This window comes from Ambystoma mexicanum, chromosome 12, assembly GCF_040938575.1.
Source record: "Ambystoma mexicanum isolate Mex_15411 chromosome 12, UKY_AmexF1_1, whole genome shotgun sequence".
Classification (NCBI taxonomy): domain Eukaryota; kingdom Metazoa; phylum Chordata; class Amphibia; order Caudata; family Ambystomatidae; genus Ambystoma; species Ambystoma mexicanum.
The window spans coordinates 1,187,847,940-1,187,992,118 of NC_090936.1; the positions used below are offsets into that span (position 1 = coordinate 1,187,847,940).

Below are 144,179 nucleotides of genomic sequence, written 5' to 3' on the forward strand. Positions count from 1 at the left end.
GAACATGGCCAAATATCATGTTGTATGGGATGGTGCGCGCTCAGGAGGGTGTACGACCATGTTTTCGCGCGCTCTATCTTCCATAGATAGCTACTTTTTTTGTGCAAGATTCCCCCCAAATTAAGGATGCCCACTGTTGTGAACCCTAAATATTTTTGAGCATATAATGTAAATACATAACAAGAAATGTGTATATAATGACGCGGGAATGTAATTTCAAATTTCAGGGGACATTTTGAAACTGCTCAGCCTTGGGTCTCGTGGTCTGTTATGCCACACAAAACCCTTCAGTGGCAGCAATGCCCCTTGTGCACTGTGGTCTGTTATGCCACACAAAACCCTTCAGTGGCAGCAATGCCCCTTGTGCACTGTGGTCTGTTATGTTTGGCTTTTTCCAACACCTGACCAAGCACTAACTCCAATGGAAGCACATACTGATGCACAGACTCCAACTCACCGCACCGCGTTACGGTTAAAAGATGCCAGACCAAACGCTGGCTACCCACATTCTGTACAGCGCTCCGCCGCTCTCGAGCTAGGTCCGCGCTTTAAACAATAAAATAAAAAAATGTAAAAATGTATCCTCTTACGTTTAGAAGACGCTTCTACCACAGAGGAATTTAGTAAGACTTAAGAAATATGTTGTGACAAATAAAGAGTATCAACAGGAAGCTCCATTTTTAACAGCGGGAATGGCTGGAAGGAGAGCTCTTAAGGAAGGATGGGGGAGGGGTCTATAGAGGGGGGAGGATGTTCCAGAGTTTCGAGGCCAGAAGAGAAAGTGGGCGAATTCGGGGCTCAGTACCAGGTGTAGAAATGGCATGTTCTCATTCTTTGGATTTGTCTTTAGAAAAATTCCTCTGGTTGAAAAGCTTTAGTTTACAGGGATGACGTCACTCCCCCCGAGTTACAGATTTTCAAACAATTGATAAATATAAAATTGAACAACCTGATCGGCCCATATAAAAGTTTGCTGCTACACGGAGCAATGTTTAATGGGAGACCAAAACAGGTGCATACATGCCACCCTTCCAGATTTAGGAGGGAGACTCCTGATTTTCAATTAAAAATAGTGCTATTTTTCACTGTCTTCTGGCTAAAATCATTCTAACCCCAATGCAGAACTAGGGGAGAATTACATTCTCCTGATTTCTTTGGGGAAATCTCCCAGTCAGGGGCTCCAGAATGTTGGCATGTCTGCTGGTGTTTGATTGTAATGTGGACCTGTGAGTTTGTGCCCTAAAATGGCCGCTGTGGGTGTCCCTCAAAGACTGCCTGGACTCCTGTAAAGACCAGAACCGGATGCAGGTTTCTAACAAGGACAGATCACCAAGTCTCTGCAGGAAGCCGCCGCCTTTATAAGGGATTGGAAGCTTCAAATTTGATTACAAGCAACCTTTGGCTCCCGATGGCCGCGACAATGGCTCATGTTGTTACGGGCAATTTCCATGCACAGCATGTGGGCCCCCTTCCACCGTCCTCAGACATGGCTGTTTACTGTCAGGCAGGGTTTGTGCACGCTAATGAGCCGCATTCAGGGGCGCCCAATAAATCACCCCTAGGCGAATGCCGCACAATGCACCGGATTATGCGGCCTGTGTCTCCGGCCACCACTTTAGCTTGATATGCTTTAAAAAAGGCAACCGGTTGCACGTCAAAAATCAAACACACGTTTGGGAACTGACATCAAAAATATGAAACAATGTTATTTTCAAATCTTAAGAAATGACACTATAAAGACCCTGAATGTTGCATTTTTTCTAGCTGGCATTTTTTGTCATTAGGCGAGGAAATCGGTTATATTTTGGGGTAAGAATCAGCACTTTGAAACTACCATAGTGGTGATTGTGCGCAGTACAAAATCCTGGCAGTATCACATGACAGAAACACTGATGACCAGCAGCAATGACCCTGTGACGCACTCGGGTTTAAAATGGCGCCGCCTCATGTTTACAAACTATCTGCCAATCAGCAAAGAGCCAGGCGGGCCCTCAAAAGTATGCTTCCCCGGGGTTCCCCGGGGTTCATGCCGCCAAATGTTGCAGCTAAGGCCGCCCTTTTGCGAGAGGCCCGATGAGAGGCCATGTTTGTTGCAAGTGTGTCGGATTGAGCCGGTTTCCCGCTGCGATCCCTGCATCGTGTCAGTCCCGGAAGAGGAAGACTCTCCACAGTTGGAAAGGGCGTTCAGGAGTTGGCGCCTGGAGTTCTCGGCCCAGCGGCTTCTTGGCGCCCAGCTCCTTCTTGGCTGAACTTTCTATGACATGAGGACTTCATTTTTTTAAATGTATATTATACAATATTTAGGTTGATGACTTATGCAGACCAGCCGTTGTTATTTAGAATGAGAGTGCTTTGGCGGTCCACAAGCGATAAAAGAAATAAAAACGCAAATAAAATTCCCGCACGTGACTTCAATAACAATTTAAATGCGAGAGTTGTTTTTTTCCTAAATTCCTTCGAAGAGGTCAACTACCGTTTCCAACTTTGTTTTTTGTGCTTTTTTATATTACATTTCATTTGACCGTTTTAAAGTGCAGGCGAAAGTAAATGTCCCCAGGTATCTTTGCATTAAAGGCGGAATGCCAAGGTTGTAACAGGACTGTGCGTGTCGTCTTACGCAATTGCGTTTTTCCAAAAAGGATCAAGCGGGGAAGTGGGAGGGAACGACTAGAGAATGAGAAATTGGGAGAAAGAGAAAAACAGAGAGTGAGATAGGGAAATAGAGGAGAGAGATGGAAAGAGAAACAGAGTGGGAGAGAACAGATAGCAAGAGATAATAGGGAAATAGGGAGAATAAAAGAGAGGGAAAGAGGCATACAGAGAGGAAGAGAGAGAGACTGACAGGAGACGAGAGATAGAGAGGAAGAATGAGGGGGAAGAAAGAGAGAGGGGAGCTAAAGAGGGAGGGAGGAAGAGAGAGGGAGAGAAGGTGTGTGAGAGAGAAGGCGCCTGAGCTAATCAGAGAGCCAGATTTGGGATAGAGCGTCTGGGTAATTGATCAGCGGTTCCCCAAATTGAGGCATCTTGTGTTGCAAAGTTGTGCTCTTATCACTATCTAGATCTGCCGAAGGAGAGACAAGCGGTTTATAGAGTAGAAGTGGCCTCTGAGCCACTCGATGGCCTTCGGGGATAATCGCGACACCATTCTCAGACCCTGCTAGCACCCAGACCATTCTCAGACCCTGCTAGCACCCAGACCATTCTCAGACCCTGCTAGCACCTAGACCATAGAGCATTCTCAGACCCTGCTAGCTCCTAGACCATTCTCAGACCCTGCTAGCACCTAGACCATTCTTAGACCCTGCTAGCTCCTAGACCATTCTCAGACCCTGCTAGTAACTAGACCATTCTCAGACCCTGCTAGCACCTACATCATTCTCAGATCCTAATAGTACCTAGACCATTCTCAGACCCTGCTAGCACCCAGACAATTCTTAGACCCTGCTAGTAACTACACCATTCTCAGACCCTGCTAGCACCTACATCATTCTCAGATCCTAATAGTACCTAGACCATTCTCAGACCCTGCTAGCACCCAGACCATTCTTAGACCCTGCTAGCACCTGGACCATGCTAAGACCTCTGCTAGCACCCAGACCATTCTCAGACCTTACTAGCACCTACACCATTCTCAGACCCTACTAGGACCTAGATCATTCTCAGATCCTAATAGTACCTAGACCATTCTCAGACCCTGCTAGCACCCAGACCATTCTTAGACCCTGCTAGTAACTAGACCATTCTCAGACCCTGCTAGCACCTACATCATTCTCAGATCCTAATAGTACCTAGACCATTCTCAGACCCTGCTAGCACCCAGACCATTCTTAGACCCTGCTAGCACCCAGACCATTCTCAGACCTTGCTAGCACCTACACCATTCTCAGACCCTACTAGGACCTAGATCATTCTCAGGTCCACCTAGCACCTACACCATTCTCAGATCCACCTAGCGCCTAGACCATCCTCAGAGCTAACTAGCACCTTTCTTTTATTTATTTTTTATTACATTTGTTATACGCCCAGACCCTGAGGTATCATGGCATAGTTACAGACAGTACAAGCTCACATTCTTACAATTGTGGGACACTGCTTAGTTACAGACAGTTCAAAATGTCATACTTAACAGATGTGGGCAGATGCGCCAGGAGATAGGTAAGAGCCAGAAGAAGGTGAGAAAAAGGCTGTAATCACCTATGGAGTTTGGGTGGTTAGAATTGGTTAAATAACCACGTTTTCATTGATTTTTTAAATAGTTGGTGAGACTCTTCTTGTTTGATGTTTGTTGGGAGAGCATTCCAGTGTTTTGGGGCTAGAACTGCTGCCCCCTGCTCTTGAGCTTTTGAATCTGGGGATGGCGAGGAGGAGGCTGTTGCTGGATCGGAGCTGTCTGGAGGGAGCTTTGTATGTAATAGTATTGTTGAGATGTTTGGGAGATTTATTGGCAATGCATTTGCGTGTGATGCATAAGGTTTTGAAAATAATTTTTGCCTTGATTGGAAGCCAATGATTATTTTTCCTGATGGTCGAGATGTGCTCGTTCTTTTTTATTCCCAGTGCTGCTCGGAGAGCTTTATTCTGCATAAATTGGATTTTGGTCAGATTAGCATTGGATGTACCTAGTAGGAGTACAATACAATAGTCCAACTTAGAGAGTACAAGGGCTCTTGCAAGTGTGATGCAATTTTTAGGTGTGAGAAATTTACGGCTTAAAGAGATGAGCTTGGTGGTGTATGAGGTGACTGAGGAGAGGGTGTTGACTTGTTTGGTTATGGATAAGATAGCATCTAGGTACACGCCCAGAGTTTTTACCTGTTTGAGAACTGGGATTGTGGTGTCATCAATGGTGAAGGAGGCATAGATAGGCTGAAGGGATTTTAATCTGGGGGCAGATCCAAATATTAGCAGCTCAGTTTTATCGTCGTTTAGACAGAGACTATTGTGGGCCATCCAGTCTTGGATGAGAGCATATATTTGTTTGATGAGTGATGTGCCTTTTTCATGGTTGCCTGAAAGAGGGATTAGTATCTGGGTGTCATCAGCGAAGTTGGTATAAATGACACCCATGGCATCCAGGGCTGCGAATAATAACTTAGTATAAGCATTGTAGAGGGTGGGGGAGAGGCAGGAACCTTGGGGGACGCCTATGGGGACTGGTATAGGGTCAGCAGAGGCTTTGCCAATGGATACTCTTGAGGTCCTGTCTGCTAGGAAGGATTTGACCCAACTAGTGGCGTCTCTGGGAAAAGTTGAAGTTATTAGAGAGGGTGACACAGAGGAGCATTAAGAGGCAGAGTTTGCCTGCGTCTCTGTTAGCGTCCATTTGTATTTTCAAGTCTAGGAGGGCTGTTTCAGTGATGTGATTGGATAGAAAGCCTGATTGTCGGTCGCCCAGTAATTGATTTTGTTCGAGGTGGTTTCGGATTTGTCTTTATGCTATTTTGTCTATTATTTTCAAAAGGAAGGGGACCGTTGTTATGGGGCGGTAGTTAGTGGGAGTGGGTGGGTCAAGTGTTGGCTTTTTTAGTAGAGGGGTTACCCAGGCTTTTTTGAAGCTGATGGGGACTGTGCTAGAGTTAAAGGAGGCACTGACAAAGTTAGTGATGAGAGGGGTTAATGTGGGTGCGCACAGTTTAACCAACTGTGGGGGAAGTGATCTTCTTTTGGACACTTATAGATTGATTATGGTGTCTAGTACCTCTTTTTGGGTGATGGGGGTGAAGTGGAAGGGCGTGGTGGGCTTGGTGGATGGAGTGTCCTCGAGGGTGGAGTGTTATTTGCCTGCTAGACATTGTTTTTTGTCTGCAATTTTATTTTGTAGTAGGAGTATTATGGAGGCATCTTGGATAATGGTGCACCAGGTTTTGCTGGCGTTGGCGGGGGGTGCGGTTTGACAAGGGTTCAAGGGTTTTAAGTCAGCAGGTCTCGAAAACGTACCTCTGTTTTGTTTCAGAGTTACGTTGTCTAGACCTGGTTATTGGAAAGACAGCTGGAGACTTAACTACCACACTATTTAGAAAACCCACAGATAAAAACACGTTGTTATATTTCACGAGTTTTCATCTGGTTGGGTTACGTCAAAATCTGCCATATGGCCATATACGTAGGAACTGTTCGTACAAAAAAGAGTTTGTGAAAGCTGCAGCAGACTTAAAAGAAAGATTGACTGCAAGGAGCTACCCTCAGAAATCGATTCAGGACAATTTAAAAAGGGCTGCTAACATTAGCCGGGATGTATGTCTTGCACCTCGGGTGAAAATAAAAGATGAAAGACTGGTTTGCCTATGTAAAAGACTGCTTTTTACGTTTAAAAGGAGCCAGAACCTATAACAAAGGCCGGTCCACACATATTTAGACGCAAAAAAAGATCAAATGGTTCTCAATCAATGGGGCTTGCCCACTATAGTAGGACACCATAGATGTGGCAATTGTGTTGCATGCCCGCTCCCAGAAACCAGATTCAAATTCAATTACGAGAAAGTGAGGTGGAAATTAAAAACGCATACAAATTGCAAGACACAGAATGTAATATATATCATCATTTGTCCATGCAAATTAATGTATGTAGGGAAGACAACAAGAGAGGTCAGACAACGAATAGGAGAACAGGTACCAGATAAATCCTTGGTGGACACTGGTAATCTCAGATGGTTTGTTCTGAAGCACATCAGACCATTGAGTAGGGGCGGAGACATGGCATCCTCCCTACATAAGGTAGAACAGAGATGGATCTACACTTTGGACAAAGTGAAACTTGGACTCAATATTTTAATCAAATGGAATTATTTGATTGTGCAGAAAAAAGGACCCCAAGTGTTGGGATATAACAACAGAAGTTTCCCCCTATTTGGAGGTAGGATGGGCTAGCTACTTATTGTAGGCTAGATCTCACCATGCCATACACAAAAACAGTGATATGGACCCATGTCTATATGACGTGAAAAGTATATGCTCATGTATACGTTTACATGGATAATAAGGAGCTCACATTTACCTTGCAAGAGAGATATGGACTGTTGATAGATTGAACAAAAGGTTCCACGAAATATATGACATCTCGAGCAAAAGCAATGGTTTTGCTCCAAGTTATATGCCTACGTAATTGTGAGGCAATGTGGTGATGGTTGTGACACGGCATAGTCCTCTTTATATGACTATGCTCTACATTCAAATAGAGGAAAATATGTAGCGGGCGTTTATTTCAGTCGCCCGCGACACTGAGAAGAGGCACAACTCAGATGGAAGGTAGCACCCAGGTAAGCGAGTAGATCGAGAGCCGCGCGGTGGAGTGTGTCAGTAGCGTTATATGGGCTCCTTCCTCTCCGACATCTTTTTCTCCACCTGTGGTGTCCCCCAGGGATCCAACCTCTCTCCCTGGCTTTTCAACCAGTATCTGGCACTCCTTGCCCACCGCATCGCCGCTCTCTGCCCCCACTTCCAGTGCTATGCGGACGATACCCAGCTCATTTTCAGGCTACCCTCGGCCTCCTCCTCTTCTTCCCTCATCTCCGACTGTCTGTCTGCTATCCAGGAATGGTGTGCCGCCAATGACCTCTGCCTTAACGCCAGTAAGACTGAGATTCTACTCATCGGCACACCCACTCCCTCCTTCCCTGCAGCTCTCTGGCCGGCCTCCCTTGGCCCCCTTCCTGCCCCTACCTGCAAGGCTAAAAACCTCGGGGTCATCTTCGACTCCACACTCTCCTTCTCTCCTCATATATCTGACGTCTCTAAGAAGTCACACTACCAGCTGCACCTCCTCAGAGGTATTCTTCCCTTCCTCTCCTTCCCCCAGAAGCTCACTGTCTCCCGAGCCCTGGTTCTCTCAAGGCTGGACTACTGTAACAGCCTCTATCTTAATCTGCCTGCCTCCACTCTCCGCCCTCTGCAACTTATCCAGAACAGAACTGCGAGACTTGTCCTTGGCCTCAAGCCCAGGGACCGTATCTCTCCAGGACTGAAATCTCTTCACTGGCTCCCAGTGGCTGCGAGGATTAAGTTCAAAACCCTCTGCATTGTCCACAAGGCCTTCTGGGGCCTGGGGCCTAAATACCTTCAACTCTCTCTTCCTAAATATCTTCCTTCACGAGCCCTTCGCTCATCCGTCTCCAACTCCCTCATGGTCAGCCGCTTCTCGAAGCAACGAGCTGGGGGTAGATCTCTCTCCGCAGCAGGGGCCTCCCTCTGGAACAGCCTTCCTGCCTCCCTGAAACTTGAGGAGAACCATCTCCGGTTCCGGAAGCACCTCAAAACCTTCCTCTTCGCTTCTGCCTTTTCTCTCCCTCTCCCCTGCTAAACCTGCTTAACTCCCCACTGAAATTCTGCACTAAACCTGCATCTTGGCCACTCTCAGCGACCTCGGTCCAGGGCCCAGCCACTCTCCACTTGCACTGCCTCCCTGGCTCCCCCTGCACTGTGGGACTGTCACTGTATCCCTACAGCCCCCTTCCTAGCACTTGCTCTGCACTTACCTCGCACTTGCCACCAGCTGGCCCTTTTATTTATTATTTATTATTTATTATTTATTATTTTATTACGCTACTTACCGTGTACTGCACTTTCCCCCCCACCTCCTCCCCCTGCACTTTCTCCTTTTCCCCCTACCTCTGCACTTGCGCGATCTGAATGACACCTGGCCTAGTAGGATCGTTTGTCTGTCTTCCCCTTGTTTCCCTCCCTCCCTGCCTCGTCGCGCCTTGAAACACTTGTGTATAGGCGCGTTACAAATACCATATCATATCATATCATATCATAACATATAACTTTTGGAATTAAGTTAATGTGAGGCTCATAGGTGCACAGAGGTGAATGTTTTCTAAGAAGACTTGGGATTGAAAATTAAAATTGCATTTACACAGTGTGATGAGCCGTGTTTTTTGAATAAATGGAAGATAGACGATATGACGATATGTACGCCATGCGGGTCTTTTTAAAAACACAGCATTGGTGAGTAAAGACATGATTTCACATGTGGAAGGAAGTGAAGGTGACTCAGTAGGATGGGGAGCCACCCACACGGCGCAACAAACAGAATTTCCTAGCGAATAAAACAGAGATTACAATACGGGATTTGAGCGCTAGTACGGCTAAAAAGGATTTAGTTTGGATGAACGGCGATGTGAGTGTCTGTACAAACTTAATTGGTTTGGTCAGCACTCATCCAGCATTGAAAAGAAATGATCTAGGTGTCGAGCCATATTCGGGCAGTTAGTGGGAATGATTAGTAAACACTGAGGATGTATTTTCACATTTATCTGTATATACTTAGAAGATATATACATGGATAGGAAGCGAAGGAAGGCTTCATGTTCTAACCCATGGAGTAAATGACATCTATGTTTATTGTTCCACAGGTTGTGAGACATGACATACCAGGCTCACTGGCCAAATGCGCAAATAAGGCAGGATTCATTTGAGAAGCAGATCATAATTAATTGATCCTTGAGACAACAAACCAACAGCTTTTGCGCGGGTAAGTAGAGATGAGTTCTCCTCTATTTGGAGATACTATAACCAATGACATAAGGCATGAATTTGCCCTAATTGTGTGATATGTGTTCTTTAGGGAGATAAATATTGTGGCGTTCCTAACAACACATGAGAGAAGAAGGCTATTGGACATACTGTGTTTACAATATTGCCAGGTATACTGGCTACAAGGAAAGTGAGTATAACCATTGATTAGGGACTGCAATTTTTCAGTCTGTCGATTGAGATTGAGCTGTTCCAATTGAGAGTGTAGACAGTAAAGTATTTTCGCTTGATAGGTAAAACCTGAAGTTTGAGGTCAAAGCCCAAAGGCGAAATTGGGATATTTTCCTATATCTGGACTACCCCCACAGAATTGGATGTGGAGGTGAGTCAGATGATGTGACTAGTAAAAAGTCATTATGAAATACATTGAATGTACTGTATAACTGATGAGGGATGACATATTGAATTGACAATGGATTTTATTTGTTTGTTTTTATAGGCAGTGTGGCTCACCCTGCCATTTGTAACAGGAAATATTTAGATTCCTGTTTGCTGTCCTGGCGAAGGTTGCACTTTTTATGAGCATTCATTTTGGAGTCCTACACAGCAACCGAAACACGTGCAGACAACAAAATCTGTGGGAATATTGATATACAGATTGTATCACCTGACAATGGGAAAAGGGAGCCAGACATTGTGAAATAATAGAAAGCGAAATTGGTGGCCAATACAGAGGGTCACATTTTTATGAAGTGTGGGAAATGTGTGTAGATAGAATGAGAGTGAATGAATGAATGGTAGAAATTTGTGTGTGTGAGCCGTGATGTTTTTAGAAATATTTTGTATTGATTTTGTCATGTAAAAATATGTGTTTAAATTGATTTACTTTTTATGAATTGCACAGAATAAATATTTGAATTTGGTTTGAAGAAATTGTTTATCTATATAATTGCAATGGTAAACTAAGTGTTCAGGGTCATTCCTCACACTTTGGTCCTTGGTATTTGTTCCTATATATGATGTATAGCCTGAGGAACCAGGGTTTATAATCAGTCACCCCTTTTTGTTTTTTTACCACCCGCACAGATGCCAGGTTACCAACAGTACAAAGGATAATTGTACTACATTTTCATGATGCTTGCGTCCATGTCAGAACTGCCACTCTGAACCACTTTCACATGTTGGTGCCCACAAAATAAACCAGCACTGCCGCTGTAAAGTACATTTTTATGTTCCCTGTGTCTTCCATATTGCCAGAATTGAACTGCAAAACATTTTTTGTGCTTCCTTAGCCCAAATATATGCCAACCTTTCCTCTGAAAAACACTATAATTAGGCACACATAATGTAAGCCAGCACTGCCACAGTAGAAAATGTGTTTGTGATGTCTTTACATGCTATGTATTACAGCATTGCCCTGTGAAACATGCTATTCCTACTTGTGCCGTGAAAGTAAAACACTCTCATGAAGGTGCTCATAAAATAAGCTATCACTTCCTTCACAAAGCCCATGTTCATGATAACTTTTCATACAATATATGCCGAATCGCTCTGTAAAACAAATGTCATGCTGCCTGTGCACACCTGTTTGCCAGAACTGGCAATGCAATTGTATGACGGTGCCCACAATATATGGCAGCATGTCAAACTAAGCCATCAGTGTGGACCCTCACAATCATGGTGCCATTGTGGGCCATTACCCTCATAGTGCTGGTGCACCTGCTAAACACACACGCACACGCACACACACGCACACATCCCCCCACAAACTTCACTCCATTTAACCCTACATATGCATACATGCAGACACTTTCACTCACATGTGCAGACTCACTCACTTGTACACGCACACACTCACACTATCATTCACACATACATACATATTGCATTCACAGCAGGCGCACACACAAACAGGTTTTCGCCTTTTTTGTAAGTGTACCTTTTCTACAGCATTGCACGTTTATTTTTATGTCATTTTTTAAAGCAGGTTGAAAGCAAAGGATAATAGGTCGACTACCCCTACCTTAAGACCCTGAGTCACACAGGGTTAAATCCAAGGTAATCTCATCCAATTTTAAGATTACTCATACCACACGTGATTATCAAAAATATTTTTCTTTTTATTGTTCAGACAACACATGCCTAAAATAAAAGGGCTTTCTAACTCCTAAATCTATAAAAACAAACTGTGCTAATCACTTACAATCTACCTGGTGTGGACACACCAGACCTTTCAAGATGCCAAATTACATGGAGAAAGGTAACGGGAAAAACAGTGTATATTACTGCAAGCATGGATACATATAATCTCAAGGAAGAATCAAATATATTAGAGCCTCCCAACTGTAATGTATGTCTCAAAGGTTTTTTGACCAGAGCGGGTGATCTAGTTCTGTGTTATATTTATTAACCACTCTGTGCTAATTTACCTATGTTAATATAGGGTAACTGAGAGTTACTTAATACACGCCAGCTACCCTTTAGCAAATCACTGAAATGAGAGATAGGAATCAGAGAAGTGAAAAAGTTCCTATTAGCAAGTCGACATATGTTTCGGCCTTTCTAATGCATACGGAACTCTCTCTTGGTGCCGTTGGTTCTGATGGTAATAATGTCCGTCTTCAGGACAGAGAAAATGTTGTTGTTGTCAGTAATTGATACTTTCCCATTAATAGAACATCTAAGAACGAAATACATAAAAAATGTGTTTTACTAAGAACATTTTATCAGCCAAAACTAAAAACGGTGGTAGCTAACAGTGTTGAAACCGTTGCTTCTTGGACTAACCTGAGTGTTTCTCAATTTCTTTGGGACGTATAAGGTAACTTTATCGGCAGTTTCATCCGGCTCCTAAACGGATGCCGCGCATTCAATTTATTTTCATGCACTGTATCTGTAAAAATGCATACAGTAATCAATTAGGCGCTGATATTTACTTTGTGCTAATTAGTCATTAGAATGTTTGCCAGTGTGTAACATTAACTAGTTAAAAGTACCTTTAATGTTTTTAACTTGTGACGAACTGGTGAAAGCAAAGAATCTACACTCAGCTTAGTTCACGGTGGTGCTGTGTTCAAAGTGGTAGCACTTTCATCTGTTAGTATGGGTGGGCAGCAGCTGTAAAGAGTACCAGAGTTGGTCATGGCTCATTGCAATAAGTAAATTCTAATTGTTAGTTTGTTATTATTTAATTATTTAATTAATTCCTACTTCGCCCATCCATAAAAAATGCCTGAACTTGTCGTAATTATTCAAGCGTTCTGCTCAAGATTACATTTATCTTGTTAATACATTTGGATTGCGATACATAGCATTCCAAACTACGTACGAAAAACGGGTGGAACACCAAAATGTGTTCTTGCTCGTGTTTTTAGGAGGTTGTGAGTTCCAACTGTTGTAATACTGCCTGCTGAATAGATATAAACAGATCGGCATACCCAATGACTTATAGGCTCTGAAGTCTTTCTCGTGTTTTAAAAGAGCCACAAGTGGTTTAAAGAACCACGAGTTCCAGCTGTGGAATTACTGCGTGGTAAATGAATATAAAATCACCCAGTATCTTAATAGTTTTAAAGCGTTGCATTCAGTGACTTGCTCAACCTCTGATTCCGCGTGTTGTCAGGCGTGCGGAAGGAGAGAAGGGGGGGAGTATTATTTAAGTAACTTGTGCCAAATGCACTATTGTACCGTGTCTTCACTCACCTTCAGAAAGGAACCAGTATAGCTCCTGGCTTGCACTCGTATAAATCAGGCATCTGCTGTTTCACCAGAGAAACGTTCGTTCCTTGCCAGCTAACTGTGATATTTAAAGTAACGTCATCATCACGTTTGGGAAAGTCACGTGATCGTTCCAAAAAAGGTTTCCAAACACGGATTAATTTGCCGCTTACCAGACCAGGTGCTGATATTTAAATGAACTACCACAAGAACAAAGATCACGCTCTAACGCTTGTGGTTAAAGAACCCCCGGGCTGAGTTTTCTGTATTTGAAGCAACTACAATGCTGATGGGAAATGTAGTTTCCACACATAATACACACCATGTATCGACGTAGGTAAAGAAAAAGATACTCTGTAAAAGTCAGACACAATTACATTGTACAATCAAGGCAGATGGATGTTTTTTAGAAACCACTTTCCCTGAAGGTATTTCGCCAGTACATAATACATTGCATTAGGGACCTCCAACATTATATTTGTGCAAGACCATAAATGATGTATTGTCACTTAATATTGACATTTTGATACTTTGTTGAAAACAAGCGCAGTTGCAATGCACAATCAAGGGAGACGGATGGTTTTAAAAGTCACTTTCCCAGGAAATTGTTGGCCAGTACATGATGCATTGCATGACGAACTTTCAGCCTTGTGTGTGTGCAGAATCTTAGGTAGTATATTATCAGTTGATGTTGACATAATTATGCACAAACAGTTGTATACAGACAGTTAACTGTAGAAAACAAAGCCCCAAAGTGCTGCTTTTCTAGTTGCTGTGCCATCAAATGGAATAAGATGGTACTAGTTAGGCATGAGAGCAGAAAGGAAACAGTTAACATAGTGCCCCACATCGAGTATTCATCTCTTCTTTACAAAAATGTATTCCATTCTACAGCTACATTTAAACCTCCTTTTACTGAATTGGTTTCATAAATCCAGCGTTGTTCACACCTGGTTAAGGCCAAATCCCGGTCACCACCTCTTGTAGGTTGTTGAACCACCTGTAAGACACACCAGAGCATCTCTGTCGGTTTGTGCTGTTTTTGCACATAGTGTGCTACCAACGGTTTGTTCTCTATTTGATTTTTTATACACGATTTATGCTCACAAATTCGTTGTCTAACCTGCCTTTTTGTTTTGCCAATATCTGCTAAATTACAAGGGCAGAGAATAACATAAACCACCCACGTAGTGGCACAATTCGTGAATTCTCGCAAAGAAATGACTCAGGTACCTAAAGTGATATTCTTCATAGTCTTAGTTTGTGGGCACACTGAGCATTTGCTACATTTGTAGTGTCCTGTCACTGGAGGTAGCCCCCATAGTGTATTCTGGGTAGCTTTTGGTATGCCTGGAGATGGATAGGTATGTACCAGGTTGTCTCTCAAATTCTTTTGCCTTTGCCTTTTAAATGCACGATACGATAGGACGACCCGGAGGTTTAAACAGGTTCTTATGTACCTTTGGCAAGATGTAAAATGCCGGGGTCGTGGGGTTCTGGTTGATTAAGAAAGACTGTTCGTCCTCGTCAATCCAGCCCTCATCGAACGCATATTTCATCAGACTAATTATTTCATCTTTTAGTCTGTTGGTAGGATCAAGGGGTAGTTGTCGATAGGATAGAGGGTCATTAAGATGTCTCATGACCTCCGTGTCCATTTTAGCTAAAACATCCTTCAGATCTTTAATGACATTGGCCCTCATTACGACCCAGGCGGTAAGTTACCGCCTGGGTCGTACCCTTTCCACTATGTTTACACCATGGTGGATGGCGGATTTACCGCCCCATTCCAAGGTGAGTGGGGCGGTAAATCCCCATTTCCTATTTTACCCTTCCCCATTCCCATTTTTGCCCCATAGGGCATAATGGGAATGGGGAAAGGCGCTAATTACGCCACCGTAAATTACGGTGGCGTAATTAGCACCAAGGTCCCTTTGCGGCATGGGTTTTAATGCCTGCAAAAAGCAGGCGTTAAAATCACCATCCCGCAAAGGGACCTTGGAATCAGGCGTTAAGGGTCGGCGCTGTTTACGGCGCCGTAAACCCCTTAACGCCTGGGTCCTAATGAGGGCCATTATCCTGTTTGATTTTTTGTTCCAATTTCTCGAACTCATCTCGTTTTGTTTCCTCAGCAGAGGTCTCGATAATGAGAATCAAGAGGTCACGGAAACAAAAACTTTGCTGACTTCGAAAAATAATGGTAAAGATAATCTATCCAGGAAAGAAAGAGAAGCTCTCGCCAAACTTAAATCAAACAACACTTTCATAATTAAGCCAGCCGACAAGGGAGGGGGCATAGTCCTCTGGGACAAGCAAGATTACGACACAGAAGTCATGAGACATCTTAATGACCCTCTATCCTATCGACAACTACCCCTTGATCCTACCAACAGACTAAAAGATGAAATAATTAGTCTGATGAAATATGCGTTTGATGAGGGCTGGATTGACGAGGACGAACAGTCTTTCTAATCAACCAGAACCCCACGACCCCGGCATTTTACATGCATTTTGCCAAAGGTACATAAGAACCTGTTTAAACCTCCGGGTCGTCCTATCGTAGCAGCTATTAACTCCGTTTTGGAACCTCTATCGATATATGCCGACTGGTTTTTGCGGCCTTTCGTTGGCAAGATGCAATCATATATTAGGGATACTACGAGCATGATAAAAACCATTGCAGAAATTCAGACCGCACCTGAAGATATACTAGTCACCCTGGACGTTGTAGCTCTCTACACGAGTATACCTCAACAAGATTGCCTCACTGTAATGTCAAAATATCTCAATCTACGTACCACCACTCTGACAAAAGTGCCTACGGCTTTCATACTAGAATGTATTTGTTTGGCTTTGAGAGAAAACTTCTTCCTATATGAAACAACATTCTATAATCAGTTACAAGGGACTAGCATGGGTGCTACATTTGCACCTGACCTTGCTAATTTATATATGGACGACTTTGAAACCAAGTTCATCTACAACTGTACCAATCCTTTCAAATCCAACATTATCGCATGGTACAGATACATTGATGATGTGTTTATGCTTTGGCGAGGCCCTCTGTCATCCTTGACAGACTTCCATTCTTGGTTAAACCTCCAAAATCTGTGCATCCAATTTACTATCGAACAGAAGAACATCAGAGTTTCCTTTTTGGACCTAGAGATTGTGAAGACTAACCATGGTAAATTGGAAACAGTTCTCTATAAGAAACCTACAGATAGAAATACACTTCTCAATTACACAAGCTTTCACCCGAAAAGTCTGAAGGAAGGCCTTCCCTTCGGTCAATTTCTGCGAATTTGCAGAAATAGTTCCCAGATATCAGATTATAAAATACATGGTCAAGCTCTTAAGACTAGATTAAAGGATCGAGGCTATCCAAAACAAACTATCCAAAGAGCCTATAAAAGAGCGCAACATATGAAGAGGGAAAACTGTCTAAACCCGGCACAGAAAACCACATTGAATAAGATCACTTGTGTGAGTACCTACAGCCCTATAAGTGCCCCTCTGCGTAAAACTATTCTGAAACACTGGGACATGCTAAAGACAGAGGATTTCAACCCAGCAAAACCCCGTTTTGCATTTAAAAGGCAAAAGAATTTGAGAGACAACCTGGTACATACCTATCCATCTCCAGGCATACCAAAAGCTACCCAGAATACACTATGGGGGCTACCTCCAGTGACAGGACACTACAAATGTGGCAAATGCTCAGTGTGCCCACAAACTAAGACTATGAAGAATATCACTTTAGGTACCCGAGTAATGTCTTTGCGAGAATTCACGAATTGTGCCACTACATGGGCGGTTTATGTTATTCTCTGCCCTTGTAATTTAGCAGATATTGGCAAAACAAAAAGGCAGGTTAGACAACGAATTTGTGAGCATAAATCGTGTATAAAAAATCAAATAGAGAACAAACCGTTGGTAGCACACTATGTGCAAAAACAGCACAAACCGACAGAGATGCTCTGGTGTGTCTTACAGGTGGTTCAACAACCTACAAGAGGTGGTGACCGGGATTTGGCCTTAACCAGGTGTGAACAACGCCGGATTTATGAAACCAATTCAGTAAAAGGAGGTTTAAATGTAGCTGTAGAATGGAATACATTTTTGTAAAGAAGAGATGAATACTCGATGTGGGGCACTATGTTAACTGTTTCCTTTCTGCTCTCATGCCTAACTAGTACCATCTTATTCCATTTGATGGCACAGCAACTAGAAAAGCAGCACTTTGGGGCTTTGTTTTCTACAGTTAACTGTCTGTATACAACTGTTTGTGCATAATTATGTCAACATCAACTGATAATATACTACCTAAGATTCTGCACACACACAAGGCAGAAAGTTCGTCATGCAATGCATCATGTACTGGCCAACTATTTCCTGGGAAAGTGACTTTTAAAACCATCCGTCTCCCTTGATTGTGCATTGCAACTGCGCTTGTTTTCAACAAAGTATCAACATGTCAATATTAAGTGACAATACATCATTTATGGTCTTGCACAAATATAATGTTGGAGGTCCCTAATGCAATGTATTATGTACTGGCGAAATACCTTCAGGGAAAGTGGTTTCTAAAAAACATCCATCTGCCTTGATTGTGCAATGTAATTGTGTCTGACTTTTACAGAGTATCTTTTTCTTTACCTACGTCGATACATGGTGTGTATTATGTGTGGAAACTACATTTCCCATCAGCATTGTAGTTGCTTCAAATACAGAAAACTCAGCCCGGGGGTTCTTTAACCACAAGCGTTAGAGCGTGATCTTTGTTCTTGTGGTAGTTCATTTAAATATCAGCACCTGGTCTGGTAAGCGCCGAATTAATCCGTGTTTGGAAACCTTTTTTGGAACGATCACGTGACTTTGCATAACGTGATGATGATGTTCCTTTAAATATCACACTTAGCTGGCAAGGAACGAACATTTCTCTGATGAAACAGCAGATGCCTGATTTATACGAGTGCAAGCCAGGAGCTATACTGGTTCCTTTCTGGAGGTGAGTGAAGGCATGGTACAATGGTGCATTTGGCACAAGTTACTTAAATAATACTCCCCCCCCCCCTTCTCTCCTTCCGCACGCCTGACAACACACGGAATCAGAGGTTGAGCAAGTCACTGAATGCGACGCTTTAAAACTATTAAGATACTGGGTGATTTTATATTCATTTACCACGCAGTAATTCCACAGCTGGAACTCGTGGTTCTTTAAACCACTTGTGGCTCTTTTAAAACACGAGAAAGACTTCAGAGCCTATAAGTCACTGGGTATGCCGATCTGTTTATATCTATTCAGCAGGCAGTATTCCAACAGTTGGAACTCACAATCTCCTAAATACACGAGCAAGAACACATTTTGGTGTTCCACCCGTTTTTCGTACGTAGTTTGGAATGCTATGTATCGCAATCCAAATGTATTAACAAGATAAATGTAATCTTGAGCAGACGCTTGAATAATTACGACAAGTTCAGGCATTTTTTATGGATGGGCGAAGTAGGAATTAATTAAATAATTAAATAATAACAAACTAACAATTAGAATTTACTTATTGCAATGAGCCATGACCAACTCTGTTACTCTTTACAGCTGCTGCCCACCCATACTAACAGATGAAAGTGCTACCACTTTGAACACAGCACCACCGTGAACTAAGCTGAGTGGAGATTCTTTGCTTTCACCAGTTTGTCACAAGTTAAAAACATTAAAGGTACTTTTAACTAGTTAATGTTACACACTGGCAAACATTCTAATGACTAATTAGCGCAAAGTAAATATCAGCGCCTTATTGATTACTGTATGCATTTTTACAGATACAGTGCATGAAAATAAATTGAATGCGCGGCATCCGTTTAGGAGCCGGATGAAACTGCCGATAAAGTTACCTTATACGTCCCAAAGAAATTGAGAAACACTCAGGTTAGTCCAAGAAGCAACGTTTTCAACACTGTTAGCTACCACCGTTTTTAGTTTTGGCTGATAAAATGTTCTTAGTAAAACATATTTTTTTATGTATTTCGTTCTTAGATGTTCTATTAATGGGAAAGTATCAATTACTGACAACAACAACATTTTCTCTGTCCTGAAGACGGCCATTATTACCATCAGAACCAACGGCACCAAGAGAGAGTTCCATATGCGTCAGAAAGGCCAAAACATATGTCGACTTGCTAATAGGAACTTTTTCACTTCTCTGATTCCTATTTCTCATTTCAGTAATTTGCTAAAGGGTAGCTGGCGTGTATTAAGTAACTCTCAGTTACCCTATATTAACGTAGGTAAATTAGCACAGAGTGGTTAATAAATAAAACACAGAACTAGATCACCCGCTCTGGTCAAAAAACCTTTGAGACATACATTACAGTTGGGAGGCTCTAATATATTTGATTCTTCCTTGAGATTATATGTATCCATGCTTGCAGTAATATACACTGTTTTCCCCGTTACCTTTCTCCATGTAATTTGGCATCTTGAAAGGTCTGGTGTGTCCACACCAGTTAGATTGTAAGTGATTAGCACAGTTTGTTTTTATAGATTTAGGCGTTAGAAAGCCCTTTTATTTTAGGCATGTGTTGTCTGAACAATAAAAAGAAAAATATTTTTGATAATCACGTGTGGTATGAGTAATCTTAAAATTGCATGAGATTACCTTGGATTTAACCCTGTGTGACTCAGGGTTTTAAGGTAGGGGTAGTCGACCTATTATCCTTTGCTTTCAGCGTATTAGTCTCCCATTGATAGTGTCGTCCCCCCGATAACAAAAAACTGGGAGTACCCAATTTTGAAATACCCATTGTTTAAAGCAGGCACACAGCCCCAGGGCAGAGGAGTGCTGTACAGGGTCTGGGTAGCCAGCGTGTGGATTGGTATCTTTTAATAGTATGGCAATTGCGGGTTGTGCATCCGTTGGGATTAGTCCTTGGTCAAGTCTTGTTGAAAAGCCACATTTTGAGAGATTTGCGAAATTGGAGACTTGTGGGGGCATTCTGAGCCGATACTGCATTCTATTTCCAGGTGGTGGGTGCATGACAAGAGAAGGATTGTTTGTGGGTCCTCTCTTTGCGGACTAGTTGAGATTCGAGCCAGTTGGTAAATTTGCTGCGCAAGACGAGTGTGCTACCAGACATGTGGATCTTAGCTGCCAGGTACACAGGTGTGCTACTCGCGACTGCTTTGTAGATGATACATGCAGGCTTGAAATGTATTCTGGCCTGAAGAGGAAGACATTGTAATTTGCGTAGGACCGGGAGTTATTGAGTCAAATTTCCATGCGCTTGTATTAAGGTGTGTTGCGTCGAGGTGAACTGCTTTTAGCTGAGACATATGGGCAGCTGGGAGCCCTGTGAAGAGAGCCTTTACTCCTTTCATATCAAAAGCAGAAGGGCCAGCCCTAAGGTCCTACAGCGGGATGAAGGATTTGATTCGGCAAAGAGTGGAGATTTGGAGCCAGGCCGTTTGGGCCTTCTTGGCTATTTGTTTCTGGAAAGACAGGCTGCTAAGCTTTTGCTGAATCAAGAGTTGCAGATCAAATCCTTCCATGCGCATATCACAGACTCATTGTTAGACAAGTTGTTGTTTAGCAGCGGAACGAATGACGATAGATCCGGTCTTGGAAGGGTTAGGTTTGAGGTAGACAGTCAACATCCAGCATTGGATTATAGATAGATAATCGCTGAGATGAATGATGCTCTGTGGGCTTTTTTCTATCATGTACAAATGCGTATTCTCCACGTATTGGTGGATGGCTATATAGAGATCTTTAAGGAGTGTGTCCAGAGGCTCCGTGTAAAGGTTAAAAAGGATTGGTTAGAGAATCAAGCCTTGGGGGCCTCTGCAGGAGACTGGTAGTTAGTTAGAAAATAGAGTGTTCATCAGAACAGCCTGGTGTTTACCCGAGAGGTAGGACGTAAACCAATACAGGACAGTGACAGAGGGAGAGGAGGATGCAGTGGTTGACTGTGTTGAATGCAGCCAAGAGGTCAATGAGGATGAGGAGGCATTTGGCATGAGTCACCCTTATCCGTGATTTCGAGGGCATCATCCACCACCTTCATGGTGGCTGTCTCGATGCTACACTTGAGGCTGAACCCCCGAATGATAATCTTTTAGAAGTTGTTCGACTTGGGTGAGTGTTTGTGTAGCGACTACTTTTTCCAAGATTTTGCAGATAAATGGGAGGTTCATAATATGCCGATAGTTGGCCGGGCCATCAAAGTCTAGGGTCGGTCTTTTCAAATGAGGACGTAAGAGACCATTTTTGAAAGTGCCGGGAAATGACCCTTCAGAGAGGGAGGCATTAATGATGCTGAGCAGTGCATTGACCACTGAGTCCATCAATTGTTTAATGACGGAGGCTGGGATGAGTAGCATATAGGTTTGACTCAGGCAAGCAATTTTAGGAGGTCTGTTGGATGGAGGGGAGTGAATTCGGCCAAGAGTGGCAGTGTGCATGCTAGGGTGCAGGGAGGCGAATGTTGTGTGAGGTTGATTCGATGATCTTTTGGATTTTGTCTATTTTTTCTTTTTTTTCATATATTTATTTTCCATTTTTATATTAATACATTCAATCACTTCAAGATCAAATATAAAGGCAAAAAGAACAAAGATATCAGCTTAACAAACAACATTAGAATCCTGATCCCTCCCAAAGACAATACACAAAACAAACAAACACCAACACACATCCGCACAATCACTATCAGCTAAACACATAACACTGCTTCCCAAACCATAAACCCCCAAATCTAAATATTCAGATTACGCATAGAAATCATTTAAGAACGTCGATTTCTCAAAATAGTCCTCAACCATACCTTTTCTTGTAAATTAAATCTTCTCATAGTTCGACAAAATCTGTAATTCACAAATCCAATCACCAGCCTGTGTTTTTTTGTTTCATTATTTGTTTGATAGCCACTATCAACGACCCATCTATCGATTGGCCATTTGTCCGAGCTACAGAACATTGTCCGGATTTTGACTATTTTTTCAATGAAAAGGTGTTTATTCCGTCACATTTTTCCCGAGTTGATTGCACCTCGGGATCAGGTGAGGGTTTGGTACAATGCTTTACTACTTCGAGGAGGGCTTGGCTCCATTAAAGGCTGCAGCGATGGTGGTGGACTAGTAAGCAGTTTTGGCCTCTGCGATCAAAATACTACGGTTGGTGCAGAGAGAATGGACGTTGGTGAGATCTCCAGGGTTTTGGTTTTTGTGCCACCGTTTCGCTAGGGCTCAGATTGATCGTTTGTTGGAGCGAGCTTGGTGGTGTACCAAAGCGCGGATGGTTTGGTTTTGGCGTGGCTGGCTTTTAGGGGTCGGGGGGGCATGAATGCTCACCAGGTGTGTAGCGGAGTTGTTGAATAATTTTAGGAGGCATTCTCAAAGGCAGGGAAGTCTGCAAAGTTTGCTTATAGCTCATTGAATGGGAAGGTTCTGATAAAGCAGTGCTGAATGATGGGGCATTTGGCCTGACCTTTGCGGGCCGTGGTCAAGTTGGTGATCGACAGTGGTATGTAGCGTGGTCAGACTAGTCGAGTGGAATAGGGTCTGCACACGTGTGGAGGGGGATGATGTAAAGGCTACGTTTAGGGTCCATGGATACGGTCAGTGCGAAACATTTGCTTTGAATGTAGTTGTCGACATGAGAATCGGCGACGTTAAAATCTCTGAAAAAGACATTGTTAATGTGTGCTTATTTGGCAGAGGAAAGTATGTTGGAGATGTCGGCAATGAAAGACTCAATCCTATGAGGTGGTCTGTAGATGAGGTGGAACCGCATGGATTCCTTGTGAGATAAAGTGAACCGGCAGTCGAGTGATTAGAGCAAGCGTGTCTGGGAGAGGGGGATGATGCAACATGGCCAATCGCTGCTGAAGGGGATGGCCAGTCTGGCTCCTGCCCTTTCTGGCTGGTCGCCATGTAGTATGAATTGGTGTAGGGGTAGGAGGATGTTGGAAACATGGGGGAGAATGGGATAAACCAGGTTTCGGTGATAAAGAGTGTGTGAAGGTTGTTGTAAAAGATGAGGTCGGTGATCTCTGTGCCATGAGCGACTGCTGAGCAAGTATTGATCAGCATGAGGGCGTGTGTATGTGGCCTGTGGGTATTGGATGGGGGCAAGGGTGATGTTGATGAAGTTCGGTAGGGGCATTCGAACCCTAGAGAGTGCGGGGGATGGGCTGTGGAGGGGGGAGACACATAGTGATGTCTCATGGCGAATAAATGTGTAGCAACTACTTTGTATGTGAAATGAAGCATAGCAGGTCTGGCCCTTACCCCTATCAGGACTGAATAGGCAGAAACAGGTGAGGTCTTTTAGCAATATTCCAGTAAACTCTAAGAGGCTAGAACGCAATGTGTCAAGGTTTTTTTGTAAAGAATATGAATTGTAAGTAGGCTCTCAAGGTAAATGTATGTGCTGAAGGTTTGGTCCACAAAATGTAATGTGGTTGATTGATTAAGTCGACAAAATCGTTGTTCTTTAGTGGTTCATGCATGTTCTCACTCCGTGTATTGATTGCCTTTGAAGGAGTTTTTTAGCATGTGAATACATATGTTCTTAAGCATGTGACTACCCTCATAATATATAGTTGCTGAATAGTGTTACTGGCTAGACAGTGGTCAATCCAGGATATTGAACAGATGGCGCACCAATAATTCCATTTCTCCGTTCCTCCTCCCCCCGAACACCGACACTACTTTGTGATTTGTATTGAAAGGCTCCTGGGAAATCGGGGGTCTCAAGCCATGTACCTCATTATTATCAAAGTATCTATTTCTAGCCTGCAGTCCTTAAATAGTTCCTGGAAGGAGGGAAAACTGGCAGTGGGCGGAGCAACTGAGCGGAAGAGCATGATCACGTGACCAGCAACCTCCTCAATGATGTCTCGATGCTGGTTTCCTTGCTTGCTCTGGTCTGAACCAATCTGTGCCTCAGGGGCTCCATTCAGTCCACTTTCCATCAGGAACAGCGACAGAGGCTGTGATTTGAGGATTGGCAAAGGTTATTTATAAAAAGAAAATCTATAACTGTGTTAACAGCACAAGCTGGCGCAACAGCGCATAGGTGAACCTGGGGCGAGAAGGCTTGATGCCAGGGCTCAAGTCGAGGAACCCACTTTTTTTAAAGGGCAGTCGCTGCCCCTCCCCCTCGATGTGTTTAAGAAATTTTAAAAAGAAAGAATAGCAAGCGGCTGCAGTGCTGCGGCAGAGTTTCGAACCCTGGCCTCGTGCCTCTGAAACTAAACACTTAACCGCAAGGCCAGGGCGATCATTGCAAGCAAAACTGCAAAATATCTAATATTTACATCTTTCTATACAGGCATGTTTTCTCACAGACCTCCGCTCTGAGTGTACCCCAACCACATTAATGAATATACATCCAGGTAGGTCAATGCCTCCGCAGTAAGACTTCCTTTCTAATCACCCACTTCGACTCTTGCTTCCTCCACCCCTCAGTGGTGGCTCTCACCGCACCCTGGATCCCTCCACCCCTAGCAGCTCTTCCTTCGGATGCCGCTACCTTCTCCCTCTACCCTTACCTATCCAACAGCCAACAGTCTTGCCTTACGAAAAGAAAATCCTTTGGATGCGCAAACTGCCTCCCATGTCCCAGCAGCGAGACCTGTATAGCAGAAGGAGGACCATGAGAGAGCACTGCAGCATCCCGCCTCTCCCCCAACCGCACCGGCCTCCCTGAGGAATTTGTGTGTGCGCTTTCTGTTAGGTGCCACATCCCATCTGTCTAGACAATACCAAAAACTCTGATGCTAATGTGATATGATATGATATGATAGGTTATTTATAACACGCTTAATACCCAGAGGTTTCTAAGCGCGGACCAATGTCATCTTGTTTCCAAGTCGAGCACGCTGCCTGAGCTATCCTCCTGGGTGCTAATTCACCTCTGGGGTGTCCACATTATGAAATGTAATTCATTTATCGGTAAGCCGGTAAGATAGCTCAGGGGGTTGAGCGCTTGCTGCATCGATCTGAGCGTGATCTGCAGGTCGCAGGTTCGAATCCCGGCAGGGCCAACTCTGCCTTTCATCCTTCCGAGGTTGATAAATGACTACCAACTTCGGTTGGGTGATATTGTATGTAAATATCTGCTCTGTAAAGCGCTTTGGCTAAAGGCGCTATATAAATAACACATCATTATCATTTAAAGTTGTCTTTCTGTGGCCTTGTGTTGCATGGTTCAGCAAAAAAAAGGAAGGGTGAAGGGTTAGTGGGATAGGTTGAGAGGCAGGTGAAGGTGGAAGGTGGTGTTGATGAGTGCAGGCAGGATGCAGCCAAATCCTGCATTTGGCATATTTGGACTTTACTTGATCCGCAACAAGAACATGACATAACAAACAATACAACAAAGGTTCCCAAGAGACCTAGATTCAAGCAGCACCATACAGTGGCCTAAAACTGTCTCTGAGATCCGGGGGGGGTGGCATTCCAGGCATTGGGCGCAGCCATAAAGAACGCACAGCTCATAACCTGAGTAAGATTACATTGGGATTTCTAGCTGGTTAGTGTTGTTGGACCTCAACGCCCTAGCATTACACGTGTTAGTCAGATAACAGGGGCTAGTGCCCTTAACACACCTGTGTGTGATCACCAGCAACTGCAAATGGATCCTAGCTGCAATCGGAAGCCAGGGCAGGTTACGTCGAGCCTCTGAGATGTGACCTCTCTTTTTTAGGCCAACAAAAATCCTGATCATACTATTTTGTAGCGTTTGTAGCCGCGCAAGGTCAGACCTGGCACTACCTCCCAAAAGGCTACTGCAGTAGTTGATTTTTGGCCCTAAAATTGCCCTGGCCACGTCTCCCAATTAGTTTGAGATATTTAAGGCTGAAGTTGGGCTAGCAATTTGACATGGAATGTGGTAGAGGACACTAGGCTGTTATTTGAGCCCTCATATGGAGGTTCTGATCTAAAACAATTCCCACCGTCTTCATCTTCTTCTTGGTTTCAAGGTTACGTCACGCCGCTATGAAATGATTGCAGTCTGAGCCCAACTTCTTTATTTTATTTCCTGTACCTATCACCAGCAACTCTGTTTTTCTTTGTTAAGCGCCAGACCATTTTTCATCATTCGTATTTGGATGATTTTGTATATCCTATTGATGGTTTTTTCATAGTCCCCATGCAGTCCTGACATGTGGGACGTGAGGTTGTTGAAGACTACTGTTGCTCAAGGGTAGACTGAACTGGTTGAAACAGGCTGAAACACTTCTGTACGAGCGCAATAGAAATAACAAAAATATATATATCAATCAAACCTGGTAGGGATCCAGTCTGCCATCAGGCTGAAAGCAGAAGTTGTGTAGTGTTGTTATCAGTTGGGACAAGAGGTTCTTGAAGACTCTTGTTGCTCAAGGGTAGACTGAACTGGTAGGGATCAAGTCTGCCTTCAGGCTAAAATCAGAAGTTGTGTAGTGTTGTTATCAGTTGGGACAAGAGGTTCTTGAAGACTCCTATTGCTCAAGGGTAAACTGAACTGGTAGGGTTCCAGTCTGCCATCAGGCTGAAAGCCGAAGTTGTGTAGTGTTGTTATTATTTGGGACGAGAGGTTCTTGAAGACTCTTGTTGCTCAAGGGTAGACTGAACGGGTAGGGATCAAGTCTGCCTTCAGGCTGAAATCAGGAGTTGTGTAGAGTTGTTATCAGTTGGGACAAGAGATTCTTGAATACTTCTATTGCTCAAGGGTAGAATGAACTGGTAGAGTCCCAGTCTGCCATCAGGCTGAAAGTAGAAGGTGTCTACTGTTGTTATCAGCTGGGACAAGAGGTTCTTGAAGACTCCTGTTGCTCAAGTGTAGACTGAACTGGTAGAGTCCCAGTCTGCCATCAGGCTGAAAGCAGAAGTTGTGTTGTTATCAGCTAGTATAAGGACTTCTTGAAGACTCCTGTTACTCAAGAGTAGACTGAACTGGTACAGTTCCAGTCTACTGTCAGGCTGAAAGCAGAAGTTGTCTAGTGTTGTTATCAGCTAGGACGAGAGGTTCTGAAAGACTCCTGTTGCTCAAGGGCAGAGTGAACTGGTAAAGACCCAGTCTGCCATCAGGCTGAAAGCAGAACTTGCCTAGTGTTGATATTGGTTGGGACGAGAGGTTCTTGAAGACTCTTATTGCTCAAAGCGGACTGAACTGGTAGAGTCCCAGTCTTCCATCAGGCTGAACGCAGAAGTTGTGTAGTGTTGTTATCAGTTGGGATGAGAAGTTCTTGAAGACTACTATTGCTCATGGGTAGACTGAACTGGTAGAGTCCCAGTCTGCCGTCCGGCTTAAAGCAGAAGTTGTGTAGTGTTATTATTGATTGGGACCAGAGGTTCTTGAAGACTCCTGTTGCTCAAGAGCGGACTGAACTGGTAGAGTCCCAGTCTGCCATCAGGCTGAAAGTAGAAGGTGTCTACTGTTGTTATCAGCTGGGACAAGAGGTTCTTGAAGACTCCTGTTGCTCAAGTGTAGACTGAACTGGTAGAGTCCCAGTCTGCCGTCAGACTGAAAGCAGAAGTTGTGTTGTTATCAGCTAGGATAGGGGCTTCTTGAAGACTCCTGTTACTCAAGAGTAGACTGAACTGGTACAGTTCCAGTCTACTGTCAGGCTGAAAGCAGAAGTTGTCTAGTGTTGTTATCAGCTGTGACCAGAGGTTCTGAAAGACTCCTGTTGCTCAAGGACAGAGTGAACTGGTAAAGACCCAGTCTGCCATCAGGCTGAAAGCAGAACTTGCCTAGTGTTGATATTGGTTGGGACGAGAGGTTCTTGAAGACTCTTATTGCTCAAAGCGGACTGAACTGGTAGAGTCCCAGTCTTCCATCAGGCTGAACGCAGAAGTTGTGTAGTGTTGTTATCAGTTGGGATGAGAAGTTCTTGAAGACTACTATTGCTCATGGGTAGACTGAACTGGTAGAGTCCCAGTCTGCCGTCCGGCTTAAAGCAGAAGTTGTGTAGTGTTATTGTTGATTGGGACGAGAGGTTCTTGAAGACTCCTGTTGCTCAAGAGCGGACTGAACTGATAGAGTCCCAGTCTGCCATCAGGCTGAATGCAGAAGTTGTGTAGTGTTGTTATCAGTTGGGATGAGAAGTTCTTGAAGACCTCTATTGCTCAAGGGTAGACTGAACTGGTAGAGTCCCAGTCTGCCGTCAGGCTGAAAGCAGAAGTTGCCTAGTGTTGTTATCAGCTGGGATGAGAGGTTCTGAAAGACTCCTGTTGCTCAAGGGCAGAGTGAACGGGTAAAAACCCAGTCTGCCATCAGGCTGAAAGCAGAACTTGCCTAGTGTTGATATTGGTTGGGACGAGAGGTTCTTGAAGTTCTTGAAGACTCCTATTGCTCAAGGGTAAACTGAACTGGTAGGGTTCAAGTCTGCCATCAGGCTGAAAGCCGAAGTTGTGTAGTGTTGTTATCAGTTGGGACAAGAGGTTCTTGAAGACTCTTGTTGCTCAAGGGTAGACTGAACTGGTAGGGATCAAGTCTGCCATTAGGCTGAGAGCAGAAGTTGTGTAGAGTTGTTATCAGTTGGGACAAGAGATTCTTGAATACTCCTATTGCTCAAGGGTAGAGTGAACTGGTAGAGTCCCAGTCTGCCATCAGGCTGAAAACAGAAGGTGCTTAGTGTTTTTATCAGCTGGGACGAGAGGTTCTTGAAGACTCCTGTTGCTCAAGTGTAGACTGAACTGGTAGAGTCCCAGTCTGCCATCAGGGTGAAAGCAGAAGTTGTGTTGTTATCAGGTAGGATAGGGGTTTCTTGAAGACTCCTGTTACTCAAGAGTAGACTGAACTGGTACAGTTCCAGTCTACTGTCAGGCTGAAAGCAGAAGTTGTCTAGTGTTGTTATCAGCTGGGACGAGAGGTTCTGAAAGACTCCTGTTGCTCAAGAGCAGAGTGAACTGGTAAAGACCCAGTCTGCCATCAGGCTGAAAGCAGAACTTGCCTAGTGTTGATATTGGTTGGCACGAGAGGTTCTTGAAGACTCCTATTGCTCAAAGCGGACTGAACTGGTAGAGGCCCAGTCTGCCATCAGGCTGAATGCAGAAGTTGTGTAGTGTTGTTATCAGTTGGGAGGAGAAGTTCTTGAAGACTCCTATTGCTCATGGGTAGACTGAACTGGTAGACTCCCAGTCTGCTGTCAGGCTGAAAGCAGAAGATGTGTAGTGTTATTATTGATTGGGACCAGAGGTTCTTGAAGACACCTGTTGCTCAAGAGCAGACTGAACTGGTAGAGTCCCAGTCTGCTATCAGGCTGAACGCAGAAGTTGTGTAGTGTTGTTATCAGTTGGGATGAGAAGTTCTTGAAGACTCCTATTGCTCAAGGGTAGACTGAACTGGTAGAGTCCCAGTCTGACGTCAGGCTGAAAGCAGAAGTTGTGTAGTGTTGTTTTTGGTTGGGACGAGAGGTTCTTGAAGACTCTTATTGCTCAAGAGCGGGCTGAACTGGTAGAGTCCCAGTCTTCCGTCAAGCTGAAAGCAGAAGTTGTCTAGCGTTGTTATCAGCTGGGACCAGAGGTTCTGAAAGACTCCTATTGTTCATGGGCGGACTGAACTGGTAGAGACCCAGTCTGCCATCAGGCTGAAATCAGAAGTTGTGTAATGTTGTTATCAGCTGGGACGAGAGGTTCTTGAAGACTCATGTTACTCAGGGGTAGACTAGACTGGCAGAGTCCTAGTCTGCTGTCAGGCTGAAAGCAGAAGTTGTCTAGTGTTGTTATCAGCTAGGATAAGGGCTTATTGAAGACTCCTGTTACTGAAGGGTAGACTGTACTGGTACAGTTCAAGTCTGCTGTCAGAGTGAAAGCAGAAGTTGCCTGCTGTTATTATCAGTTGGGATGAGATGTTCTTGAAGACTCCTGTTGCTCAAGGGTAGACTGAACTGGTAGGGTTCCAGTCTGCCGTCCTTCTGAAAGCCGAAGTTGTGTATTTTTGCTATCAGTTGGGACGAGAGCTTCTTGAAGACTGCTATTGCTCAAGGGTGGACTGAACTGGTAAGGTTCCAGTCTGCCGTCCTTCTGAAAGCAGAAGTTGTGTAGTGTTATTATCAGTTGGGATGAGGGGTTCTTGCTGTACTGAATATCCCAGGAGTGCTGTGGATGTCCCATCTCTGGCAGGGACAAGTGGGAGAAATGACCCGACAGAGTCTCATCCTGCAGATGCCCGTGGGTTAAACGGTGTGCACGTGGCATTTACACATATTGTGAAACTCTTGTTTTGTGAAGTTGGTGCCCTGGTGGGTCATAGGCTCAAGTTGCGATGGCTATTACGTTGTAGGAGTCTAACTGGTCTGGTTTTTGGGAGTTGTGTATCAGTGATATTTGGTGCTTTGGGATTTTTTAACGGGCCTTTGGGTCCCACCCTGAGGTGGCTAGTACATCATAAAGATCCGATTGGCCCACTCTTCAGAAGGGGCATTGCTAGTTTGTCTGGTGTGGTCTTGTGAACATGATGACTATTAATCAATGGGAAAGACTAGGCTGGAACACCACAGCACTCTTCCTTGGCAAAGTGCAGGGAACTTGCTTTCATCTCTGTCATATATAGAATGTTCTATTCTTCCGTCTCGCGTCTGTGTTTACATTCGAGTGACTGCGGGCGGGAGGCAGAGCGCAGGCAGTTAGGAGAGCGTTGGTTGAGCGGTCCGAGCGGGCCTGTGAAATCAAGTTAAACATATCTTTACCCTCCTCTCGTGCCTCGTTTTTACACAGGTGGCGAGGATGGGATTAGTGAATTAACAGGCCCGCTGGATCAGACGCTGTGTGAGCTTATCACGTCGGCCCGCTTGAACAGCTGATTGCGTGTCCCCGTTGAGACCACTGGGCGGAGGAGCACTCGGCACCGCGGCTCTCTCTGCAGCCTGACTTCGCCTGGTTTCAGCCACGTACACGAAGAGGGCGAGCACGCCCTCTCCCTTTATCTCCAGTGAAGGATCGCAGAGACAAGCCACCCGGCGTGCTGGGAGGAGCTGAGCCCCACCCTTCCGAGCAACTGACAGAGGTGATGAGCGGGGGGAGAGGGGAGGCCATAACGCACTGGGAGGAGGCAGTTTGCTTCAGCATCCCAAATGAGCCCCCCCCCCCTTGGAGAGAACAGCAGTCAAGGAGGGGGTGTCACACTGATACTGATCAGTGAGAGTGATAACGAGGATGCTCCCAGCAGACGTTGTTACATTCCAGATAATTTTGAGAGCACCAGAAGTTCAAATCAGCGGGGGAACTGAAACATTACAACGACAGGCGAACAAATGAACTCAGCCCAGTGAGTTGGGTATCTCAAAAAGGGCATTGTAATCCTAAAGACAAAGCATTCTGGTGGCATACAAGAGTCAATACACATTTATTAGCCATAAGTTATAACCACAGTGAGGGTAGTAGCAATTAAAGGTGAAACAACCACCACAAAGTGCGATTAGGTGGGATCACTTTCAGCCAAACAAATATATACATATTTTGTTTGATTAAAGCTCATACACAGTATTCTCAACATGGCTGCAGCAAGCATGACAGCACCTCCACCATTCTTACTGGAAGCTGGCACACCTTTCATTAGGTGGGATAGCTGGAAGAAGCTGTTCGACACATATCTGGTCACAATCGGAGGGGAGAAATTTGCACCTGCTAGGAAGGAAGCCATTCTTTTGCACAACTTAGGTGCCGAAGGCCGCAGTGTGTACTTGATGGGTTGCCTGGGCCACCGCAAGAAGGTCAAGGTGAAATGGACTCATAGCGCATAGCTGAAAGGAAACTGACAATTCACTTTGAGCCAAAAAAGAATACTACGTTTCAGAGACACAAGTTTTTCAAAAGGATGCAAGAACCCCAAGAACCAGTTGAAAATTGTATTGCTGCACTCATGTCCTTGAGTGATTACTGTGATTTTGGTTCACTCGCTGATTCATTGATAAGAGATCAATTGGTTCATTGCACAAATAGTTTTAAGATTCAAGAAAAGTTGCTGTCCAGTGATCTTCAGTTGGAAGCGGCAGTGGAAATGGCATGAAGTATAGCGCAAACAAGTAAATACATGTTGAACATGAGGGCAGACAAAGCAGGAGGTGAGGTTGCAGCAGTCAAAAATAATCCAAAATCAAGGAGGCCCAATTCCTTCAGAGAGATGAAGTGCTTCAAATGCGGCAGCAATCACCACATTGCATCGAGTATGTTTTGCCCAGCAAGGAACATAAATTGTTTGAAATGTAAGAAGAAGGGACATTTTGCGAGGGTCTGCAGGAGGCTGGGCAAGTGAACAGCATGGAAGTAGGAGTTCCCGAACAAGAAGAGAGTCATACAGTTCCTTTCCAAGGCAAGCATGTGCTGGAGGTTGCTGAACTATATCCCAAAGGGAAAGGACCGACAGACGTTTTCTTGATCCAAGGCAGGGTCGTGACTATGAAGGTTGACATTTGTTCACCATGGACTCTCATATCTAAAAAAACATTTGAGGCATGTGTACAAGGAAAAGTGGAACAATTGGATGAACACATGATTGAACCATATGCCTATGGGAACGTGAAAATAAAGGTACTGGGAAAGTTCCAGGCATCCATAAAGTATAAAGGCCGAAGTTGTGATGCTGATGTGTGCGTAACACAAGAAGGGTCTTCCCTTTTAGGGTGGGCGGAACAGAGAAAATTGGGAATAAAGATACAGGCCAACGTTGAAGACCCTATATCTGTCGCTGAGGTGAAGGGTAAATGGGAACAAGAATATCCCAGTCTGTTTTCAGAAAATTTGGTAATGCTGAAGGAATTCGAACATGAAATTGTTCTCAAAAAGGGAGCAGTACCAAAAGTGCATAAAGTCAGGCCGGTACTGCACCAGTTGTTCGAGGAGGTGAAGCAGGAAATACAAAAACTGTTGCAAGGAGGTATCATTGAGAGAATAGAGAGATCCGAATGGCTTTCACCAGTGGTAGTAGTGGCAAAGTCCTTCAGTGAATTCAGACTATGTGTAGATCTGAGAGACCTGAATAGGAACATCTTGGTTGAAAGGCACCCCCTCCCCAACATTGGAGAGAAACTAACAACGCTCGAGGGGGCCAGTATATTTTCTGTGATAGACCTGTCCTAAGCATACCACCAGGTGCCAGTATGTGAGGAGAGTCAACAGTTGACGGCGTTTGTAACACCGCTGGGAACATTTAAGTACTGCAGAATGCCGTTTGGGCTGGCGTCGGCGGCAGCTGTATTTCAAAGATTAATGGAGACTGTCTTGGAGGGGATACAAAATGTAGTAATTTTCCCAGATATTATTTTGGTCCACGCTGGCTCAGAAAAGGAACATGATGTCATTCTTGCGAGAGTGTTGAGAAGGTTGGATGAAGCTGGGTTGACTGTGTGATGGAACAAATGCAAAATAAAAGTAGAGAGCGTGGAATTCTTGGGGCATGTTGTAGACCAGAATGGTCTGAAGCCTAAAGAAAGTTTGGTGGAGGAGATTATGAATGAACCCCTACCGGAAAATAAAGAGCAGGTGAGATCATTCCTAGGGCTGGCGAAATACTATCACAAATTTGTCAAGGATTTCGCCAGTCTGTCAACACCTTTTGAGAGTACTGCTGGGTAAGGGGGTGAAGTTTGCATGGAGTGCGGAGTGTGATGAAGCACTCAATAAAGTCAAGGAAGCAATAACAAGTGCACCCTCAATTGGAAAATTCATGATTTATGACAAATGCGTTCTAGTGGTAGACGCCAGTGGTATTGGGTTGGGTGCAACCTTATTACAGTTTGACAAGAATAATGTGGAAAGAGTAATTGCATTTGCTTTGCGTGCTCTAAGAGGTGCTGAAGCCAACTATTCCGTCATTGAGAGGGAAACCCTAGTGATGTTTTGGGCTATCCATCACTTTACGTATTTCTTGTGGGGGAGAAAATGTGTAGTGAGATCTGACCACAAACCCATGGTTCAACTGTTTGAGAGTTCTAGATGGGCAATGGGATCTCCAAGAATCAACAGGTGGGGTTTAGGATTGCAAATGTACAACTTCGAAGTCAGTTACTTACCTGGAAAGAAGAATGTAGTGGCAGATTATTTATCCAGACTACCTGTGGAAAGTGAGGAAGGAGTTGAGGATGTTTTGGGTGAAGGTGTAGTAGCGGAAGTGGAGTGCGCTGTAACGCAAGAAACGTGGTTACAAGAAGAGCAAAAAGATGAGACCATGAAATTGATAAAACTATGGACAGTGGAAGGGTGGCCAGAAAAGAAAAATGTATATAAAAATGTCCAGGCACGGTGGGAAGTCAAAGAGGAATTATATATGATGAATGGTAAGTTGTGGAGAGGGCAATTGTGTGTACCGCAGGAGGGAACTAGAGCTGTGTTGGTAGAGTTGGCACACCAGGGTCATCCAGGTCAAGGAGCTATGAAGAGAAAGTTGAGGCAAAGTTATTGGTGGCCAGGAATGGACAAAATGGCAGAAATGAAAGTAAAAAATTGCATGATGTGTCAGTCCAGTGACAAGTGTAAGGCAGTATGTGAGACTCCAATGATTCCTAACACATTCTGGATCAACCATGGGTGAAAGTAGCGGTGGACATAATGGGCCCCATTGCAGGGTTAAAAGAAGGTTTTAAATACCTGCTGGTGTTGGTAGACTACCATTCTAAATGGATAGAATGGGAATCTGTGAGGGAAGTGACTGCAAATGACTTAGTTCCGTTTTTGGAGGGAATTTTTATGAAAGAGTGTGTTCCATCTGAGTCAGTAACAGACAATGGAGTGCAGTTTGTGTCAGCAAGAATGAAGACATTTTTGGCGAGTTATGGTATAAGGCACACAAGAACTGCATTATACCATCCCAGAGCGAATGGCTTAATAGAAAGGGTGAACAGGTATCTGAAAGGAGGAATTCAGATGGCTCTGGTCATGGGGCAACCATGGAGAGAGGTGTTGAAACATGTAACATGGAGCTATGTGACGACTTCACATTCTATAACGGGTATTGCTCTGTTTGTATCTCTTAAAGGGAGAGAACCAGGCACCAAACTTTGCCCAGGATGACTTGGAATGGCAAAAGCTATTGATGTGAATAGGAAAGAAATAATGAGATTGATTGAAGAGGGGAAAGTGAAGAATAAAGAGCACTTTGACACTAGGAAGAATGTGAAGGTACATTAATGGAGTGTGGGTGAGGAAGTGTTTATAAAGAATCCACGATTTGTGGAGAAATGCACAGAGAGCAAATATATTGGACCTAAAAGGATATATGCTGTCAGGAATGGAGTAGTGGTTTTAGAGGGAGGTGAAGTGTGGTCAAAAGGGAGGCTAGCGAAAGCAAATGAAATACAAGGTGTCAGGACAAGAGATCAACCAATGGAAGATAGTGAGAACAACCAAAATCTTAACCGTGCTGGTGTAAATGAGGAACCTGGTACGTCCAATGAGTGTGTTACCACAAAAGGTAGAGTAACCAAAGAACCAGTATGGCTGGGAGATTATGTGCATTGAGTCCTTATTTTACCGCAGTTGAGTTGTGTATATAGTTTGTGCTTGGGTTTTCAATTCTCATGAAATTGTTATTAAAAATCTGTTTTCTCTGATAAGGGGGGAGGTATGTAAGGAACTTGCTTTCATCTCTGTCATATATCGAATGTTATGTTCTTCCGTCTAACTTCTGCCTCGCGTCCGTGTTTACATTCTAGTGACTGCGAGCACGAGGCAGAGCAGAGGCGGTTAGGAGAGCGTTGGTTGAGCGGTCCGAGCTGGCCTGTGAAATAAAGTTAAACTCATCTTTACCCTCCTATCGTGCCTCGTTTTTACGTTTTTAAGGGATCCGTTCACGTATCTTAAAGGAAACTGATTCAAATATGATTTTACAATTTTATTATTCCAAAAACATACTGTTGCTCGCCTTTCAAATGAATTCTAGTGAAATACATTTGTGTGACTTAATTCTTAAAGAAATATCCTTTATCTAAACTTAATGACACAAATAAAATTATACTAAATCACCAGATTCATTAGCTTTATATTTGTTACAATTATTACAATTCAAATAAAACATTGTAATGTGTTTTCTGCTTGATTCTCTATTTCCCTCTGTTGGTGATATCAAATAATTGTATAGCTATACGTGTTTCAGATTTCATCCTTCATACGGACCTGGCATTCATCAACTTCACAAGCATGTGTACCCTATACATATACCAAAAGACATGCCTGTCGGTTTATGTGCTGTGTTTTTTTGTGTTAGTATAATCAGGGGACTTTTTAAATTCATCCTACAACTGATGTTGCAGATTATATTGCCCTTGTGAGACATTCTGGATCTTCCTTTTCTCTATGGTCATGTTCCACTTTGTAGCAGTGACCTAAAAGGAATATATAATGATAACATATGAGGGTGTATTGTTTCAAGTTAGAAAATGAAAACCAGAACAATTATTATTATATATTCGCACCCGGGGAAGGGCGCTCAGCCAATCAGGTGGCTGGAACAGCGGGCGAAAATGCACAGTGTTCACCCTTCTATTTTCAGCCACCCGAGACCCTTCCCCAGGTGGCCTGGCATCATCTTTGGTTTTAAAGGGGGGAGGCAACAGGAAGTCTCTCCCTGTTGCCTCCCCACCCTCCCCTAATCCCCCAAAACAAAATATGCCTTTTCCCCACCTCTCCCTTCCCAACATGCTGGTCGGGAGCTTTGTGCACAGGTCCCGACGCTCCTCCCACCTGCGGTGTCATTGAAATGGACAAGGGACTGTGTTCCTTTTCCATGGCGGCAGCCATCTTTTTTTCTTGGGCGATTGGTGTCGCGCAATACACGCAGCCAATCACCCAGATTTTTTTTTTTTTACTATTTGCACTCCGACATAATCCCAGAGCAAATCAAACACAAAGGGGGTCATTACGAGTACGGCGGTAGGGGGTTAACGGCACCGGTAAGTATGCCAGTGCCGTTAACCCCCTACCACCACATTCCGAGGTCACTTAGCGGGTCCCACTAGGACCGGCTGGTTTTACCAACCGCCCTTAGCGGGACCCGTTAAGGGACCAGGGAGCTAATAACGGGCCCGCAATTTGCGGGCCCGTTATAAGCTCCTTCCCCATTCCCATTGAGCCCTATGGTGGCTCGAATGGGAATGGGGAATGGTTTTCGAAATGGGGACTTACCGGGTCCGCAAGGGTCGGAATGTCTCGGTAAGTCCACATTCCGACACCACGGACCCGGACACTAGTTTGGAGGTAGCCATGGTGCTATTAGCACCATGGCTACCTCCAAACTCGTAATGACCCCCAAAGTCACCTCAACCATATACAATGCGATTACTTCCTTCGCCACAAAGGAAATAGTCAGCCTTAAGGCCAAATGGGAATGAGATGTAGGAGCACTACAACCAGAAGACTGGATAACCGCACTGATGTACCCCAGGGAGGCCGCAATTTCATCCAGACTCCGGCTCGTACAGCTAAAGATTCTATACTGAACCTACTACCCGAGAGTGGCCCTCTTCCGATGGGGTAAAATCTCAGACCCACGGTGCTTACGCTGCAAACGGGAAGAAGGCACCTTCTTTCACATTCTATCGGAATGTGACAACATACAACAATATTGGCAGGCATGCTGTGACGAGCTATCTAGGGTCATGGACAAAACAATATTGAGACAACCAAAGCAGCTATTGTTGGGGGTGGAAGACAAGAGTGATATCACAAGATACTAAATGTTATTCCTGTCAACTGCCACGGCAATACTCAGAAGGAACATTGCACAGCTATGGGGCTCGGAAGTCACCCCCAGTTTCGACCAATGGGTTACGGATGTGGACATATGCGTTGCAATGGAACACAGGGTGTACACCGCAAGAGGTTGCCCTGACAATGCAAATAAAATATGGCAAAAATGGGAAGACTCACACTGACTAGGAAACTGCCTAGTCAGGCAGATAAAGATATGAGTAAAATGTGAAACAGGAAAACGCCAACAGAACATTGCCCAACACTGCCAGTGGCTCGGTGCTCTAGTCTGCTCTGCTGATGCCTGAGATGCAAGAGGAGTGGGGGGTTCACAGAGAGACTATCAGTAAATGTACGTTTAATGATGTATGTGGAAAATCAACAAAATTGTTTAATAAAAAAAAAAACTATTTGCACTCTGGCAAACCCTGGGGTGCGACTGGCTATAACCCCACACCCTCAGTAGGCTACGCAGGCTCGGGCCGGCGGGTCATTACTGGACATGTCCACCCCTCGACGTGGGAGTGATTGCCATATTCATTTCCGATCACTCCTACAAAGTGGTACACATCCAACGAGGGGCTATCCCCCTCTGAAGCTCTCTCAGCCTCTCTAGTCATAGCCTCCTTACGTTCCCTGCCATTTTGCTCCTTCACCCTCCTCTCCCCCCATCACTGGAGCCCCCCACACCTAACATGAGGCCCATTATCACTGTGTCAGGCTTCTGGACTGGCCAGAAGAAGCCACTCCTGTCGCTGGGAGGGGCCCCAAGCACACCCCCTCTTGCTGTCATGATGCCCCCCCCACTATACATGGCTAATGCACCTGTCCATGCATTGCGCTTACTCCTATAAGCCCCCCCCCACCCATAGCATGGCCCAGTCAGCCATGGATGCTTTCCGTTCGAATCTCTCCTCTCCATCTATATAAATATACCATATCCTGCACATGCCTCTGGGTAGATAGCTCACAGGTTAAGCGCTCACTTCTGCTGAAAGTTTGAATCTTGACATGGCCCAACGCCACAGTTCCTCCTTGCGGGGTCGATAAGTAGAGTCCTATTAAATTGGGCAACGATAACAGCTATCATTACAGCGCATAGAAGCAATTAGAATCTGTCATGCAGCACTATATGAAATCATGATATTAATGTATTGCTATTGATGCCGTGTCATTATTCACTCACAATTTCCCCAAGAGATGCGTTCCTTCTGCTACTGGGACCACCCAAAGGGCCTGAGTCACGGGTGGATCCATTGAAAAACGCTTCGTGAATCAGGCCCAGAGTGTAGCACGAATCCGCTGCTTTCCTGAAAAATGCTGGGTGGGGGCCCTCTGCATCAAACGCACAAGTCAGGACAGCGTGATTTACCAGTAGCTTTGTTTGCTGTTCCAGGGGTGGGGGGGCGAGAAAGGGAAGGGGTTGAATCTTTAGTGAAATAGATGTGCAAATAAACAATGCACGAATTAAGATGTGTGTGCGTGAGCTGGGCGCGCCTTCACACAAAGGCCATCATTGTGGGAGAATGCATACATTGGTGGGGGGGAGGGGGGTGTGTGTGTGTGTGTGTGTGTGTGTGTGTGTGTGTGTGTACGTACACATACGATCAAGTTAATTACTATGGGCCTCATTACACGGTAGGAGGTAACCATACCGCTATTAGCGGCATGGCTACTCACTTAACGCATACCAGGTCCGGGTAGGCAGTATGGGGACTTACCGGGTCATTCCAACCCTGGTGGACCCAGTAAGTCCCCATGCCAAATACCATTCCTCATTCCCATTCGAGCCCCCATAGGGCTCAATGGGAATGGGGAAGGAGCTAATAACGGTACCGCAATTTGTGGTACCGTTATTAGCTCTGAAGTCCCTTAGCAGGACCCGTCCTTAACACCTGGGGCCTCATTACAAGGTTGGCGGTAAGGCAAAAACGATGCCGGTATGGTAATACCGGCATCGTTTACCGCTCCGGTGTATTCTGACCAGGCAACCCGGTATTAGTGGCACCCTAAATAATGGGTGCCTACACGCGCCCCTTTGGGAGCAAATTCCGGTAATAGGGGGACCTCCCAACCCACGCGGACATGCAAATACCGGCATCGCGAAGCCGGTAATCACGGACTGCATGAGGCCAGGCATCGCGGACCACCCGCAAACAGCAATCAGGAAACAAGCCAACTGCCACAGGTGCACACAATCCCCACAGGTGGAGGCAATGGAGGCTGGGCCAGTATAAAAGGAGCACACCCACACCCCTTCCAACACCAAAATGCCACCACTAGCTGTTGCAATCATGGCGCTGGAAGACATGCCAATACTGCTACAACTACAGCAACAACACCAACTACAACAACTACAGCATCAACAACAAGCAGCACAGTGGAGACGCAGGAGGAGAAGGAGGGTGAGACAGGCCCAGCAAACACCACCAGCGCAGCCAGCAGTGCCTCGTAGGCAGCCACCAATCCCTCGCACCAGACCCAGCCCATTCAACCTAACCCCTGAGCAGATCCACACCCTGTACCGGTTGGACCGGGACACCATCACCACCATGGTGGACATGATACACAATGACATAGGCAGCCTCATAGAAATGCGCACTGCCATCCCCCCGCTACTGAAGGTGGTGTCTGTGCTCCACTTCCTGGCCACAGGCACCTATCAACACACAGTGGGGCAGCTGAATGGCATTTCACAACCACTTTTTTCACGCATGTTGAACCAAGTGCTGGATGCCCTCCTGAAGCATGCAAGAACCCACATATCCCTACCACGGACTGGCCAGGAGATAGCCGACACCAAAGTAAGCTTCCGTGCACTGGCAGGCATGCCCAATTGTGTTGGTGCCCTGGACTGCACCCATGTTGAATTGGTAGTCCCCCATGCCATAGAGGCGGTGTACCTCAATCGCAAGCAATACCACTCCATCAATGTGCAGATGGCATGTGACTCCAGCAAGATCATCACACATTGCTGCGCCCGCTATCCCGGATCAACACATGATGCCATGGTACTGCGCAACTCCACGCTACCCCGTCACATGGAGCGACATGCTGGACCACGTGCCTGGCTGCTTGGTGAGTTGCACAACTGGGCCATGGCAGTGCTCTGGGGTACTGATGTGTAGGGATGCATACTCCACCTGGTTGGGAAAGGGGTGGGGGGATGCATACCCCACCTGGGTGGGAATTGTCGGTGATTGGAGACTGCATGCAGAGCTAAACACTCCAGACCTGAACCTCACAAACGGAACATGACACATCACTGGCACAAATTAAACAAATAATGCACATCGATGACAACAAGTAAGAGGTACAACCAGGCCACCATGGTGATGGCAAGCAATGCATGACTGTACAGGATGGCATCTGGGCCAATGTGGCTAGTGTGACCATGCATAGAACTAACTGCGTGAATGGGAGGCTAAACATTGTCGTATTACCACAGTACATCCGCCTCAGCATGCATGATTACACCCCGCATCATCTATTGAACGCCATCCAGAATAACAGACCTCATAACAGTTTAGATTGCATCTAGGTGACAATTTTGCATACGTACAGGGACATGTGCATGTCCACACCAAATAGCTGCCGCCGTGACTGTGCTTCCTGAAGGTGCCAGCTCAGAGTGACACACACCTATTTGTATTTGCTTGCAGGTGACGGAGGATATCCCTTGAGGCCATGGCAACTTACCCCTGTGCGTAACCCGCAGAACAGCCATGAAGAGGAGTACATTTGTGTGCACACCTGCACCCGTGTTGTGATAGAGCAGACCTTTGGCCTGTTGAAGGTGCGTTTCCGCTGCCTAAGCAGGTCTGGTGGGGCACTCCTATATAGGCCTGAGAAGGTGGCAAAGATCACCATTGCCTGTGTCATGCTGCACAACATGTGCGTCCGGAGAAATGTACCACTGCCACCTGACATTGACATGCATGCCCCGGGTGAGGATGATGAGGATGGAGACGGAGGTGAAGTAGCCCCCCTGCTAGTACATGATGCATGGGATAGCCATACAGTACGCCAAGCACAGATTCACAAATTCTCCTGACCTACAGGGACTATGAAAGACATGTGTCAGTCAGACACTGGGCCAATGTGGACATGCACACAGGGAATGTTGGGAGTTGGGCACTGAACACCGTAACACATTAAATGGATGCACACGAAAATAACAATGTCTAGCCATGGATTTTTCTTATCACAATGTGTGTATTATTTACAACAGCAAAAATGTGCCCACTCCCCCCCTCAGTAACCCCCCCAACAAACTCCCAGACCCCCCCAACAAACTCCCAGACCCCCCCCAACAAACCCCAAAACCCCCCCAACCAACACCAATACCCCCAATAGACTCCACAAGATGCACCCCTTCACCCCCAACCTTGTGTCCCACTCCCATTGTCCGCCCACACTACTTCCGGGACTTCTTCCTGTCTGGAGGCGGCATTTCAGTGTGTCTTGCACTCCTATGTGTCTGGCGCACTGGGCCGGTGGGGACAGATGAAGCTGGTGTGGCGGTAGTAGGTGAGTCGCTGGCAGATTCCACACCTCCTGCAAGCCGTGGCTGCTGCATATGGAGCAGCATTGAAGTCAGCACCTGTGTCACCGCCCCCAGGCAGTCCCTCATTAGCCGAGCCGATGCATTAACAGTGGCTGTGTTGGCTGCGATGGCCGCCGTAGTCCCCGCAATTGCTGTGGCAACCGCCTGGTTTCCTCCCCGTCCGCTATGTACTGGCGGAGTAGGTCTAACATGGCCTCCTGTCGGGCCTCCACCGTCGACAATCGTGTCTCCAGGGTTTTGTAGGGGGCTGGAGTGGTGGGTTGTGCAGTCACGTGGATGGCATTTTCGGGACTGTACTCCTCAGAGGTGGGTAGGTCACAGTGACGGAGGCAGGGATCAGCTTCACTGCAGGTGGGTGACTGCAGGTGTTGGGGTGAGGGGGTGGGCACGGGGCTCGGGGTGGCCGGGCATATCACCTCGGTGTCTGCCTCAGGCTCCACACTGGCATCAAGTTCTTCCCCAGTGGAGGCGGGTGCTTCCAGGGACTCCCCTTGGACAGGTGTGGGTGTGGCCTGCTGGGTCAGTAGTATGTCAGGCACACTGGCAGCAGGTGTTGCTGGCTGTGTCCCAGCTCGCACAGGCACACTGGCAGTGGCTGTGGCCTGCTTCCCTCCAGCGGAGGTGGTGGTAGCCCTCTTCTGAGGGTGTGAGGTGGATGCCCTCGCGGTGGTCTCCTGGGTTGCTTCTTCCTCATCGGTGCCTGGGGGGTTAGAAGAGATGCAGGGCATCAGTGATGGTGTGACATGGCAGAGGCATAAGATGGTGCTGTTCATTATTCATTTGATCATGCATTCATGTCTTACAGGTGTGTCGCGCAGGGTATTCAGAGGGAGCATTTTAGCGTTCACTGCATGGCAGGTGGCATGCCGTTGATATGGGGTTTGTGTGTTGGGTTACATGGGCATGGTCCTGGTATGTTGCCCGTGTGTAGGTTATGGGATTGGCACTCAGCATGCATTTCTGTGTGGCAGGGTGTGGGCCGCCATCTTGACTTGGATATGTTGATGTGGGTGTAGGGACATGCATTGCCTTGCCTAGTCTCACATCCACGTCACTAGTGCTAAGTCATGTTTTCCCCTACAGGGATGTGCAGGGTCACTCACCTCTTTCTGTGGATGATGCCGCACCCATCTCCATCTCTCTGAATCCCTTTATTGACTCAGGATCAATAAAAGTGCTGGCAGTCTCCTCCCAGGGCATCAGCTTAGCAGGTGAATGTGGACCCCCACCTGTCTCCATGGCCGCCCTTCTGTTGCTCGATAGGATGTTTCGCACCCTGAAGTGGAGTCGTCCCACCTCTTGCGGCAGTCACGCACGGTGTGTGGGGTGGTCCCCACGGCCGACACCTTCTGGGCAACCTCCTGCCAGATTTCCTTTCTCCTCATCTGGGCTTCTCGCTTCATATCATTGCTTTTCATTATGGCTACACAGAGTGTGAGCAAGCATACTGAGCTCAGCGTCTGAAAAACACTTCTTCCGCTGCCGGGTGGTCATCTTCCGGGTGGCCTTGGACATCCTCAGGGTTTTCCAACACAGCACGACACGAAAAGACTGGTGGTTAGGGAGGATGGCAATGGATTGTGTTTTTAAAGATGGCCGCCGGCCCATTTCCCGTTCCTGCGCGATGACGTAATTTCCGAGTCCGGTTTTGCGAACCCGGTATTAGCATGGTGGTATTACCGGGCCGGTATTTAAGGGTTGCTCTGAGCCGGTGCCGGTATCGATGGGTCCCGTGATGCCGCTATCAGGGGGTTGGAGGGCCTTTAGCGGCATGCCGGTATTACCATTACCCGCATGGGGGTTCGCACGTGCTCGCGCACTCGTAATCACCCGCTATTAGCGGGTTCATACGAGCAGGGACCCGCTCTTACCGGCATGCCGGTAATTAACCCGTTTTTACCAGGCTACTCGTAATGAGGGCCCTGGTCAGACCAGGCGTTAAGGACGAGACCCGCTGAGGGACCTCGTAGTAGGGCGCTAAGGGGTTACCGGCACCAGTGACCTCACCGGTACCGGTAATCCCTTAGCACCTACCGTGTAATGAGGCCCTATGTCTTTCCTTGATTAAAAGTGATGATTTGGTTGTCATGGTTACAGAATCATGTATCACATCACATCCAAAACATCCTGGTTAGACTGCAGTTACTATTCATTTAATGCAGAAAAATGTAACTTACTTAAACAATTGCATGTGGTCCCCTGCAAAGTGCACACGAAGCGCACAGGCAAAGTTAGATGTGTCACAACTGTTAACATGCACCTCGTGCTGTGCACGTCCCTTTGTGCAGAGACCCACGATTAGCCGAACACCGATCCCTCCCGGGCAACAGTAAAGCGGGCAATGCCAGGGAGACAAGGGCCTGGAAGAGGCCGGGGCTGCACGAGTGGGTAATTCCAGCATTGGCAGGCCCCCGGCGGCGTTGCCGACTCTCTATGCCCCCCCGCTGGGCGGGGTGTTAGGACTTCATGAAGAGAGCACCCAGACAAAGCGGGTGAATCGCCCAGCAGAAGCCATTGCAGGGGCGGCGATAGTATCCTGCAGCCCCGGACCCCCCCGCCACTCCACACGCCCCTCGCACAGCAGCGCTTTGTCAGCTGTGTCCATCTCTCTGTGGCACACTTGACATAATGAATGGCCCAGACACACCTTCTGCCCTACAAGAGCCTTACCTCAATGGGGAAGGCACTGACTCACCCCACAGAGCGGAGGCGCTCACCCAAAACATGCCTTTTCAATGGGTTCGCCCTAAGACACTGGACGTTTCCAATTAGGACTGGGGGGTGGGGTAGGCTGAAACGGAGGCAGTGCCTCAAAAGTCAAAGCGAGGGACCCTGCGAGGAGTCTATACCCCGTCGCCACCATGATGCCCACCGCCGGACCGACCCGCAGCCTCCCCCGGGATTTCTTGGGGTACGCCGCTTTCGCCAGGACGCCGGGCTTCGGCAACGTGGGCAAAAGCTTCCTGATCGAGAACCTGCTGAGGGCTGGCGAGCCGCTGGATGCCGGTCTGCGGCCTGCCCCTGCCAGTCCAGTGCCACTCAAACTGTGTCCGACTGCGGAACGAATGAGCCCCCCGGGAGGGCCTTATACGACACGATGGGCCTTTCAGCTTGTTAACCGCCCCGAGCGGCTGCCAGCCCCGTCTCCCGGCAGGGAGAGCGGCTTCGAGCCTCTCACTGGTAGGACATGCTTTTACTTTCCTGTTTTATGCTGTTATGTAGTCGCGCCTCGGGTACCACCAGTGGCAGTGCAAGGGTCAGACTTAAGAGGAAACTCGAGCAGCACATGTGGTAGTAATCTGTCTTCATGTTGGCAGCTGGGTGGCGACTCACTTGCAGCAAGTGTTTCTAACTTCAAAGCACTATGCACTACCTGTCACTAGCGCCCAGATGCCCTGGGGTTCGGTGCGCTGAAATAAATGTGAACATAAATAAATATATAAATAAAACGGTATTACGATTTGGTCTTTTTATGCGAGCGTGTCAGCGGGCAGGTGAAACTAGGCCATGGTGCTACCAAAGCAGGCTATATATATATTTTTAAATCACAATTTAACAGCATTATACCAGTGAAATATGTCTCAACTTTCTAGTTCTGCATGCTAAAATACAGGAAAACATGTGTTTAAGTTTCTAAACGTTTTTGTGGTGCTTTCTGCTGCTACACAATGAGAGTGTGCATAACACCACTGTCCCCATTTGTTAAAGAAACTGGTGTTTAATCTGTAGCCTGGAATACCTGATGGGACATTTATTTATTTATTTACTTACTTATCGTTTGCTTGTTAGGCGCTTATACAGGAAATGCAATTCTGTTTCAAAGCACCCACAGGGCAGGGGGGAGGGGACATGGGGTAGCAGTGCAATTAAAAACAGAAAATACAATTAAATGCAAAAATACAGAGGGGGAAGGGACTGGGGAACCTAGTGTGGCTTGCGAGTGTTCAGAACGCACAGGTGCATTATTCCAGGGGGCTAATGCAGGGGCGTGAAACACCAGGTCTGTGCTCGGGTTATCAGCCTCACACGCATGTCATACCAGGCAGCTAATATTACAAAAAAAGAAATGGGTCGGGAAGCAGGGTCGAAAATACTCTCAAGAAACAGGCGATTCCCCAGTGCCCTGAGTCGCGGCTTCTAGCCGCTACAGAGAGCCCAATTTAACAATGGCCGTCAATTTGCGATTGTTGATGTTATTCTCTGTATTGCATTATTGCTGTACTATAAACAAATAAATAAATAAATGTCGCTGTATACGTTTAGATGCAAAGAGTGTGGTTTGCAACTAGGGGAGACTTCGGTACTGAAATGGAAGCCGTGTACATGCACTATTTTTAACCCATGTGCACGAGTGAAAGAGAAACAGGGCGGCATTACAGGGACACTTCGCACTAGAGGGGAATCCTGCCCTACTGCAAACACGATATTATTTGTATGCATGCTTGCACAAGGGAAATATTTGCACCAGTCCTAATTATTTTCTCATGTGCAAAAATGCATTTAAAGAATGTTTTTGCACTAGGGCAATTTTGACACTGATAGCAATTGCACTTCCACTGGTGCAAAGATTCTGTAATACCACCCTCAGGCGCTATGTTTTAATATGTGCCAACATACCAGAATTCCCCGAGAGGAAGCGTTGGACTAGGGGTCAGACAGGCACAAAAAGTAGCTCAGGGGCCAACCAAAAGTGTGTCACGGTCACAAATCAGTGCCCAGATGCCCTAGGGTTAGGTGTGCTTTACACATGCCAAAATACATAAAATGCAATGTCTGACTTTTCAAAGCAAAACATTTCATGGGCACCCATTTTTGGGGATCACGGTTTGCAAATGGTGCCATTTTAAACACATTAGATTAGTGGTGGGTTTAAACTACCAGCGCGGAGGGCGGTGGTCAAACAGCATGTCTGGGGATAAAAGCTGAGGCACTTCCTGCACATCGCCTGCCTCATTATATCAGCACTTTACAAAAAGTGCAGGACACGCTTCTTACTTACAATAGCACATGTACAGATGACGGAAGTATTCCCGGGAACGGTGCCTGTACAATAGCACACAGATGAGAACGAGTGGTGAGCTAGTTAACGAGGGAGTAGGAAAGTGGGACATATGGTAACCAGCGCCCGGTTGACTACGGGCTCTATAAATAAATAAATAAAAAATGCTGTGTGCCTGATTTACAAAAGTGTTTTGCAATGGCGCGGAACCATTGAAAAACGCTTTGTAAATGGGTTCCAGGTCATTTCCACGAACTAAATGACTTTGTGGTAATTAACTTAGTGGAAATTACTTGGAATTATTACTTAAATTTGTTTTTTTTAATGGAGGGGTTCCCCCTCCAACACCCTTTCCCCCTTTACTACCACCCCTACCCCAAACCCCTCTTCCCCCTACTTTTAACCCCCTTTTATCCACTCTTTTACCCTTTTACCCTTTTAGGCCAATCCACCGTTGCCCAGGGTGCAGGGGCCCACTGGCAAATCTCCAGAGTTCCCTATAGTCCAGTCCATCCCTGCCCAGGATGCAGAGGCCTTCCGGGAAATCTCCTGAGTTCCCTATAGGCCAGTCTACCTCTGCCCAGGGTGCAGAGGCCTACCAGGAAATCTCTAGAGTTCCCTATAGGCCAGTCCACCCCTGCCCAGTGTGCAGAGGCCTTCTGGGAAATCTCCAGAGTTCCCTATAGGCCAGTCCACCACTGCCCAGGGTGTAGAGGCCTACCGGGAAATCTCCAGAGTTCCCTATAGGCCAGTCCACCAAAGGGTGCAGAGGCCTTCTGGGAAATCTCCAGAGTTCCCTATAGGCCAGTCCACCCCAGCCCAAGGTGCAGAGGCCTACCGATAGGCCAGTCCACCCCTGGTCTCCTCGGTTTCTAAGGGAGCTGCTGTTGACCTAACGAAAAAGTGCTCACAGCAAAGCAGCGCTACGTGTCCAGTGCGCAAAGTCTTGACAGCCAAAATACACAACGTTTTAAAAGGGAGAACATTTAAGTTTGCATTGTGGGAAAAAATGGAACAAATGAAGGGGCCATGCTCCGGAAGCACGTGTGTATTATTTTGGTGTATTTTTGCAGCACTCAATTTTTGCCCCAGTGCAAATACTGTGCGAATTTGCAACAAAATAGCGTGACGCGTTTGCAATACGCCTGGAGACTGGCCTTGGCTGGTAGCGGTGCGCGGTATAAATCAACATAACATAACATACGGGCCTGCGTGATCTATTTGGGCGCTGGGACGAGCGATGCGCCGGCAAAGGGTTTTGATAATAGTCCATATTAATTAGACAATGCATGCAGTTCAAAAAGGAATCCATATTATTTCATTATTTTGCCATGCTCTTTTTACTAAAGCTACACAGAACGGAGCAAAGTGATTTGGCCTTAAACCGACTTCCTTCGTCATGGTTTAAAATGGGGCAAAGTTTGACTGCGCCCCTCTGTCATCCAGTACATACCTAAAAGAGTTAGGCCCTGTTTTGATCCCATTTTAAAGGTTTGTGCCACTTGGTATTTGATGGGCCTGAAGAAGTCAGCAGAAACATTGCACAGTAGCGGGGCGCCTCCAGCTATTTTAAGGGCGTCACTTTTTATTTAAACTAAAGTAAATGGGCAAGACCCCGGGGAAGCACTTCCAGCAAGGTAAAGGGCCTGATTCATCAAGTGTTTTCCAATGGGATTGCCCATTATAAAATGCCTCTGTGAATCAGGCCTTTAGGGTGTCGCCACTGCTTTTGAAGTCTTTCACTGTGGCTGATTTTGTGTGGAAGTCATTACCGCCACACAAAAGCATTGCGACTTGTGATACTACCATGTGTGGTAATCGTACCTGCGATATCATGGCATTTCTCCATGGAGTCCTGTGGGTCCCCAAAACAAGTAATAACAGAAGGGTCTGCATGATTTGGAATCATGTGGACCCTTTTAGCAGGGGTCTGCAACCTGAGGCTCTTCAGATGTTTTGGACTACAATGCCCATTGCCCCTCACCTTTGACTCAGCTAACTAGGCCTGATGGGAGTTGTAGTCCAAAACATCTAGCGAACCAAAGGTTGCAGATTCATGCAGTCAACGGTCACTCGGTTTCACGGTATCGCCGCAGGTAATAATTCTAAACTTGGAATCACCACCTTAGTGGCTGAAACTGCACATACAAACTATAGCCATCGCCTGGTTGACACATTCTGTTATATTTTCCATTAGCACCTGGCACGGGGGAGGCATCCAATCGGGAACCAAGGAATCCGGGCTGAATCTACCGATGTAAGCCTACGTTCCAAAATGCCTGACGTGGCTTCCCCCGCCTGCCACCGTCCCTCCCCCCCCACCTGCCTGATTGCGGCAGATGCCCCCACCGCTGGCTGCCACAGGAGCTGCCGCAGCTTCTGCTTCCGGTCTGTTATGGCCACCATGGAAATGGAAGAGGGGCTTTGTATGGAGCCCCGCCTGCCAGATCCATGGCGGCCATCTTGAGGGCCTTCTTATAGCGCCCCACCTTCCAGATCCATGGCGGCCATCTTATTAAAGTACCATTCATTGAATCAAAATACAATGCTCTCAGCACTCCGGATTACCAGACGGGCAATCCTGGGTGCTAATAGCGTTAAGACCCTACGCTAGGACGCCTAACAAGGGTCCCCAGGCTGATAACACCCGATCTGGCTCGCCGTATAGGGTCTTAATGCTTAATTGTTTCTGTATGTCCAGAAGTCCCAATGAAGATGTGTGGTGCAAACATGCAGTGTTTGTGTGGGGAAATTGGCACGGTTTGGTCAGATCTCTTTTTACTGGTGTATTTTTCGGTGGATTTTTTACTGTTCAAATTCAACTTGGGATACTTGAGAGAAACCAAGTCAAACTTACAAACTAGCAACTGGAGTTTAAAAGGGGATAATGGAAGCTGGGATGAGGATGAAGAGGTGGGGAGCTCAGGGGCCCCATTCAAAAGTATGGCTCCCAAAGCTTTCATAAACGATGCTTTCTGTACAACGCCTTCCCCGGGAGCCACCAATGAATACAAGGATTGGGCTACAGCAGGTACGGCTGAGAAACCGTTTATTTATTTGCCTGTTTTGTAATGCGCTACATGCAAGGTTAGTCGCTTCAGAGCGCTACAAAAGACATCACACATGGAGCAATCGAGACAAATAAAGTGCAGTTACACATGCATGCGGGAGGGGGAGAGTTAGGTACCCAGACACTCAAAATCAACAACGAAACGGGGTTTTAGCGGCCCCCTGGGGTCCTGGAGGGCTTTTCCTGGGTGCGGTAAGTGCTATTTATAATGGGTTTTTTATAAGGCGCTAAATACCCAGATGTTTCTAAGCGCTGCAGCGGCGATCGAACTTGTGTTGCTCCTCGCCGTCTTGCTTCCAAGACGAGCGTGTTGCCCCTGAGCTATCCCCCCGAGGCTGTGGCACCTAAAAGATCCTAAATACACAGATAAATAATGAAGCGATGACGTCTCCTGGGGGCCGCTGCCTATATCAGAGTTGGTCCAAGTCATCACTCGTGCATCTGAGGGTGGCAAAATACGTTCCATTCACTTGTGCAAGGGTCACGTCTATTATTACAGCATGATGGGAAACACAATTCTGTATAAGCACCCAAACACTGTTGCTAGCAGGACTAGGCACTTTGCTCTTTCTAGGCACTATACGGCATCAATGATTGTAGGACTGATGAGTTGCAGTTTTCGAGACATATTAATTGAATATGTCTTCAGGTGTGGGGATACAATTCCATTTCAGTGAAAGAAGCCGGCGATCACAGGACCTAAGGAGTCCTGGCTCTGTTTCTCCAAAGTGAATCGGAATTTATCAGAGATGTAGGTTTTTGGGGCTGATCTCTCCATTAGTTTTATTATTTTAATGTAAATAATGTTACTGTGCCACGCGGGTATACGCTTTAATGCTGTTGATTAAATAAGCAGTAAGTGCCCCGGGCAGCCCTGTTGGCATCTTCTCATAATTGATGAGGAAAATGTCTCCACTCTGGATATTTTTTACTATAAGAATGGCTCTACTTAATTGCCTTTGTGTATTGTTACATTGATGGTTAGTAGTACGAATTAAACCATGTGCATTGTTCTCGTTGTTACCCTGAAGAAGACTCCTGCGAGAGCTGAAACACTTCAGGCTTTGTGTCCTGGTTTCCCTTTGCCCAGACTGAAGATTAGTTGAGCGCGCTCCTTCACTAGGCGCGCTGCTCTCACTTGACTTGTGTTTGACCATGAAGCTGAAGAAGTTTGGGGGAAGTTATATGTTGACGGTTATCTGGGGCAAGGCAAGAACCCAGGGGGACACCACACTCATACAGGCTCCATCTACATACATACACTGGAGCTGTTTAGACCTTGAATATGCATACAATGTGGAAATGGGCGTGTTCTTTTTTTTTTTTATAGTTCCCTGTCTAATATGATTTATTGTGATATTGGTTGCACATACTCAACCTTACACAAAATATAAATAGAATTTATGTTACACAATACAATAATCTCAATTTACAAAAAATATTGCATTACAGTACACAGCAATTCATCAGCATAAAAACTCAATTCACATCATACCATCAAAATGCAATTTTATTGTTAAAATGTGAAAGCTGACCTTATTTCAATTACAATATAGCAAGTCAGCACCCGTAAGTGCTTACCGTATGATGTGCACTAGATGCGCCAAATTAAGTAGTCTTATTTCAGCAATTGCCATGGTCGACTCCTTGCCACTCGATAGTTGGCAGAACATTTCAGCCGAATTCAAATAGTGAGGGTTATGTACATGTGAACCCAGCCTCTTGTAAAAATGGACAGTCATCCAAAATGTGGTCTCTGGTCTGCACAACCTCTTTATTCATACACACATCACAGCCTTGAAGTTTCCCACCTGGGGGCGATCTAATGCAATGAATTTCCCAGGTTTAACCTGTATCTTAAAAATTGGGGTTCACCAATTGGCACACAAGAACTTTTTAAAAATACTTTGGAACAGTACCCAGCGGCTTGTCACCCAATGAAAGAGATCGATACAACTTTGAGGATCTCATTTTGGTCAGTGTCTGCATCCAGTCGCACTCAAACAGGGTTACATGTCTTTATACCAATATATTTTATAGAGAATTAACATATATCGAATATTTTATAACAAACATTTTTATAGAGAATGCACTTTTTTTCTTGGGGGGGTCGAACCACCATTTGCAACCCGTAAAAACCCACCCCAACTCTTTCCCAAAAATATTTAACCCTTTACCCCACCCCTAAATGCATTCTCTATAACATTTGATGTTATAAAATATTCGATATAAAGACTACATTCCTCAAGCAGCTTATTTCTTTACAGCAATTGAGTTGCAGACTATATCACTGTCTGTCTGGTTACAATATTCCAGCACCAGATCGGCACACCTTTTAAAATTTAACAAAGGATATGATTTGATATTCTGTGGTATTTATAACGCGCCTATACACAAGTGTTTCAAGGCGCGACGAGGCAATTTCGTACATCTCATGGCTACCCCAAGATCCACACAGAAAGACCCCACAGTGGGGTCCAGCAGATTTCTATAAAGAGTCGAAATCTTCCAATCCAACGGACATTTTAATGATACCAATCCTAGCTCGAAGCAAAGGGGAGAAATCGTTCAACGATCAGGCAAATGTAGTCCCTTTTCCATAGCCCAGATTCCACCCTGTAATCCAGGGATCTGGTGTTAGCAGCAGCCTCCATACCAGAACACAAATATGGTCTTACTTTCATGCGGTAATAATTGATGAGGGGCAAATCGAGAATCGACAGACCTTCACATGCTTTTTCCTCATCTGCGATGCGCATGGAGACGACGTGGGCATAACGGGAGTCTTCAAAATAGCAAAGTTATCCGAAGCATCTACTGCCAAGCCCAAATGGGTAATGCCCGGAGAGGGGGGTTCCAATCTGGTCACCAATTACCAATGTGGAGCCCATTCTTTTTCAAATACTACTGTTAAATCTAATAATACTCAACTTGTTCTCATTGATTATCAATTCATTAATCAATGAGTATTGTCGCACAAGATTTAGCGGCTTTTGTAAACCCACCTGCGCTCTACCCAGAGGGATCACGCCATCTGCATATGTGAGGTTGTGAACCGTCAAATGTGAGATCATAGGGGGAGCAAAGGATGTTTGTGTTAAAGATTCTCCCAAATCTGCCAGGTAAAGATTGAACAGGCAGGACGCAAGCACGCAGCCCTGGCCGAGCACCTTTTTTGTCTGGAAGCCGTCCAGAGAGACCTTGCCCGTTCAAGCTAACCAGTAAAAAACGAACTCTCATGCAAATGGACCAGGACTGAGAGTAATGCCGATGACATGTACTGCTCCCAAGGTTTTGACCCGAGTCATGAGCGATTGATGCTGTCCAATTCTTGAGAGTAGTCCATCGCAGCCATGTATATAGGGGAATTTCCCACCCTTGCTGTCTCTTCCCTCAAGCAGCTCACAACAAAACTGCTTAATGTGGTGCCGAGTCCCCTACGGAAACCTGTCGGATATTTTTGCAGGCGACCGGTGGAAGTTGCCCGGGACACCAACTCCTTCAACACCAAGGCCGCAAAGATTTTGCTTTCGCTATCGTGAACGGAAATCGACTGGTAATTTAGCAAGCTGTTCCTCTTCCCTTTTTGATATATAGGTATAATTGTGAAGCAATATATGGGGGCGGGGCCTAAATAGGGTCACGCACAGCCACAAATCCCTCTTTAACAGAGGAGAGGCCTGTGTAATTAGAGGAGTGACCTAACAGAGGCAATTGAGTTTACATATGTACAATGAAAGGGTACACATTCTGGTTTAAAATATGTATTTAAATATGGTTAATGAGTGTACAAATAAATATTCAAATATGAAACAGAACATCAAATCAAATGGAGTCAGTACACCATGCAATTCCTCAATTCTTCTGCAAGAAACCCATTATTCAAACATACCAATTTAAGGCATTCTAGGGATAATACTTTAATACAATGTGTGGCAAAAATCAAACAATGTATTCTCTTATAATTTCCCTTTTCTATTTGAAAAGTACCTAATTTCAAATATCTTTAACACTACTGGAGGTGACATCTACTGGCAAAGAGCAGTATTGCTACTCATATTTATAAAGAAATGTGGTTAGGGCGGCCATTTCGGAGTGCCTTGGGATAGCCCTGACAGAGCCCTGGTTCCACTCCAAATATGAAGACTGCCAGGACTGACCCCTGGCTAGCCTGGGCCCACTTAAATCCCTGCCTGTAGCACATTGTGGTTGTGATAGACAGACACCCCAATATAAATGAGTGGTTGCTGATGTCAAATGTTGATATATTTTAGTGAACAGGTCAACTTCCCTTCTTTCTCCAGTTGTTCATGCCCCAAGCTCCGTTCAGTGCCGTGCACAACATTGATTAGCGAATTGAAAAGACTCACATCTCAACCTTTTGCACCATCTCAATGCAAGGATAGAAATCTCCTCTGGCACAAGGTACATACATAGTTTTGCAATCCTCAGCATGGGAACAAGCAAACTGAAAACCAATCTAACATGACCCAGTCCTCCCCAAAAGGTTAAACACTCATGTGGCATACCTTTGCCTTGCAAGTCCTTCATCAACATGTGTTTCGTTATTGCAGCCCTGATAATATACCCATGCTTTCTTCCTTCTCCATTCCAAGGTTGTCCAGATCCCAAATTTCCAACCATCGCCAGGAATTTTGCATTGGTTTTGTAGAGTCATACTACTAGTGCATTGATCTGCTACTGTGTCGTAGTGCAATCTGTTGGTTGGAGTGTCATACTGTAAGGTTATTGGCTTGTTACAATGGGATACTGCCAATCCATTGGTTGGTTAGCGTGCCATACTGTATGTCTATTGGCCTGTGACAATGGGATATCGGCAATCCATTGGTTAGAGTGCCATACTGTAAGGCTACTGGTGTGTTACAATGTCATCCTGACATTCCATTGGTTGGTGAGAGAGCCATACTGCAAGGCTGTTGTTTTGAGGTTTGTTGATGTAGTGGGGTGGGGTAATGAGGCCCAGACGTGGATTAATTAAGGGGTGTAGTGACAGAAAGCTTTCACAACATATTAGTCACCTGACAAGTACTCGGCGATTGAACAGGGTTCTGGGAAAAGAAACACCCATAGGTTAATCTTGTTCTCTACCACCCAACCCTCCCACTCTAGGGAGGAATGCTAGAACCCGGTGGCAAATCAAAGAGACCAGCCCTTGATATAGAAGGTAATCAGCTAGCTCAGTATGTCAAGCACTCGCTGCAGACGTATTTATACAACCTGCAAGTCACAGATTTGAGTTCCAGCAGGGCCGACTCAGCCCTCACTCCTTCCAAGGTCAATGAAGCATCTATTAATGAGAGTTTTAATCACGGTTTTCATTTACAGCTCCCAGAAATGAAACAACCTGCAGTAAGAAGAAGCGCTAGTTCATAAACATTGTATTTTTATTATTAGAGGGCAGATAGGGGGCGCTGTAATGGGTATCCAGATCCTCCGAAAGTTGACAACAAACCTCTACGAATGTTACAGTTGGGTGTTGCACGTATTTACTCCTGCAAATATGTGATACAAATTGAAAAAACAGGATTTTCTGCTGATTTGAGAAAATGTTGAGTTCATGATGGAAGAAGGAGAGAGGCTTCCACAAAAGCATTTATGACATTTAATTAAAAACTCCAAAAGGAATCTAACCTGTAACATTAAGAATGGGACTAACCTTTTTTGAAATGTGAAGAAACCTTTTAAAATAACCGTTAGACTTTCTAAAAGAAATGTTCACAGAAAGGGTTGGCGTTGTGTTAGTTCAGTTGTAAAATCAAACAACATCCACGTGTTGACACATTGCACTGGACTAACTGTATGTATCATGACAAAATCCAAGTGTTGACACGTTGCACTGGACTAACTGAATATATTATGACAAAATCCAAGTGTTGCACTGGACTAACTGTATGTATCATGACAAAATCCAAGTGTTGACACGTTGCACTGGACTAACTGAATATATTATGACAAAATCCAAGTGTTGACACGTTGCACTGGACTAACTGAATATAATATGACAAAATCCAAGTGTTGACACGTTGCACTGGACTAACTGAATATAATATGACAAAATCCAAGTGTTGACACGTTGCACTGGACTAACTGAATATATTATGACAAAATCCAAGTGTTGACACGTTGCACTGGACTAACTGAATATATTATGACAAAATCCAAGTGTTGACACGTTGCACTGGACTAACTGAATATATTATGACAAAATCCAAGTGTTGACACGTTGCACTGCACTAACTGAATATAATATGACAAAATCCAAGTGTTGACACGTTGCACTGGACTAACTGAATATATTATGACAAAATCCAAGTGTTGACACGTTGCACTGGACTAACTGAATATATTATGACAAAATCCAAGTGTTGACACGTTGCACTGGACTAACTGAATATATTATGACAAAATCCAAGTGTTGACACGTTGCACTGGACTAACTTAGTATATTATGCTGAGATGACAGATGCATAAGCTCTCAGGGTGGCGTAATGTGATTTCTGCTGAACACGTTTCTGTAAGAAAACTTCTCACACTTTCTGTTTTTGCATGTGACAAAAACACGTCAATTTCACAAGATTACACTTTTCCCCTAGACAGAAAGATGCCCGAGGAGAAAAGAAATTCCACACACTTTTGCAAACATCTTTCATGTCTTGCCACATAGATAGCGCACAATAACCTCCTCACAGGATCTGGGCGCTTTACACAGATTTGCAGCAGGGTGCCATCCCAAAGGGGACTGGTACACAGTTTATCACGGACGGTTGAGCCTGCACTTCCGTGTTCCCTCGGTTTACACACAGGCCCACCTGCAACAGGTTCATTAACCCACTGAGATACCCCACTAAACAAAACAAATGAAATGAGTGGAACAGACTTTTGTCAGCTTCACAAAGTACATAGGAATACACTTCGTAGAAAGAACACGATTTAGAGACAAGAGGGCGCCACATGAAACAACGCAAGTGCTTCTGTTTCCCCGGAGACCATAAGTGACATCTTCAGAGGGGCTGAGCAGAGAAAACACTTCTTTCTGGGCGGCAGACTAGACGAATGAATGCATTGTGCTGTTTTTCAGTATATAAAATGTCATAGTGACTAGCAAAAAACAACTGATGATGGTAGACTGTAGTATTGAAGGTTGTGTGTAAAGCACAAAACACGAAATACATTTTTATAAAATCACAATAGTATGCAAATGCATATTCAATGTAACGTCTGGAAAGTGGTGGCTATTAAGAAGTACACGTATGTTGGCGCCCTGTTGTTCGTACATGGTTACAGAGATATATGTAAAAGTGTTGGGGGGCCCTTACAGAGATATGTGTGAAAGTGTTGGGGGCCCTTACAGAGATATGTGTGAAAGTGTTGGGGGGCCCTTACAGAGATATATGTGGAAGCGTTGGGGGGGGGGGGGGCTACAGGGATATATGTGGAAGCGTTGGGGGGCTACAGGGATATATGTGGAAGCGTTGGGGGGGGCTACAGGGATATATGTGGAAGCGTTGGGGGGGGGCTACAGGGATATATGTGGAAGCGTTGGGGGGGCTACAGGGATATATGTGGAAGCGTTGGGGGGATACAGGGATATATGTGGAAGCGTTGGGGGGGGCTACAGGGATATATGTGGAAGCGTTGGGGGGGATACAGGGATATATGTGGAAGTGTTGGGGGGGCTACAGGGATATATGTGGAAGTGTTGGGGGCCTGGTGAAAGACTGTCTACTGAGGATGTGTCTTTCTGTTTTGTTTCAGCTCTCTCCAGCGCCTTCCTCCTGGGGCCCCCCTCCTTCTTCCCGCTGTGCTGCGGTGGGCCCTGTCAGCACCCGGCCCCCCCCACTGCTTTTGGAAGTAAGTTTTCACGCTCCATCAGTGCTGCTTGACTCGCTCTCTACAGCCCGACCAGGGGGGGCTTAAAGTGCCCTGGAAAGCTAATTGGGGGTGCCAGTGGCAGAGAGATAATTCCGCACTAAAAAAGCCGTCCCGCCCCATTCTGGGGCTTTGCAAAGATTTATCAAACTTAAGTGCCCTGAACAATGCGAAGGTTTCTGCTGCCAGCCCCCGCCCCTGGGGATGGGGGGATGTGTGGGGGGCCTCGAGGCAGCAGAGCTGCACAGGACGAGCATGGCTTTAAAAGGCGAGTTTACTTTGAGAGGTAGCGGGGGTTCTAGCACAAAAGAGCTGCTGACATTCCCAAATGTGATTTCCTGCCAGAGGAAGAACGCCAATTCTATTGCTCACTCCCAAACGCCTGCGAAAATCACACTATGTTATATAATACTAATGTGTTTTTATATAGCGCTTTAATCTAAAGCGCTTTACAATACCTGCCACCACTGTGGGTTGTCTGGGAACGCGGCAGGCCATGATCTGAACAGGAAATGATAAACTGCGCATTATGTTCATCCCAAGGAGGATAGCTCAGAGGCAACGTGCTCGCCTTGGAAGCAAGAACACGAAGCAACACAGGTTCAATGCCCGGGTACGTGCTTAGAAACCCTCTGGGTTTTATAAATAGGCAACTAAGACAGTCTCCTGTAACAGCGCCTCGTGGACTGTGTGGGCGCTTTAAAAATGCAAATAAATATGTCGCAGGAACATTGCACGTCTTTATCCTACAAACCCAGGAAATTGTCCTGCCATTTGACTGGTGAAAAAACCAGTGCATCTGTTCTGATATTGGAAGCTTAAAAATCACACCAAATGTGTATAACTGAATAAAAAATAATAGGCCAGCATAGTTAGTGATGTGTTTGCAAAGTGCTGCTGCTCGGTTTCAAAAGAGGTTAGCGGCACCGGGGGAGGGGAGAGGGAGGCGGGCACAGGAGGGGTGGGGGCGTCAGGATATTTTAGGCAAAATGTGTTTTCACTGTTTTTAGTTTTCTTACAGGATAAAATATTATGGGTATAACAAACCCAATATGGACTGCATGTTTCGGTCCATATGGGACATTATTGCCCGCAGAAAGCGCAAATGAACCTCCAAGTACACCATGGACACTGGGCCACCATTGATGTTCATTCCACGTCTCTGGGTCCATCGTGGCTTCTCTCTGGTTCAATAATATCCCATATGCATTTCACCTATAGTGTGTGTAGGTGAAATGCAGCGCAGATTTAAGGCAACATTAACTGCAGAAACGCTTAAACTCCGCATTTTTATCAACCTTCATTTCAGGAACTTTGTTAGTTTTCCAATATTTGACTAGGGGGCACAGCATCTTTGTAGGTGGCATACCATCTGTGGAATACCATCTTTTTAGGGGGCATACCATCTTTGAAGGTGGCACACCATCTGTGTAAATGGCATACCATCTTTGTAGGGGGCATACCATCTTTGTAGGTGGCATACCTTCTGTGTGAGTGGCATACCATCTTTGTAGGTGGCACACCATCTTTGTAGGTGGCATACCATTTTTGTAGGTGGCATACCATCTTTGCAGGGGGCATACCATCTGTGTAAGTGGAATACCATCTTTGTAGGGGGCTTACATTCTTTGTAGGTGGCACACCATCTGTGTAAGTGGTATACCATCCTTGTAGGGGGCATATCATCTTTGTAGGTGGCATACCATCTTTGAAGGTGGCACACAATCTGTGCAAGTGGCATACCATCTTTGTAGGTGGCATACCATCTTTGTAGGGGGCATACCATCTCTGTGGGTGGCATGGCATCTTTGTAGGTGGCATACCATCATTGTCGGTGGCATACCATCTTTGTAGGGGGCATACCATCTTTGTAGGTGGCACACCATCTTTGTAGGTGGCATACCATTTTTGTAGGTGGCATACCATCTTTGCAGGGGACATACCATCTTTGTAGGGGGCATACATTCGTTGTAGGTGGCACACCATCTGTGTAAGTGGTATAACATCCTTGTAGGGGGCATATCATCTTTGTAGGTGGCATATCATCTTTGTAGGTGGCATACCATCTTTGTAGGGGGCACACTATCTTTGTAGGGGGTATAACATGTTTGTAGGTGGCACATCTTTGTAGGGGCATACCATATTTGTAGGTGGCATACCATCTTTGTAGGGGGCACACCATCTTTGTAGGGGGCATACGATCTTTGTAGATGGCACACCATCTGTGTAAGTAGCATACCATCTTTGTAGGTGGCATTCCATCTTTGTAGAGGGCATACCATCTTTGTAGGGGGCACACCATCTTTGTAGGGGGCATACAATCTATGTAGATGGCACACCATCTTTATACATGACATACCATCTTTGTAGGGGGCACACCATCTTTGTACGTGACATACCATCTTTGTAGGTGGCATACCATCTTTGTAGGTGGCATTCCATCTTTGTAGGGGGCATACCATCTCTGTGGGTGGCATGCCATCTTTGTAGGTGGCATACTATCTGTGTAAGTGGCATACCATCTTTGTAGAGGGCATACCATCTTTGTAAGTGGCATACCATCTGTGTAAGTGGCATACCATCTTTGTAGGGGGCATACCATCTTTGCAGGGGGCATACCATCTTTGTGGGTGGCACACCATCTTTGTAGGGGACATACCATCTTTGTAGGTGGCACACCATCTTTGTAGGTGGCATACCATCTTTGTAGGGGGCACACCATCTTTGTAGGTGGCACACAATCTTTGTAGGTGGCATACCATCTTTGTAGGGGGCACACCATCTTTGTAAGGGGCATACCATCTTTTTAGGGGGCTCACCATCTTTGTAGGTGGCATACCATCTTTGTAGGGGGCAAACCATTTTTGTAGGGGGCATACCATCTTTGTAGACGGCATACCATCTTTGCAGGGGGCCTACCATCTTTGTAGGTGGCATACCATCTGTGTAAGTGGAATACCATCTTTGTAGGGGGCATACCACCTTTGAAGGTGGCACACCATCTGTGTAAGTGGCATACCATCTTTGTAGGTGGCATACCATCTTTGTAGGGGGCATACAATCTCTGTGGGTGGCATGCCATCTTTGTAGGTGGCATACCATCATTGTCGGTGGCATACCATCTTTGTAGGGGCATACCATCTTTGTAGGTGGCACACCATCTTTGTAGGTGGCATACCATGTGTGTAAGTGGCATACCATCTTTGTAGGGGGCATACCATCTTTGCAGGGGCATACCATCTTTGCAGGGGCATAGCATCTTTGTAGGTGGCATACCATATGTGTAAGTGGAATACCATCTTTGAAGGGGGCATACTTTCGTTGTAGGTGGCACACCATCTGTGTAAGTGGCATACCATCCTTGTAGGGGGCATACCATCTTTGTAGGTGGCACACCATCTTTGTAGGTGGCATATCATCTTTGTAGGTGGCATACCATCTTTGTAGGGGGCACACCATCTTTGTAGGGGGCATACCATCTTTGTGGGTGGCATACCATCTGTGTAAGTGGCATACCATCTTTGTAGGGGGCACACCATCTTTGTAGGGGGCATACCATCTTTGAAGGTGGCATACCATCTTTGCAGGGGGCACACAATCTTTGCAGGGGGCATACCATCTTTGCAGGGGGCATACCATCTTTGCAGGGGGCATACCATCTGTGTAAGTGGCATACCATCTTTGTAGGGGGCATACCATCTTTGTAGGTGGCATACCATCTGTGCAAGTGGCATACCATCTTTGTGGGTGGCATACCATCTTTGTAGGGGGCACCACATCTTTGTAGGTGGCATACCATCTTTGTACGTGGCATACCATCTTTGTAGGGGGCATACCAGCTTTGTAGGTGGCACACCATCTTTGTAGAAGGCATACGATCTTTGTAGGTGGTATACCATCTTTGTAGGGGTCCATACCAACTTTGTAGAGGGTATAACATGTTTGTAGGTGGCACACCATCCTTGTAGGGGCATACCACCTTTGTAGGTGGCATACCATCTTTGTAGGGGGCACACCATCTTTGTAGGGTGGCATACGATCTTTGTAGATGACACACCATCTGTGTAAGTGGCATACCATCTTTGTAGGTGGCATACCATCTTTGTAGAGGGCATACCATCTTTGTAGGGGCCACACCATCTTTGTAGGGGGCATACAATCTTTGTAGATGGCACACCATCTTTGTACATGGTATACCATCTTTGTAGGGGGCACAACATCTTTGTACGTGACATACCATCTTTGTAGGTGGCATACCATCTTTGTAGGGGGCACACCATCTGTGTAAGTGGCATACCATCTTTGTAGGGGGCACACCATTTTTGTAGGTGGAACACCATCTTTGTAGGGGGCACACCATCTTTGTATGTGACATACCATCTTTGTAGGGGGCATACCGTCTTTGTAGGGGGCACACCATCTTTGTACGTGACATACCATCTTTGTAGGTGGCATACCATCTTTGTAGGGGGCATACCATCTTTGTAGGTGGCATACCATCTTTGTACATGGCATACCATCTTTGTAGGCAGCATACCATCTTTGTAGGTGGCACACCATATTTGTAGGTGGCACACCATCTTTGTAGGGGGCATATCATCTTTGTAGGGGGCACACCATCTTTGTAGGAGGCATACCATCTTTGTAGGGGGCACACCATCTTTGTAGGGGGCACACCATCTTTGTGGGTGGCATACCATCTTCATAGGGGGCACACCATCTTTGTAGGGGGCATACCATCTTTGTAGGTCGCACACCATCTTTGTAGGTGACACACCATCTATGTAGGTGGCATGCCATCTTTGTAGGGGACATACCATCTTTGTAGGGGCATACCATCTTTGTATGTGGAACACCATCTTTGTAGGAGGCATACCATCTTTGTAGGGGCCATACCATCTTTGTAGGGGGTATACCATCTGTGTAAGTGGCATACCATCTTTGTAGGGGGCATACCATCTCTGTGGGTGGCATACCATCTTTGTAGGTGGCATGCCATCTTTGTAGGTGGCACACCATCTTTGTAGGGGGCACACCATCTGTGTAAGTGGCATACCTTCTTTGTAGGTGGCACACCATCATTGTCGGTGGCATACCATCTTTGTAGGGGGCATACCATCTTTGTAGGTGGCACACCATCATTGTTGGTGGCATACCATATTTGTAAGGGGCACACCATCTTTGTAGGGGGCATACCATCTGTGTAAGTGGCATACCATCTTTGTAGGTGGCACACCATCTTTGTAGGGGGCATACCATCTTTGTAGGCGGCATACCATCTGTGTAAGTGGCATACCATCTTTGTAGGGGACATACCATCTGTGTAAGTGGCATACCATCTTTGTAGGTGGCACACCATCTTTGTAGAGGGCATACCATCTGTGTACGTGGCATACCATCTTTGTAGGTTGCACACCATCTTTGTAGGGGGCATATCATCTTTGTAGGGGGCATATCATCTTTGTAGGGGGCATACCATCTTTGTAGGTGGCATACCATCTTTGTAGGGGGCATACCATCTTTGTAGGAGGCATACCATCTTTGTGGGTGGCATACCATCTTTGTAGTGGGCATACCATTTTTGTGGGTGGCATACCATTTTTGTAGGGGGCATACCATCTGTGTAAGTGGAATACCATCTTTGTAGAGGGCATACCATCTGTGTAAGTGGCATACCATCTTTGTAGGGGACATACCATCTGTGTAAGTGGCATACCATCTTTGTAGGTGGCACACCATCTTTGTAGAGGGCATACCATCTGTGTACGTGGCATACCATCTTTGTAGGTTGCACACCATCTTTGTAGGGGGCATATCATCTTTGTAGGGGGCATACCATCTTTGTAGGTGGCATAACATCTTTGTGGGTGGCATACCATCTTTGTAGGGGGCATACCATCTTTGTACGTGGCATACCATTTTTGTAGGGGGCATACCATCTGTGTAAGTGGAATACCATCTTTGTAGGTGGCACACTATCTTTATAGGTGGCACAATATCTTTGTACGGGGCATACCATCTTTGTAGGGGGCATACCATCTGTGTAAGTGGAATACCATCTTTGTAGGTGGCACACAATCTTTATAGGTGCCACATCATCTTTGTAGGGGGCATACCATCTTTGTAGGTGGCATACCATCTGTGTAAGTGGAATACCATCTTTGTAGGGGGCATACCATCTTTGTGGGTGGCATAAAATATCTGTAGGGGGCATACCATCTTTGTAGGGGGCATACCATCTTTGTAGGGGACATACCATCTTTGTTGGTGGCACAGCATCTTTGTAGGGGGCATACCATCTTTTTAGGTGGCATACCATCTGTGTAAGTGGAATACCATCTTTGTAGGGGGCATACCATCTTTGTGGGTGGCACACCATCTTTGTAGGGGGCATACCATATTTGTAGGTGACATACCATCTTTGTAGGGGGCACACCATCTTTGTAGGGGGCATACCATCTTTGTAGGGGGCATACCATCTTTGTGGGCGGATTACCATCTTTGTGGGTGGCACACCATCTTTGTAGGGGGCATATCATCTTTGTAGGTGGCATACCATCTTTGTAGGGGGCACACCATCTTTGTAGGGGGCATACCATCTTTGTGGGTGGCATACCATCTGTTTAAGTGGCATACCATCTTTGTAGGGGGCATACCATCTTTGAAGGTGGCATACCATCTTTGTAGGGGGCACACAATCTTTGCAGGGGGCATACCATCTTTGCAGGGGGCATACCATCTGTGTAAGTGGCACACCATCTTTGTAGGGGGCATACAATCTTTGTAGGTGGCACACCATCTGTGTAAGTGGCATACCATCTTTTTGGGTGGCATACCATCTTTGTAGGGGGCACACCATCTTTGTAGGTGGCATACCATCTTTGTACGTGGCATACCATCTTTGTAAGGGGCATACCATCTTTGTAGGTGGCACACCATCTGTGTAAGTGGCATACCATCTGTGTAAGTGGCATACCATCTTTGTAGGAGGCATACGATCTTTGTAGGAGGCATACCATCTTTGTAGGGGGCATATCATCTTTGTAGGTGGCATAACATCTTTGTAGGGGGCACACCATCTTTGTAGGGGGCATACCATCTTTGTGGGTGGCATACCATCTGTGTAAGTGGCATACCATCTTTGTAGGGGGCACACCATCTTTGTAGGGGGCATACCATCTTTGAAGGTGGCATACCATCTTTGTAGGGGGCACACAATCTTTGCAGGGGGCATACCATCTTTGCAGGGGGCATACCATCTTTGTAGGTGGCACACCATCTGTGTAAGTGGCATACCATCTTTGTAGGGGGCATACAATCTTTGTAGGTGGCACACCATCTGTGTAAGTGGCATACCATCTTTTTGGGTGGCATACCATCTTTGTAGGGGGCACACCATCTTTGTAGGTGGCATACCATCTTTGTACATGGCATACCATCTTTGTAGGGGGCATACCATATTTGTAGGTGGCACACCATCTGTGTAAGTGGCATACCATCTGTGTAAGTGGCATACCATCTTTGTAGGAGGCATACGACCTTTGTAGGAGGCATACCAACTTTTAGGGGTATACCATCTTTGTAGTGGGCACACCATCTTTGTAGGGGGCACACCATCTTTGTAGGTGGCATACTATCTTTGTAGGGGGCACACCATCTTTGTAGGGGGCATACAATCTTTGTAGATGGCACACCATCTGTGTAGGTGGCATACCATCTTTGTAGGTGGCATTCCATCTTTGTAGAGGGCATACCATCTTTGTAGGGGGCACACCATCTTTGTAGGGGGCATACAATCTTTGTAGATGGCACACCATCTTTGTAGGTGGCATACCATCTTTGTACATGGCATACCATCTTTGTAGGGGGCATACCATCTTTGTAGGTGGCACACCATCTGTGTAAGTGGCATACCATCTGTGTAAGTGGCATACCATCTTTGTAGGAGGCATACGACCTTTGTAGGAGGCATACCAACTTTTAGGGGTATACCATCTTTGTAGTGGGCACACCATCTTTGTAGGGGGCACACCATCTTTGTAGGTGGCATACTATCTTTGTAGGGGGCACACCATCTTTGTAGGGGGCATACAATCTTTGTAGATGGCACACCATCTGTGTAGGTGGCATACCATCTTTGTAGGTGGCATTCCATCTTTGTAGAGGGCATACCATCTTTGTAGGGGGCACACCATCTTTGTAGGGGGCATACAATCTTTGTAGATGGCACACCATCTTTGTACATGACATACCATCTTTGTAGGGGGCTCACCATCTTTGTACGTGGCATACCATCTTTGTAGGTGGCATACCATCTTTGTAGGTGGCATTCCATCTTTGTAGGGGGCATACCATCTCTGTGGGTGGCATACCATCTTTGTAGGTGGCATACCATCTGTGTAAGTGGCATACCATCTTTGTAGGGGGCATACCATCTTTGTAAGTGGCATACCATCTGTGTAAGTGGCATACCATCTTTGTAGGGGGCATACCAACTTTGTAGATGGCATACCATCTGTGTAAGTGGAATACCATCTTTGTAGGGGGCATACCATCTTTGTGGGTGGCATACCATCTTTGTAGGGGGCATACCCTCTTTGTAGGGGGCATACCATCTTTGTGGGTGGCACACCATCTTTGTAGGGGACATACCATCTTTGTAAGGGGCATACCATCTTTGTAGGGGGCTCACCATCTTTGTAGGTGGAATACCATCTTTGTAGGGGGCATACCATCTTTGTGGGTGGCAAACCATCTCCTTAGGGGGCATACCATCTTTGTAGGGGGCATACCATCTTTGTGGGTGGATTACCATCTTTGTGGGTGGCACACCATCTTTGTAGGGGGCATACCATCTTTGTAGGTGGCATACCATCTTTGTAGGGGGCACACCATCTTTGTAGGGGGCATACCATCTTTGTGGGTGGATTACCATCTTTGTGGGTGGCACACCATCTTTGTAGGGGGCATATCATCTTTGTAGGTGGCATACCATCTTTGTAGGGTGCACACCATCTTTGTAGGGGGCACACCATCTTTGTGGGCGGCATACCATCTGTGTAAGTGGCATACCATCTTTGTAGGGGCACACCATCTTTGTAGGGGGCATACCATCTTTGAAGGTGGCATACCATCTTTGTAGGGGGCACACAATCTTTGCAGGGGGCATACCATCTTTGCAGGGGGCATACCATCTTTGTAGGTGGCACACGATCTCTGTAAGTGGCATACCATCTTTTTGGGTGGCATACCATCTTTGTAGGGGGCATACCATCTTTGTAGGTGGCATACCATCTTTGTAGGTGGCACACCATCTGTGTAAGTGGCATACCATCTGTGTAAGTGGCATACAATCTTTGCAGGAGGCATACGATCTTTGTAGGAGGCATACCATCTTTGTAGGGGGCATATGATCTTTGTAGGTGGCATACCATCTTTGTAGGGGGCACACCATCTTTGTAGGGGGCATACCATCTTTGTGGGTGGCACACCATATTTGTAAGTGGCATATCATCTTTTTAGGGGGCACACCATCTTTGTAGGGGGCATACCATCTTTGAAGGTGGCATACCATCTTTGTAGGGGGCACACAATCTTTGCAGGGGGCATACCATCTTTGCAGGGGGCATACCATCTTTGTAGGTGGCACACCATCTTTGTAGGTGGCATACCATCTTTGTAGGGGGCATACCATCTTTGTAGGGGGCATACCATCTTTGTAGGTGGCACACCATCTGTGTAAGTGGCATACCATCTGTGTAGGAGGCATACGATCTTTGTAGGAGGCATACGATCTTTGTAGGAGGCATACCAACTTTGTAGGAGTATACCATCTTTGTAGGTGCCATACCATCTTTGTAGGGGGCACACCATCTTTGTAGGTGGCATACGATCTTTGTAGATGGCACACCATCTGTGTAAGTGGCATACGATCTTTGTAGATGGCACACCATCTGTGTAGGTGGCATACCATATTTGTAGGTGGCATTCCATCTTTGTAGAGGGCATACCATCTTTGTAGGGGGCACACCATGTTTGTAGGGGGCATACAATCTTTGTAGATGGCACACCATCTTTGTACATGACATACCATCTTTGTAGGGGGCTCACCATCTTTGTACGTGACATACCATCTTTGTAGGTGGCATACCATCTTTGTAGGTGGCATTCCATCTTTGTAGGGGGCATACCATCTGTGTAAGTGGCATACCATTTTTGTAGGGGGCATACCATCTTTGTAAGTGGCATACCATCTGTGTAAGTGGCATACCATCTTTGTAGGGGGCATACCATCTTTGTAGATGGCATACCATCTGTGTAAGTGGAATACCATCTTTGTAGGGGGCATACCATCTTTGTGGGTGGCATACCCTCTTTGTAGGGGGCATACCCTCTTTGTAGGAGGCATACCATCTTTGTGGGTGGCACACCATCTTTGTAGGGGACATACCATCTTTGTAGGTGGCACACCATCTTTATAGGTGGCATACCATCTTTGTAGGGGGCACACCATCTTTGTAAGGGGCATACCATCTTTGTAGGGGGCTCACCATCTTTGTAGGTGGCATACCATCTTTGTAGGGGGCAGACCATTTTTGTAGGGGGCATACCATCTTTGTAGGGGGCATACCATCTTTGCAGGGGGCCTACCATCTTTGTAGGTGGCATACCATCTGTGTAAGTGGAATACCATCTTTGTAGGGGGCATACCATCTTTGAAGGTGGCACACCATCTGTGTAAGTGGCATACCATCTTTGTAGGTGGCATACCGTCTTTGTAGGGGGCATACCATCTCTGTGGGTGGCATGCCATCTTTGAATGTGGCATACCATTATTGTCGGTGGCATACCATCTTAGTAGGGGGCATACCATCTTTTTAGGTGGCACACCATCTTTGTAGGTTGCATACCATCTGTGTAAGTGGCATACCATCTTTGTAGGGGGCATACCATCTTTGCAGGGGGCATAGCATCTGTGTAAGTGGCATACCATCTGTGTAAGTGGAATACCATCTTTGTAGGGGGCATACATTCGTTGTAGGTGGCACACCATCTGTGTAAGTGGCATACCATCCTTGTAGGGGGCATACCATCCTTGTAGGGGGCATACCATCTTTGTAGGTGGCACACCATCTTTGTAGGTGGCATACAATCTTTGTAGGGGGCACACCATCTTTGTAGGGGGCATACCATCTTTGTGGGTGGCATACCATCTGTGTAAGTGGCATACCATCTTTGTAGGGGGCACACCATCTTTGTAGGGGGCATACCATCTTTGTAGGGGGCATACCATCTTTGCAGGGGCATATCATTTTTGTAGGTGGCACACCATCTGTGTAAGTGGCATACCATCTTTGTAGGGGGCATACAATCTTTGTAGGTGGCACACCATCTGTGCAAGTTGCATACCATCTTTGTGGGTGGCATACCATCTTTGTAGGGGGCACCGTATCTTTGTAGGTGGCATACCATCTTTGTACGTGGCATACCATCTTTGTAGGGGGCATACCAGCTTTGTAGGTGGCACACCATCTTTGTAGGAGGCATACAATCTTTGTAGGGGTGTACCATCTTTGTAGGGGTCCATACCAACTTTGTAGAGGGTATAACATGTTTGTAGGTGGTACACCATCCTTGTAGGGGCATACCACCTTTGTAGGTGGCATACCATCTTTGTAGGGGGCACACCATCTTTGTAGGGGGCATACCATCTTTTTAGATGGCACACCATCTTTGTACATGACATACCATCTTTGTAGGGGGCACAACATCTTTGTACATGACATACCATCTTTGTAGGTGGCATACCATCTTTGTAGGGGGCACACCATATTTGTAGGGGGCATACAATCTTTGTAGATAGCACACCATCTGTGTAAGTGGCATACCATCTTTGTAGGGGGCATACCATCTGTGTAAGTGGCATACCATCTTTGTAGGGGGCACACCATTTTTGTAGGTGGCATACCATCTTTGTATGTGACATACCATCTTTGTAGGGGGCACACCGTTTTTGTAGGGGGCACACCATCTTTGTAGGTAGCATACCATAATTGTAGGGGGCATACCATCTTTGTAGGTGGCATACCATCTTTGTACATGGCATACCATCTTTGTAGGTAGCATACCATCTTTGTAGGTGGCACACCATATTTGTAGGTGGCACACCATCTTTGTAGGGGGCATATCATCTTTGTAGGGGGCACACCATCTTTGTAGGAGGCATACCATCTTTGTGGGTGGCATACCATCTTTATAGGGGGCATACCATCTTTGTAAGTGGCATACCATCTTTGTACGTGACATACCATCTTTGTAGGTAGCATACCATCTTTGTAAGGGGCATACCATCTTTGTAGGTGGCATACCATCTTTGTACATGGCGTACCATCTTTGTAGGTAGCATACCATCTTTGTAGGTGGCACACCATATTTGTAGGTGGCACACCATCTTTGTAGGTGGCACACCATCTTTGTAGGGATCATATCATCTTTGAAGGGGGCACACCATCTTTGTAGGAGGCATACCATCTTTGTGGGTGGCATACCATCTTTATAGGGGGCACACCATCTTTGTAGGGGGCATACCATCTTTGTAGGTCGCACACCATCTTTGTAGGTGACACACCATCTTTGTAGGGGCATACCATCTTTTTATGTGGCACACCATCTTTGTAGGGGGCATACCATCTTTGTAGGGGCCATACCATCTGTGTAAGTGGCATACCATCTTTGTAGGGGGCATACCATCTCTGTGGGTGGCATACCATCTTTGTAGGTGGCATACCATCTTTGTACGTGGCACACCATCTTTGTAGGGGGCACACCATCTGTGTAAGTGGCATACCTTCTTTGTAGGTGGTACACCATCATTGTCGGTGGCATACCATCTTTGTAGGGGCATACCATCTTTGTAGGGGGCATACCATCTTTGTAGGTGGCACACCATCATTTTTGGTGGCATACCATATTTGTAAGGGGCACACCATCATTGTTGCTGGCATACCATATTTGTAGTGGGCATACCATCTGTGTAAGTGGCACACCATCTTTGTAGGTGGCACACCATCTTTGTAGGGGGCATACCATCTTTGTAGGTGGCACACCATCTTTGTAGGGGTCATACCATCTTTGTAGGGGGCATACCATCTGTGTAAGTGGCATACCATCTTTGTAGGGGACATACCATCTGTGTAGGTGGCATACCATCTTTGTAGGTGGCACACCATCTTTGTAGGGGGCATACCATCTTTGTAGGGGCATACCATCTGTGTAAGTGGCATACCATCTTTGTAGGCTGCACACCATCTTTGTAGGCGGCATACCATCTGTGTAAGTGGCATACCATCTTTGTAGGTGGCACACCATAATTGTCAGTGGCATACCATCTTTGTAGGGGTCATACCATCTTTGTAGGGGGCATACCATCTGTGTAAGTGGCATACCATCTTTGTAGGGGACATACCATCTGTGTAAGTGGCATACCATCTTTGTAGGTGGCACACCATCTTTGTAGGGGGCATACCATCTTTCTAGGGGCATACCATCTGTGTAAGTGGCATACCATCTTTGTAGGTTGCACACCATCTGTGTAAGTGGCATACCATCTTTGTAGGTTGCACACCATCTTTGTAGGGGGTATATCATCTTTGTAGGAGGCATACCATCTTTGTAGGTGGCACACCATCTTTGTAGGTGGCACACCATCATTGTCAGTGGCATACCATCTTAGTAGGTGGCATACCATCTTGGTAGGTGGCATACCATCTTTGTAGGTTGCACACCATCTTTGTAGGGGGCATACCATCTTTGTAGGCGGCATACCAACTGTGTAAGTGGCATACCATCTTTGTAGGTGGCATACCATCTTTGTAGGGGGCACACCATCTTTGTAGGGGGCATACCATCTGTGTAAGTGACATACCATCTTTGTAGGGGTCATACCATCTTTGTAGGGGGCATACCATCTTTGTAGGGGGCATACCATCTGTGTAAGTGGCATACCATCTTTGTAGGGGACATACCATCTGTGTAAGTGGCATACCATCTTTGTAGGTGGCACACCATCTTTGTAGGGGGCATACCATCTTTGTAGGGGGCACACCATCTTTGTAGGTGGCACACCATCATTGTAGGTGGCACACCATCATTGTCAGTGGCATACCATCTTAGTAGGTGGCATACCATCTGTGTAAGTGGCATACCATCTTTGTAGGAGGCATACCATCTTTGTGGGTGGCATACCATCTTTGTAGGGGGCATACCATCTTTGTAGGGGGCATACCATCTTTGTGGGTGGCACACGATCTTTGTAGGGGGCATACCATCTTTGTAGGGGGCATACCATCTTTGTACGTGGCATACCATTTTTGTAGGGGGCACACCATCTGTGTAAGTGGAATACCATCTTTGTAGGTGGCATACTATCTTTATAAGTGGCACACCATCTTTGTAGGGGGCATACCATCTGTGTAAGTGGCATACCATTTTTGTAGGGGGCATACCATCTTTGTAAGTGGCATACCATCTGTGTAAGTGGCATACCATCTTTGTAGGGGGCATACCATCTTTGTAGATGGCATACCATCTGTGTAAGTGGAATACCATCTTTGTAGGGGGCATACCATCTTTGTGGGTGGCATACCCACTTTGTAGGGGGCATACCCTCTTTGTAGGAGGCATACCATCTTTGTGGGTGGCACACCATCTTTGTAGGGGACATACCATCTTTGTAGGTGGCACACCATCTCTATAGGTGGCATACCATCTTTGTAGGGGGCACACCATCTTTGTAAGGGGCATACCATCTTTGTAGGGGGCTCACCATCTTTGTAGGTGGCATACCATCTTTGTAGGGGGCAGACCATTTTTGTAGGGGGCATACCATCTTTGTAGGGGGCATACCATCTTTGCAGGGGGCCTACCATCTTTGTAGGTGGCATACCATCTGTGTAAGTGGAATACCATCTTTGTAGGGGGCATACCATCTTTGAAGGTGGCACACCATCTGTGTAAGTGGCATACCATCTTTGTAGGTGGCATACCGTCTTTGTAGGGGGCATACCATCTCTGTGGGTGGCATGCCATCTTTGAATGTGGCATACCATTATTGTCGGTGGCATACCATCTTAGTAGGGGGCATACCATCTTTTTAGGTGGCACACCATCTTTGTAGGTTGCATACCATCTGTGTAAGTGGCATACCATCTTTGTAGGGGGCATACCATCTTTGCAGGGGGCATATCATCTGTGTAAGTGGCATACCATCTGTGTAAGTGGAATACCATCTTTGTAGGGGGCATACATTCGTTGTAGGTGGCACACCATCTGTGTAAGTGGCATACCATCCTTGTAGGGGGCATACCATCCTTGTAGGGGGCATACCATCTTTGTAGGTGGCACACCATCTTTGTAGGTGGCATACCATCTTTGTAGGGGGCACACCATCTTTGTAGGGGGCATACCATCTTTGTGGGTGGCATACCATCTGTGTAAGTGGCATACCATCTTTGTAGGGGGCACACCATTTTTGTAGGGGGCATACCATCTTTGTAGGGGGCATACCATCTTTGCAGGGGGCATATCATTTTTGTAGGTGGCACACCATCTGTGTAAGTGGCATACCATCTTTGTAGGGGCATACAATCTTTGTAGGTGGCACACCATCTGTGCAAGTTGCATACCATCTTTGTGGGTGGCATACCATCTTTGTAGGGGGCACCGCATCTTTGTAGGTGGCATACCATCTTTGTACGTGGCATACCATCTTTGTAGGGGGCATACCAGCTTTGTAGGTGGCACACCATCTTTGTAGGAGGCATACAATCTTTGTAGGGGTGTACCATCTTTGTATACCAACTTTGTAGAGGGTATAACATGTTTGTAGGTGGTACACCATCCTTGTAGGGGCATACCACCTTTGTAGGTGGCATACCATCTTTGTAGGGGGCACACCATCTTTGTAGGGGGCATACCATCTTTTTAGATGGCACACCATCTTTGTACATGACATACCATCTTTGTAGGGGGCACAACATCTTTGTACATGACATACCATCTTTGTAGGTGGCATACCATCTTTGTAGGGGGCACACCATATTTGTAGGGGGCATACAATCTTTGTAGATAGCACACCATCTGTGTAAGTGGCATACCATCTTTGTAGGGGGCATACCATCTGTGTAAGTGGCATACCATCTTTGTAGGGGGCACACCATTTTTGTAGGTGGCATACCATCTTTGTATGTGACATACCATCTTTGTAGGGGGCACACCGTTTTTGTAGGGGGCACACCATCTTTGTAGGTAGCATACCATCATTGTAGGGGGCATACCATCTTTGTAGGTGGCATACCATCTTTGTACATGGCATACCATCTTTGTAGGTAGCATACCATCTTTGTAGGTGGCACACCATATTTGTAGGTGGCACACCATCTTTGTAGGGGGCATATCATCTTTGTAGGGGGCACACCATCTTTGTAGGAGGCATACCATCTTTGTGGGTGGCATACCATCTTTATAGGGGGCATACCATCTTTGTAAGTGGCATACCATCTTTGTACGTGACATACCATCTTTGTAGGTAGCATACCATCTTTGTAGGGGGCATACCATCTTTGTAGGTGGCATACCATCTTTGTACATGGCATACCATCTTTGTAGGTAGCATACCATCTTTGTAGGTGGCACACCATATTTGTAGGTGGCACACCATCTTTGTAGGTGGCACACCATCTTTGTAGGGATCATATAATCTTTGAAGGGGGCACACCATCTTTGTAGGAGGCATACCATCTTTGTGGGTGGCATACCATCTTTATAGGGGGCACACCATCTTTGTAGGGGGCATACCATCTTTGTAGGTCGCACACCATCTTTGTAGGTGACACACCATCTTTGTAGGGGCATACCATCTTTTTATGTGGCACACCATCTTTGTAGGGGGCATACCATCTGTGTAAGTGGCATACCATCTTTGTAGGGGGCATACCATCTCTGTGGGTGGCATACCATCTTTGTAGGTGGCATACCATCTTTGTAGGTGGCACACCATCTTTGTAGGGGGCACACCATCTGTGTAAGTGGCATACCTTCTTTGTAGGTGGTACACCATCATTGTCGGTGGCATACCATCTTTGTAGGGGGCATACCATCTTTGTAGGGGGCATATCATCTTTGTAGGTGGCACACCATCATTTCTGGTGGCATACCATATTTGTAAGGGGCACACCATCATTGTTGCTGGCATACCATATTTGTAGGGGGCATACCATCTGTGTAAGTGGCACACCATCTTTGTAGGTGGCACACCATCTTTGTAGGGGGCATACCATCTTTGTAGGTGGCACACCATCTTTGTAGGGGTCATACCATCTTTGTAGGGGGCATACCATCTGTGTACGTGGCATACCATCTTTGTAGGGGACATACCATCTGTGTAGGTGGCATACCATCTTTGTAGGTGGCACACCATCTTTGTATGGGGCATACCATCTTTGTAGGGGCATACCATCTGTGTAAGTGGCATACCATCTTTGTAGGTTGCACACCATCTTTGTAGGCGGCATACCATCTGTGTAAGTGGCATACCATCTTTGTAGGTGGCACACCATAATTGTCAGTGGCATACCATCTTTGTAGGGGTCATACCATCTTTGTAGGGGGCATACCATCTGTGTAAGTGGCATACCATCTTTGTAGGGGACATACCATCTGTGTAAGTGGCATACCATCTTTGTAGGTGGCACACCATCTTTGTAGGGGGCATACCATCTTTGTAGGGGCATACCATCTGTGTAAGTGGCATACCATCTTTGTAGGTTGCACACCATCTGTGTAAGTGGCATACCATCTTTGTAGGTTGCACACCATCTTTGTAGGGGGCATATCATCTTTGTAGGAGGCATACCATCTTTGTAGGTGGCACACCATCTTTGTAGGTGGCACACCATCATTGTCAGTGGCATACCATCTTAGTAAGTGGCATACCATCTTGGTAGGTGGCATACCATCTTTGTAGGTTGCACACCATCTTTGTAGGGGGCATACCATCTTTGTAGGCGGCATACCATCTGTGTAAGTGGCATACCATCTTTGTAGGTGGCATACCATCTTTGTAGGGGGCACACCATCTTTGTAGGGGGCATACCATCTGTGTAAGTGACATACCATCTTTGTAGGGGTCATACCATCTTTGTAGGGGGCATACCATCTTTGTAGGGGGCATACCATCTGTGTAAGTGGCATACCATCTTTGTAGGGGACATACCATCTGTGTAAGTGGCATACCATCTTTGTAGGTGGCACACCATCTTTGTAGGGGGCATACCATCTTTGTAGGGGGCACACCATCTTTGTAGGTGGCACACCATCATTGTAGGTGGCACACCATCATTGTCAGTGGCATACCATCTTAGTAGGTGGCATACCATCTGTGTAAGTGGCATACCATCTTTGTAGGAGGCATACCATCTTTGTGGGTGGCATACCATCTTTGTAGGGGGCATACCATCTTTGTAGGGGGCATACCATCTTTGTGGGTGGCACACGATCTTTGTAGGGGGCATACCATCTTTGTAGGGGGCATACCATCTTTGTACGTGGCATACCATTTTTGTAGGGGGCACACCATCTGTGTAAGTGGAATACCATCTTTGTAGGTGGCATACTATCTTTATAAGTGGCACACCATCTTTGTACGGGGCATACCATCTGTGTAGTGGGCATACCATCTGTGTAAGTGGAATACCATCTTTATAGGTGGCACACCATCTTTGAAGGGGCATACCATCTTTGTAGATGGCATACCATCTGTGTAAGTGGAATACCATCTTTGTAGGGGGCATACCATCTTTGTGGGTGGCATACCATCTCTGTAGGGGACATACCATCTTTGTAGGGGGCATACCATCTTTGTGGGTGGCATACCATATTTGTAGGTGGCATACATTCTTTGTAGGGGGCACACCATCTTTGTAGGGGGCATACGATCTTTGTAGATGGCATACCATCTTTGTAGGGGGCAGACCCTCTTTGTAGGGGCATACCATCTTTGTGGGTGGCACACCATCTTTGCAGGGGACATACCATCTTTGTAGGTGGCACACCATCTTTATAGGTGGCATACCATCTTTGTAGGGGGCACACCATCTTTGTAGGGGGCACACCATCTTTGTAAGTGGCATACCATCTTTGTAGGTGGCATTCCATCTTTGTAGAGGGCATACCATCTTTGTAGGGGGCACACCATCTTTGTAGGGGGCATACAATCTTTGTAGATGGCACACCATCTTTGTACATGACATACCATCTTTGTAGGGGGTTCACCATCTTTGTACATGACATTCCATCTTTGTAGGGGGCATACCATCTCTGTGGGTGGCATACCATCTTTGTAGGTGGCATACCATCTGTATAAGTGGCATACCATATTTGTAGGGGGCATACCATCTTTGTAAGTGGCATACCATCTGTGTAAGTGGCATACCATCTTTGTAGGGGGCATACCATCTTTGTAGATGGCATACCATCTGTGTAAGTGGAATACCATCTTTGTAGGGGGCATACCATCTTTGTGGGTGGCATACCATCTTTGTAGGGGGCAGACCCTCTTTGTAGGGGCATACCATCTTTGTGGGTGGCACACCATCTTTGCAGGGGACATACCATCTTTGTAGGTGGCACACCATTTTTATAGGTGGCATACCATCTTTGTAGGGGGCACACCATCTTTGTAGGGGGCACACCATCTTTGTAAGGGGCATACCATCTTTGTAGGGGGCTCACCATCTTTGTAGGTGGCATACCATCTTTGTAGGGGGCACACCATTTTTGTAGGGGGCATACCATCTTTGTAGGGGGCATACCATCTTTGCAGGGGGCCTACCATCTTTGTAGGTGGCATACCATCTGTGTAAGTGGAATACCATCTTTGTAGGTGGCATACCATCTTTTCTTTGAAGGTGGCACACCATCTGTGTAAGTGGCATACCATCTTTGTAGGTGGCATACCGTCTTTGTAGGGGGCATACCATCTCTGTGGGTGGCATGCCATCTTTGAAGGTGGCATACCATCATTGTCGGTGGCATACCATCTTTGTAGGGGGCATACCATCTGTGTAAGTGACATACCATCTTTGTAGGGGTCATACCATCTTTGTAGGGGGCATACCATCTTTGTAGGGGGCATACCATCTGTGTAAGTGGCATACCATCTTTGTAGGGGACATACCATCTGTGTAAGTGGCATACCATCTTTGTAGGTGGCACACCATCTTTGTAGGGGGCATACCATCTTTGTAGGGGGCACACCATCTTTGTAGGTGGCACACCATCTTTGTAGGTGGCACACCATCATTGTAGGTGGCATACCATCTTAGTAGGTGGCATACCATCTGTGTAAGTGGCATACCATCTTTGTAGGAGGCATACCATCTTTGTAGGGGGCATACCATCTTTGTGGGTGGCACACGATCTTTGTAGGGGGCATACCATCTTTGTAGGGGGCATACCATCTTTGTACGTGGCATACCATTTTTGTAGGGGGCACACCATCTGTGTAAGTGGAATACCATCTTTGTAGGTGGCATACTATCTTTATAAGTGGCACACCATCTTTGTAGGGGGCATACCATCTGTGTAAGTGGCATACCATTTTTGTAGGGGGCATACCATCTTTGTAAGTGGCATACCATCTGTGTAAGTGGCATACCATCTTTGTAGGGGGCATACCATCTTTGTAGATAGCATACCATCTGTGTAAGTGGAATACCATCTTTGTAGGGGGCATACCATCTTTGTGGGTGGCATACCCTCTTTGTAGGGGGCATACCCTCTTTGTAGGAGGCATACCATCTTTGTGGGTGGCACACCATCTTTGTAGGGGACATACCATCTTTGTAGGTGGCACACCATCTCTATAGGTGGCATACCATCTTTGTAGGGGGCACACCATCTTTGTAAGGGGCATACCATCTTTGTAGGGGGCTCACCATCTTTGTAGGTGGCATACCATCTTTGTAGGGGGCAGACCATTTTTGTAGGGGGCATACCATCTTTGTAGGGGGCATACCATCTTTGCAGGGGGCCTACCATCTTTGTAGGTGGCATACCATCTGTGTAAGTGGAATACCATCTTTGTAGGGGGCATACCATCTTTGAAGGTGGCACACCATCTGTGTAAGTGGCATACCATCTTTGTAGGTGGCATACCGTCTTTGTAGGGGGCATACCATCTCTGTGGGTGGCATGCCATCTTTGAATGTGGCATACCATTATTGTCGGTGGCATACCATCTTAGTAGGGGGCATACCATCTTTTTAGGTGGCACACCATCTTTGTAGGTTGCATACCATCTGTGTAAGTGGCATACCATCTTTGTAGGGGGCATACCATCTTTGCAGGGGGCATAGCATCTGTGTAAGTGGCATACCATCTGTGTAAGTGGAATACCATCTTTGTAGGGGGCATACATTCGTTGTAGGTGGCACACCATCTGTGTAAGTGGCATACCATCCTTGTAGGGGGCATACCATCCTTGTAGGGGGCATACCATCTTTGTAGGTGGCACACCATCTTTGTAGGTGGCATACCATCTTTGTAGGGGGCACACCATCTTTGTAGGGGGCATACCATCTTTGTGGGTGGCATACCATCTGTGTAAGTGGCATACCATCTTTGTAGGGGGCACACCATCTTTGTAGGGGGCATACCATCTTTGTAGGGGGCATACCATCTTTGCAGGGGGCATATCATTTTTGTAGGTGGCACACCATCTGTGTAAGTGGCATACCATCTTTGTAGGGGGCATACAATCTTTGTAGGTGGCACACCATCTGTGCAAGTTGCATACCATCTTTGTGGGTGGCATACCATCTTTGTAGGGGGCACCGCATTTTTGTAGGTGGCATACCATCTTTGTACGTGGCATACCATCTTTGTAGGGGGCATACCAGCTTTGTAGGTGGCACACCATCTTTGTAGGAGGCATACAATCTTTGTAGGGGTGTACCATCTTTGTAGGGGTCCATACCAACTTTGTAGAGGGTATAACATGTTTGTAGGTGGTACACCATCCTTGTAGGGGCATACCACCTTTGTAGGTGGCATACCATCTTTGTAGGGGGCACACCATCTTTGTAGGGGGCATACCATCTTTTTAGATGGCACACCATCTTTGTACATGACATACCATCTTTGTAGGGGGCACAACATCTTTGTACATGACATACCATCTTTGTAGGTGGCATACCATCTTTGTAGGGGGCACACCATATTTGTAGGGGGCATACAATCTTTGTAGATAGCACACCATCTGTGTAAGTGGCATACCATCTTTGTAGGCGGCATACCATCTGTGTAAGTGGCATACCATCTTTGTAGGGGGCACACCATTTTTGTAGGTGGCATACCATCTTTGTATGTGACATACCATCTTTGTAGGGGGCACACCGTTTTTGTAGGGGGCACACCATCTTTGTAGGTAGCATACCATCATTGTAGGGGGCATACCATCTTTGTAGGTGGCATACCATCTTTGTACATGGCATACCATCTTTGTAGGTAGCATACCATCTTTGTAGGTGGCACACCATATTTGTAGGTGGCACACCATCTTTGTAGGGGGCATATCATCTTTGTAGGGGGCACACCATCTTTGTAGGAGGCATACCATCTTTGTGGGTGGCATACCATCTTTATAGGGGGCATACCATCTTTGTAAGTGGCATACCATCTTTGTACGTGACATACCATCTTTGTAGGTAGCATACCATCTTTGTAGGGGGCATACCATCTTTGTAGGTGGCATACCATCTTTGTACATGGCATACCATCTTTGTAGGTAGCATACCATCTTTGTAGGTGGCACACCATATTTGTAGGTGGCACACCATCTTTGTAGGTGGCACACCATCTTTGTAGGGATCATACAATCTTTGAAGGGGGCACACCATCTTTGTAGGAGGCATACCATCTTTGTGGGTGGCATACCATCTTTATAGGGGGCACACCATCTTTGTAGGGGGCATACCATCTTTGTAGGTCGCACACCATCTTTGTAGGTGACACACCATCTTTGTAGGGGCATACCATCTTTTTATGTGGCACACCATCTTTGTAGGGGGCATACCATCTTTGTAGGGGCCATACCATCTGTGTAAGTGGCATACCATCTTTGTAGGGGGCATACCATCTCTGTGGGTGGCATACCATCTTTGTAGGTGGCATACCATCTTTGTAGGTGGCACACCATCTTTGTAGGGGGCACACCATCTGTGTAAGTGGCATACCTTCTTTGTAGGTGGTACACCATCATTGTCGGTGGCATACCATCTTTGTAGGGGGCATACCATCTTTGTAGGGGGCATATCATCTTTGTAGGTGGCACACCATCATTTTTGGTGGCATACCATATTTGTAAGGGGCACACCATCATTGTTGCTGGCATACCATATTTGTAGGGGGCATACCATCTGTGTAAGTGGCACACCATCTTTGTAGGTGGCACACCATCTTTGTAGGGGGCATACCATCTTTGTAGGTGGCACACCATCTTTGTAGGGGTCATACCATCTTTGTAGGGGGCATACCATCTGTGTACGTGGCATACCATCTTTGTAGGGGACATACCATCTGTGTAGGTGGCATACCATCTTTGTAGGTGGCACACCATCTTTGTAGGGGGCATACCATCTTTGTAGGGGCATACCATCTGTGTAAGTGGCATACCATCTTTGTAGGTTGCACACCATCTTTGTAGGCGGCATACCATCTGTGTAAGTGGCATACCATCTTTTTAGGTGGCACACCATAATTGTCAGTGGCATACCATCTTTGTAGGGGTCATACCATCTTTGTAGGGGGCATACCATCTGTGTAAGTGGCATACCATCTTTGTAGGGGACATACCATCTGTGTAAGTGGCATACCATCTTTGTAGGTGGCACACCATCTTTGTAGGGGGCATACCATCTTTGTAGGGGCATACCATCTGTGTAAGTGGCATACCATCTTTGTAGGTTGCACACCATCTGTGTAAGTGGCATACCATCTTTGTAGGTTGCACACCATCTTTGTAGGGGGCATATCATCTTTGTAGGAGGCATACCATCTTTGTAGGTGGCACACCATCTTTGTAGGTGGCACACCATCATTGTCAGTGGCATACCATCTTAGTAGGTGGCATACCATCTTGGTAGGTGGCATACCATCTTTGTAGGTTGCACACCATCTTTGTAGGGGGCATACCATCTTTGTAAGCGGCATACCATCTGTGTAAGTGGCATACCATCTTTGTAGGTGGCATACCATCTTTGTAGGGGACACACCATCTTTGTAGGGGGCATACCATCTGTGTAAGTGACATACCATCTTTGTAGGGGTCATACCATCTTTGTAGGGGGCATACCATCTTTGTAGGGGGCATACCATCTGTGTAAGTGGCATACCATCTTTGTAGGGGACATACCATCTGTGTAAGTGGCATACCATCTTTGTAGGTGGCACACCATCTTTGTAGGGGGCACACCATCTTTGTAGGGGGCACACCATCTTTGTAGGTGGCACACCATCATTGTCAGTGGCATACCATCTTAGTAGGTGGCATACCATCTGTGTAAGTGGCATACCATCTTTGTAGGAGGCATACCATCTTTGTGGGTGGCATACCATATTTGTAGGGGGCATACCATCTTTGTAGGGGGCATACCATCTTTGTGGGTGGCACACGATCTTTGTAGGGGGCATACCATCTTTGTAGGGGGCATACCATCTTTGTACGTGGCATACCATTTTTGTAGGGGGCACACCATCTGTGTAAGTGGAATACCATCTTTGTAGGTGGCATACTATCTTTATAAGTGGCACACCATCTTTGTACGGGGCATACCATCTGTGTAGTGGGCATACCATCTGTGTAAGTGGAATACCATCTTTATAGGTGGCACACCATCTTTGAAGGGGCATACCATCTTTGTAGATGGCATACCATCTGTGTAAGTGGAATACCATCTTTGTAGGGGGCATACCATCTTTGTGGGTGGCATACCATCTCTGTAGGGGACATACCATCTTTGTAGGGGGCATACCATCTTTGTGGGTGGCATACCATATTTGTAGGTGGCATACATTCTTTGTAGGGGGCACACCATCTTTGTAGGGGGCATACGATCTTTGTAGATGGCATACCATCTTTGTAGGGGGCAGACCCTCTTTGTAGGGGCATACCATCTTTGTGGGTGGCACACCATCTTTGCAGGGGACATACCATCTTTGTAGGTGACACACCATCTTTATAGGTGGCATACCATCTTTGTAGGGGGCACACCATCTTTGTAGGGGGCACACCATCTTTGTAAGTGGCATACCATCTTTGTAGGTGGCATTCCATCTTTGTAGAGGGCATACCATCTTTGTAGCTGGCACACCATCTTTGTAGGGGGCATACAATCTTTGTAGATGGCACACCATCTTTGTACATGACATACCATCTTTGTAGGGGGTTCACCATCTTTGTACGTGACATTCCATCTTTGTAGGGGGCATACCATCTCTGTGGGTGGCATACCATCTTTGTAGGTGGCATACCATCTGTATAAGTGGCATACCATATTTGTAGGGGGCATACCATCTTTGTAAGTGGCATACCATCTGTGTAAGTGGCATACCATCTTTGTAGGGGGCATACCATCTTTGTAGATGGCATACCATCTGTGTAAGTGGAATACCATCTTTGTAGGGGGCATACCATCTTTGTGGGTGGCATACCATCTTTGTAGGGGGCAGACCCTCTTTGTAGGGGCATACCATCTTTGTGGGTGGCACACCATCTTTGCAGGGGACATACCATCTTTGTAGGTGGCACACCATTTTTATAGGTGGCATACCATCTTTGTAGGGGGCACACCATCTTTGTAGGGGGCACACCATCTTTGTAAGGGGCATACCATCTTTGTAGGGGGCTCACCATCTTTGTAGGTGGCATACCATCTTTGTAGGGGGCACACCATTTTTGTAGGGGGCATACCATCTTTGTAGGGGGCATACCATCTTTGCAGGGGGCCTACCATCTTTGTAGGTGGCATACCATCTGTGTAAGTGGAATACCATCTTTGTAGGTGGCATACCATCTTTTCTTTGAAGGTGGCACACCATCTGTGTAAGTGGCATACCATCTTTGTAGGTGGCATACCGTCTTTGTAGGGGGCATACCATCTCTGTGGGTGGCATGCCATCTTTGAAGGTGGCATACCATCATTGTCGGTGGCATACCATCTTTGTAGGGGGCATACCATCTGTGTAAGTGACATACCATCTTTGTAGGGGTCATACCATCTTTGTAGGGGGCATACCATCTTTGTAGGGGGCATACCATCTGTGTAAGTGGCATACCATCTTTGTAGGGGACATACCATCTGTGTAAGTGGAATACCATCTTTGTAGGGAGGCATACATTTGTTGTAGGTGGCACACCATCTGTGTTAGTGGCATACCATCCTTGTAGGGGGCATACCATCTTTGTAGGTGGCACACCATCTTTGTAGGTGGCATATCATCTTTGTAGGTGGCATACCATCTTTGTAGGGGGCACACCATCTTTGTAGGGGGCACACCATCTTTGTAGGGGGCATACCATCTTTGAAGGTGGCATACCATCTTTGTAGGGGGCACACAATCTTTGCGGGGGCATACCATCTTTGCAGGGGGCATACCATCTTTGTGGGTGGCATACCATCTTTGTAGGGGGCACCGCATCTTTTTAGGTGGCATACCATCTTTGTACGTGGCATACCATCTTTGTAGTGGGCATACCAGCTTTGTAGGTGGTACACCATCCTTGTAGGGGCATACCACCTTTGTAGGTGGCATACCATCTTTGTAGGGGGCACACCATCTTTGTAGATGGCATACGATCTTTGTAGATGACACACCATCTGTGTAAGTGGCATACCATCTTTGTAGGTGGCATACCATCTTTGTAGAGGGCACACCATCTTTGTAGGGGGCACACCATCTTTGTAGGGGGCACACCATCTTTTTAGATGGCACACCATCTTTGTACATGACATACCATCTTTGTAGGGGGCACAACATCTTTGTACATGACATACCATCTTTGTAGGTGGCATACCATCTTTGTAGGGGGCACACCATATTTGTAGGGGGCATACAATCTTTGTAGATAGCACACCATCTGTGTAAGTGGCATACCATCTTTGTAGGGGGCATACCATCTTTGTAGGGGGCATACCATCTGTGTAAGTGGCATACCATCTTTGTATGGGGCACACCATTTTTGTAGGTGGCACACCATCTTTGTATGGGGCACACCATCTTTGTATGTGACATACCATCTTTGTAGGGGGCATACCGTTTTTGTAGGGGGCACACCATCTTTGTACGTGACATACCATCTTTGTAGGTGGCATACCATAATTGTAGGGGGCATACCATCTTTGTAGGTGGCATACCATCTTTGTAGGGGGCATACCATCTTTGTAGGTGGCATACCATCTTTGTACATGGCATACCATCTTTGTAGGTAGCATACCATCTTTGTAGGTGGCACACCATATTTGTAGGTGGCACACCATCTTTGTAGGGGGCATATCATCTTTGTAGGGGGCACACCATCTTTGTAGGGGGCACACCATCTTTGTGGGTGGCACACCATCTTTATAGGGGGCACACCATCTTTGTAGGGGGCATACCATCTTTGTAGGTCACACACCATCTTTGTAGGTGACACACCATCTTTGTAGGGGCATACCATCTTTGTAGGTCGCACACCATCTTTGTAGGGGACATACCATCTTTGTAGGGGCATACCATCTTTGTATGTGGCACACCATCTTTGTAGGGGGCATACCATCTTTGTAGGGGCCATACCATCTTTGTAGGGGGTATGCCATCTGTGTAAGTGGCATACCATCTTTGTAGGGGGCATACCATCTCTGTGGGTGGCATACCATCTTTGTAGGTGGCATACCATCTTTGTAGGGGGCATACCATCTTTGTAGGTGGCACACCATCATTGTTGGTGGCATACCATATTTGTAAGGGGCACACCATCTTTGTAGGGGGCATACCATCTGTGTAAGTGGCATACCATCTTTGTAGGTGGCACACCATATTTGTAGGGGGCATACCATCTTTGTAGGCGGCATACCATCTGTGTAAGTGGCATACCATCTTTGTAGGTGGCACACCATAATTGTCAGTGGCATACCATCTTTGTAGGGGTCATACCATCTTTGTAGGGGGCATACCATCTGTGTAAGTGGCATACCATCTTTGTATGGGGACATACCATCTGTGTAAGTGGTATACCATCTTTGTAGGTGGCACACCATCTTTGTAGGTGGCACACCATCATTGTCGGTAGCATACCATCTTAGTAGGTGGCATACCATCTTGGTAGGGGGCATACCATCTTTGTAGGGGGCACATTCTTTGTAGGGGGCACATCATCTTTGTAGGTGGCACACCATCTGTGTAAGTGGCATACCATCTTTGTAGGTGGCATACCATCTTTGTAGGGGGCATACCATCTTTGTGGGTGGCATACCATCTTTGTAGGGGGCATACCATCTTTGTAGGGGGCATACCATCTTTGTGGGTGGCACACCATCTTTGTAGGGGGCACACCATCTTTGTAGGGGGCATACCATCTTTGTATGTGGCATACCATCTTTATAGGAGGCATACCATCTTTGTGGGTGGCATACCATCTTTGTAGGGGGCATACCATCTTTGTAGGGTGCATATTATCTTTGTGGGTGGCACGCCATCTTTGTAGGGGGCATACCATCTTTGTAGGGGGCATACCATCTTGGTAGGTGGCATACCATCTGTGTAAGTGGCATACCATCTTTGTAGGGGGCATACCATCTTTGTAGGAGGCATACCATCTTTGTGGGTGGCATACCATCTTTGTAGGGGGCATACCATCTTTGTGGGTGGCACACCATCTTTGTAGGGGGCATACCATCTTTGTAGGGGGCATACCATCTTTGTACGTGGCATACCATTTTTGAAGGGGGCATACCATCTGTGTAAGTGGAATTCCATCTTTGTAGGTGGCACACTATCTTTATAGGTGGCACACCATCTTTGTACGGGGCATACCATCTTTGTAGGGGCATACCATCTGTGTAAGTGGAATACCATCTTTGTAGGTGGCACACTATCTTTATAGGTGGCACACCATCTTTGTAGGGGGCATACCATCTTTGTAGGTGGCATACCATCTGTGTAAGTGGAATACCATCTTTGTAGGGGGCATACCATTTTTGTGGGTGGCATGCCATCTCTGTAGGGGGCATACCATCTCTGTAGGGGGCATACCATCTTTGTAGGGGGCATACCATCTTTGTGGGTGGCATACCATCTTTGTAGGGGGCATACCATCTTTGTAGGGGGCATACCATCTTTGTGGGTGGCACACCATCTTTGTAGGGGGCACACCATCTTTTTAGGTGGCATACCATCTGTGTAAGTGGAATACCATCTTTGTAGGGGGCATACCATCTTTGTGGGTGGCATACCATCTCTGTAGGGGGCATACCATCTTTGTAGGGGGCATACCATCTTTGTGGGTGGATTACCATCTTTGTGGGTGGCACACCATCTTTGTAGGGGGCATATCATCTTTGTAGGGGGCATACCATCTTTGTACGTGGCATACCATCTTTGTAGGGGGCATACCATCTGTGTAAGTGGCATACCATCTTTGTAGGGGGCACACCATCTTTGTAGGGGACATACCATCTGTGTAAGTGGCATACCATCTTTGTAGGGGGAATACCATCTTTGTAGGGGGCATACCATCTATGTAAGTGGCATACCATCTTTGTAGGGGGCACACCATCTTTGTAGGGGGCATACCATCTTTGTAGGTGGCATTCCATCTTTGTAGGGGGCATACCATCTTTGTAGGTGGCATTCCATCTTTGTAGGGGGCATACGATCATTGTTTTTTTATAGTAATAATTTTTCTAAATAATGTCCAATGCCTAGACTTCAGTCCCCCGAGGGTGTTCAACCTACAGCTCTTTAAAACCATTCCAAAGTAAAAAGGCGCTATACAAATAACAATTACAATACTTTATTGTATATTACATTTATATAGGAATTAACAGTATACATATTATATTTGAGAGTACTTTATAAGGGCACCCCAATAAGCAAAGAAGCAAGAGCTGCAAGGGGGAAAAACAGGGAACCAGCATTTTCCTGCAAAGCAAACCGTCTCTCAGGTAAGGCTGGCCCCTTTACCTTACACTTCAGAAAGGACCTGAAGACTCCCAGGGACAACTCGCAAATCACTGGTTGCTCCGCTCACCCCCACTTCTCCTTTCTGTTTCCTACCCACCTCACACCACTTGCACCCCCTTGGGAGTGCCTGCCATGTGAGGTGCTCTGTTGCTTCCCAACCATGTTTCCACTTTATAAAACCCATCCATACATTCAACCCAATACCCCCCCTCCAGAGTTCCTCTGTCCCCATCCCAGCTCCTCTCCTGCACTCTACCTTTAAGCCCTGGGTATAAGCCTTTGCACGGCTTCCCAGCTAGGCTAGAGATTTCTAAATCCCATACTTGCATACGTGCATACATACATACATGCAAACACACATTACATTTTCCCCTAGATGGAATTTCTTTTTGCAGTGTAGGAATGGGATTGGGTCACTGTTTTGGTACATGTCCTACGGTGTCAGATTGTCCGCGCCTTTCCAGCCTTTCCAGAAACTCTTTTTCAGGCCTGGGGTGAAGTCGATGTTATGTGCTATTGGGGATAGTGGACCCAGTCCTCGTTTGATCTTTTTCATTTGCATGGCTTTGTCCCAGCCACTCAGGGCTGTTTTAGTAGCTTCTAGTAATTTTCCTTCTGCTTCGCGGGCCTTGGGGTTCAGTGCTAGGAGCGCTTTTATCGGGATCTGTGTGGATGCTTGTTCTATGGCTCTCCATCCTGTGATGTCGTCCGGGTTAGCCCACTGGAGAATGGGGGCCAAGTGCGCTGCCATGATGTATCGGCCCAGGTCTGGGACCCCCAGGCCTCCCAGGAGCGGGGGACGGGTCAGTATGCGTCTCTGTATTCTGGGTCTCTTTTTCGCCCATATGAATTTAAATACTGCGTTTTGAAGTTCTTTGATTATCTGTGTTGGGATTGTCACGGGTATTGAACTCGTCACGTATAGAAGGCGGGGGAGAAGGGTCATCTTTACCGCTGTTATTCTGGAGAACCACGATAATTCCTGATTATCCCATCTCAGCAGGTCCGCTTTTAGTTGTTTCCAGAGAGAGGGGATGTTTGATTTATATAAGTCCTTGAATTTCTTTGCCAGGTGAACTCCCAAGTATTCTAGCGTGTTTTCCTCCCATCTCAGGGGGAATCTTTGCTTCATGCAGTTTATTGTATTTGCATCTTCAGTTATGTTTAGTGCCTTTGTTTTTTGTAGTTGATTGAAAATCCAGATATGGTGGCAAATTCTTCCAGTGTCTCTACGGCTTTCGGTAGTGTATTCGTAGTGTCTCCCATATAGAGCATCACATCATCAGCATACAGTTTTTTTTGGCGGGGTCTCCTTGATTTGCACTCCTTTTATATCGGGGTTTCCTCTGTATCTTGCTGCTAGCGGTTCCATAGCCATTGCAAATATTAGTGGAGATTGGGGGCAGCCCTGGCGCTTACCCCTCCATATCTCCACTTGTTTTGAGTCGCAGGCATTTATCTGAAATGATGTAGATGGGCGTTGAAAATTTGCCAGTATCATCCTGCTGAATAGTGTTGCGCATCCGAATTTCTCCAGGATCATCCGTAGATATTCCCAGTCCAAGCTGTTGAAAGCCCGTGAGGCGTCCAGGGCAGCTATTGCACATTTCTGGTTTGTCCGTCTCCCCCATTTGATCACATCTATGGCTCTTCTGACATTATCTTGGGTGTGTCGTCCCCTGACAAAACCTGCTTGGTCCTCGTGGATGATATCTGGGAGGATCTGCGATAGCCTATTTGCTAATATCTTTGTGTATAGCTTTGTATCCGTGTTTAGGAGTGATATCGGGCGGTAGCTTGAGCATTCGGTGGGGTCTTTGTTTGGTTTCAGGGCAAGGATCGTGGAGGATCTTGCCATATCTGAGGAGAACGATCCGGTGTCTCTAATTGTGTTGAAGAGTCGGGTGAGGGGTCCCAGTAGTTGCGTTAAACACACATTACATACATGCATGCATGCATACATATAAAAACACATTACATGCATGCATGCATACATACATGGATACATACATACATGCAAACACACATTACATACATGCATACATACATACATGCATACATACAAACACACATTACATACATGCATGCATACGTACATGTATACATGCATACATATAAAAACACATAGCATACATGCATGCATACATACATGCAAACACACATTACATACATGCATGCATACATTCATGCATACATACATACATGTATACATACATGCAAACACACATTACATATATGCAAATACACATTATATATATGCATGCATATATATATATATATATATATATATATATATATATATATATATATATATATATATATATATATATATATATATATATATGCATTCATACATACAACCACACATGACATACATGCATACCCACATTACATACATGCAGGCATACATATTTATTGTGCATTTGTAAGACGCTTATTCAAGGAATTGTGTTTCAAAGCGCCCACAGGGAATACATAAATACATACATGTAAACACACGTTACATACATGTGTGCATACGCAAAGGAGAAACAAAGGAAAATGATGTCACCATGTTTTTGTTCTTAGGAAAATCAGCTTTGGGGGCAGTGATGCCGCTTCTTGCCCACACTCATTTAAAGACGCCCACTGAATTGGACCCAATTCCTCGGGCAAGGAGGGTATTTGGGAACGGCGGTGGGCGAGTCGCTGGGCCGCGCAGTTAGTTAATGAGCTGCGAGCCCCGGAGTGCCTCGTCGGGGGGTGGCACTTTCCCACAGAGGGGGCACAATGGCGGACAGCGCTGTGACAAATGGCCGCTTTTACTTTAGCCAACCACACGCGAGCCCAGCACAGGCCTCCCCCGCGCTGATGAACTCTGGCGGGCATCTCTGAGCTGAAAGGGCGCACTCAGGGGTCAGCGGGCCCTTTGTGTGCCCCAAAGCCGACCCTTTCTCTGCCCGCATTCCAGGCCCGGCTCCGCGCACCATTTAGAGCGCCCTGACTGCGCAAGAAAGCGCTGAAAGGGGCTGACTTTTATAGACTCGGCGCAGCTCATCTTCCCATACAGCCGTGCCCACCTGAAAGGGGGCTCAGTGTATGAACGGGGGACGCGCCGGGACCCGCTGAATGAGCAGAACCCATTATCCAGCGCCGGCATTGTGTGCCACCCGGGGGCGAGGCACTAGTGTTTGGCCAGTGACCTATTAATTGTCCATTTAACTCGAATTCACTGACTCCCGATTCCGCAGCGGGAGCCGTGACCGAGCCCTTTCCGCGCGCCTTCGAGGTGGTCCCGCGGGAAGCAAGGCGCTTGATGGCCGCTGGGCACCTTAAGAAGGCATTAATCACCGGCCATCGGAAGAGGAAGGAGGCCTTTTAAAGAATGATTCCTTCCTCAGCAGTGCTGGCCGCCGGCACAGCCCATTGTGGCTTTCAATTTGCTGAGGATGGTGGGAGCTGGTGCCTCGAAACTGCCGGAGAAGCGCCTTCATAGCGCTGGAGACAGCGTTTAGCCCCTGCGCCAGACGGTGTAGCCAGAACCATTATCTGGCAGCCGGGAAAGCGCTTCTTCCCTGGATTTAAAATGGGGGAATTAATGGCTTCACTCTTTTGTCACCATTTTGGTGACAAATGCCCGTTTGCTGTTTACAATTAATAAGTGGCTTTACTCGGTCTCCCTCATTTCCATCCTGTGATCTCTCTCTGCCTGTCTCTCTTTCTGTGCTCCGCTATCTCCCTTCCCCTTCGAGGCTTTCTCTCTTCCTCTGGCTGTCTTTTTCTCTCTCACACACACTCTCCTGCTCACACTGCATGCTCTCTTTCACTCTCTCTCTTCCCCCTCTCTCTTTTTGTCTCTCACGTTCTCTCTGTGTCTCCCTCTGTCTCTCTCTGTGCTCTCTTAATCTGTGCATCGCCCTTCACATGCTGGGAGGGCATTTTGAGAGTACACAAGCCTGGAAGTGTCATAGTGCGGGGAAGTGCTGTAAGTTTGCACAAGTAATAAATGCCAGAACCTTCCACCCCCCCCCCCCGCCCTCTCTCCTTACACGATTAGCATGCACAATAATGAGGGTCCCAAACCAGGTAAGGTGGAAAAATTAGGCCATAAGCTTTATCACACAATAAGCTACTCCGACAAACGAGCAAAAAAACCAGAAATGGTAAAATCATTTTGGGGAACATGGGATCAGGAGAACTGGGACCCTGCTCCATCGTAGAGCCAACTCGAGGCAGATCCCTGCCGCCACCCCGAGGGGGTATGCAGCCCCTCATGTCCCCCCGAAATATCCCCTATGTACATCCTCTTTCCGCCAGAGTCCAAAAAATGTTTCTTGTGAAGATCTCCATTCCTGATATTGCCAAATGAACCCCGTGGTTGTGAAATAATTCACGGTTATTCAAGGTAATGGTCCCATGCTTGATGAACCTGAGGCCTGTGTATGTGCAGAGATTGCCTAATGCTTTGTTTAATTTCCTTCTGGAAACTTCTATCGCTTGATTGTATTCTGCCCCCCTGCCAATGCTGCCTGGGTCATGACCCCTGTCTCTTTCCAACATTCCGCAATCCTCCTGAGCGAGGTACACATTTCTGCCAACAGTGTCTTTCTTTCCCATTGTCTCGAGTCATTGCCACCCAGGTGTATTATCAGGAAATCAGGGGGAGAGGCGCTGACCCCTAGGAGATCAGCTAATTTGTTGTGCTAGGCCCCATCCAGCTCATGCTGGGTTTGACCCACCAGGAAGGGATAGTTCTCTAAAATGTAATCCCTCCCGTGTGTCCTGCAGCCACCTGCTTGCTCTTGCCACGAAGGCGTGGCTCACAATCCAAGCTGATTTAAATGGGGTCTCCCTGTGGGAGAAAAAAAGGGGGGTCACAGTTAGATGTATTTTTTTATAGACCCCGGATTTCCAGGCCCCAATTCCCTTGATTGCTTTCTCCCCCATCCCTCCCATCCAGGCTGAGGTCGCCGCCCCAATCCGGAGAGAATGTGACCCAAATTCTGCTGGATCCCATCCCACCGGCCTTATTGCTTTCATAAGTACCATCCTCAGTCGGAACCTGCTGAGGGCTGTGCCATTTTTATGCCCGAGGAGTTGGCCCCCCGACCCTGTGCGTAGGAAATGGGGCAGTGTCTCTTGTCATTGATGCAGTATAGATGAATAATTCTCCCTTTCCCCATCTGGGCTGTTGTAGATCTACGTAATTTAATGGCCATGCATTCTTTGCCCAAATTGATTTCACACTGAGCTCGTCCTTCCTCCAATAGTGTATTTTTTGCTGCTATTTCACTGATTCTGAATGCACCAAAGTAGTATAAGGTGAAGGCAGCCGTAAATAAGGTTGTTTATATGCACTGTTGCATACCTTGTGCAATATATGGATTGCGTAAAACGGCTAGTATCCCTCCTCACCCCTTCCAGTTTGGCCCACCCTTTTAGTGCATACCGTGTCAGTGCGCTGTGTGTAGGGTCCACTCCCCCCGCTAGTTTGCTAGAGTAAGCTACGGCAGCCAGATGGGAAGTCAGCCATAATTTCTTCTTCTTCTTCCAGTATTTGTCTGATGCTATTAACACTAGTTAATTTGCCAAATTCTTTGAGGCATTTGCTGCAAAGTCTGGCCGTTTCCTGGGCCAGTGCATTTTTCGCCAGCTCCCACAAGATGCCCGGGGGCTCACCTCTGGCTGTATGGTGACGAGATTCGTTGCCTGCAGCACCCGTGCCTTGGGTGCGGTCATGTGCAGGGTTTTGCGTTGCAACATTGCATGGGAATATAAAGCCCTGAACATGTGAAACTGACAACGAGACAGTGCGCCGTGCTTTTATTACAATGTTGCATTTCAGGGTAAGTTTGGTTATTTCCCTTGGTACCTTTAGATCTAGTTTTGCATGATGTGGAGCCTTTGTTTAGTACGTGCACCACTGCCATGTTGTCAGACCAGGTGACTAGCTCAGTGTTGTTCAGGGTGTAACCCCATATGTAGATCGCCATCCATATGGGGAATATTTCAAGCAAAGTGATATTTGTGGTCCAACCCGGTTCTCGCCAAATGGTCGGCCAGTGTCCTGAGCCCCATTTGTCGCCAATGCATATTCCAAACCCCTCACCGCCTGAAGCCTCAGTAAACAGGACTCTTTTGTTGCTGTCATTCATTGGCGTGTGCCGTATGACTTTACCATTACATGTTTGGAAGAATTCCTCACATATTTCCAAATCCTTCCGGACCGTGTCGCCTCGCCTTCTGTGGGGGTGCTTCTTAGTTGCACCTCTCATTTTCATTTCTAAACTTCTATGGAAGACCCACCCCTCTGGCAATGCCTTAGTCGCAAAGTTTAGTTTCCCTGCCAGCGACTGGATTTCTTTTAGTGTCGCTTTGTCTCGGCCTTAGATTGCCTGGATTGCTTCTAGCAAATCCGTCCCCTTTTCTGGTGGTATGCGACATTCTCCTTTGTGGGAATCGATTTCGATTCCTAGGAAGGACAGGACTTGTGTGGGGCCTACTGTTTTCTCCTAAGCCAGTGGGATCCCTCACCCTGCCATAATTTCCCCGAATGTATTGAGTGCGGTGGCGCACGGCGTGGACCCTTCTGGTCCTGTAAAGAAGAAATTGTCTAAGTAATGTACAACTAGAACTCCTGGCAGTGCCTTTTGTAGTGTCCATTGTAGGAAAGAACTTATGTGTTCAAAATAGGCGCATGAAATTGCGCAACCCATAGGAAGGTATTTGTCAAAGTAAAACCTTTGGTCAAATGGAAACAGGGGCAAAGGAAAGCGCTCTCAGGTACTGGCACAGCCTGAAAGCTGACTGAATGTCTGCTTTGGCCTTCAATGCATTCATACCTTGTAACCTCACTATGTCAACTGCATCCTGGCAGCAGCTGCAGCATTAAATGAACTGCCCGGGGGGGGGGGGCTGGGAGGGGTAAGGATAGGTGGATGATCTTTCTGAATTCCCCCACTTCTTTCTTGGGAACCAGCCCTAATGGTCAGCATATGAATTCTCTGAAAGGGGGTTTTGTAAAATGGACCCTCAATCCTGCCTAGTATTCTTTCTTTATTTTTTCTCTTATTATTTCTCAGTGGGCCATGCCGGATTTCACATTGCTGGGGCTATGGCTATGCTGTGAGCCCTGCGCCGGATTTCACATTGCTCGGGCTATGCTGTGAGCCCTGCGCCGGATTTCACATTGCTGGGGCTATGCTGTGAGCCCTGCGCCGGATTTCACATTTCTGGGGATATGCTGTGAGCCCTGCGCCGGATTTCACATTGCTGGGGCTATGCTGTGAGCCCTGCGCCGGATTTCACATTGCTGGGGATATGCTGTGAGCCCTGCGCCGGATTTCAGATTGCTGGGGATATGCTGTGAGCCCTGCGCCGGATTTCAGATTGCTGGGGCTATGTTGTGAGCCCTGCGCCGGATATGCCCTGCGCCGGATTTCAGATTGCTGGGGCTATGTTGTGAGCCCTGCCCTTTAAATGGGATTTTAAAGCCTTCCCTGAAACCTTCCTCGATGGATTATTTTGTTCTGTCACCTGGGAAGTGTTGCAACCATTGCTTCAACTCAACCACCCTCACCGGGGAAACCCCCAGTTCAAATTTAATGGATGTTTTTTTTTCCCTCTGTATTTTTGGGGCCTGTGCGGGGGTCCATGTTCTTGGTGGATTTCCCACTGCCATTCTCACCCCCACATGTGCTGCATTGGTGTTTGAATGTATACTTCTTGCCCCAACTGCAGAAACCTTTCTCAAAGTTCCAGCAGTACGCTGTGGTGTTACCCCTCGGTCCCCCCGGGGTTCTGGGATGATTTTACTGTGGTTCTGTTGGCCGATAGGGGTGTCTGGACCTGCAGAGAGGTGAAGAACCTCTTTGGTTTCTCTGGGTATTGCGATGTCTTGAGGCCCCTTCCTTCTGGCCCTGGAAATCCTTCCCCTGTTTGTTGCTACTCGTACTTTGCAAGGTATTCTCCTTCAGCACGTGAAACATATATAACTTTGCATCCTCCTCTTCCCATCCGACATCTGGGAATTTCTGGATTTCTTTCCTATATTCCCTATCATAATTTAGCCAGGAACCCCCCCCCCCTCCAATGTGTTATATATTTGCAGGATCCTATGGTGGTAGGCGATTAGCGCCGTGCCTTCTTCAGGATATTTTTCTAAAATGATCGCGGCCAGGATGTGTGAAAGGCTAGTTCCCAATTTTGCAATGTCTTCTAGGTCTCTTTGCTCTATCTTTCTCTTCCTATTATCTGTCTTTCTTTACTATCTCAAAACCTATTCCAGCCGTGAGATCATTTCAATACATAGCTTTTTCCATATCCTCTTTTTTAATGTTAGTTTCAATATGCCAAGCAATTGTCTTTTTAACATTTTTGCTAATATTTTTGCCCGCTGTCCGCCTGCCAAATTTGGTGGCCGTGGGGCCTGGTCGCTCGCTACTACTGCTTGGCCTTACCCATGCCGTCAGGTGGCCTTGGGCATCCTCGCTATCAGTATCTGACTCTGTGGCTGAACTGTCCCCCTCACTACTGGAAGTGCTAGAGTACTCCCTGCTCCTCTTCGTCTTTTTCCCAGAGCCCCCCTCGTTGTGCCAGTTTAGAAATCACGCTGCACAGTACCTATTTTTTCCGTTCTTTTCTTTCCTGCGTTGTCCTCAGCTATTGCTGGCATGTTGCGTACGTCCTGGTGCCTCTTTTTCCTTGCCTGGCCCTCCTATTCTGCTTGGTCCTCTTCATCATCGTCGTCGTCCTCTTCTGTCCTGATGTCTGCCACTGCCGTCTTGCGGCCCGCGCTGATCTTTGCCATCTTCTTCCTGACCGCATCCAAGTCTTGGGTCGCCTTTGCCTCCTTGCCCATTCTAGGAGTAACTTCTCCTTTAGGCTGAGCATGTCCGCCATCTTAAAGCTTTATTTTGTGCTGTTGGTCCTTGTTGCCGACTGTCCGTTTGTTGCGCCCCTGCCCAGGCGCTGACGATGCTGCTGGTAATCCCTCAATACCAGCTTTCAACCAATCAAACGCTGGCCTCTTTCAATTCATCCAGTGTCAGATGCTCCCTCCTCTCACTGTGTTCGCTGTGTTGTATGAGCGCTGCTACCCTTTCTTATGCCGCTTCTCGGTGCTGGGAGGGCTGGGGAAGAGTCCGGCGCCTTCCTGGGTTCATGTGGGTTTCCCAGTGTCAGCTGTGCAGTGTTGGACGTGCCGGCCGTGTGCTGTTGTCCTACCCCTTTAAGAGCGCAGGAGCCGCGCGGGCTGGGGGAGAGTCAGTCGCCTGCTTGGTTTGCCGCAGCGTTTCTTGCGTCAGCTGTGTGGTGCTCGCCCTCGCTGACCGTGTACGGCTTTTCTATTCCTCGGTGCTCGCCAGAGCCGTGGGGGCTGGCTAAGATCCCGGCGTCTTGCTTGTTCGCTGTGCCGTTGGCCACCGCTCTTTCTCCTTTCAATGTAGTTCCGCGGCTCCTCTGCACTGCTGGACCCCACGCTGGCAGGAGTTTACAAGGGGAAATTGGCAACCCGTCAATTGCAACAGTTTCTTCGGCACTTTGTGTGCTTTGCATTTGTGCAGCGGTTAGCAGCGCCGAGGGGCCAGAAAAATTGTGGAGTTCTTCCTTTGCCCTCTCTAGATATAGGCCAAAATTGGCCTGCGGGCAGAAAGACACTTCAATTTTGCATTCTAAAAGGCCGGTGCCCCCCCCCCATCCGTCCAGATGTGGCCGTCCTTTGGTCTTTTGTTGTCAGGGGCTAGGACCCCTGCTTGCCAGGTGCCTGTTACCTGCCCCAGCCACCTTCTCGGGCCTGGGTGCCCTGTAGTCTGGGGTCACCTTTGTTTTTTTTTTGTTGTACGCCTCCCTACACACCTGGGGGCAAAAGGAAACATGCCTTTTCCTTTCGTGATGAAAGGAAACCCTTCCTTCCTTCATTCCCACCTCCCAGCTTATGCTTCTGGGCCTTCTAGCTCCGGGCCCCAAGGGAAGTGGTCATTACTAATATCACTTTCAGGATGTATTCTAGTCATAATAAGGATGTTACACTTGTTCTAGTGAAAGAAAGTTACACGTGTCTTATTGAGCAAAGAAAATTATTAAAACCTAGAATAACCATATACATTATTTTCTAATAGAAGGTTATCATTCCATGGCATCCTTCTATTGTACTTTTTCCAAATATCCATATGAGAAAGGGACAGGGGACAAATATCATAAATGAGAGTTTCTGGCTGATTTGCATATAATCAAAGAACATTTTGGGTTCATGGAAATGATAATAGGTGAAATGTTCATATTTAACAAATCTATGACAGAAGGGCTGTTTACTTGAATCATTGCATGGCGCACACTGGGCTCGGTGTTTATTTAATTTTTATAAAAACAGTTTCATTCTCTTGCTTCTGCACCAGACTATGTTACCCTTTTGTTTTTATCATTTGGGTTGTGCCGTCATTTCCTTTCTAAGTCTCACCAAATTCATGGGATCGAAATTACTGTTGCACTGTTTGCCCTTGGAATTCGCTTTGCAGCCATTGTGCAAACAGCTCAATGTTTGGGTTTTAGTATTCTGTCGGGTTGACAACAATAATTTGTAATACATCTCTTGGAAAGTTCCTACCTGGTATGTGACTTCGCATTTGGACGTGACTTCTGGATATGATAAAAAGAGGTCATTATTGGGTCAGGATGCCCTTTTCCCAATTCAAAATACTAAATGTATCAGAGATTTATTTTAAAGAAAAGGTTATCTCTAATTAAAATAATGTAATACACCGGCGATCAGTTATCTGGCTATAGTGAACTGTGCACAATGTCATCTAACTGTACCCCTTCTGTGGTTTCCGCTTCCCCCTCCCCCCCAGGAGAGGAGAGCCTGCTGCCGCTGCTGACGCAAGACGCAAACGCCAAAGCGAGGCGGGGAATATTACGTAGGGCCGTCTTTTCGGAGTTTCAGAGAAGAGCGCTGGAGAAAATGTTTCAGAAACAGAAATACATCAGCAAGGCGGACCGGAAGAAGCTTGCCGGCAACCTGGCGCTCAAGGAGTCACAGGTACGGCGCGGACCCTTTCACACTTTGGCCCCTTCATGTATGAGCCCTGTTTCTCTCTGAATGCAAAATGGAAATAGATCACGTTCTGCACTGTTGGGTGGGCAAGTGGGTTTGCATGGGGCATTTTCCTTTACCATCCGGGATACCTTCTTTTCATTTGTGCCTTAGGTATGGGCAGTGGCTATGGGGTCTGCGCGCACTACCAGTTTTTGAATGAAGAAGTGGCAGGGGCGGAGCCAGCTTCAACATTTTGGAGGTGCTGGATGGCAGTTTGGAAAACTGTTAGTGAGACGGGACATTAAACCTATTGCGCTACTGATTATCCCCCAGCCCCCTATTCTCCCGTCCTCTCCCCAAGCCCAGGAGGCTGAGTAGATATTACGCCTTCCTTTGGCCCATTAGATCCATCTTTCACCCCAACTCACCAGAGGGGTAGCCATGATTCTGTAACAAGTGGGGCCTGGAGCTAATGTAGTAGGGCCCACGCTAAGAGGAGCCCGCAGAAGGACGTGCACGTGCTCTGCCCCCAGCCAAATGCACAGAAGTGACAGAAGGTAGTGAGGGAGGGCGAACCAATCAAGGGAGGGTTGTCCCCTTGAGCAAAGTTTTTAAATAAATGGTTAAGATTGTGCAGTTTTCAGTACACTTTCTGTGATAAATTAGGTTAAAAGCCACACAGTTTACAATCAGTTTTGCAGGGTAAGACATCAAAGGTACGTTAGATGCGGAGCCACCAACAGTGCACAGGAGCATTTTCAAACACATTTTCTTAATGCCTTTTCCCACTAAATGCCAGTACCCTGCAGGTGTGAAAAAAAGCATTTTCATATCGATTGTGCTCACACATGTCCATTCGGGTGCACCTATGTATGCCACTATTTCCACATAGCGACATACTCATGTTTGCTTTGTCCATAATGCCAGCAAAGATATGATAACAAAGCATGTTTATGCTGGCTCTGCCAATGCATGCCAGTATCCCCATGTAAGAACATACTCCTGTTGGCTGTGCCTTCATGCCAGTGAAAAAAAGCCATGCCACAGTAAGAAAACATATCGTGGCTGGCCACACAAATCCCCCACTCCCCCTATAAGAACTCTCATCATGTTGTATTTGCTCCCTAACAGCAGGAAAAGAAATTCTGCCACAGTAAAAAAAAACATTGCCTTGCAGGCCGCACGAATACCCTCACCCCAGTGTAAGAATACCTTAGTTGCCTTTGGCCGTAACACAAGTAATGCAATGCTACAGTAAGAAAACATGCTCTTGCTGGCTATTTCGTAAAATAGCTCAGCGGGCTGAGCGCAATCTGTTGGAATCCGAGTGGGATTTGCAGGTACAAGGCCAACTCAGCCTTCCAATTCTTCAAAGTGACCTCCCTGATCTCTACCCTGCTCTACGGCCCTTGTACTATTATGTTGTTTTGCACCTTGTTACCTCTCTCTTACTCTGTACTGTACTGTGTTTTCCTAGCTCACCAAGTTGCACCAGCGCTGTGATACGGGTTTGAGCGTTGTAAATAAATGCAATAAATAAATAAATAAATACAGCTCATTAAATGAGTGCAAACTTCGGCTGGGTGATACAATGTATGTAACTATGTTCTCTGTACAGCGCTTTGGTGAAAGCGCTATATAAATAACATATCATTACACAAATCCCCCCATATAAGAACACTTATGTTGCACACTCATCATGTTATATTCCCCAGATGTAAGAATATTTATGTTTCCTTTGACGTTAACAGCAGTAAAATTAAAAGCCAAGTCAAAATAAGGAAACATGCCCTCGCCATGTAAGAACACGAATGTTGGCTTGATCGATCAGACGCCGATAGGTTTACAACACCAACTGACAGCTCTGCAGAATTATGTGGACGCCAACAACATGACAATTAACCCAGAAAAATCTAGAATCCTAAAATTTGGCAAACCTAAGAGGGGCAAAGAAAGGAAGAAAGTAGAATGGTCATTAAACAACAACAAAAATCTTAGAAGTTTCCGCTTTCACCTACTTTGCGGTCTGTATCAACAATGATAGAAACGAGCTACCTAGAATCATGGGCCTGAGAAACATAGTAAAAAACCTGGCAGGCCAAGCAAAGATCCTGTTGACTCGATTTTGCAGAATATCCCTGACATCATTGGTGGCTTTCTACAGAGCTAAAGTTGTGGCAATTCTAACTTAAGGAGCAAAAACCTCTTTTCTGTTAACTGCAAAAATATGGCCAATCTTAGAAGGCATATTCTGGAGGACGACTCTTCAATTGCCTAAATCCTATCCTGTTGAAATAATCTGAAGAGAATTAGCGTTGACATCACTGAAGACAATATCAGAGTGGAAAATTATTTCCTTTTTCCGGAAATGTTTGGAAGAAACATATACAGGTGGATTTACAGTCTTGAAAAAAGCCATAGGCAACCACACTGAGCCAATACTATCGCAAAGGGTCAAAACATACCAGGCAATTCTACGAAATCAGAACTAATCAGAAGAATCATTATCAAAAAATCCAGATCAGGTGAAGAAAAAAATGTTTGTACTTGACTGGATCGAAACGAATGAAGACTTGTACAAATATCGTAGATACAAAGACTTCTGGTCCGACCCCCGCAAGTTGAATAGATTGCTGTCGATCTTCCCAAATGGCTTTCTGAGATCTGCCTACCTAAGATTCCAACTCAATCTCTAGCCTTCTAGAGATAACAACTACAGGAAAAGAACCAACGAAGAACCTAAGCACTGTATACTATGTCAAGGCATAAAGGTGGTAGAATCTTTGAAACCTCTGACACTTCAATGCTCGAATCGTAGACAGGGAAGACAGACTTATCTTGGACATATCTGGAAGTATTATCGGTCTAGAGAGATTGACTTGTGGTGGAGAATTCTCCTTGACGTGGAAAAGATGTCAATTAATCTCGCAGCTACAAAATTTGTTCGGATTATCTTTGGGAAAATTGAGAAGACAATGATGGAAACTTCAACGACCACAGGATCTGTAGAAGTCTAACATTCGAGAGGGAAAAAAAAAAACAAAAAAAAAACGAGTATGTGTATAGAACATTGGGACAGTTTAAGAAAGAACGAGAAATCGCTGACATTTTGGTCTGTTCCGTGGAGATACGCTGAAATGTTTGCTAGGGAAGAAGAACTTGTGGTGAAATATTTCTTTGATGCTTTTTAAGTCTGTTATATTGTGCATTCCAGTATATTGTTATACGGTTTTAACTGAATAGCCAAAGGTTTTCCTTTTTTTGTAAACCAAAGTGCTAATGAAAAATAAATAAAATAATTTTGGCTTTGACCTTAATGCAAGTACAACATTCCATGTCACAGTAAGACCCAGCCAATCCAGCCCAACTGTAATATTCCCCCCGCCTCACTCAAAGCCCACATACACATAAAAACACTTAAGTTGGCAACCCTCTGCCCAAAAACGGCAGCAAAACATGCCACGCTCTTGTAAAAAAATGTTTATGCTCCAATGCCCCTCCCCGGCTCCAGCGTGCATACACACAGATGCACACAGATGTGGTGGACACATTCACCCACCAGTCACACAGGAGCACCCTTAACATTTAGAGTGTGTGCTCATTAACACGTGCAGTCATACCCATGTACACCATTCACACTGCATTCATTCATAGGTGTGCACCTCCTAGCATACAAACATACAACTACTTACACACTCCCTCGCATGCATGCACACATGCATTCATACATGCATGCATACATATAATCCCTGCATGCACACAAAAATACTTTTTTTAGTAAATGGTAATTATTGAAAGCATGGGCCATGTAAAAGCTGAGCCAGCAGTTTAGTCTTTAGCTGCAACACAGGGGGAGGGGGCCTACTGATATCCCTTGGGAAGGCTTTTGTCCTCTGCCTCTATGTTCACTTCAATTACTGTTTTCTCACCTTGGAGAGCGGTGTATTTGCAAATACACTGCTCTCTGAGGTGAGAAATGTGACAGATTCTTGCAATCTGAGCCCCAGGCTGGGCGTCACTGCAGAGTGAAGCCTGCTGTCTCAAAGTGGGGGGGCTTTAGCTCTCCGAAGCCCATGCCTGGCACCGCCCCTGGGTGGTGGCAGGTCACACTGATCTTGGGCAAGCAGGATGCTTGCTTGCCCAGACATGAGGGTTTCCACTTGCCACACAGTCCTTTCTTTTTTAGTTCTCAATCTCCGATAATCCAGGACGCACGGGTGCTGCCTTTTGCTCTCACTTGTGCCTGGTGAAAGATTGGCATTGGATTCTGTGACAAATCCACTTCCGGGGCACCAGTGGTCCTGGGGTGAATAATATTCCACAGATGAGGAAGAATCCATTTCCCAACCCCCTAGAAGTTCAAATACCAGAAAATCAGAAATTGAGGCTAAGGAACAACGTCGTGATATCATGAGAAACCAGATGAAAATCTGTCAGGTGAAAAATGTGAAAAAAAATGAGGCGGATCATAAGTCAAGAAAACAATAGGTAGAGGAAAATGGGCGTGAGGAGGTTGTAACTTTAATCTCATGGAACACACGAGGTTTTCAGCACCTCTTTGAAGAATTTCCAGTCGATTTGACGGATAATTTTCTAATTTGTTTACAAGAAACATGGTTGTGTAGTTCGCCGGTAAAGGACGGTTATCTCACTCTGCTAAATCCAGCTGAAAAAAATGCTCGAGGACGCCCGCAGTCTGGACTAATAACCATGGTCAAACATGGATTAGGATGGGAAATATGTGAAACTAACAATCCAAATAGTTTCGTACAAGCTACATTAATGCGGAGATCAACTAGCCAAGAAACGGAGGTTAAATACATACTTTTAATCAACCTTTACTGGAATCCAACAAAGATCTCAACCGAACTGTTCATCCAAACAGTAACATCGATAATTGACAAAAATCAAAAGAAATATCAAGATTTATCAATAATCATATGTGGAGACATGAACCTATCATGGTTCAATACAGAAAGGAAACTCATAACATCAAATATAAAAGAAAAACGAACCTCTAGTGAAAGAAGAGTGCGCTGGGATCATGAAATGGAAGCGAGAGATTGCGATCTAGTAAATGGACATATACCAGGAGACACCCCTCCTTTGTTCACTTGGAGAAACTTTGGATACAAAAAAATACTAGATTACATTTGGACATCCAGAAATGTTTGGATAAAGATCTTAAATTTAAATATTATTGAAACAGAGCGGAGTGACCATAACATTCTAAAAATGTCTTGGCCAATACATCGTAAAAAGGAAGCAGTCATGTATAATCAACCGGTGGAAATAAATCAAGGACGCAACCGGCTTTGCATAAATGAACAGCAGATAAAGAACCTCACTAAGGAATTGCGAGTAAGACCAAACAAAGACAAGGATTCAATCAACTACACGTCGTTGTTGCCTTACCAACAAAGGAGCAGCCAAAGTTTCTCAAACAACAAACAAACACACAAGCACGAATGGAGTAATTTGGTCAAAAGCCAAAAAAAAAAACTCAACAAGGACATACGAAAATTGAAGCGTCACTGGGGTACACATACCTATCATCAAATAAAACAAAGGCGTCAGACATATCGTAATTGGCATAAATCATTTGCCATAATAAGAGATCAAGAACGAGGACAACAAATGATATCCTTGATTCAATCTAATAACACGCGCGAGATCTGGCGAATTCTAAACAATAACAATGCACACCAAACTGATATGCTTGCAAACGGAGTGTCTGAGAGAGCATGGCACCAACACTTTACAGGCGTATTTAATCAAACAAAACAAGTTTTAGCATGTGATGTGAGTTGTGAACCAACCAACTGGAATGTAGCTGAAACTACAGAAGCTATTCAAATTGCAATCTGCAATTTAAAAAACTCAAGAGCAGCAGGTCCTGACGGTGTATCCAATGTACAATTAAAATCTCAGAAAACTGAATGGGCAAGCTTTATTGCGATTCTGTTTGAAAGAATTGCAAAGCAGAAACGACTACCGGAATCTTGGACAGAAGCTATCGTGGTACCAGTGTTCAAGAAGGGAGATCGTGCTGATCCAGCAAATTATCGACCCATCGCCCTTCTTGACACAATGGGGAAAATAATGGCAACATTCCTACAACAAAAGATCACTATATGGGCCACTAAGAAAGGTATAATGGATCACCGTCAAACTGGGTTCACAAAAGGAGTGGGGACAGATATTAATCTGACCATAATAAATCTACTAAAACTAGAAACCATGGCAAAAAAAACTAATTTATACATATCATTTGTAGATATGCAACAGGCTTTCGACACAGTTAATCGAGATCTTCTGTGGAGAAAACTTGTAAATTGGGGATGTCCAACCAACATTTTGCACCCAATAATGGCTTTTCATACGAAAACCTCGATTCGAGTAAGATTAAACGGTAAAGGAGATCTAACCGAAGCCATAAATACCACCAGAGGGGTGAAACAAGGATGTCCGTTGGCTGCAGTCCTATTTAAATTGTTTATCGCTGACATTCCGAATGCACTGAGTAAGATCCATCGCTTCTCACCGAAAATAAATGGCCAACAAATCTGGTGTATAACCTATGCAGATGACCTAGTCCTTCTGGATCAAACACAAATAGGGCTACATCTACTTCAAGGTCTACATCACTATATGAAGAAAAATGAACTAAAAATAAACGTAAACAAGACCAAAATAATGAAATTTGGACCAGTCAAAGGAAAGAAAAATCGAGATTTTACATGGAGGATTGACGACGACAATATAGAAGTTGTTAAAGAAATTCGATACTTAGGAGTATTAATTAATACGTCAATTTGTGAAAACAATTGGGTTGCACACCTGATACAACGTATGAAAACATTCTCTCTGCAAGGAGCAAAAATTAATAGCTTGTATGGAAAGTTCAGTCTGCTTCCAGTACGACAATTTTATACTCAAAAAGTAATTCCAGGAATTACATATGGGTCGGAAACCATATGGAACTTGGATTATGAAATTTGGACAAAACTGGAGGGCATTTTTTGGCGGAAAGTGTTAAGCTTACCTAATTACATCCCAACTATCGCAATAAGACATGAACTTGCCTTAGAAGAACTGCATGGCTGTGTAATATGGAAATCTCTCGCAATGTTAAGGAAAATGCGGATCATAAACCCTGAACCTGCATACAAAATACTAATGACATCTGGAAATTCGAAGACCAGCAATTTACTTGAGAAATGGGCACATAAGCTCGAGAAAATTTTGAATGCAACTGACATTACACTCAAAACACTTCTCGATCAGCCACAAATAGCAAAGAAAAAATTACAACAATGGCTGTGGATAAAAAATATAGAAAAACTAAAAGATCTCCCATCCACCTTGGATAAAAGTCAGTTAACAAACAAACTAAATAAAGTGCCCAAATATTTGCAGAGATTCCCCTCGAGACACCATCGGAACGGCTTCTTGAAATTAAGATTAAATGCTATAAAAACAAATCAAATGCTCGTGGCACGTCACATGGTAAAAACACAAGATGACGCATGCAGATTTTGTAAGATACACACTGAAACACCTAAACATCTTATAACAGTATGCCCAGAGCTTAAGCTTAGGAGAAAACTCCATCTTGGGAAATTTGCGCCAAAAAATGATAACATGGACGATTGGTGGCAAAGAATATTAGGTGGAAGTTCGATACATCTAACTTGCTCGACAATAAACTTTCTAGATGATTGTTTGGCAAATGAAACTTAAACCTGGGTGACGAAGAGTGAAATGTAACAGCTGATTTCTTAAAAGATTTTAAACAAATGTAAAGGAAAATGTTGTGATAAAAGTTTGATTTAAAACTAAAAAAATTACAATAAAAAAAAAAAAAAAAAAAAATAATATTTTTAATTTTAATTTTTTAATTTTTATTTGTATATGGTTACAGAAACCTTTTACAAAAAAACAACAATTTGAAATAAAGAAAGAAAAAAACAGAAATGAAACAAAAGAAAAAAAATTGTGAGTAACGAAAACAAGCACGATGATACCCTCACAAATATGTACACTAATAAATCTAAAATTTACAGTAAAGAAAAAAAATGTCAACACATTAGCGATATAAAATACAAATTCATATCTTGGAGATAGCAGGCCAGAAGAGGATGGAATAGAAAGTAGAACTTACTAGGCATAGGGCAATTAATGCAGCTATTTCCTTAAAATTTAGAGCCCGAACAAACCATACCAAGCCAGCCCGTTTACAGGGTCAAATAGTTCAGAATACAAAGTTGTTCTGGTCCAGAGGTGAATATCGGTTTCTAAACCATCAATCAGCCCCACACCTCTAGTGCACCAGAAGGCATCTAAACAGATTGGAAACACAAGCAAATTATAAACCCGCTTGTTCAGTTTTGGTAACGTGGATGGAACAGCAGGCTTATCTCTGAAAGGTTGTGGATCTTTGGTTAGTTGCAGCACAGCGACAATACAATTATTACCTGATGATAAAAGGGACTGTCCAATCAAGATTGTATAAAATGATCTACTTTATTATTATCACACTAGACATTTCTATTAATGCTACGAAATACAACCCATACTGTAAAGAAATGCAGAGGACAGACAGTTTCAAAAAAGGGAAAAGGATGCACTGTGGGTATTGACAGGAGGGTAGTTGGTATGGTCAATATACACAACAGTTTAAGGATACTTGGTTTCAGCACAAAGGAATCAATGGGTTGTAAAATGTCACTAGTGGCCTTCGGAGAAGGACCAGGGGCACAGAAACACAATGTACCTTGTGCTGTAGGAGCTCTTGGTGCTTGACAGGGTCGAGTCAGTTTCAGGGTGATTTTCAACTTCTTCGACTGAGTTCAAGATGGGAGACAGCTGCGGGTATGAGGCGGCAACCAGTTTGGCAAGCGAGGCTGGATGTACGGCTACAGGCTGGCCTAAATGGCAGCTCAGGGTCAGGATTCATTGTCTCAGTGCTGGTCGGCGGTTCTGAAGCACTGGTCGAGGCATCTTGGAAATCTTTAAGCGACTGCAGCGTAACAACTGTCAGCGTTGCAGTTGATTACTGCTCGAGGGACTCGACGGGCTTGAAGATGTCCTTTAAGGCAGACATCGGTAGATGCTCATCGATGCACTTCTCCTAGTTTCTTCTCTGGGCTTGTTTTGGAGTGTTGTTTTGCTGGCAGCTGCCCTGTCCTTGGTTTAGGGTACAGAGACTCTCTGGCACTTCCCATCTAGGAAGCTTGCTGTAGAGCCTAGCAGGGCCTAGCCTAGCAGGGCACACTCTGTGCTGGCTGGGTACCAGTTGTAGTGCTGCTGGAGGGTCCTCTGGATTTGATATCTCCCTTGTCCCCTAGGAGATGTTTAAGGGAGGGATCCTGCTTCCCTCTTTCAGGTTCTGGCCTTCATTCACTGACAGAAGGTGTAAGGCAGACTGTACATTCAGCAAGGGTCTGATGATGACTTCTTGTGATGTCTTCAGATGATCTGCTTAAAGAGGGTTTCAGCCCCCTTTTAAAGCCATATGGACCACAGGGATTGCTGTAGGCTAATCCTACCTTAATGAACCAATCCTGGGTCCCCACCAACAATCTCCTGTATGTGTGAGGTCATAACCAGAGTTCTTTGCAACAGAAAAGGTAAAGGGGTGAAAACATGTAATACTAAGTCCCACCCATCTTCCTGTCTGTTGTGGATCAAAGGGTCCCTCTGGTTAATGGAGCTCTCTCTGGTTCCTGATTAAAGCAGCAGGTCTCCCTTGAAGCTGCTGTGAGACCAGACTTTCCGGCTCCACCAAACCACATACTTATACCTTCTGAATGGAGTCCCCCTGCGCGAATGACTACTATAAACACGCAGTCCCAGACATGATTTCACTATCAATCGATACTTAGGGCGGGAGCTGGCTTTTGGTTGACACAGTACATATGAAAGGTTGTTGGGGTTTCCTGTCTCGTTTGTTAGCCTCTCCAGCCAGGCCCCATGTGGGCCTGTTTGAATTACCCTGTGAATATTTTGCTAAATAACTGCCACCAGCTACAGGGCTCAACAAAAGGACAGTGTGGATCCATGGAGCCTTGGTCAGTTAATCACGCTGGCCATGGCAGGAGGAAGGTGTGACCCTCCCCCTTCTGGAGATGCATCGTGTACTCTACCTGTCACATCCCAATTAAATATGATAGGGGGACTGCGCCTGTAGGCTGTGTCCACCCAGAGTACACAGGTTTGTGTGTATGTCATGCAGTCAGCCAAAGAAAATGTGTACAGATTGGCCCCACACATTTTCCGTAGGTTGATCTACCATCATTCAATTCCATTTAAAATTTCAAAAAAGCCCAGGCGAGCGCATACCCACTGTGCGGATGGTTGAATTCCTCACAGATCCCCTAGGGTTTAAGCCTGCTAGAAGCTGTGCAAAATAACCAGCTCCAAGTCTGTGTGAAACAATGACTACAAGTAGCTGACCTTTTCATGCAGTTTTGTTGTGTGTCTAAGTCTTGAAAGTACAGTTGTGAGACACAGGGGATTGTTTAAACCAAAATTACTTTGCATTTGGTTACATTTAGAGTTCCATTCAGGATGGTTCAAATAAAACTATAATCACTCTTTTTTGTTAACATAAGGTTTTATATGCATTTGCCAGGCTGGTTTATATTGTGATTTGTGTACTTTTAAGTCATCCTTATGGAACGTAGCATTATTCTAACTCCTTTCCTTTAAACTGTACTTTAGCACACATTTATATCAGCTAGAGTAGTGTGGTCAAGTGTCTAAAGTGCAGACTGGGATCAAATCTCCTCTTACAGAAAATGTGTGATCCTGGACAAATCATTTAATTGTGCTGTGACATGTATTCCAAAATTGTGATGCCAGGTATATATTTCCTGTTATAGGGGCTGGACATCAGGAATGGGTTTGGGCAATGGGGGCAGGAAGGAAGATTGAAGATATTGCATTTTTGCTGTTGGGGTTGAGGAGGCTGAATGACAAGCAAGGGTTTTATGTTTGAGGGCAGGGAAGCAAATGGCAAGATGTGGCCGCATTCGGCTCTTGTAGTCAAGTCAGGCCCCATGGCCCATCCCATGGGACGGAGACTGCGTTAGTGAACCTACAGACAGAAATGCGTACCATTGTGGATAGGGGTAGAGCTGGCCTGCTGGTACTACTGGACTCATTTGACTTACTGGGACACTCGTGTCTTGTGGATCATCTTCGCTCCCATGGCCAGTTTTCATTCAACGCTATTGATGGGTTCTCATCCTTTCTGAGTAATAGGCAATCGCGAGTATATTGGGGTAAAGCAACCTCTGTGAAAGAGGGTGTTCCGCAGGGGGCCTGTTGGTCCCTCTCCCTGTCTAATCTATATATCATGCCCTTATGTGCCCTGTTAACATCTCAGAACATCCATTACTCAAATTATGCAGATGCCACCCAGCTCATATTGGAGCTGAGTGGCAATTATGACCTTGACTCAGTCAATCTATGGACTCATCAATGATTGGATGAGCCTGAACTCCATGTGTCTTAATCCTGCTTAGACCAAACTGATGATTTTTGGATCTACTCAAGCCAGAGCCAAGCTGAGTGCCGACTATGCCACCCTGGTCATTGATAACATCGCAATTCCCATTAGAGGCAAAGTTAAACCTCTTGGCGTTTACATGAATGTGGCCGTAAACTCTGTTACCCATGTACAAAGGGCAGCTCATAGTACTTAACACCATTTAAAAGTACTAAGACACGCTAAACCTTTTCTGTCACAAAAAAACGGTGCTACCCTGGCGAGAGACATTATTCTATCCCGGTTAGACTACTGTAGCGCCTTACTTCTTGGTATAAATTCTCGCTGCATAGAAGCGATACCGATCATACACAATGACGAAGTACGAGTCATTAATGTCATTCCGACAAGAGACCACACACGGGTGCCAGGAAGGGGCTACACGGGCCTCCTGTGGTGGCTAGGATACACTTCAAGGTCTTCAGCGTGGTTCATAAATGCATCTGTGTTAATGCCCCTAAATACTTGAAGAAACATATTGTTCCGTACAATCTGTCAAGACTGCTTCGTTCTAGTGCCAGTGGTTAGCTTTCCGTTCCTAGAGTAAAGAAAAGCAGAGGCCTGGGGAGATCTTTTCCTGTATCAGCGACACAAATTTGTAATACACTTCCTCTGCCACCGAGGCAAGAACCAAACTGGTTGCGCTTTAGAAACATTCTGAAAACCCTCCTATTCTCCTAAAACCCCAGTATGATCAGCTGCTCTTGTCTTCTCGTTGTCCTGTCTTCTCTATAGTCTTGGTGTGTTGATGTAGCGCCCTGATGCTTTCAGGCTTTGGCGCTCTATAAATAAATAAATAAATACATTAAATCGCTCGGCTTTGGCTTGGCTCTACCCATGCTATTTGTCTGATCAGTTATTGATATTTTCTCCCATTGGGAATATATAGTTGAAATCTTGTATATAGTCTGATTCCAGTGGCTTTTTGGAACACTACCTGCCGGTTGGATATATTTTAGCATTCATGAACAGCATACCTGAAATTGAACTTTGGAGAAAGCAGAGGCGTTGCTAGGAGGTGTCTAAGGGGGCTATAGTCCCGGGTCTTTTGGTTGTAGCCCCGGATAGAATCTCATGGACTACAACCAAAAGGCTATAGCTAGCCCCGAATCCCACCAGTCCCGACATTAGCTTAGCCCTGGATCTTTTCCAGACCTAACAACACCCCTGAGAACAAGTGCTTCCTCAGAAGGTCCCAGCAACGGGTCACATGAAACGACATGCTCATAACCAACACACATGAAATGAACATGAAATATTATTGGCCATGTAGCTGTAGCTACAGAATAATAGAATTTATGTGACAGAATTCTGGGAACTAACACAGCTCTTTCTGAGATCCAAAACCCTTTCTTAAGGAATGATGAAAGTGAATGAAGTGATTTTCATTTCTATGTAAGATTCACTGTACTTAAGTGTTTACACCGATAACACACCTCTTTGTGTTATGCCGTGATGAAGGCCCCTGTGATTCACAAACAGACTGAAACAGTTGCTGATTGTCTAACTGGAGAATGATGTTATTAGCAAACTACTGCTGTTTGAAAATGTAGGAAGGCAGCCATTGTTGTCACTTGGATATCTGTCACAACTGACCCCATTACTCTGTTTGTGGATAATGTAATGGTAAGTTTTTGAAGTCAATTTGTGTTTCAACACTGGTGCATCTGAATGTGAACATTAAGATACCTTTTATGTCATGGATGGCACTCTATTAAGAGTGGCACAGGACACCCAGGAAGGGTTTGGGTGGTTGTGTCAAAGTAAAGTGGACAGAATAGTACACACACAGCTGAAAGAAAAGAGAACGAAGAGTAGGCAAGTGTAGCAAGGAAAAAGGTACAGAATGGATTCCCTCTTGGGGTGTATGCAGATATAGGAAAAGAGTATTCCACGAACCTTAGGAAAACTCTAGCCTTCTGCACAGTTTGCTATGACAGAGGCCCACGCTGTTTGCTCATAGCTTGGAACAACAGCTAAGGGTGTCTGTAACGCAGAAACGAGACAAGGGAAGGGGCAGAGGTTGCCTGACGGAAACCAACAGAAGGTAAGGACGGAAGGCAGCAGCATAGCGTGATCGGCTGCAAGGCTGGATCCACGAAAGGAAAGGACGGAAGGTAGCAGCGGAGCGTGATCGGCTGCTATGCAGAGAGCCCGACAGGGCACTGGATCGAAAGCAGGTGTAAAGAGGAACCGAATACAAAGATCCGTAGCTCGAAGCAAAAAGGTGCTAGAAGGACTCTTAATGCAAGAGACTGAGCCCCTGCAGGCAGTATCTTATATACCGCCCTGCCCAGCACAGAGGCAGGCTAATTGGTCGCACCTGGATCAGCACACCTGCAAACAATCTGCCTCCTCCCTCTCTGTTCTTGAGCTGGTGGGAGCAGAGTTGATCCCTAGGGCTTCTGGGGATTGTAGTTCTGATGATGACCAATAGGAATAGCCAGGAATAAATGGTTATAGCCAAGTGCATTGTGGTAAGTGAAGTTTGTTGGAAAAAATAGAAAAGTACCAAAGTCTCGCAAATGGAAAATAAGGTCCATATTGATCGCCAATGTATGCGCCCATGGCGCAGGCATGACATTTTATGTTTTCGAGATGACAAAATACAATTTGACTTTGTACAAAAATGCTACCAATGACATATGTTAAAAGCCAGAATAATTCTTCCCCGCAAAAAAAACAATAATCAAAAAGTTGATTGCCATAGAAACACTCTAGTTAACATAAAGAGGCAGAGTTAGTTATTTCTTTTCCCCACTGACCAATTTGTTCAGTGTGGCAAATGTTTGATAATGGCTTTAAAATGGATAAGGAAGCAGAGCTTTTCTCTGTGAAGATATATCTTTTTTTTTAATGCCACGTAAGCGCTCTCTTTTTGTAAATGCTTTTACTGATTTAGTTCTGTATCTTTAAATCATGTGACCTTGCTTTAAGTCATACTTTCTCCTGAAGACCCCTTGAGAGTGGTGAATGTCATTATAAAACAAATGTACACAGTTTTAACATGTGAAACTAAGTCTTTCTTTTATGTCTAACAGGTAAAAATCTGGTTTCAAAACCGAAGGATGAAGTGGCGAAATTCTAAGGAAAAGGAGGTGTTTTCATATAAGTGCACACTCGAAGACGATATCCAGGAGCAAGACCTCACCACTGCTTCACTGAGCTCTGCTTCTCCGAGCCCATCAACAAAGACTATGGGAGAAAGCCGGCCGAACCCCCACAGGAAGCAGTTTTCCCCAACCCCATCAGAAAGACTGAACTACAGCAACTACGGCAACCCCATGAGGCCACCTCCGAGAGGACTTCAGGCCACGAACCAGACGGTGCCTTACTTCAATCTGAAACAAGACCCCGGAGACAAATAATGGCCCATGGGACCACAAACAATTAACGGTAGCTCTGTGGACTAACCAAGCAGCTCAGATTTAAAATTGGGGGTCTACCTGCACTCACAGTCTGTGGGCATATGCTGGTGGGACAATGGCCATTTTAAAGTTTTGGGCTTAAACAATAAACAACTAACTCTTTTCAAACCTTTGTGCAATTCACAAATGGACTACATTTCAACTGCTCTGTGAAACTAACGAGAAAGGGAAGGAGCGTAAACATTTCACATTCCAAATGTGAAATGAACTTTTTATGACCTTTTTACCCGTGAAAGAAAAAAAGGCACTTGTCTCAATTTCCGTTCACCTCACAGAATTTGCTTGTGTATGTACATACCACTTTTATAAATAAAATATATAATTTTAGACTATTTGACTTTACTAAGATGGTTGATTATCTAGTTGATGGTCATACGTTAGAGCGTCAATGTAAAGTTTTCAGTCATTCGCCTCAGATATTTGTTTGTTTGTTTATTATTTATAATGCACTCCAAACCCAGGGGTATCTGTGCGCAGTTTGCAGGGGTATGTATATTATTGGCTACACATATGGCAAAACAATAGTATAACAAGTACAAAGATATCATATTTACACAAATGGAATATACAAAAATATATACAGGTTAGAATTCAATCTAAAGGACAATTTCAGGGATACACATTGTAGGATGCAGTGAGGGGCGGCACCTAAGAGAAGGTATCTACTGTGGTGAGTTTTTGGAGATGAGCCAGCGTTTGGATTCTTTCCTGAATTTATGGAAAGACTGGTCAACTCTTAAGGTGGTAGGAAGTGAATTCTAGAGTTGAGCCGCCATTGCAGAGAAGTTGCTCCCGCCTGCTTTTTTTAGTTTATAACTGGGCGCTTTTAGCCAGCCCGAGCTTGTAGATCTGGTGTATCGGTAGGTGTTATTTTTGGCAAATGTTTCTGCAAGGTAGGGAGCAGCTGAATTATTGAGGCATTTGTAGGTAAGGGAGGCTGTTTTTAGCTGCATTCTCTCATTGATAGAGAGCCAGTTGTTGTCTCGTCTAATCTCAGAAATGTGTTGCCTTCTGGAGATACCCAGGGCAGTTCTAAGAGCATTATTCTGCCAGATCTGGAGTTTATTGGTGATGTATTTGCTAGCACCAAGGTATAGAGCATTGCAGTAGTCAATTTTGGACATTATTCATGCTCTGGCTAGCGTAATACAGCTTTTAGTAGGGTTTGCACGCGTGGATGAGCTTGCAGGTGTAAGCTGTCGCTGAGGCAGTAGCGCTGACCTGTTTGCGCAGATTTAGGGAGGAGTCTAGGTAAAAACCTAGTGTTTTTACCTCCTTAGCCACCTTCATATCATTTCCGTCAATGTTAAAGGATAGGTATTGATTGCTAATTTTTTATAAATTTTACAGGTGTGGCTAGGAGGAGTAGCTCAGTCTTCTCATCATTCAGGCATAGGCCATGTGTAGCCATCCAGGCCTGAATGATGAGGTAGATTTTGTTAATGAGCGCTAGGTCTTTGTTGTAATGGCCTGTCACAGGTATGAGGATCTGGGTGTCATCTGCGTAATTATTGTAGGTGACACCCAGATAGTCCAGATCATCAAACAGTGGTTTGGTGAACGCATTATACATGGTGGGTGATGCACAGGATCCCTGCGGGACTCCACAGGATATGGGGATAGGATCTGCTGCCGCCGGTCTGAGAAGACTCTCATGGATCTATTATTAAGGAAGGATTCAATCCAGGCTGTTGCTTCTGCTGAGAAATGGGCAGCTCTGGAGAGATGATTGCATAGCACCTTGTGATCGACCAGATCAAAGGCGGCTGACAAATCCAGCAGGAGCAAGAGGGCTGATTTTCTTTTGTCTTTCAGATCGTCAATCTGGATCTTCAGATCAATCAAGGCGGTTTCTGTGCCATGTTGGGATCTGAAGCCAGATTGACGGAGTCCAAGAAGCTTGCTGATTTAGAGGTAAGACTGTATTTGGTTGTAGGCAGCTTTGTCGCTAATCTTTAGTAAGAAAGGGAGTGTGGTAATAGGCCTGACATTGGTAGGGATGTTGGGGTCCAAGAATGTTTTTTTTTAGGAGTGGGAGGCAGAGAAGAACCCTTGGCCTGTGCTATGGAAGCCGCAAGTAAGGAAGCGAGCACACCAATTATATTAGGTGCTGAATTTGTAAAAGTTGTCGTCACATGACTTTTTTAGAGTTCGAGCACAAAGTAGTGCTACTACCGTAGAAACGGCCTATCTATTATTACCCTGAATACCAATGTACTTTGACCCAGTGGCCCGTGTTCCTGAGGCCTGAAAATGAGATTATAAACATGTGCCACCACATGTGACATGCTGGTTCACAGCGCTAACTAGCGAAAGTCACGGAGCCCCACTCACGGCCTATAGACCGGCTACACAAGAGTGCTGCTTAGGGGCACAAGGGTGCTCGCCCTCCAGAATCCCTGTGGTAAGAGGGGCTTCTCCGGGAGAGCAGCATTTCCAACTAGAGAGAAAAGGCAGCCTTCCTGCCTTTGCTGCCAGACGTAGGGGAACCCTATTGCAATTCCCGCCTATACAGCGGTCTGGCTTGACTCAGAAGCCAAATGTCAAAAGTGTGAATCCCAGAATGCACTGTTTTGTAGATCACAGAAGTGACATCATGTGCTAAAGTTGTGCTAAAGAGATGTCATGTACAAATATGGGGCCTTCCCCCCGCACCAATGACACAAAGTCCACTCCAAGCGTCTTTTCTCCACACACCCCACAACACAAAACACATACCTGGCGTCCTGTCTCCCCACGCCCCACAACACAAAACCCATACCTGACTTCCTGTCTCCCCACCCACAACATAAAACCCATGCATGGTGTCCTGTTCCACAACCCCCCCACAACACAAAACCCATACCTAGCGTCATGTCTCCCCACACAACACAAAACCCATAACTGACTTCCTGTCTCCCCACCCCCAACATAAAACCCATGCATGGTGTCCTGAGCCCCACCCCCCAACAACACAAAACCCATACCTAGCGTCATGTCTCCCCACACAACACAAAACCCATAACTGACTTCCTGTCTCCCCACCCCCAACATAAAACCCATGCATGGTGTCCTGAGCCCCAACCCCCCCCCCCACAACACAAAACCCATACCTAGCGTCATGTCTCCCCACACAACACAAAACTCATACCTGACTTCCTGTCTCCCCACCCACAACATAAAACCCATGCATGGTGTCCTGTTCCACAACCCCCCACAACACAAAACCCATACCTAGCGTCATGTCTCCCCACACAACACAAAACCCATACCTGACTTCCGGTCTCCCCACCCACAACATAAAACCCATGCATGGTGTCCTGTTCCACAACCCCCCCACAACACAAAACCCATACCTAGCGTCATGTCTCCCCACACAACACAAAACCCATACCTGACTTCCTGTCTCCCCACCCCCAACATCAAACCCATGCATGGTGTCCTGTTCCACAACCCCCCCACAACACAAAACCCATACCTAGCGTCATGTCTCCCCACACAACACAAAACCCATACCTGACTTCCTGTCTCCCCACCCCCAACATAAAACCCATGCATGGTGTCCTGAGCCCCAACCCCCCATAACACAAAACCCCTATCTAGCTTCCTGCCCCCACGCTTCCAGAACACGAACTACCTACCTGGTGTTCTGTCCCCTGGTCGCCACAGCACAAAATCCCATAGCTGGTGTCCTGCCTGCCCAACCTCTCGGATGCAAACCACATATTTGATGCGCAACTTCTCTAACCAAAGGAAAGGGAAAAGAGAGGTATACTAATTTTTTTTCATTTTTTTGTGATATGATTAAACCAGTGAACCTTACACAAAACACATACAATTTCTGAAACAATTACTATTATTTATATACCAATACAAAGGAAACAAACAGAGACAAGGGAAAGGAGTATTAAACGGTTACATGTCTTTATACCGAAATATGTTTTAAAGATTGAACATATATCGAATATTTTATAACAAAACATTTCATAAAGAAAGCACTTTTTTTTGTTTTTTGTTTTTGGGGGATCCCCCCCAAACCCCTGTTTCCCACCCCTAAAAGCACACCCCAACCGTTTCCCCAAAATATTTAACCCTTTACCCCACCGCTAAATGAATTCTCTATAAAAAATGTTTGTTATAAAATATTTAATATAAGTTCATTCTTTATAAAATATTCGCTATAAGGACTGCATACCGTATTCTGATCAAGACCAATAAAATGCAACTGTGGAGATTAAAACACCAGGGGTGAATGAGAGACGGAAAAGAAGCAAATTATATAAAGAATTGATAGCGAAAGAGATCAAAATAAAGTCATGAAGTGATGGAGTGCAGCTATAGTTGCCTAAATGGAAGCCCAACTCAAGTGAAATGCAGGACGAGCGACGGGGAAGACGGCACATGAGAAGAACGGGGTCGAATAAGGCATGGGGGGTGTAGTGCCGGATCCTCCATCAGGGATCCACCAATGGGAAGCTATGCAGACGCGGAACTTACATAGTAACCTGGGCTATTGGTAGAGAACTGGGAAGCATGCGGCGAAGCTCTTGACTGCGGAATCGGCTAAGTTAATTAGCAGAGCGATCACTCTGGTTTCCATCTGCCAACTCATTCGATGGCCGGTTTGGTATCACCTATGGTTAGCTTGATTAGGTGCCATGGGATTTCTCAAAACTGAGGATACAGTGTAAGACCCTGTGGAACCCTCCTCCTGCCAGCCTGTTCATCCATCACCTTACCCACAACACCAGCGGTTTCATGCCAGCTTCTTCCCGATGCGCACAATGCTTGTCTCGACCCCTAAAAGTTTGCACAAGAAAAGATGATCGGCTGAGACAGGCCTCCACTTGGGTCCTTCCTTTCTACTAGCTGTAGCAGGGGCATTGCCTCGTCCTCAACACCTGAAAGATTTCTCTACCAATGGGTCACAAAAGGCCAGTTAAAATGGCCCCTGGCACTGGCTGACAGGTCCCGCTATATATTTCTGAGGAGTTGTGGCTCTAAGCACGAGGATAAACACCTCAGTCTCAGTAGCATGGCTTGACTTCAACCAGGGGGATGTAGTGAGGGGGGAAATACCCCTCCACTTCTCCTGCCCACTTCATCCAGCTTGATTTTCAACTTTCTGGCTTTACAGAAGATTTTAAGCGTTGGCAAAAGGTCCACGATTGGTCTTGGTCCTTGGCAAAAGCATCACAGGATGGGCGAAGAACAGGTTAGATGGCCCAACCCCAGTCACTCGAAGGTCACCAGGGTGGAAATGTCCCTTGAAAAGCTTTGATGTGAAAACTGGTATGGGGGATGGGCAAGGTAGCATCCCCCCCTCAGCCCTAGGTGTTAGAAAGAGAGGCACATCTGATGCCGCCACAATGAACCCTCTCACTATTGCAGGGCTTTAGGGAAGCTTTTGATACATCACAACCACTGGCATTGCCCCAGGTAACCTTCCATAGCATGGCATTGTATTCCAGCTACGCCATTAACAAGGCGACATCCATGCGCAGATCGTTCCTGACCTCAATGGGAACAGTCCCCACGAAATTGGGGCTCTTCCAGGTAACCAAATACCCAACCTGGACCCATCCGTTTATAACATTGCGAGCATAGGTAACTACCAATCATTCAACATAACGAAAAAACAAACTATCACCATTTAAAACCGCTTCTTTCCTAGGAAGGCGGATTAGTGCAACAACCATCTAACAGGTGTAAGGAAGGCATGGTATCAAAGTAAGACAGACCCAAGTGACCAAAGTTCAAGGGTGTTTATTGAACTTTATCAAGGGTGTGTTAAAAGCTTATCTAAAACTAAATCTAAAATGGGAGCAAGTTACCACCCTCAAATAATAATAATGCAGTCCTAGTAGTGTCTTGTCAAATTAAAAGGGGCCTATACTTAAAATGCTATTGCCAATACTTACCGCTAAGTTACAAATAGTGTGGGGTAATGTTCATGAAAAAGAAAGTGCTGTTCACAAAATGATAAATCAGAATGTTCAGGCCGTTGGCCTCCCTTCACCACGTTTTCAGCACAGGACAAGGCGGGTCACTCAAGCATAAGACACTCTTGGGCTTTTTGGCACAAGGAAAAGTTCTTTTACAAGAATCAGGGCCTTCTATACCCAAGTCTCTCAAAAGTCTCTTGGTTCAGAGGGCCTGATGAATCAAACAAAGTAAAGGTTCCTTTCCAAGTATTCAAGTAGGGTGATTCACTCTTCACCCTGGATTCCCCCTCAGCCTGGCTCAGATCCCTCTTTTACCACAATCGTTTCTCGGGTGACTCACAGTTCACCCTGGACCCCCCTCATTCGGGCTCAGGTCCCTTTTGCATAATTAGTCTCCCTCAGCTGGGCTCGGAACAATTACCGTTCGTATTAGCTATCAAACACTTTCAAATGTGCACAGGGTTTGGCTTGACCCGTTGCAGGAACACTTTGATTTTACAGTTCACAATTTTGCACTCTCAGTTGGATACCTAACAGAGACCTTCGAATAAGCACCCATGTGGTGCTGGACCACTCTGTATATGGAATCTTGGGTTGCCTCCCAAAGTTCAATCACAAAGTTCAATTACTTCTTTGCTTCCAATTATACTTGCGTCGCTCATCGCCAGCTCCTCACACATGGTTCTATTTATAGAAAGTTGCTGCTTGCAACATTGGTCCTAACACAGGCCGGTTTGCTATCAGTCTCCCTGACTCACCGGCTGTGCTGACTTTACTGGCGCTGCCTTGTTGTGGGAGCCAAGGACAGTTCCAGTGTCGGCAATCGCTCCCCCGCCTCGATTATCGATGCAGGATAGCCCTGGGTACCTTCGACACACAATGCACCTTTCTTCAGCTTTAATTCCCAGTCTTGTTTCTTATTCTCGATGGCTCGTGAAAGTAGCGTTTTTTCTTCAAAAAGTCCAAGGGCAATTTCCACCTTGCCACTCTTTCTGGTCTTACCGCCTTTCTCCTTGTATTAAACTGCCATCGTGGAACTGCTGCTTCCAAGTATGTTTTGCCTTGCTCAGAGTGTGCATTTGTGCTTCGCTTTTTATCCGCGTGGGGAAGTGTGATGAAAGTCAGGTGTATGTACTTATCAGTAAATGCCTGTCTCTGCCTGACCCTTATGCTGTGACATGTCAGGTACACAGCTGAGGTGTTAGTTCATTTTCTCTCACAGTGAGCTGTCCGTGAGAAAGTGTTTCTGTCAGGAAAGAGGGAGTTGAGTTCCAAGGTATCCTACCTGGTAGGATGGGGAAAAGGTGTTATAAGGAATGGGATACTGGGTCTCACCCTACGGGTTACCACTTCCACTGCCCAAGGACCCCTCATCCAGGTGATCCTCCTGCACTGGTCCACCTCCAGGAACTAGATCCAATAGCGATGGCCGTGTCCTGGCCACCTGGATGACAGTGTCCCGGGGACTGGCGGGTGCGACACCTTCAGGTTTCGCACATGCACTTCCCCTATGCGAGGTGTATATGTCTGATCTTTGTCCAGGTTCCTCGTTGGTAAGACCTTGGAGAGAACAGGGATGAGAGATGTCCAAGAACTCTCGCCTTTGCCATTGATTTTCTTTTGCCGGTGTAGGTAGAGGTGGAGTGGTTTATTAGTCTCTCTAAAGTAACCCATGAACTGGTCTCTAAGGGTTGATTCGGGGTTCATAGGTTCTTTATATATTGAAGGTGTTTTGTGGGGTTCTGATTTTTCCCAGTCCCATATTGGAGAGTTTTGGGAGTAGTAGTTTGATTGCCAGCACTTCTGGGTTAAACATTTTCCAAAGGGAGGTGGGGTTTCCTGCAAGAGTGTAGAAAAGGTAGGGAAATCCCGACCCAGAGTAGCTTCCTCTAGCAGACAAGGAATTAAGGCTGAAGATAATGAACAGGACTCGCCTGGATGTTAATGTGTACAGGTATTTTAGGGTATACTTCACTGTCCACATGTACACAGGTAACTCTACCGAGGGTAGCGTTCTTGAGGTCCGTTATTGTGACCAAGTCCGCTCGTATAGCGGATTGCTTGCTACCCGAGTCAATGAATGCCTTTACTTGCTTCCCATTCACCCATGCCTTTTCATATGTGGAGTCAGCAAAAGACTGACTTAAACATACACTAAAGGTATCTAAATCTTCTTCGGGTTCTTCCCACTCTTTTCCATTTGAGCAGTCTATTTCCATAGGTTCGTCATTTACATTTTTCAGGCAGTGTCTAACTACATGCCCCATTTCTCTATGGGAAAATTAGATATGAGGGGGTGGTCTGCTTCCTTTATGTTCCTCCCTTTTGCCTTTGTCTTTGGTTTTAGGGTCAGATCTCTTGATTTCTGTTCTTTCTTGTGGTATTCATTCCTTGATTCTGTATGACCCTCCTTGTTTGTCTACTCCCTGAGGTTCAGGTCGGTGGTTAGGTTTGTAATCTTTCCATTCCTCCCCTTGATGTGCCGAGTTGAAGTGGTTTTGTGCAGTTTCAATGACCATGACTACTGTAGGGTGTCTTAACTGTAAAACGGCTTTTTGCAAAAAAGGGGGTAAGGAATTGGCGAACTGTTCTAAGGTGATCATCTCGATTAACTCTTCTAGGGATTTGTTATTCATCCAAAGGGCTACAGTGTTTTTGACATGTTCACTCATTTCTAGGGCGGTTTCTCCCGGGTTTAATCTAATGGTCCTCAATTTCTGCCGATAACAATTGCAAGTTTCCTGCACTCTTTTCAACAACCCTTCTTTGATGGATCCAAAGGTGGCTCCCTGGGCAAGATTAAGTAGTTGATAGGCGGTTTGTAGTTCCCCTTTAAACAGAGTAGCCAAATAGCACCTTTTAAGGTTCTCCTCCCATCCTAGTTGTTCGGCTAGGTGTTCGAAATTTAAGAAAAAATTCCCTAGCTCTTCGCCTTGTGGGTATGGTGAAAGTATCTCCTGTGGTAGTAGGGGTCTAGCTTGCAACTCAACCAATTTCATAAAATGTTCTTGGATCATACCTTCAGCCTGCATTTGATGGGCCGCCAACTGGGCTATGACAGCTTCTAGGTCAGCCATTTCATCCGGTGGGGTAAGTGTTCCTTCTGTGTTTTTTTCTGAATCAGAAAAAAAACAGGTCTCGACTCCCTCGGATAAAGTTTGGAAGTCATCTGATTCTTCCGAGTATGATTCTGCCAAAGGGATTTACTTTGGTAGGTTGGTCGCTAACCCTGATGGCCCTGCAAGGTATGGCAAATTGGGTACCAAAAAAAGGTACAAGAGCGAGGGGTTTAAGGTACTGGGTCTAATATAGGTAAAGTCTGGTCGAACTTTCAGTATTGTTCAATCCCACTGTTGTATATTATAATGAGGTAGACGAAGGGTGTCTACTAATACTTGAGTTTTAAAGAACAGATTTTGTTGACCTGTCAGGATACGTAGTTGAGAGAGCAAAACATCTTTTAGTGTGGTTCCCCTTCTGGTGGTACAACAGTTATCAGCAGGAATTTTCAATTTTTATCACAATTGAATCACATGCCACCCTGACACCATATGTAAGGAAGGCATGGTATCAAACTAAGACAGACACAAGTGACCTCATTTCAAGGGTGTTTATTGAGCTTTATCGAGGGTGTGATAAAAGCCTATCTAAACCTAAATCTAAGATGGGAGCAAGCTACAACCATCAAATAATAATACAGTCCTAGTGGAGTCTCGTCAAAATTAAAAGGGGCAAGACTAAAACACCTATTGTCAATCCTTACAGCTAAGTTACAAATAGTGTGGGGGTAATGTTCATGAAAAAGAAAGAAATGTTCACAAAATGATAAGTCTGAATGTTTAGGCCGTTGGCCTCCCTTCCCGACGTTTTTAGCATGGGACAAGGCGGTTTACTCGAGCATAGCACACTCTTGGACTTCTTCGGCACAATGACACAGTTCCATTACAAGCATCAGGGCCTTCTATACCCAAGTCTCTTAAATTATCAAAGTTTCTTGATTTGGAGGGCCTGATGCTTCAAACAAATGAAAAGTTTCTTTCCAAGTATTCAAGTATGGCAATTCACTCTTCACCCTGGATCCCCATCAGCCAGGCTCAGATCCCTTTTTTTATCACAATCTTTTCTTGGATGACTCATGGTTCACCCGGGATCCCCCTCAGTCGGGGTCAGAACCCTTTTACACAATTAGTCTCCCTCAGTCAGGCTTGGACCAATTACAGTTCGTAAATCTTTTCTCGGGTGACTCACCATTCACCCTGGATCCCCCTCAGTTGGGCTCAGATCGCTTTTACACAATTAGTGTCCCTCAGCTGGGCTCAGACCAATTACAGTTCGTATTAGCTATCAAAGACGTTTGAATGTACACCGGGTTTGGCTTGACCCGTTGCAGGAACACTTTGATTTTACAGTTCACAAGTTTGAACTCTCGGTTGGATACCTAACAGAGCCCTTTGAATGACCACCCACGTGGTGCAGGACCACTCTGTATATGGTACCTTGGGTTGCCTCCCAAAGTTCAATCACAAAGTTCAATTACTTCTCTGGTTCTAATTATACTTGAGTTGCTCATCGCTAATGCCTCACACACGGTTCTCTTTATACAAAGTTGCTGCTTACAACCTTGGTCCTAACACAGACTGGTCTGCTACCAGTGTCTCCACTCAACGGCTGTGCTGTCTTTACTGGTGCTGCTTTGTTGTGGAAGCCAATGACAGTACCATAGCGGCAATCGCTCCTCCCCACCTTGGCCATCGATGCGGGAGAGCCCTGGCTACCTGCGACACACAATGCACCTTTCTTCAGATTTAATTCCTGGTCTTATGGTTCTTATTCTCTTGGGCTCATGAAAGTAGCATTTTTCCTACGAAAAGACCAAGGGCAATTTCCACCTTGCAACTCTTTCTGGTTTTGCCGTCTTTCTCCTCGTGTTAAACTCCCATCTGTACACTGCTGCTTCCTTGTGTGTTTTGCCTTGCTCAGAGTGTGCTTTCGTGCTGCACCTTTTAGCCGTGTGGGGAAGTGTGATGGAAGCCAGGTGTGTGTAATTATCAGTAAGTGCCTGACACTGCCTGACCCTTGTGTTGTGACATGTCATGTATACAGCTCAGGTTTTAGTCTGTTTTCTCTCACAATGAGCTGTCTGTGAGAAAGAGTTTGTGGCGGGAAAGGGGGGATTTGAGTTCCTAAGTATCCTACCTGGTAGGATGGGGAAACGGTTTTTTTATAAGTAAGGGGATACTGCGTCTCACCCTCCAGTGTCCCACTTCCACTCCCGGGGACCCCTCATCCAGGTGATCCTCCCGCTCTGGTCCACCCCCAGGAACTGGATCCAAAAGGGATGGGCATGTCCTGGCCCCCTGGATGACAGATCCCCAGGGGCCTGGCGGGTGGGACGCCTTCAGGTTTCTCACACAGGGCATAGCCTACCCACAAACAACACATAAAGATAACTATAAATGACTATTCCATACACCATAGTGTCACATTGCCCTAATTCATACAACTTTATCTGGTGTATAAGAGAACCGCAGAGATAGAATTATGCAGAAAGCAAAACGACGTATGCATGTATTTAAGTCATGTACCATCTGTTGGAGATTAATCTGACTTTATTCTACTAACCTAGAGTATATATGGCCAGGAAAAACCCTATAGATTTCATGGGATACTTATCTGAATTTGTTGACATATTGTCCAAATGTTGTCAACCAGTTTCTGCAATCTTATATTTTCTTGCATTCATCAGGACAAATTATCATTTTGGAACACAAATACATCAATCCACAGCCTATTACTGTCCAGTGGGTGGTTGCAAATGAATTACTGCTTGCCTCTGAACAAAGGAACGTTGGCTTTGAAAACCCCCTTCTCCTCTGGTCCACATTTCTTAACAGTCTTTAATGAGATGACTTGACCAACATGGCATGTGTCCGTGTACGGTGATCAATTGTTCCATATTCATTGACACTCTAACGCTGATATTGTTCAAACAGTGCAGTGTTATCCACGTAGAGCAACACTTCCGAAACAAAGCAGGGGCTCTTGCAATGCAGACATACCTTTGTTACAAAAAATGAAATATGTTGTTTCTTACTATTATTGTTTAACCTTCGAAAATCTCTTGTCTTTACCATTATTGTTAATAACCCACAGGTTGCCGCCGGACGTGACTTCCTGGTGCCAACAGGCTATTACAAGTCTGGCAGTCGGGAAGTCAGGCGGCGGTAATTTTGTAACTCCCCATTCCCATAGAGTCCAATAGGACTCTATGGGAGTGGGGACACGGAAGCAGCGGCACCGTTGTTAACAGTGCTGGTGCTTCCGTGATGGCTTTGCCTATCATGACCGATGTGCCCATAAGGGTCAGACCTGTCAGGCACAGCAGCTCCAGAAGGCAAACCCGTAGTTTGCCTCTCCAGAAGCAAGGGTGCAGGTGAGCTTACCGGCACCCTTATTTCCGGACCGGCAAACTCGCCATGAGGCCCACTGAATGGCTTCCAGAGAGTCATGTGGCATACTCCCCTCCCAGTTCCTCACACCCTTCTCCCAGAGAGTCCAGATTGAGCTGGCACAATCAAAGGAAAAAAGCAGTAAAGGGCAGGTACAGTGGGCATTTTCCTGTTTGATCCTGCTAGGGCCAGAAATGGTCTAGAGGCATACTTTCTGCCCCACAGAGGGCATCATAGCCCTATGGTGTTCTCCAGGAAAGAGTGAACAAAGTGAAGGACCAATACCCTCCTCCCTGCTGCCCTATTCCACTTTGTCACTGGTCCATTCGCCCGGGCGTCCAGAACAAAGTGAGGAAAGACCTAAGGGTTGCTACTATATCCTTCTCTATGTCATTCTGTGTTTCCTGTTAGCCCCTGGTAAGGAAAGACAGAGCTAAGGGTTGCTACTATATCCTTCTCTATGTCATTCTATGTTCCCTGTAGCCCCGGGTAAGGGAAGACAGAGCTAAGGGTTGCTACTATACCCTTCTCTATGTCATTCTATGTTCCCTGTTAGCCCCTGGTAAGGGAAGACAGAGCTAATGGTTGCTAATATATCCTTCTCTATGTCATTCTGTGTTCCCTGTTAGCCCCTGGTAAGGGAAGACAGAGCTAAGGGTTGCTACTATATCCTTCTCTATGTCATTCTGTGTTCCCTGTTAGCCCCTGGTAAGGGAAGACAGAGCTAATGGTTGCTACTATATCCTTCTCTATGTCATTTTGTATTCCCTGTTAGCCCCTGGTAAGGGAAGACAGACCTGCGGGTTGCTACTATATCCTTCTCTATGTTATTCTGTGTTCCCTGTAGCCCCTGGTAAGGGAAGACAGAGCTAATGGTTGCTACTATATCCTTCTCTATGTCATTCTGTGTTCCCCGTTAGCCCCTGGTAAGGGAAGGCAGAGCTAAGGGTTGCTACTATATCCTTCTCTATGTCATTCTGTGTTCCCCGTTAGCCCCTGGTAAGGGAAGACAGACCTAAGGGTTGCTACTATATCCTTCTCTATGTTATTCTGTGTTCCCTGTAGCCCCTGGTAAGGGAAGACAGAGCTAATGGTTGCTACTATATCCTTCTCTATGTTATTCTGTGTTCCCTGTAGTCCCTGGTAAGGGAAGACAGAGCTAAGGGTTGCTACTATATCCTTCTCTATGTCATTCTGTGTTCCCTGTAGCCCCTGGTAAGGGAAGACAGACCTAATGGTTGCAACTATATCCTTCTCTATGTTATTCTGCGTTCCCTGTTAGCCCCTGGTAAGGGAAGACAGAGCTAAGGGTTGCTACAATATCCTTCTCTATGTCATTCTATGTTCCCTGTTAGCCCCTTGTAAGGGAAGACAGAGCTAAGGGTTGCTGCTATATCCTTCTCTATGTCATTCTATGTTCCCTGTTAGCCCCTGGTATGGGAAGACAGAGCTAAGGGTTGCTGCTATATCCTTCTCTGTGTCATTCTATGTTCCCTCCTGTTAGCCCCTGGTAAGGGAAGACAGAGCTAATGGTTGCTACTATATCCTTCTCTATGTCATTCTGTGTTCCCTGTTAGCCCCTGGTAAGGGAAGACAGAGCTAAGGGTTGCTTCTATATCCTTCTCTATGTCATTCTGTATTCCCTGTTAGCCCCTGGTAAGGGAAGACAGAGCTAATGGTTGCTACTATATCCTTCTCTATGTTATTCTGTGTTCCCTGTAGCCCCTGGTAAGGGAAGACAGAGCTAATAGCTGCTACTATATCCTTCTCTATGTCATTCTGTGTTCCCTGTAGCCCCTGGTAAGGGAAGACAGAGCTAATGGTTGCTACTATATCCTTCTCTATGTCATTCTGTGTTCCCTGTAGCCCCTGGTAAGGGAAGACAGAGCTAATGGTTGCTACAATATCCTTCTCTATGTCATTCTGTGTTCCCTGTAGCCCCTGGTAAGGGAAGACAGAGCTAATGGTTGCTACTATATCCTTCTCTATGTCATTCTGTATTCCCTGTTAGCCCCTGCTAAGGGAAGACAGACATGCGGGTTGCTACTATATCCTTCTTTTTTATTCTGTGTTCCCTGTAGCCCCTGGTAAGGGAAGACAGAGCTAAGGGTTGCTACTATATCCTTCTCTGTCATTCTATGTTCCCTGTTAGCCCCTGGTAAGGGAAGGCAGAGCTAAGGGTTGCTACTATATCCTTCTCTATGTCATTCTATGTTCCCTGTTAGCCCCTGGTAAGGGAAGACAGAGCTAAGGGTTGCTGCTATATCCTTCTCTATGTCATTCTATGTTCCCTCCTGTTAGCCCCTGGTAAGGGAAGACAGAGCTAATGGTTGCTACTATATCCTTCTCTATGTCATTCTGTGTTCCCTGTTAGCCCCTGGTAAGGGAAAAGAGAGCTAATGGTTGCTACTATATCCGTCTCTATGTTATTCTGTGTTCCCTGTAGCCCCATGTAAGGGAAGACAGAGCTAATGGCTGCTACTATATCCTTCTCTATGTCATCCTGTGTTCCCTCTAGCCCCTGGTAAGGGAAGACAGAGCTAATGGTTGCTACTATATCCTTCTCTATGTTATTCTGTGTTCCCTGTAGCCCCTGGTAAGGGAAGACAGAGCTAATGGTTGCTACTATATCCTTCTCTATGTCATTCTGTGTTCCCTGTAGCCCCTGTTAAGGGACGACAGAGCTAATGGTTGCTACTATATCGTTCTCTATGTCATTCTGTATTCCCTGTTAGCCCCTGCTAAGGGAAGACAGACCTGCGGGTTGCTACTATATCCTTCTCTATGTTATTCTGTGTTCCCTGTAGCCCCTGGTAAGGGAAGACAGAGCTAAGGGTTGCTACTATATCCTTCTCTGTCATTCTATGTTCCCTGTTAGCCCCTGGTAAGGGAAGGCAGAGCTAAGGGTTGCTACTATATCCTTCTCTATGTCATTCTATGTTCCCTGCTAGCCACTGTTAAGGGAAGGTAGAGCTAAGGGTTGCTACTATATCCTTCTCTATGTCATTCTATCTTCCCTCCTGTTAGCCCCTGGTAAGGGAAGACAGAGCTAATGGTTGCTACTATATCCTTCTCTATGTTATTCTGTGTTCCCTGTTAGCCCCTGGCAAGGGAAGAGAGAGCTAAGGGTTGCTACTATATCCTTCTCTATGTCATTCTGTGTTCCCTGTAGCCCCTGGTAAGGGAAGACAGAGCTAATGGTTGCTACTATATCCTTCTCTGTGTTATTCTGTGTTCCCTGTAGCCCCTGGTAAGGGAAGACAGAGCTAAGGGTTGCTACAATATCCTTCTCTATGTCATTCTATGTTCCCTTGTTCCCTGTTAGCCACTGTTAAGGGAAGGTAGAGCTAAGGGTTGCTACTATATCCTTCTCTATGTCATTCTGTATTCCCTGTTAGCCCCTGGTAAGGGAAGACAGACCTGCGGGTTGCTACTATATCCTTCTCTATGTTATTCTGTGCTCCCTGTAGCCCCTGGTAAGGGAAGACAGAGCTAAGGGTTGCTACTATATCCTTCTCTGTGTCATTCTATGTTCCCTGTTAGCCCCTGGTAAGGGAAGGCAGAGCTAAGGGTTGCTACTATATCCTTCTCTATGTCATTCTATGTTCCCTGTTAGCCCCTGGTAAGGGAAGGCAGAGCTAAGGGTTGCTACTATATCCTTCTCTATGTCATTCTATGTTGCCTGTTAGCCACTGTTAAGAGAAGGTAGAGCTAAGGGTTGCTACTATATCCTTCTCTATGTCATTCTGTGTTCCCTGTAGCCCCTGATAAGGGAAGACAGAGCTAATGGTTGCTACTATATCCTTCTCTATGTCATTCTGTGTTCCCTGTAGCCCCTGGTAAGGGAAGACAGAGCTAATGGTTGCTACTATATCCTTCTCTATGTTATTCTGTGTTCCCTGTTAGCCCCTGGTAAGGGAAGGTAGAGCTAAGGGTTGCTACTATATCCTTCTCTATGTCATTCTATGTTCCCTCCTGTTAGCCCCTGGTAAGGGACAGAGCTAAGGGTTGCTACTATATCCTTCTCTATGTCATTCTGTGTTCCCTGTTAGCCCCTGGTAAGGGATGACAGAGCTAATGGCTGCTACTATATCCTTCTCTATGTCATTCTGTGTTCCCTGTTAGCCCCTGGTAAGGGAAGACAGAGCTAATGATTGCTACTATATCCTTCTCTATGTCATTCTGTGTTCCCTGTAGCCCCTGGTAAGGGATGACAGAGCTAATGGTTGCTACTATATCCTTCTCTATGTCATTCTATGTTCCCTCCTGTTAGCCCCTGGTAAGGGAAGACAGAGCTAAGGGTTGCTACTATATCCTTCTCTATGTCATTCTATGTTCCCTCCTGTTAGCCCCTGGTAAGGGAAGACAGAGCTAAGGGTTGCTACTATATCATTCTCTATGTCATTCTATGTTCCCTCCTGTTAGCCCCTGGTAAGGGTAGACAGAGCTAAGGGTTGCTACTATATCCTTCTCTATTGCAGTCTTTGTTCCCTGTTAGCCCCTGGTAAGGGAAGACAGAGCTAATGGTTGCTACTATATCCTTCTCTATGTCCTTCTGTGTTCCCTGTTAGCCCCTGTTAAGGGAAGGCAGAGCTAAGGGTTGCTACTATATCCTTCTCTATGTCATTCTATGTTCCCTCCTGTTAGCCCCTGGTAAGGGAAGACAGAGGTAAGGGTTGCTACTATATCCTTCTCTATGTCATTCTATGTTCCCTCCTGTTAGCCCCTGGTAAGGGAAGACAGAGCTAAGGGTTGCTACTATATCCTTCTCTATGTCATTCTGTGTTCCCTGTTAGCCCCTGGTAAGGGAAGACAGAGCTAAGGGTTGCTACTATATCCTTCTCTATGTCATTCTATGTTCCCTCCTGTTAGCCCCTGGTAAGGGAAGACAGAGCTAAGGGTTGCTGCTATATCCTTCTCTATGTCATTCTGTGTTCCCTGTTAGCCCCTGGTAAGGGAAGGCAGAGCTAAGGGTTGCTACTATATCCTTCTCTATGTCATTCTATGTTCCCTCCTGTTAGCCCCTGGTAAGGGAAGACAGAGCTAAGGGTTGCTACTATATCCTTCTCTATGTCATTCTGTGTTCCCTGTTAGCCGCTGTTAAGGGAAGGCAGAGCGAAGGGTTGCTACTATATCCTTCTCTATGTCATTCTATTTTCCCTCCTGTTAGCCCCTGGTAAGGGAAGACAGAGCTAAGGGTTGCTACTATATCCTTCTCTATGTCATTCTATGTTCCCTCCTGTTAGCCCCTGTTAAGGGAAGGCAGAGCTAAGGGTTGCTACTATATCCTTCTCTATGTCATTCTATGTTCCCTCCTGTTAGCCCCTGGTAAGGGAAGGCAGAGCTAAGGGTTGCTACTATATCTTTCTTTATGTCATTCTATGTTCCCTGTTAGCCCCTGGTAAGGGAAGGCAGAGCTAAGGGTTGCTACTATATCCTTCTCTATGTCATTCTATGTTCCCTCCTGTTAGCCCCTGGTAAGGGAAGACAGAGCTAAGGGTTGCTACTATATCCTTCTCTATGTCATTCTGTGTTCCCTGTTAGCCCCTGTTAAAGGAAGGCAGAGCTAAGGGTTGCTACTATATCCTTCTCTATGTCATTCTATGTTCCCTCCTGTTAGCCCCTGGTAAGGGAAGGCAGAGCTAATGGTTGCTACTATATCCTTCTCTATGTCATTCTATGTTCCCTCCTGTTAGCCCCTGGTAAGGGAAGGCAGAGCTAAGGGTTGCTACTATATCTTTCTCTATGTCATTCTATGTTCCTTGTTAGCCCCTGTTAAGGGAAGGCAGAGCTAAGGGTTGCTTCTATATATTTCTCTATGTCATTCTATGTTCCCTGTTAGCCCCTGGTAAGGGAAGACAGAGCTAAGGGTTGCTACTATATCCTTCTCTATGTCATTCTGTGTTCCCTGTTAGCTCCTGGTAAGGGAAGGCAGACCTACAGGTTGCTACTATATCCTTCTCTATGTCATTCTGTGTTCCCTGTTAGCTCCTGGTAAGGGAAGACAGACCTACGGGTTGCTACTATATCCTTCTCTATTGCATTCTGTGTTCCCTGTAAGCCCCTGTTTGCCACAGGTTGCTACACAAATGTCTTGCATATAGCACACAAACAACATTAAAATCTAACTCCAACACAGCAATCCACTAAAACAACCAATTGTATACACCTGCACCTGTAAATACCCTTATCTTCCTAATTTCTATACTGTCTCTCCACACTTTGCTAATCCACTATAATGCATGCATTCCTGCTCCTCCTGCTGCTCCTCCTACTCACCTCTCCGTACGATTTCTCCAATCACGCTACAACTTCCTCCTTTCCTATCCCTATTATAATACTCACAACTCGAAACTCATGCTACTCCATCTCTCTTCCACCTCCTTCCAAAAAACAAAGCAGACGAGCAAATCACACCTCCCCTAACACCTATCCACCTCGCCTCTCTTCCTCTGTGACTCAACTTCTCTACTTCCTTACCTCATCAACTGAATATTGCACTCTGGAATTCTCCGTCTGTTTGCAACACAACTTTCCTTATCACTGACTACCTTCACGCCTGCGTTCCTCCCCTAGACCTTCTTGCTATCACTCAAACCTGGATTTCGTCTTCTGACACTGCCCTTTGGCGGCACAACACGACGCCACTCTATCCTTCATTCGCTCTCCTCGACTGATTGGCAGAGATCAAGGCATCGGACACCTACTCTCTTCCTGCCTCAATGCCTCACAAATCTTCAATGCCACAACCTCTCCTACCTCTTTTGAATTCACATTCTCTGCCTCATTTGGTTCACATTATCTCCATCTATCGCATGCCTGGTCCCAATGGACCATTCTTTGATGACCTTGGGCAACTCCTTGATTCTCTTTCTATTAGACATGGCCTCATTCTATTATGTGACTTTAACCTTCCCTCTCCAACCACTTCTCAAAAATCTGAACATCAGTCTTTTCTTAGTGACCACGGTCTCCACTCCATAACCTACCTACCCACACAGGGGGTAACTCTTTGGATCTCTTATTCATCTCCACCTCTCTCTCAGCCCCTAATTCTACAGTCACACCATCCATATCTGATCACTCAATTGTTTGCATCACCATCTCCTTTCCACCCTCAACCTCTCCTCAGCACTTGCTTCAGCTATAATTATGATATAATATGATATGGCATTTATAATACGCCTATACACAGGTTTTTCACTGCGTGTCGAGGCAAGGGAGGGGAAACAGAGGGAGGACAAACAACAACAATCTTACTAGGCCTAGTGGCATTCAGATCCCGCAAATGCAACGGAACGGGGAGGGGAGAAGTGCCGGGGGTAGAGGGATGAAGAAATGAAAGACAAAGGAAAATAGAAACAAGTAGTGCAACCAATGGATGGCAAGTGCGGGTGCTCAGAAGTGCAGATGAGTGTCTAATAAGTGCAGGAGAGGTGACTGTAGGGTTACAGATACAGACCACAAGTGCAGGGGGTGCCAAGAGGCAGTGCAGGTTTGCAGCTGGATAGGCAGGGACCTGGGCCTGAATTCAGAGTGTGGCCAGGTGACTAAAAGGAAATGTAAACCTTCTACCTTTCCTCCCTTTCTCTCCGGCCTACAGCTCTAACTCTCCCCCTTCACACCTGATACCCCTCCCACTAACGCTGCCTGCTCCAGCTTCCAATCCCCACTATATGACTCATTCTCCTCTCATTTCCCACTGCTTACTTTCATCCCTAAGTCTCAGCATCCTCAGCCATGGGCCACCCCATTCATACGCTCTCTCCGCACAGACATGTGTTGCTGCCGCGCAAATGGAGGTGTACCCACTCACAGGAGGACCAGCAACTCTACCTCTCTGCCCTGAACTCTCTCAAGTTCACTTTTGATAGAGCAAAAAAAGGGAATTCTACCAAACCATCATTGACTCTCGCTCCAACCATCCTCACCGGCTATAGGGCACCCAAAACTCACTCCTCCTAAGTCTATGACTATCAACTCCACTCTCCCAGCTAATGACCTAGCTGAATACTTTGCTGCAAACATTTTCAAAATTAGACACTCTCTAATGACCTTCCCCACATTCCCTCCTACATTTTACATTCCGCCGACTGTACCATCATCCGCTGCCTCTATCTCCCACTTTAGTCGCACTAATACTGATGAAGTGCAATCTCTTCTGATGAAGGCTAACACCTCTTGTGCCCCCTCACGCGATCTTGCTCCTCAGATAGTCAAGCCTATTGCCCCGTTTTAATGGCCTCTCACCTCGCTGAACTCTTCAACCTGTCCTTCGTCTCCACTTGCTTTCCTTTTTTTTTCAAAACAGCCATAGTCATCCTTCTCAAAAACCAAGCGGCTGACCCGAACCTAATGGCTAACTTGCGCCCTGTGTCTCTCCTTCGCACTACTCCAAAGTGCTTGAATGGAATGTGCTCAACTGTCTTACTAAGTTTAGACATCCACAACCTTTGAGACCCCCTACAAGCAGGTTTCCGCTCCTGTCACTCCATGGAAACATCTCTTGGGAATGTCTTGAACTTCATCGCCTCTGCTATGCACGCCAAACTATCTTCTATCCTAATTCTCCTTGGACTGTCTGCTGCCTTTGACACTGTTGATCATTCTGATCTCTTTAATGATCTCTTTCTTCTTGGGATTTGAGATCAAGCCCTTGCCTAGATTGAATCATACTTTGCCCCTCGCCAATTCTCTGTCTCCTGGAGCAACAACACCTCTCAACTCGCTCCTCTAACTGTTGGTGTTCCACAAGGCTCTACCTTGGGTCCACTCCTCTTTACACTCTACACCTCTGCTCTTGGGGCACTAATCTCCTCCTTTGGATTCTCGTACCAACTCTTCCAAGACAACACCCAAATCGTCTTCTTTTTTCCTGAACTCTCCTCTGATCGCTCTATCAAAATTTCCAACTATCTCTCTGCCATTAAATATTGGATAGCTTCTCACTCTCTGATGTTAAACTATACCAAAACAGAGGTGCTCTTCTTCCCTGCCAAAAGATGTCTCTCTTTTCCTCTGCCTATCCAGCTCCGACCTGACACTGTCCCCTACTCTTCTTCAGCTAGAAACCTCAGCATCATCCGTGACCCTTCTGACAGCTTCTCGACTTTCCTCTCCAAAACTGGAACAGCAGTTTGCTTCACCCACCCAAATATTATGAAAATCAGGCACCTCCTTCTTTTCAACACCGCCAAACATCTCTTAACCATTCTTGTCTTCTCTATACTGGACTACTGTGCAAACATTCTCTTTGCTCTCCCCAACTATGCTTTCTGTCCTCTCAACAAGATCATTAACTTCGCTACCAGGACTCTCTTTGAACTCCCTCACTTCACACCTACTTCCTTGTACCATCACTAGGCTGGATGGCTGATGATGCAAAACAGGGCAAGGTAAACATTTCTTCTCCTGGTTCACAAATCTATCCATGGTAAGGGTGTGACTACCCTTGTGGCTCCTCGCCCTCCCTGTGCTTCCTCTCGCTTCCGCTCCTTCTCTCTTCGTGCTCCAATTGCATGGAATTTTCTTCCCCCCCCACCGGACATCCGAGAAACAGTCCACATGGATTTGTTCAAAACCAAACTAAAAGCCTACCTCCTCGCCTCCGAGTTACCCTCTTAACCTACCTCTCAACTCCCTGCTAGCTAAAAATGGTTCCCTCACCTCTAACCTGCCTCTGTCCCTCACTTCCTCTGCCTCCACTCTAGCACTTGACCCATCATGGACACATCCCAAGCACAGCTACTACTACTCTTCTATAGATGCCATTCTTCTGTTTCACATTACAGCTGGGAAGGAGATGGTTCAGGGGTAACTCCATCGTCTCATAAGCAAGCCTAAACTGCGCAGCACAGGTTCCGTATTGCGCTTAGAGGCTGGAGTTCAGCCTGAATGGCAATATTAGAAACCTATTTAAATGATGCATGTATAGTATTTTTACTTTCTATTGACAGGAAAAAACTGTTGAGTTCATTTAATGTCCTTATTGAACTGTCAATGCATTTTGGGAAAACGTTCTCATGCACCAAGGCTCCAAGGACTGGATGTGCTGAAGAGCCAGGTACGTTAGAGACTGCACTGCCACTTCCACCCCCACCTACCGATGCACCACCTGGAGATGTATGTTATGCTATTGGTTCTTTGCACGATGAACTTTTTTGGTTTTGGTGAATTTCTGTGGTGCTCTCTCCCTCTTCCCCCACTTTCTCTACCCCCCACTCATCCACCCTATCCCACTTTTTCGGGAGAGTAGCTCAGAGGCAAAGTGCTTGCCTTGGAAGCAAGACGACACGGAGCAACACAGGTTCGTTCCCAGGGTCCGTGCTTAGAAACCTCTGGGTATTAAGCGCTTTATAAATAACCAATTACAATTACAAATTACAAGCTATTCATCACCCTCCGGTCAATCCCAGTCAATCCTTTCCATCCTTAAATTTGCTCTTTTGCCTCCTCACTCTGATGTCTTTGCCTGCCATTTCACCACTTTATCTAAGGTACCTAACGGTACGGGACACACTATGTATGTTCTTCTCTCTCCCACTTCCTCGCCCATCCCCCTTCTCTCTCTCCTCCATCCTGCTTTACATCCCCCCCTCTCACCCTCTCCTCACTAGCAAACCTGCCACCAACAACCCCAGAAGAGCTGGAACCTATTTCTCTGGCTGTCAACCCACCTGCACTCCTCCCGATCTCTTTGCATGACAAACTGGCACAACTGACCTGCTCCTACATCTCATCAACCCTTAAAAGTCCTATGGTGTCTTCCCAACTTGTTTCAATGTGGCCACAGTTGTACTACTAAGCTGTCTTCTCTCATTTTTAAGAAATCCACTGTCGATCCCAACAACCCAGCTAACTATTGGCCCATCTCTCTCATTCCTTACTATTGCAAGGTTCTTGAACGTGTCTTCAACCACTGACATCACTGACTACCTGGCAGACAACCTTTTCATTTAATGCCCTCATCTAGGTTTCGCTAGCAGACATTCCATGAATACAGCATTTACCTATGTCTCTAACTCCCTCGCCATGACTCACCACTGTCTTCTGCCATCCTTTGTAATTTCCCCAGATGTCTCTACTACTTATGACAAGGCCGACCCTCCCTTTCTCTTCCAAACTCATGTGCATTTTGGCTTTTGGGGCAATGTCCTCTCTTGGGGGCTCTCGTACCTGACTGTTCACTCTAATAACATGTTGTGGAACACTAGGACCTCCTCGGCCTTCCACCCCCACCTTAGAGGTCCCACAAGCACCTCACCTTGGTCTCCCTTCTTCACACTCTACAGAGCCTCACCCTGAAATCCATCTCATCCATTGGCTTCTCGCGCCATTGATTTGCAGATGATGCCCACATATTATTCTTTTTCCCCTCTTTCAACCCTTAGCTGCCTTCCCTCATCACTAGCTGCCTCTCGTCTACCTTTAAAAGGATGGCTCTCAATCTGGAGTTTCTCTTTGGCACGATTCATGCCCACTTCTGTGCACAGCCTTCACGGGGCGTGTTTCTCCATGTAAAATAGCTATTTAAATTCCTAAATCCCTGAATCTATAACCTCATGATTTTCTATGGTTACCTCATCACTGGAACTCCCTATTCCATATAATTACTGATATGTCAAGAGTGACAAAATTCCCTATTGCTCTTTAGAATTCTCTTCGGTTGTGGTGAGAGCTCCAAAGTTTTATTTTAGCGTCCTACCAAAGTCCCCTCGCCACCATGATCCCCAACCACCGCCTACTATATAATAAAAGGGCAGATGCATGTTTGTCCGAAGCCATCATGCGCCCGGTTCGCCTGTTAGCACCACTAGATGGAGCAGTTGCCTTATGCATAGAATAAGAAGACTTCAAGTTTATCTTCCAGGTGAAATAATGTGTATTTCAACAACAACAAAATATTTCAACAACAAAAATGTGTATTTCAACAATGATAACATACCATTAACTGCAAAAAAAGCCCAAGGCAGGTATATCACTTCAACAGCATGCTTCAAGCTGCATGAAGAGAATCACACTGCACGTGAATTGTATTACTCTGACATCCCTCAACATTATGTATTCGAGTCCAAATCCTGTAAGTGGAATCCAAGACAATGAGGAGCAGATACAACAATGGGTATAAGCACTATGTTGAACTTTCAACAGATTCTAAGAGGTTTTGTTTGAGGTTACTACTCCTCCACGTGAAAGGAGCAAGATCCTTTACAATATATCAATTTTTTCTATTAACATAAATTACATGAAAATACACCACATAATATATTTACACTCTGAAAATGTCTTCCTTTACACACATAAGACCATGTACACTGGCGGCTTTTCCAAATATAAAATATATATATATATATATATATATATATATATATACATATACATATATATATATATATTTTATATTTGGGAAAGCCGCCAGTATATATATACTGTAATTACTGAAGATGCATTTAATGTTGGTCCTGCTCTTTACCAGCATCATTAACAGTTAATCGGGAACGGCCCGCAACCCGAGCCTTGGCGAGGTCTTACAGTCAATACCAGCCATGTACACCCCACCCCCCAACAAGAGAGTAATTGCTATTTGCACAATTGTGTTAAAATGGGTGCTGTATTAGACATAAGAAAATGCTTGATGACACAAAGTCACATGACTTGGATGATCAGCTGACTTGGGAAGTTATGCAAAAAAAACAGCCCAGGGTGACAAAATGTAATTTTCTCCTGATGAAGTCCACGTGTTTGTGATAGAATGTGTGGCGTAGAAATGAACACTTAAGACTGCACACAGTCCATGTTCGTTTTAAATAGAATTTTAATTTGCTTCTATGCAAGAAGAAATATTAAAAACGTTTTTTTCACTTTAACAGAGACCTGTGCTCTAACATTTTTTTGTTCAAACCATAATGAGACTGTTTACATTTTAAGTGGACAGCAAGTGAGGTTGAATGTTTTCTAAATGTTAAGCGTTTTTTCCTGCAACCGCAGTTGGAGCCCCCGCTATAAGTAGGCACGTGCGTCACATGTGGGAATTGTTTATACATATATATATATATATATATATATATATATATATATATATATATATATATATATATACCTTCTACATCAATAATGACTGCTAGGGTACACATACTCATATTTATACCTATCTAGTGCTGCCTATGCACTATAGCACTTTATGTAGTGTACAAGCACTCTTGCACTTTAGTATATCAATGGCTGCTAGAGTATTCAGACTCACAAAATGCTGCTTATGCATAAGAGCACTTTATGTAGTGTACAAGCACTCTTGCACTTTAGTATATCAGTGGCTGCTAGAGTATTCAGACTCACAAAATGCTGCTTATGCATAAGAGCACTTTATGTAGTATACAAGCACTCTTGCACTTTAGTACATCAATGGCTGCTAGAGTATTCAGACTCACAGAATGCTGCTTATGCATAAGAGCACTTTATGTAGTGTACAAGCACTCTTGCACTTTAGTACATCAGTGGCTGCTAGAGTATTCAGACTCACAAAATGCTGCTTATGCATAAGAGCACTTTATGTAGTGTACAAGCACTCTTGCACTTTAGTACATCAATGGCTGCTAGAGTATTCAGACTCACAGAATGCTGCTTATGCATAAGAGCACTTTATGTAGTGTACACGCACTCTTGCACTTTAGTATATCAGTGGCTGCTAGAGTATTCAGACTCACAGAATGCTGCTTATGCATAAGAGCACTTTATGTAGTGTACAAGCACTCTTGCACTTTAGTATATCAATGGCTGCTAGAGTATTCAGACTCACAGAATGCTGTTTATGCATAAGAGCACTTTATGTAGTGTACAAGCACTCTTGCACTTTAGTATATCAGTGGCTGCTAGAGTATTCAGACTCACAAAATGCTGCTTATGCATAAGAGCACTTTATGTAGTGTACAAGCACTCTTGCACTTTAGTATATCAATGGCTGCTAGAGTATTCAGACTCACAGAATGCTGCTTATGCATAAGAGCACTTTATGTAGTGTACAAGCACTCTTGCACTTTAGTATATCAATGGCTGCTAGAGTATTCAGACTCACAGAATGCTGCTTATGCATAAGAGCACTTTATGTAGTGTACAAGCACTCTTGCACTTTAGTATATCAATGGCTGCTAGAGTATTCAGACTCACAGAATGTTGCTTATGCATAAGAGCACTTTATGTAGTGCACAAGCACTCTTGCACTTTAGTATATCAGTGGCTGCTAGAGTATTCAGACTCACAAAATGCTGCTTATGCATAAGAGCACTTTATGTAGTGCACACGCACTCTTGCACTTTAGTATATCAGTGGCTGCTAGAGTATTCAGACTCACAGAATGCTGCTTATGCATAAGAGCACTTTATGTAGTGTACAAGCACTCTTGCACTTTAGTATATCAATGGCTGCTAGAGTATTCAGACTCACAAAATGCTGCTTATGCATAAGAGCACTTTATGTAGTGTACAAGCACTCCTGCACTTTAGTATATCAATGGCTGCTAGAGTATTCAGACTCACAAAATGCTGCTTATGCGTAAGAGCACTTTATGTATTGCACAAGCACCACCATTTGCCAAGGTATGTATACTTATCCAATGCCGCCTATGCACGATGGCACTTTATGTACTTTACAAGCACTCTTGCACTTTAGTACTTCAATGACTGCTAGGGGACCCGTCCTCTCACAATGTAACTGTTGCAATACGGCATTTCATATAAAGCACAAGGGCTATGACACTGGGCTTTCTTACTGTTGCCAAGGTGCTCATGCCTATATGCCTATATAGCATCATAAAGATACATTGGCAATTTAACCACATGCTACCATGAGTTAGGATAACTCATTTAGGTGCTTTGTATACTCACAAATAAAGGTTAACAATGCTTCCAAAGCATAAGCTGCACTTTACTCGTTAATATGCTGTACATATATTCTAATTATTACGGATCTGCCATGAAGGTATATACATAACATAATTCTCACAAGGAAAAAGGGAGTTTTTATGATCCTTTCAGCCAATGAACACTGATCGTATATTTGAAACGCAGCAACTGCATGGACCCACACTGCAAGCCCATGCAAGCATGTGCAATGGGTGCACCAGCCACGAGGCACAGAGACACTATACAGCACAAACTTCATTGGAACAAAGGGAATACAAAGAAAACAGGAAACTGGACAAAGATGGCGTTTTGCCTAGCTGCAAACATCATGAAACACTAAAAAGGGCCACACATGAGAAACAGCAGAGGGACTACCCGTACACAACACTGAAGGGATAGGATATAACAATGGCGCTCACAGTCACCTACAACTCTGAGGAAAGCCTTGATGGTGAAACGCGTTGGTTGACTTCCCGGAGAATCTTGATGTCCTCCCATTGGTGATTTCCATATTATTTGGAATTTTAATGAGTTTGCCGAAATAAAGAAATACATTTTCAAAATCATCTGGAGCTCCGGTTCCGTTTTTTCACCAGACCTGGAAGTGGCGAACCGTCTCCAACGAGAAAAAAAGAGGAGGGGCCACTGTGTGTGCAGAGGCAACAGAGGGAATTGTCTCTGATTCTTCACACATGCACTGTAATTACTGAAGATGCATTTAATGTTGCTCTTGCTCTTTTCCGGCATCATTAACAGTTTTCATCTCAGTTTCGATGTAGTTGTCACCCCCGCGTCGGGGGGCATACTTGGTGGAAACGCCCCGCAACCCTAGCCTTGGTGAGGTCTTAGGGTTGTTACCGGCCATGTAAACCACATCCGCCCCCCCCACAACGCCCCTAAACCAGAGAGTAGTTGCTATTTGCACCCCAGGGCTCCACAATGAAGTGAAAATAGTTTTTTTTAGGTTTTTAGGTGTTTTTTATGGGAGACAGGGTGAGTATTGTGCGGGTCCAATCTCCCAGAAAAAGAGAAAAAGCTAAATAGCCCCACCATAGTAAATAGAAAAGGGACTTAGACCCTTTTCTATTTCTTTAGTGGGTGCCGAGGACTGGAGAGAGCACCGGGAGCGGAGCAGTACATTTCTGGCCCAGCAGGTAAGTGGGGAGGGATGGGGCAGGGGAAGGGTGCATGATTTCTTGTAGTGGTGCGGGGAGAGTGGGGGTGTGCGGAAGCAACTTGGAGAGGCTCCCTATTGCCTCCCCACCATCAAGAGGGTGGCACCCAAGGAAGGGCCTCAGGTGACTGGAAAACGTGGGTGGTACATTTTCTGTTCTTGCCAGAGTTTCCAGCCACCTGATTGGCTGAGCACCATTACCCGGGTGTGAATATATTAACTATCATGCTGTGATACAGGTGTGTGGGACTGCTCCAGGCATTAATATGCCCCTTTCTACAGTGCTTCTATCTATGCAAAGCCCTCTTCATTTTCAACACACACATACTGATATAATCACTACTACTGGTACTAATACTAGTAGTGTGTGTACCTGTATTACCACCACTACTCTGCATAGTGGTGTTGGTAGTAGTGGTCATAGTAGTGGTGGTAGTGTAGTACTGGTAGTATTGCTACTGCTAGTGATACTACCAGTAGTACTACTCCAACTACTGCTACTCCTACTACTGCCACAGTTGATAGTAGTGAGTGATAGTATTAGTAATAATAGTAGAAGTACCAGGAGTAGTAGTAGTACTACTAAGTAGTAGTAGTCAATAGTATTAGTAGTACTCGTGGTAGCTGTAAGTAGTACTATTAGTAGTAGTACTAGTAGTAGTGGTTAGTAGTAGTAAGTAGAGATATTAGTAGTAGCAGTACCACTAGTAGTACATAGTAAGTAATATTAGTAGCTAGTAGTAGTGTTAGTCCCAGTACCAGTAGAAGTACTAGTAGCAGCATCACTAGTTGTAGTAGTAGTAATACTAATAGTAGTACAAATTGAATACTACTATTAATTATTTTAGCAGCACTGGCAATATAACTACTACTTGTAAATGTGCTAAAACCAGTAGCTGCAGTAACAGCATTGCCAGTGATACAACTAGTAGCTACACTGCTACTAGTAGTAATAGTACTAATATCATGAGGAGTAATAGTACTACTAGTAATAGTATTAGTATTAGTAATACTTGTATGATGGTACTACAACCATTATTTTGGTACTACTGGAATCATTCCTACTGCTACTTGTAGTA

General features: G+C 45.6%; 1 protein-coding gene across 1 annotated transcript; it reads left to right on the plus strand.

Annotated features, from left to right (window-relative positions):
- The first annotated feature begins 44,957 nt into the window (after window positions 1–44,957).
- On the plus strand, window positions 44,958–114,988 carry DBX2 (developing brain homeobox 2). The gene is made up of 4 exons (XM_069629842.1): window positions 44,958–45,608; window positions 58,274–58,369; window positions 99,490–99,677; window positions 114,270–114,988. The coding sequence occupies exons 1-4, from the start codon at window positions 45,290–45,292 to the stop codon at window positions 114,594–114,596; spliced, it is 930 nt and encodes a 309-aa protein (XP_069485943.1). The 5' UTR covers window positions 44,958–45,289; the 3' UTR covers window positions 114,597–114,988.
- The last annotated feature ends 29,191 nt before the right edge of the window (window positions 114,989–144,179 follow it).

What these genes read in the sequence shown, in the direction of transcription:
- DBX2 (XM_069629842.1), top strand. Translation starts at nt 45,290, where the DNA reads ATGATGCCCACCGCCGGACCGACCCGCAGCCTCCCCCGGGATTTCTTG. An exon ending in CCCCCCCACTGCTTTTGGAA is followed by an intron (nt 58,370 to 99,489) that starts GTAAGTTTTCAC and finishes CCTCCCCCCCAG; the next exon opens with GAGAGGAGAGCCTGCTGCCG. An exon ending in TGGCGCTCAAGGAGTCACAG is followed by an intron (nt 99,678 to 114,269) that starts GTACGGCGCGGA and finishes TATGTCTAACAG; the next exon opens with GTAAAAATCTGGTTTCAAAA.